General features: G+C 40.1%; 3 protein-coding genes and 1 pseudogene across 9 annotated transcripts; 3 read left to right on the forward strand and 1 right to left on the reverse strand.

Annotated features, from left to right (window-relative positions):
• The first annotated feature begins 2862 nt into the window (after positions 1 to 2862).
• On the forward strand, positions 2863 to 5622 carry LOC118994409 (eukaryotic translation initiation factor 2A-like; annotated as a pseudogene).
• A 2721-nt stretch (positions 5623 to 8343) lies between these two features.
• On the forward strand, positions 8344 to 10691 carry EFCAB10 (EF-hand calcium binding domain 10). Its single transcript, XM_037057060.1, has 4 exons — positions 8344 to 8495; positions 9062 to 9226; positions 9330 to 9417; positions 10524 to 10691. The coding sequence occupies exons 1-4, from the start codon at positions 8372 to 8374 to the stop codon at positions 10558 to 10560; spliced, it is 414 nt and encodes a 137-aa protein (XP_036912955.1). The 5' UTR covers positions 8344 to 8371; the 3' UTR covers positions 10561 to 10691.
• RINT1 (RAD50 interactor 1) lies at positions 10338 to 50769 on the reverse strand. 6 transcript variants are annotated; one of them, XM_037057055.1, is made up of 15 exons: positions 50600 to 50769; positions 50098 to 50143; positions 44615 to 44799; positions 37030 to 37271; positions 29743 to 29916; positions 29495 to 29644; positions 28822 to 28978; positions 26446 to 26556; positions 26128 to 26353; positions 25526 to 25663; positions 23526 to 23620; positions 13569 to 13783; positions 12616 to 12796; positions 12423 to 12541; positions 10338 to 10898 (listed from the first exon to the last, which is right to left on the reverse strand). In XM_037057055.1, the coding sequence occupies exons 1-15, from the start codon at positions 50639 to 50641 to the stop codon at positions 10706 to 10708; spliced, it is 2274 nt and encodes a 757-aa protein (XP_036912950.1). In that variant the 5' UTR covers positions 50642 to 50769; the 3' UTR covers positions 10338 to 10705. The 6 variants fall into 6 exon arrangements, with proteins under 6 accessions (XP_036912950.1, XP_036912949.1, XP_036912952.1 ...); XM_037057054.1 differs by having other exon boundaries at positions 23421 to 23620; XM_037057057.1 differs by having other exon boundaries at positions 23421 to 23620; positions 50033 to 50143; positions 50600 to 50648.
• Positions 50770 to 53204: 2435 nt separating this feature from the next.
• PUS7 (pseudouridine synthase 7) lies at positions 53205 to 115299 on the forward strand. Of its 2 annotated transcripts, XM_037057061.1 has the most exons (17): positions 53205 to 53425; positions 63435 to 63867; positions 67718 to 67802; positions 67937 to 68038; positions 68482 to 68626; positions 73704 to 73721; positions 75147 to 75258; positions 77082 to 77159; positions 93901 to 94029; positions 94700 to 94825; positions 98441 to 98502; positions 99572 to 99732; positions 100861 to 100987; positions 106882 to 106983; positions 113121 to 113250; positions 113611 to 113702; positions 114304 to 115299. In XM_037057061.1, exons 1-17 carry the CDS (start codon positions 53299 to 53301, stop codon positions 114438 to 114440), a joined length of 2166 nt encoding a protein of 721 aa, XP_036912956.1. In that variant the 5' UTR covers positions 53205 to 53298; the 3' UTR covers positions 114441 to 115299. The 2 variants fall into 2 exon arrangements, with proteins under 2 accessions (XP_036912956.1, XP_036912957.1); XM_037057062.1 differs by lacking the exon at positions 73704 to 73721.
• The last annotated feature ends 28880 nt before the right edge of the window (positions 115300 to 144179 follow it).

Consider the following 144179-nt stretch of genomic DNA (forward strand, 5'->3'; position numbering starts at 1 on the left):
CCAGCTCAGGCCCCGTGCTACAGGGAACGTATGGGCAGCTCTCAGTTCTCCCAAGCCGCCAACCACAGCCTGACTCCACGGGTTATCAGAGCTCTCTGGTTTGCTTCCTAACGCCCACTCCTCTCTCTGCCACTACAGGCAAACCGATCTCTCCTGGTGTTTTCCAATCTGTGCCCTGCTGGATAGTGAGGGTGCCGGTGACTAGTTCTTTCCCAGGGTTGTTGTTGCCCACCCTCGGCTCTCAGAGACCGGGGCGGCCTGGCCAGGGCCCTGGCGCAGCCCAGCGGAGGGCCTGCAGCCTCTGCACTGTTCCCTGTGCCTTGTTGATTTGCGGTCATCTCTCCTCAACCTCTGGTCATTCAGTGTCCACTACACTCTCTGGAGTCCTGCCTTCCTATATGCTGGGTCCCAGTTGGCTATCTGCTGCGCTCCTCCACAGACCAGCCCGGTTTTTCTCCTGCACAGAGGCGGGGAAGCGAAATCCTTTGTCCTACTCCGCCGCCATCTTTCCCCCTCTAGTGTTTTAAAATGCTTTTAGCATTTTTTGCCTTTTTAGGAAAAGCTGGACACTGCTTCTCAGTAGATCTGGCACTACCTTGGGCAATTAAATGTTGCCATTCCACAAAGACTGAGCTGTAAGTTTCGAGACTGAGTTCCACAGGACCCTGAGTACCTGTGAGACCGCAGCTGCGCAGCCTAAGTGGCTCCCGCACTAGCCCTGCCCAGCACAGAGGCTGATGAGTTGCCACTGCTAGGCTGTCTTCTGGGGTTTAAAAAAAACTCTACAATGCAGCGCACCAATAAAATAATTTGGTGAATCTAAAATTAACAGGTTCCAAACTTAATGTCTCTCTTATGATTTGCATAAGAACACTAAGTGTGCAGCAGAGCCTCAAATAATGTTTCGTTCAAGTCATTTCCGTGTAATGTTGATGAGACACCATAGGAATTTAGCACTTGTTTATCACAACTCGGCTATGGTAAAACTGGTTTCCTTACACGTTGTTTTGCTACAGCCACAGAACCCGTCAACGGCATTACACGGGGAGTCACTGAATGCTAAATACACCTCTAGTTCCTCCTGCATTGCCACATAGAACTAAGAGTCTATGGTTCTTTAAAGCTGTAATGTAAGATCTGAAATGTTACTCCCAAAAATCTCTCAATGAGAAACTAAATAGGAGAGCTTGTGGACATAGGTTAGAGACTATATTTAGTCATGACTTCCCCCTTCTCATTTTAATAAAGATATTAAGATAATGTAGCAAACACTTATATAGCACATAATATACACCCAGGACCACTTTTTTAAAAAAAAAAGCTTTACATATATTAACTCATTCAATCCTCAAGACATCCCCTGCGAGGCAGAGATATCATCTCCACTATGTCCATGAGGAAACTGAGGCAGAGGATTTGGGTATGTTGCCTAAGATCACATAGTTATTAATGGTCAGTGGTCACTTTAAAAGTGAGGCAGTCTGAACAGAGGCCACTACATCACACTGTCTCACCACGTATTTTCTCAGAAGACAAATGTGCTTCATACTTTTCCCCCTCATTTTTAACAGCAAGCAAAACTCTTGGCTGAGGCATCTCTGACTTGTCTCTGATTGAAATGGAAAATGGAGGGAGAGAATCAGCTCACAGTCCCTTCTGGCCACCCATGCCCCCACTTTCCCTTTACATACATGCCCTCCCAAACACACACACTGACCCTGAGCTATATCTTCAAGGTCAACAGGCAGATTGACAAATCCATCCAGCACCAAAGCCCAAACTTCTTATGCTAGTGGTCCAAGTGTGAGGTTGATCTGGATCTTTCCCAGTTTTATCATGGAAAGTTTCGCTCATTGAAACCTGCCTTCCCCATGATCCTGGGTAAAGCAGGACAGTCAGTCACTCTGTGCTCTAGAACCACTTGGGAGCCTATTAAAAAGTTGTGATGCCTGAAATAGCATACCTCCTTCCCGGAACACTGCCCGCAAAGAATTCCATGAGACTCCCAGGGAGGAAGAGGCAGACACCATATTTTTTAAAAGCTCCCAGGAGATTCCAGCATGTGTCCCGGGTTGAGGAGTGCTGTGGCACTGTAATACTGAGCACACACTGGGGACTCCTAGGCTCTCAAGACTCTCGATACACAGCTCCTCCAGACCCTCGGCTCAATCCTCACAGCTTGCTACGAGGCAGCGTCTCAGTCCTGGCTTTGCACTGGGATTGCCTGCGAAGCCCGCACTACCTACCAGCTTTAAAATGGTGCGACCAGTTTGGAAAACAGTTTGGCAGTTTCTTAAAAAGTTAAACATTCACCTACCATGTGATCTAGTCATCTCACTCCTAGTTATTTACTCAAGAGAAACAAAATTATGTGTCCACACAAAGATCTGTACACATATGTACACAAATGCTCATAGCAGGTTTATTCATAAAAGCTCCAAACTGAAAACAACACAAATGTCCACCAGTGGGGGAATGCATAAACCAGTTGGGGAGTATCCATACCATAGAATCTTACTCAGCCAAAATGAGGAATGAAATATTGATACATGCAACGACATGGGTAAATGTCAAAAAAATAATGTTGAGTAAAGGACACCAGACCCCCCAAAAATTGTACATACTATATGGTTCCATTTATATGAAATTCTAGAAATTGTAAACTAATCTATAGCTAAAGATATCAGGTCAGTGGTTGCCTGGTGATAGTTGGGGGGCAGGGTGAAGGAGGGGTGCAAGAGAGGAACTAGAAAAGAACACAGAGAAATTTTTATGTGATGCATATGTTCCTTATCTGGAATGTAGTGATGATTTCATGGATACATCCATACATCAAAAGTACACCTTACTTCCTAGGATGAGATGGTGCTGTCCACAGCATTCCTAACAGTATGAGGACCAGAAGGACTGTACATGGGGGATAGATCACATTTTGCAGAAAGTACAGTGTTTCCAAGGGAATCTGGGAAAAATTGCAAAGTCTATAACTTTAGTATGGATGGGACCTTGTTTGCCTGGGGTATTGGAGAAAAAATATTATCAATGTCACTAACCAGGGACTATCACAACTCTTTGACCTCCCGAAGGCAGTTTGCTTTGAGTTTTCACCAAAAAACATGGTCTTGGCAATGTGGCGAGGACCCGTGGTCCTCCTAGTTTCCACACTACTTCTAAAGATGGCACCACTGGGAGTCCCAACCTACAACTTCATGGTGTGAAAACTGGGACATGTTTGAAGTCTTTCATTCAAAAAAAGATGCAAAACTGGTGTCTAGTCTGGTCAGAAGAGGAAACAATTTGTGCCCAAAATGTTAATGGTGAAGTTCACTTCTTTGAAAATAACAATTTCAATACAATTGCAAATAAATTGCATTCACAAAAAATTGATTTTATGTTACTACCTGGACCCCAATGATGCAAGGTGACTGTTTATGTTCCAGGAAGTTAGGATTCACCTTTATTTGTTAGATTATATCAGTATCCCAACTTTGATGGAACTCATGCAGCTTTAGCCAATAAAAGTTTCTTTAAGGTGGATAAGGTTACAGTGCTATAGAACAAAAAGGCTACCGCTGTGCTGCTGGTAGCTAGTACAGATATCGAGGAGACAGGCACTTCCTGCGATGGAGAACAAGCACTACACTGTGTTGCAACAAATGGTGTGTGCGCTGTGGTTCAAATACCAGAAGGGGGCCCCATCTATGATGTAGTTTGGAATTCTAGTTCTACTGAGTTTGGTGCTATTTTTGGTTTTCAGCCTGCCACAGCAACAATTTTCAACTTGAAATGGATCCTGTGTTTGACTTGGGAACTGGTACTCATACTGCAGCCTACTATAGTCCTCACGGGCATGTGTTAGTACTAGATGGATGTGGAAATCCGAGGAGACAAATGGAAGTGCAGGTTGTTAACAACTACCAACATTTCTAAATCAGTGGCCTCTAAGTCTGCATATTTCGCTTGGTACCCAGACGGTGAGTGTATTTTAACAGCCAAGTGTGCTCTGAGGTTACATGTTAATAATGGGGTTTGGCATTATACATGGCTCTGTCTTACACTAGTCGGACATGCCATCAAATGCAGAATTATGGCAGGTTTCTTGGCAGTCGTTTGTAGATGGAATGTTCCCCCAAAAACAATACTGACCAGGCAGTTCCAAGTGACATACCCAGTGAAGAACCTAGAGCTGCAACAGCTTATAGACACCCAGCTTTAAGAAACAAATTAATCACCAATCCAAACTGCATGAGGAGGAACCACCTCAGAGTACGAAACCACAACTAGGAACTAAGCAATTATCAAACGCAACCCTAAACATCAAAGGAAACATGAAGCTAAGAGCTGCCAAGCAGGAAGCAAGAAGTGACCAGAGTCTACATTTGGCAACTTCTCTGCCCCACAGAACTCAGCACAAAATGCTGTCTCTCGGTCAACCTCTGGAGAACCTGAGATAGACAAAAAAAACAAGAACCTGAAGAAGAAACTGAAAGCAATTGAACAACTGAAAGAACAAACAGCTACTAGAAACCAGCTAGAAAGAAATTAGTTGGGGAAAATTCAAAAGGAACAAGCCCTTCTCTAGGAGCTAGAAGATTTGGAATTGGGAGATTTGGAATTGGGTCTGTTTTTTGTTTTTAAAAGATTTTATTTATTCATTTTTAGAGAAAGGGGAAGAGAAGGAAAAAGAGGGGAGAAACATCAATGTGTGGTTGTCCCTCGTGCGCCCCTCGCTGGGGACCTGGCCCGCAACCCAGGCGTGTGCCCTGACTGGAAAATGACTTCGTGATCCTTTGGTTCACAGCCCACACTCAATCCACTGAGCTAAGCTGGAATTGTTTTTTGTTTTTGTTAAAGATTTTATTCATTTATTTTTAGAGAGAGGGAAAGGGAGGGAGGAAGAAAGGGAGAGAATCATCAATGTATGGTTGCTTCTCACATGCCCTGGGGACCTGGCCCGCAACCCAGGCATGTACCCTGACTGGGAATCGAACCAGCAACACTGGTTCACAGAATAGCACTCAATCCACTGAGCCACACCAGCCAGGGCTGGAATTCACTGTTTAAAGATTCACAGAAAGCAGCATTGCAGATGGCAATGCCACCTCTGGTGTTTCCGTGCCCAGCCACAGTCAACCCCACTGTGTTCTTTGACATTGCTGCTGATGGTGAGCCTTTGGGCCACATCTCCTTCCAGCTGTTTGCAGACAAAGTTCCAAAGACAGCAGAAAACTTTCATGCTCTGAGCATGGGGAAGAAAGGATTTCGTTATAAAGGCTCCTGCTTTCACAGAATTATTCCAGGATTTATGTGCCAGGGTGGTGACTTCACATGCCACAACAGCACAGGCAGCAAATCCATCTATGGGGAGAAGTTTGATGGTAGGAATTTTGTCCTGAAGCACACAGGTGCCGGCATTTTCTCCATGGCAAATGCTGGACCCAACACCAACGGTTCCCAGTGTTTCATTGTCCTGCCAAGACTGAGTGGCTGGATGGCAAGCATGGGGTCTTCATTCAGGTGAAATGCGGCACAGATGTCGTGACAGCCACGGAAAGCTAGGGGTCCAGAAATGGCAAGATCAACAAGAAGATCACCATCACTGACTGTGGACAACTCTCATGAATTTGACTTACATTTTATCTTAACCACAAGACCATTCCTTCTGTAGCTCAGGAGAGAACCCCTTTGCCCCCATCTGCTTGGAATGTTCTATAATCTTTGTGCTCTCACCACAGTCATTGGGTTCTATGTTTTCCCTACCCCTTCCAAGTCTAGCTGGTTTGCAGAGTTAAGTTTATGATTATGAAATAGAAACTAAACAACAAAAAAAGACTCACAGAAAACAAGTCAAGTACCAGAAATCAGTGAAAATACATATTTTATTAAGTTTACTGGTATGTACAGAATATTCATGTGGCCACATTTAATGTTCATCTATAATTTTAACTATTTTTCCAAGATTCCACATATGTGTGAAATTATTTAATAATGTCTATGAAATTGATTTTTGCATCCTGCATCCTATATCATTTTAACACATAATACAAAAAGGAGACACATGAAATTTCTAGCTAAGCTTGACAGATCATTGTTTTTCAGTAGGGGACAATATTTGCCACATAAATGAATAAAGACATTTTATATATTTTTAAAATAATATACCTTAAATAGGTACAGTTTATTAAATGTTAGTTATAGCTCAATAAAGCTGTTCAAAACAACAACAACAACAATAAAAGTCCCAATATTCAGGCCCCATCGCAAGAGGTTCAATTTTGTGGCCCTGGAATGGGCCCCAAGCCTCAGTGCCTCTAAAAGGACTTCAGATGGTTCCCACACGCAGTCCTGATTTAGAACCACTGCACTGAAGCCTTCCACTGGAGTTACTCCCCCAAACCACCACAAGGATTAGTGATAATACAGAGATGAAGGGCAAGGAGTCAAAGAAGAAAGAAATGTTAGAATGATGGTTAATTAAGCCCAAACTGGCTTAAGAGATGGCTTTGGCAGAGACTCCACTAGGTGGCATCTAGACACTTCTCTTTAGCATGATATCCAGAGGAAATGGAGGTTTGGGGGCCCTAGTTGCCTGTGGTGCGTTGTGAAAGAGAGTACTGAGCAAACTAAGGTCTCCAGGAGTACTTTCCTTGCAACACTGCAAGAAACCCACATTCACTGGCAACATCAAGTTAGTGCCAACACCCCAACCACCAGCCATAAAATCTCTTGTTCTCCCAGATGCTCAGGGCACAGAATTCTCAAGGTAGACCCAACCTCTGAAGGTTCAGTCCCCACCATATGTGTCCCCAGCACCTCAGAGACCTTCTTCTGTTCTCGGCTTCATTCATTCTCCTGGCAATGACTTTCTGGCCTCTTTTTCCATCCTCTATTTTTCAATTGCTTAAAAATATTAAATGCTGAATAGATTTTAAGAATTATAAAATACACATAAGGTATAAAGACTCACAATCCATGAGCACATGTGTACTCGCCACTCAGGTAGAGAAAAGCCCCTTTATCATTATCCCTGAAGTCCCCCTCCATGAATCTATTCCCTTTCCTCTCACCTCCAAGGCAAACACTATGCTGAATTTTGTGAGTATAATTCCCTTATATTTCTTAAGATTTCCTACATATGTTTCAATCTGTAAACAATATGTTGCTTATTTTTGTATGTTTAATTTTAAACAAATATATTTATACAATATACATTCTTGAGACAATGTTGAAAGTAGCTACAATGCATTGCTGCAGTGCTTTATTGTATTCCATTATATGCCATACTACAGTTTCTTTAGTCCATTCTACTCAGATGACCCTCAGGCCATTGTCTATTACGAACAGAGCTACTGTGCACATTCTTGCACATATTCCTGTATATGTACACATGTATAATAGTTGCTCTAGGAGTGGAATTTCTGAGTCATAGTGTAGAAACATGTTTATATGACCAAGATAATTCCAAATTATTTTCTGAAGAGGTTATTTCAATTCACAAATTTATACTCTTATAATCACTGACTATTGTTATAACATTTGAAATGGTTCAATTTCCTAATTTATTACAGTTTGGCAAATAAAATGACTTTTTTGTTCTTTTAATTTGTTCATCGGATTGCTGATGATGTTGAGAATATTTTCATATGTTTAGTGGCCCTTTGCCCTTCCTCTTCTTGAAGTGCTTGTTCTAGGGAAGGGGAAGGGCACAGGCTCCAGAAACTGGCCCCCAAGGACAGAAGTCCCAGCCTACAGATTAATTTCACAAATATAACAATAACTGAGTAGAGGCCCTGCTGGCCAACTGCATCGCACCTTACTCAGTGACCCTCCCTCATAAGCCCATAGCTAAGAAGCAGATGTCGAAGCTCAGGATCCAGGCATGGATCACTGTGGGTCCATAACCCACAATCGGGTAGATAAAACAGGTTACCTTTCTGCCTCACTGTCAGCACTGAGCTGCAGCCTGCTCATACCAAGGATGCTGCTTAGGACTCTCCACTGGCCACCTCCTGAATTACACAAGCTCCTTCTGTTATTAGTTCATCCTTTACTATTAACACACGGTCTCATTCAGTGGATCAACAAGTTGTGAGCACAGGAAAAGACAATCAGCCCCAGCCTTCCAAGGGGGTTGAGGGGAAAAGCGTCAGACTACAATGGGCCACGCACGGGTCTCCCTCAGGTCTCCACGACTGCCCCACGGCCCCCTCCGCCTCACGCTCCGCTTCGCTCCACCCCTCCACACCACCATGTGAGGTAGAGCTTCACGAGGTCACAGCTTGAGGCAGGAGCACCACGTGACCGGTGGAAAAGGCGGAGCCAAATTGCCCTGACGCTCTTTAGACGCCTAGCAACGACCCAACGTTGAGTGATGGAGGCCAGCAGCGGCAGCAGTTGCCGCGGCAGGGAGCTCGAGGCCAGGAATTATTTGAAAAAACATCGGATTATGGAATTGGTGAGCTATCTCACCAGCTCCCTACTCTTTTTCCAGCCAGGTAAGGGTGTTGCCTACCACTCCGCTTTCTGTCTCACCAGTCTGCCCGCGAGCCGCCGTTCCCCAAAATTTCGGTACTGTTTTCACGGCGCACGCCCGCGTTCTTCCCAGATACCGCCCGTCCTCACGGGCACGCTCACTCCTACCTCTACAAACACTGCTTTTGTTAGAAATCAGCATTTATACTTCCAAATTAAGAGACTGTATTAATCGGAGTATTTTTATTTATATTTTACTCTTCGGCTGGGTATTCTTTCCTGCATCATGCTGTTTCAATTTTGGGGGTGTTTAACTCTTGTCTGCATGTTAGAATTACCGGAAGAGCTTTTTGATAAAAGCCTAGCTGTAGTCTCTTGACTTTTTTATATAGTCATCAGTGTTAGAACACAGACTACTCGTATGTAATTAAGTTTTAAATATCTTACGTTTCTCATAAACTAGGCATATATCCTCAGTGCCTAGTACCGTACCTTGGACCATGGGTATTTAATCATTGTTAAATGGCTATATCCATGTGTGACATGTTTTAACTTCATATCAGACAGAATCGGGAGTATTCTTTTACAGAAAAACCAAGAGAATATTTAGTATCTTTGTTGGAACGACTGAGAATTGCCAAAATAACAGGTGTGGCTTTTCCTGTCTTCATGGATCACTCTAACATTGTGGCTATGTTTGAGATGATGGACACCTCGCAAAAAGGCACCATATCATTTGTGCAGTACAGAGAAGGTCAGTGTCTCATACAAATTGAGGTAATAATTAGTAGTTATTCTATAAGTTTCTCTAGCTGCAAATACTTTGTAAATTTTCCTTCTCATTCTGACTTTTACAGCCCTAAATACCTTGGGTCTATGTACTGCAAATGAAGTTTTAAAAGATGATGGGCATGGAATAACTTTGGATAAATTCAGGAGTGAAGTGTAAGTTCATTTTCTCATGAGTTATTACTATTAAAGATTGTGCCATGATTTTGAAGTACAATTAATATCTTTTAAAACGGGTTCCTACCTTTTTATTAGAAACTTTCAGCTGATGAGAAATCGAGGACAGGGAGGGCTGACAGAAAAGTCCCTAAGCCTGAGGAGAGGGAAGGAAGAAAACGCTGGAGTTAGGACATGCCGTGCAGCTTCATTTTTTTTCTCAATGGGAAACCCCAGCAATTCTCAAAGAATGAGGTAGAAAGGTCCCAGTTTGCTAGGAGAATAACAGAAAACCTTTGAGTTCACTATACTAGTTGGAAAATCTCTGTATAAAATACAGAGTAATCGAATTTCTCCCAAAATATTTTCTCAAAATTATTTATCACAAAATAAATGTTTCTCAGTAGCATAGGTTGCATGCCAGACTGACAATTTTAGATTTGAAGTAATACAGCATAAAAAGTATTAACTAAATGCTAAATCAGGAAAAAAAATGGAACAAAATTCGATTTGTTGAAAGACTAGGTAACCTAACTCAGTTTGTTTAGAAGTTTTACTCACTGAGAATTTGTTAATCAAAAAATCATTAACATAGTCCGAGGTTAAGGAAAAGTCAGAAAGTTTAAGATACCCATCTCATCATCAGTTACATAAATATTAAACAAAAATTATTTAATTACAATCCCTACCCTGGAGAAGACAGAAGCATAGTGCTATGGCCTGAAATGTTTCATCCAAAAGTAAAGGTTGCCTATGGAATGGAGCTAGGAAGTATTTTAAATGGAAGGATATTTGTAGAAAATGAGAGCAATTCTGTTTTCATCACTCTCTCTTAATATGCTTTCTTCGGGGAAATAAAGTGAATTTCCAAACTAAATAGGAACTTCAATTAAAAACATGCATTCTAAAGTGGTTTTTAAAAAATTTATTTGGTGGGTTTGATTATCCACAATAGTCTTTCTTAGTTAACATAGGGAATTGAAAGTTGGTTATAATTTACTGTCTCTGCTCTTATATTTTATTCAAGACATATTCAGCATTATATTTGTAAATAGAATTACTCTGAGTTTTCATGGCTTCTGAGTTTTCTGTTTTTGTTTTTTTAGGAACAGAAGGTCTAAGGAAGTATGGTCAGCATTTTAATAACCTATAAGTCAAAGATAATAAATGATTCTGTGAAGTTTTCAGTTATCCAGTTGCATTAATTTGGAACTTCATTATATAACTTAATCCAATTGGCTTCCTCTTGTTCAGAAAAGGAAAACAAAATAAAAACAAAAGAGAAGCATTATTTTCCAGTGTTAGGCCAGTGTGTCCTCAAATTAAGTAGAATCTCAACATCTTTTTGGGCCAGTTTGTAAATTCCAATTTCATTTAATGCTGCTGTGGCAGGAGGTTCCCCGGGCGCTGACTGCAGGACGTCTTTCAGAAGCAGGGCAGAACCAATGTTCAAATTTAAAAGAATACAGGCTTCTTTTACACTGTTACAAAAAAAAAATTAAATTAAAAAACTGGAGGGAAATGAGATCTCCATTATCTTTTTTTTTAAAAGATTTTATTTATTTATTTATCTTTAGAGGGGAAGGAGAGAGGGAGAGAAACATCAATGTATGGTTGCCTTTTGTGCGTCCCCTGCTGGGAGTTGGCCTGCAGGGAACTGGACTACAACCCAGGCATGTGCCCTGACTGGGAATCGAACCGCGATCGTGTGGTTCGCAGGCCTGTGCTCAATCCACTGAGCTACACCAGCCAGGGCCAGATCTCCATTATCTTTATCACCCACATCATTCGTAATGATTTCATTTTGTGAAGCTAAACAGCTTTCCTATACTATTAGACCATGTGCCCTCAATAGAAACTATGTGTAGATTTATTATTTGGTTCCTTTAACATATTAGGACTATGTATGTCTGCAGCGTTTATAGTTCATCAGATTAATATAGAGTAATACGGTCACTGTTTTCAGTATGTATCTATTACTTCCCCAAATATAATACTTGACATTAACATTCTGTTAAATGTAGCTAGGACTTCAGGTACATTAGGATATGGGGAAAGAGCAAATTAAGATATGAAATGAAAGCAGTAAAAAAGTAGAATACGCCCTGGCTGGTGTAGCTCAGTGGATTGAGCATGGGCCTGTGAAGCAAAGGGTCACTGGTTCGATTCCCAGTCAGGGCACATGCCTGGGTTGCAGGCCAGGTCCCCAGTAGAGGACACATGAGAGGCAACCACACACTGATGCTTCTCCCCCACTTTTGCCTTCCCTTCCCCTCTCTCTAAAAATAAATAAATAAAATATATTTTTTAAAAAAGTAGAATACTAAAACAGAAATAGAAAGCCTACTGAAACAAGCAAAAATCTTTCATTTTACAAATTTAAAAAGAATATTTTATAATCTCAGAAACACCCTAAATAACCTAAATTTTACATCAATAATTTCTAAAAATGTTTCTAAGAATTACCTTATATATATTTATAGTTATACCTAGAACCAAAATTAATATAAAATGTCTAAGAACAAAAGTTTTCCTATATGCCTGGCCTGTTATTAGGTTTCAGACATATTTTTAATTGCCTACATTAACTGACTGAGGCAGAACTGCATGTGCTTTCATTTCCTACTTATTTTCCCAGTAATAACCAAATCTGAGCATTATACCAAATGCTAGAAAACAAAGCCCAACATATAATTTATATGCAGTTCTGGTGAACTTTTTGGGGTCATAGGTCAAATATCATACAGGGTGGGGAAAAAGGTTTACAGTTGTGAGTATGCAAAAGTTTATTCTGGTACATTGTTTATCATTGTATTATTTTCGATATGAACAACTGTAAACTTAGTTTTGCCCCACCCTGTATTATTTTGGCATACAATATTTAACATTTTTAATTGATGCTATAATACATTTAACATCACTGGACCCCTAAAATTGTTTAAAAAGGACTTAACCTCCTGTAATGATTTCATACATCAAAATCAATTGTTAAACACTGAGCTTACTGTTTAAAGTAATTTTCCGGTCTCTTGCAATAGTGGGAGAACAAAGGGAAAAGATTCCGTGTCATATCAAACTGCAACTGAGCTGCTCCTCCTTCATTGAAGTGATTAGCAAGAATGATCTGAAAGAAAGATTAATTCATATCACAGTTGCCTTTATCATCAGAGCCCCCACGTTAGTCTATTCTTTACTTACTTCTTGGTAGATGTATATATCCAGTTTCTCTACAAGCATTTGCCAGAAAATTTTAAATAAAGAGAAGCAAAGCTGCTGTTCCAGTTGAAGTAAACGGTCTCGTAGTACAAGCAGTAAGGGGCAAGCCGAGCTGGACAGGGACATTACTGCCTGCTCGGACTGAGATGGCAGGGACAGCCACCTGCGGGGAAAAATAGCATTGCCTGTAGCACATTAATTTTTACCATAAAATTTTTCATCATTTTGTATTTTTAAAGATTTAACCAATTTTAAATTTGGGGAAGTACACTGTCCTGGGCATTTTAGCTAAGATGTACAGTCCAACATTAAAAACTCTGAAAATAAATATATATTTACACTTTAGCTCTCAACTAACTACTCTTTTATTTAATGAGGATGACAGATTAAATTTTTAAATCCCCAAATATAACTTACTGAATAATTATAAAAGATAAAATGCAAAACACTTAAGACACCAACTTATTTTATGCTGTAATTTTCAGCAAAATGGACTAATAACATTCCCAAACTGATTCATACTGTGCTAAAGCAAAAAAAGATAGCCTGCTGGCTAGGAGCTCAGTCTGGCAGACCTCACAGGGATCCACAGGACTTACGGCAGGAGGATAAACTGGACAACACAAGCATGTGCAAAGGAGACAGGAGCACCTTACTTTTCAAAGCGGGTGACAGGCTAGGTCATTCAACCCATATCATACATCAGCTCTCTGTACTTACAGACACAGAAGGTTAAATTATGGTCTGTTTATTCTGATTAAGGTTGAATATATTTTAGAAAGCCTTCTATCAGAAACAGTTAAAAGTTTTGGTGTGCAAAATGCCTAACTCTGTGCTACCTAAATACCTTGGAAAATCTGACTCTTTATATCATCTTTTAACTTTTACCAAACTGGAGGTGAGAGTTGACTTATAAGAAGAAACAGAGGACTTACCTTTCTTTTCTATACAATTTTGCAGCATCTTTAACTTCCCTAAAAACATGGTCCACCTGACGGGTCAACATGTCATGCTTTAAACGCTCTAACAGGTTAATCATGTCATCAAAAACAGAGCTCTCCATAGATGCTAGTTGTCCCAACTGTAATTTGCTGAGAGTGTTATTCTCTGCAAAGACCTCCAGTGCCGCCTGTTGAAGTTGTAGAAAGAACTGAAAATAAAATGTTAACACATTTATTAAGATACTTTTTAAATAGCTTTTAACATAACTCGTATGTACTTTTTAAATAGCTTTTAACATAACTCATATGTAATTCAATCATTTAAAGCATACAGTTCAGTGGCTTTTACTGAATTCAGAGTTGCGCATCTCTCGCCATGGTCAGTTTTAGAACATTTTCATTGCTCCAAAAAGAAACCCCACACCCTAAGCCATCATTACCCATGCTTTCTTCACTCTCTGTCTGTGGATTTGCCTATTCTGGGCCTTTCGTATAAATGAAATCACACAATTTGTGGTTCTTTGTGACTAGCTCCTTTCACTTAATATAATGTTTTCATGGTTCATCTATGTTGTAATGTGTATTAGTACTTTATTTTTTATTGCTAAATAATATTCCATTATATGGATATACCACATTTTGATGGGCAAGTGGGTATTTCCACTTTTTTACTATTATGAATAAGGCTGTTGTGAACATTTTGTACAGGTTTCCGTGTGGACATGCTTTTACTTCTCTTAGGTATATACCTAAGAGTAGACTTCAGGATCATGTAAAAACTGCCAAACAGCCCTGGCTGGCGTGGTTCAGTGGATTGAGCGCAGGCCTGCGAACCAGATGACCGCAGTTCGATTCCCAGTCAGGGCACATCCCTGGGTTGCAGGCCAGTTCCCAGGAGGGGCCAGTTCCCAGCAGGCAATGCAGGAGAAGCAACCATACACTGATGTTTCTCTTCCTCTCTCCTTCCCTTCCCCTCTAAAGATAAATAAATAAAATATTTTTTAAAAAACTGCCAAACTGTTTTCCACAGCTACCACACCACCTTATTTTCCTTTCAGCCATGTGTGAGGATTCAGATTTCTCCACATCCATGCCCAAAACTGTTACTGTGTCTTTTTTATCATAACCCTCCTAGTTTATATGAAGTGGTATACCATTGTGGTTTCAATTTGCATTTCCCTGATGACTACCATACTTCCTTAAGTACTCCTCACTTTTTCTAGACAAATTTAAAGTAGTAAACCTAACAGACATAAGAGCTAAGAAAATTAAAATGTCATTTTTACAGTGGTATTTTAGGTAGAGTTAGTATATTTTTTCTGCCCTATAGTGTTGTGGATATTAGCAAAAGATTAAAAAGAACCTAATGTCCATTAACAGGAGGCTGAGGGTGGCCACTCTTAGTAATTGTTCAGTGGTGGTATGTGAGAGGCCACACTTACCAGAGCATGTCTGAGAATGAAGCCAAAGACAACTTCAGAGCAGCCATGCCTAGTCCTTTGAGTTACACCAATACCTCACTTTCTCACTCCCCACTTAGGTCTATGAATCAGGGTTCTCTCACCTACCCCTGAAAAACTAATTCTGAATGGCTGGACATGTCAGGCTCGGCATGATCTGGCAATGGACAGACAGCTATTAGTACAGAATCTAAATGAGTGGAAGGTGAATTCTTGTCCACTTTTCCTTTTTCTTTTCCTAAGTATGTAATAGAAGAGCCTTAATGTATTCAGAGACTGAAGAACTATGAAGATGATTAAAGGACTTTTGATATTAAACAGAATTTGTATCATAATAACATACTAGGATGCAGAATTCATCCATGATTTGAAGAATCAACTCTAAAATAGGGTTATCTCTCTGTTGACAGAAGAACAGTTAATTCAGTGTGAGAAAGAAATTTTCAGCATCAGATAATTTTCTATGAATAGGAATGATGACCAATCCATCTCTGATAAAGGCTGTGGCACTGAATAAATTAATGATGTTCCACAAATATTTCATTGAAGCTAAAAATCTCTTCTTGAATGAGTTTCTTATTAAATCATCTGACACAAGAATCAAGAATGACAATTTGCTTTATACCATTAAAAAAGCTTAGGTACAAAATGGAGCAGTGTGGGGGCTGAGTGAATAAAGTACTTAACTAAAATTAGGATGACACAAAAGAACAAAGTGAATTAATGCATTCTGACTTTGGGTGACTTCATAAAGATAAATGCACTAATCATGACACTATGCCCTGTATTCATTTTGAAGTAATTGTGAAATAATTGTCTTATTTTCCTTGCTCAGCAGAATGATATGCACACAGATTTCAGCTAACATTTTTGTACAAAAGGTTTTAGATAACTATTGTTACAGCCAAAGTACAAACTAAAGTAAACTATGATTGTGTCTGATTTTTATTCTGTTTATATTTGTTATTTGTATAGTTAGTTTTACTTTCTATTTATTTTGGCTTACAACCCATATTTAAGATAAAGACTTTTTAAAAAATTTCACAGTAAAGGAATACATCTTTGATTTTATAATTCTTTGTATTTTAGCAGTACTTAATTCTTCTGTATACAACAAATGATAAAATATATTAGCAGTATACTATATTTTCTCATACATTCATAATTAAAGATACATTCTTGTCATGTTTTCTAGATTTCCTATGGCATTTCTTTTATTTTTATTGCATGATGATTTGACAATGTACAGAATTTTTCAAATATATTTTATTGATTATACCATTAGTTGTTCTATTCCCTCCTTCATTCCCCTCCACCCTGCACACCCCCTTCCCCACCATTCCCCCCCCTTTAGTNATATTTAAGATAAAGACTTTTTAAAAAATTTCACAGTAAAGGAATACATCTTTGATTTTATAATTCTTTGTGTTTTAGCAGTACTTAATTCTTCTGTATACAACAAATGATAAAATATATTAGCAGTATACTATATTTTCTCATAAATTCATAATTAAAGATACATTCTTGTCATGTTTTCTAGATTTCCTATGGCATTTCTTTTATTTTTATTGCATGATTTGACAATGTACAGAATTTTTCAAATATATTTTATTGATTATACCATTAGTTGTTCTATTCCCTCCTTCATTCCCCTCCACCCTGCACACCCCCTTCCCCACCATTCCCCCCTTTAGTTTATGACCACCTGTCTCAAGTTCTTTAGATTCAATATTTCCCCTACTGTTCTTGCCCTCCCCTGTATCTATTTTCTACCTACCATCTATGCTACTTATTGTCTGTACCTTCTCCCCCCTTCTCCTCCTCCCTCTCCCCTGTTGCTAACCCTCCACGTGATGTTCATTTCTATGGTTCCACTCGTGATCTAGCTGTCCTCTTGGTTTGCTTTTGTTTTAGGTGTGGTTGTTAATAACTGTGAGTTTGCTGTCCTTTCACTGTTCATATTTTTTATCTTCTTTTTCTTAGATAAGTCCCTTTAACATTTCATATACTAAGGGCTTAGTGATGATGAACTCCTTGAACTTGACCTTATCTGAGAAGCACTTTATCTGCCCTTCCATTCTAAATGAAAGCTTTGCTAGATAGAGCAATCTTGGCTGTAAGTCTTTGGATTTCATGACTTGGAATACTNCTGTGAGCATCCTGATCCCCAATGTTTTGAACTGTGCATCTGAGAGGTTCGCTATTTCTTTTTTGCTTAGAGTTATCAGCTCTGGGGCTTTGAGTTCTTCTTGAGCCATATTTTGGACTGTTCGTGCCTGTTACGTATGAAGAGTGGAGCCCTAGGTGTTCACCAGGGCAGGACAACTCAGTTGCTGGGTTGTGACGCTGTATGTGGGGGCGGGGTCAAAGGGGAGCAATGGCAGTCCCCTCTGCTGCCTCCAGCAGCCCGGCCCGCACAGTCCGTCCCACTGTGCATGAATGTGTGACCACGGTCAGCCCGCTGTCTTGCGCCCTCACTGGGTCCGTCTCACTGCTCACTCCTCTGCTGGTTTATCTGTGTGGAAATGTGTGACCGCTGTCAGCCTGCCTCCCGGCACCCTCACTGGGTCTGCCCGACAATATCCTGGCTGCCTGGGCACCTGGGGTCGGGGGATCTTTCCTGCCCAACCCTGCTCCGCTGCTGGCTCCGCCCCTCTTACTGGTCCGTTTGAATGGTTCATTGTTGTCGGACTTCCGTATAGTTCAATTTTCTGTTCTTTGGCTGAGTCTTTGTTTACTAAACCTTTGTTGTATTCAAATTTGGTTGTGGGAGAAGGCACAGTGTTTCCACCTAAGCCTCCATCTTGGCGGAAGTCCTCCAGAAATTTTTAATTAATTTCCCTTGTCCATCTTTGTGACTCATGTGGGCACACTAAAAAATTACATTTTCCTTAATATAGTGTGAACTTATCACCAATCCTCAGTTAATCGATCTAATTCTTTAACTGTGATTTTTCAATCCTTACCTTACCTATTTCATTTTTTAAAAAGATTTTATTTATTTATGTATCTTTAGAGGGGAAAGAGAGAGGGAAACAAACCTCAATGTATGGTTGCCTTTTGTGCATCCCCTGCTGGGAGTTGGCCTGCAGGGAACCAGCCTGCAACCCAGGAATGTGCCCTGACTGGGAATTGAACCGTGATCCTCTGGTTCGCAGGCCTGTGCTCAATCCACTGAGCTACACCAGCCAGGGCTCCCTACCTTACCTATTACATTTTTAAAGTGGTACTTTTAAGTCTTTAATTATTGGTTTCTGTTCACGTTACTGAAGAACTGCACAGATATTATTTTCTATCTGTTTTTATTTTTAGGCTAAAACTTGAAACATGTTTCCCTATTGTTCCCTTCCCCCACCCCAAGAGTAAACAGCTTGATTTATTTACTTTCCCCTCTTTTTATTTATTCTTGTTCTGATTTCCTTTGATCCACTGGTTGTTTCGTAGCATGTTAGTCTCCATGTATTTGTGTTCTTTCCAGTTTTCTTCCTATAGTTATCTCTAGTTTCAATTACACTGTGGTTGAAAAAATGCTTGATATGAATTCAGAATTCTTGAATTTATTAAGTCTTGTTTTGTGGCCTAATACATCATCTATGCTGGAGAATGTTCCATGTGCACTTGAAAAAAAATGTATATTCTTCAGTTTTTGGATAAAATGTTCCATAGGTATCTATTAAGTCAATCTGATATACTCTAACATTTAAGGCCACTATTCCCTTATTAATTTTCTGTCTAGATTATCTATCCGTTGGTGTGAGTGAAATACTAAAATCCTCTATTATTATTTTATTACTTTGGATTTTTCCCTTTATGCCCATTAACAATTGCTTTATATAGTTAGGTGCTGCTATATTGGGTGTGCAGCTATTTACAATTGTTACATCCTCTGCTTGGATTGACCCCTTTATAATTATGTTATCTCCTTGTCTTTTTAACACATTTTTTGTTTTAAAGTTTATTTTGTCTGATATGATTATTCCTACCCTAGCTTCCTTTTAATTTCCGTTTACGTGGAATGCCTTTTTCCATCCCTTCACTTTCAGTCTGTATGTCTTTCAATTTGAAGTGAGTCTCTTGTAGATGGATCTTTTTAAAGATTTTATTTAGTTTTGGACAGAGGGGAAGGGAAGGAGCAAGAGAGAGAGAGAAACATCAATGTTTGGTTGCATGTTATGCACCCCCTGTTGGGGAACTGGCCCACAACCCAGGCATGTGGCTTAACTGGGAATTGAACCTGGGACCCTTTGGTTCACAGGCCTGCGCTCAATCCACTGAGCTACACTGGCCAGGGTGGGTCTTGTTTTTAATTAATCCTATAGATAGGTCATGTTTTTTAACCCATTCAGCAACCCTAAACCTTTTTATTTGAGCAATTAATCCATTTATATTTAAAGTAATTATTAGTAAGTATTACCATGTTGTTCATTGTTTTTTTCACTGTTTTTATAGTTCTCCTTTGTTCCTGTCTTCTCTTGATCTCTTGTTTGCTGTTTTTCTTTATTATTTTGTTTGGGTTCCCTTCTGTTTGTTCTTTGTTTGTTTATAGGTTTTTGGTTACCATGAGGTTCATATGTATATCTGTAGTAGTCTATTTTAAGCTAATAAGTGTCTAAGTTCCAGGATATTCTATTGGACAATTTTAACTGCCCCATCCATGCTTTATGTTACTGATGTCATGTTTTACATCTTTTTTTATCTCCTGACTACTCATTTTAGTTTGAGTACTCATACTTTTTTCTTTTGACCTTCATAGTAGCTTTTTATGTCTGATTTGGCTTTACCTGTGAAATATGTTTTCCTTTCTCATATTTTCTTATTTCTGGTAATGGTCTTCCCTTTTCTGCTTTATGAAGACCCTCTAATATTTCTTGTAAAGCTGATTTAATGGTGATGAACTAACTCCTTTAGTTTTTGTTTGTCCCGTAACTCTCATCTCTCTTTAAATTCTGAGTGATAACCGTGCTGGGTAAATTATTCTAGGTTGTAGGTTTCTTTCTTTAGCCCTTTAAGATACTCTGCTCCTCCGCTCTGGTCTATAAAGTTGCTGCTGAGAAATCTGCTCATAGCCTAATGGGGTTTCATTGTTTTTTCCTCTTGCTTCCTTCAAGACTGTCTGCTTAACTTTTGCCATTTTAATTCCAATATGTCTTCATGCGACTCTCTTTGAGTTCATCTTGTTTGGAAGTCTCTGTGCTTCCTGGACCAGGATGTCTGCCTCCTTCCCCAGGTTAAGGACATTTTCAGCCATTATTTCTTTAATAAAGTTCCTGTTCCTTTCTCTTTTCTACTTATGGGATGGGATCCCTATAAAGTAAATGTTTGAGTATAGCTGTTTTTATTTTACTTTCCTATCTATTTTTTTCCATTGTCCAATTATATATTGCAATTTACATTTATAATGTATCTTCATATTCATTCTCCTAAGTATATTTAGTGTTTTCACCATTTAATGTATATTTCACTGTTTTATGGTCATCTTTATTTTCTGTTAATGCTTCCTATTGTGAAACCTATTTCATGGGACAACCTGGTGAAAATCTAAGCTGATTTTTGTATCCACACAGATGATCTTAGAACAGCAATTCCTAAACTTAAGGTCCCCTGTCCAAGGAGGAGTTCCTGGAGCCCCTCCGAGATCATTTTAATATCTAAAACAGCTATAGGAATGAATCTATGTATGTTAAGTTAAAAAGGTTAATTAAGTTTCTTCACTTTCAGCTGGAAGTACATATTGGAAAATCTGGTTACCAAAGCCTTGATGGCCAATATATTCTTTGGATTAATGAGAAGAGTACAAATAAATATATCACTTAATAAATATATTTAGGCAGACCAACTCTGTCAGCATATGGAATCTGCATGGAGAAAAGAAGGATAATTAAAATTCTTGGAAGTAAAAGGCCCTAAATTACTTAACTGAACCCAAGACTTTGATTTTTAGATTTATTTAAAACATACCTCCCTTGTTTATTTAAAACTTACATATTGAAAAAAATTAATTTTGGGTACTTTAGCCAAGATGGAGGCATAGGTGTAAACACTGTGCCTCCTCGCACAACCAACTTTAAAGACAACAAAGTTTTAGTAACAAAAACGCAACCAAAACACAGAAAATTGAACTATACAGAAGTCCGACAACAACGAACCATTCAGCCAGACCAGTAAGAGGGGTGGAGCCAGCAGCTGGCAGAGCTGGGTTGTGCAGGAAAACTTGGCCAGAATGACCCAGGCACGGGGTTGCAATGGGCAGACCCAGTGAGGGCGCAAGGTGGCAGGCTGACCATGGTCACACATTCGCGTGCAGATAAACCAGGCAAAGGAGTGAGCAGTGAGGCAGACTGCGCAGGCCCCAGTGGTGGGAAGCAGCAGAGGGGACTGCCATTGCCCCTCTTTGACCCCCGCCCCCACATACAGCGTCACAACCCAGCAACTGCGTCGCCCCACCCTGGTGAACACCTAGGGCTCTGCCCCTCATACATGACAGGCGCAAACAGACCAAAATGTTATGGCTCAAAAAGAAGAGCTCAAAGCCTCAGAGCCAATACTTCTAAGCAACCAAGAGATAGCCAACCTCTCATATGCACAGTTCAAAATACTGGTGATCAGGATGCTCACAGAACTGATTGATTTTAGCCACAAATTAGAGGAACATATGAAGGCTAAACTAATTGAAATGAAGGGAAATGCACAGGAAACCAATAGTGATGGAAAGGAAACTGGGACTCAAATCAAGAGAGTGGATCAGATGGAAGAAAAAGATGACCAAACAGAAAAGAAGGAAGGAACAAGAATTAAAAAAAAATGAGAGGCTTAGGAACCTTCAGGACATCTTTAAACATTCCAACATCCAAATTATAGGGGTACCAGAAGGGGAAGAGGAACAGCCACAAGTGGAAAACTTATTTGATCAAATAATAAAGGAGAACGTCCCCACTCTGGCAAAGGAAATAGACTTCCAGGAAATCCAGGAAGGTCAGAGAGTCCCAAAGAAGTTGGACCCAAGAAGGAACACACCAAGGCACATCATAATTACATTAGCCAAGATTCAAATGAAGGAGAGAATCCTAGAAGCAGCAAGACATAAGGGGACAGTCACCTACAAAGGAGTTCCCATCAGACTCAGCTGATTTCTCAAAAGAGACCTTACAGGCAAGAAGGGGCTGGAAAGAAGTATTCCAACTCATGAAATCCAAAGACCTACAGCCAAGATTGCTCTATCCAGCAAAGCTTTCATTTAGAATGGAAGGGCAGATAAGGTGCTTCTCAGATAAGGTCAAGTGGAAGGAGTTCATCATCACCAAGCCCTTATCATATGAAATGCTAAAGGGACTTATCTAAGAAAAAGAAGATAAAAAATATGAACAGTGAAAGGACAGCAAACTCACAGTTATTAGCAACCACACCTAAAACAAAAGCAAACTAAGAGGACAGCTAGATCAGGAGCAGAACCATAGAAGTGAAGATCTCATGGAGGGTTAGCAACAGGGGAGTGGGAGGAGGAGAAGTGGGGGAGAAGGTACAGAGAATAAGTAGCATAGACGGTAGGTAGAAAATAGATAGGGGGAGGGCAAGAATAGTAGGGGAAATATTGAATCTAAAGATCTTGAGACACGCTGTCATAAACTAAAGGGGAGGAATGGTGGGGGAGGGGGTGTGTAGGGGAATGAAGGGGGGAAATAGGACAAGTGTAATGGCATAATTAATAAAACATTGAAAAATAATTTTAGGGTGTGATAATAGTATTGTGGTTATATATTTTTAAAAGGAATTATCTTTTAGAGATATATATTGAAATATTTACCAAGAAGTATGATATCTGAGATTTGTTTTAAAATAAACATGGGGGGTGGAGGAGAGGTTTAAATAAAACAAAGAAGAATCATATGCAGATTTATTTTATTATTCTATTTACTCTTGTATATATTTGAAAGTAACATTAAATTTTGTAATGTATGAAATAATTAAAAGTTTAAAAATAGTTTCTATTTTTGTGATTCTTCATAATTTTGAAAGTATTTGAGAGGTATCAAGTGTTATTATTTTCTTTTCTTTTAAGTGCTCAGTTTTATGGATTTTGACACCATTATTCAATCTAATCTTTTTCTGAGATAGCAATTACCACCATATATGAACATGTCCCAAGTATAAAATCTAAGGGAAAAAAAAGGTTCGTTCTATAAACAACTATTTCATGAAATGTTGGCTTTCTTTTTCAATTATAAAAATGTTGGTTGAGAAAAATGTGTACTTTAATCACACCTCCTAAGTTTGAGTAAGTTTATTCTGCCTAATGTGTATTTTTGCTTGCTATAGATCCAACATTTCAAAAGGTAAAAATTGTTCAAACTACTAATATGTTATTTAATATAAAGGCACATTAACTTACAACATTGTCAGCCCAGTCTGCTAGTACTGTTGAGATGTAGTTCACAGCATTAAGAATTGCACAATATCGAAAGCCAAGGGAAGCTCTAGTCTCTTCTTTCATCACCTGAGTCAATCGTATCCTGAAGTCATCTACCAGGTCCTTCTGTAATTCCAAGAACTGCAGCTTTCTGGAAGCTGTGGGAAGATTTTTATACCGGTCTGTGGAGAAAGTTAACCAGACATATGAAGGTTTTGGTACTGTATATGACAGAGTTACAGGTTTTCCCATTGACATGCTTTGGTGCCTTTGTCAAAAATCAATTGACCAAGTATGGAGATACTTCTAAACTTTCTAAAGTTGTGGGTTTCACAAGTATATGTATTTGTCAAAACTCACTTAACTGTATATATAAGATCTGTGCATTTCACTGTATATATTGTAAATCATGCCCCAATTGTTTTAAAGGCATATAATTATTTATAAAAATTCACTCAATTTCTTTAAAAAATGTCACGTTTTTAAAGGAAGGACGAACTAGGACAGGTTAAAAGAGATATTTACTTAAGAATTTAAAGGTGAAATGGTAAGGTGTCAAAAATGTTCTTTAAAATACTCCAGGAAAAAAAAGAGTTGGGAAGAAAAATATATAATAGAAAAGTGATCATTGGTTTTTTAAAAATTTATTGACTTGAGAGAGAGAGGAAGAAAGAAACTCCATTTGTTGATCCACCTATCCATGCATTCCATTCATTGGTTGATTCTTATATGTGCCTTGACAGGGGATCAAACCTGTAACCTTGGGGTATTGGGACAATGCTCTAACCAACTGGGCTACCTGTTAAGGAAAAGTGATAATTGTTTTAAATCTTAGTAAAGAAACTTGAGGGTTCATTATATTATGCTACTTTTGTATATGTTTGAAAATTTCCCTAATAAAAAGTTCTTTAGCCCTGGCTGGTGTAGCTCAGTCGATTGAGCACAGGCCTGTGAAGCAAAGGGTCGCTGGTTCGATTCCCAGTCAGGGCACAGGCCTGGGTTGCAGGCTGAGTCCCCAATAGGGGACACATAAGAGGCAACCACACATTGATGTTTCTCTCTCACTCTTTCTCCTTCCCTGCCCCTCTCTCTAAAAATAAATAAATAAAATATTCAAAAAAAAAGTTCTTTAAAAGACATGAATTTTCCTAATGTTTTTGTGTTTGTGTTTTTCATCTTTTTCTTAAGTCAAGGATATGGAATTATTTACTAACTAGGTTAGAATGGACTTCTTCAGTTATATGTACTGAATATCCAAGAAATAGACAAGACAGAAGAGGATGGTGGTAATGAGGGTTTGGTGGCACCCGAAGAACCAGAGGGCCTGTCTGCAATAGGGCAGTGTGGATAGTCACAGACTAACCAGGGCTGGAGGCTGCTATTGCCACCCTTTGGCTATAGAATACACTTGCACTATAAGAAAAGTTCCTTCCACCCTGGCTGGCATAGCTCAGTGGATTAAGCACGGGCCTGTGAAGCAAAGGGTCGCCGGTTTGATTCCCAGCCAGGGCAGGTGTCTGGGTTGCAGGCCAGGTCTGCAGTAGGGGACACATGAGAGGCAACCACACATTGATGTTTCTCTCCCACTCTTTCTCCTTCCCTTCCCTTCTCTAAAAATAAATATTTTTTCAAATCACCTTTTTTTTTAAAAAAAGAGTTCCTTCCAATTACTACTCCAATCCTTGAAGTTACTTTGTTTTACTCTTCTACAATCTTTGATATATCAAAGTGAAGGAAATATTTAAAATTTTGGTCAATCACCATTTACTGAAGACACAAACTAAATGGCAGGGGGATTCAGGTAATAAAATCAAATTATTTGTTTTTATGTAACAATTCAGGAATTTCCCCTTCATATACACCAATATGTGATTGGTATATATGAAGATCAAAGATTTAAGATCTTATTTAAATTATGAAAATCTGAAACCCAGGATATTATGGTACAGTTCTGGTAAAATAGAAACTGAATTTAAAGATATAATAACTACCAAGTAATACTGATTTTGTTGAACAACCTGAAAAAGTACCATGGAAAGAACCAGTACTTTTCAAACAAAGCTTTATCTTCTGAGACTCATACTTACCAGTTATAACTAAGAGGAGTGTCATAAAAGTCTCTGCACAATCTGGCACTTTCATCTCATCCACATCAGTGATATCCTTATACTGGGAAATCCAGGCAGCTTCTGATGAAAGCATTGAGTCCATTTTTTGAAGAGCAACTGATATGTAAAAAAGGAATTATGTCAAGTAGTTACAGTTATTTCTAATTTTTCAACTCAGTTTTTTAGGCATGATGACTTTTCTATTAAAAATAAATCCACAACCTCTTACTAGTTGCACTGTGTTTAACATGTTTCAAGTTAAACAAGATGTTTCTCACAAACTACACCCAAAATTTTCAAAGTAGTTATACTGACTAGACAAGGTGCATCCAAAATGATTTTACCAAGAAAAGAAATACTGTATGTAAAAATCTGCAAAAACAGTTAACTGTATACTGCCTTGAATATTACACTCTAGAAACAAGTAGAGTGCAATTACAGAAAAACTGACATTTGATGAGAAGAAAGGGAAATGACCTCTGAAGGCAGTTTGGTAAACCCTGACCAAGAAGTGCTTATATGGAGGAAAAAAATCCCCATGTACAAAAGAGACAATGGCCAATGGCCACATGAGTACTTACATTTTCTCTCCACAGTCAACCACCTCTGAAAACAGGTTTCCTCTGACAGAATATGCATACAATTAGCAAAGGTGCCAGGGTAGCCATGAACACTGTGCAGCTCCCTTTCAAACAGCAGCACCTCATCCACCAGGTGACAAAAGAGATTGTCGTCATAGAGCAGACAAGGAATATCAGCAGCTAACTTCTCCAGAACGAGCATCACAAGGCCCCGAGAAAATTCAAGCTAAAAGAAATGCATAAGCAAGCATAAGATAATATAAATGGCAAGTTACTCAGGGACACTCAAACTGTAATGCTTAGGACTGAATCTCTTACCCTTGCATTTACCGAAGAGTCTACTTTGTCTAATATTGGCTGAATTTTCTCATCTAGAAATTGCGTGTGGTTCCCAATCCACATAAGCACCTGAGCCAAGTACCATTCCGGCTAAGGAAAGAGGTAAAACAGTTTGACTTCATTAGTCGTGCCAATTAGAAAGTTTCAATTAAATGGCTCTACAGTATTTCATTGTATATGCACAGCACTTAAAAAATTAGTTGAAAATTCCTGTATGTAAGAACACAATTTCTACTTTGAATTTTAAACTTATGCAAAACTTAATAATCAAATGTTTCCTAATACACTCCCAACAAATTCCACTAATGTGGCTTATGTCAATAAATTCATATATATATATATATATATATATATGAATGCTATATATATATATATTTAAAACCTAGCATTTACAAATACATAAAATGATGAGTATCACAAAGATCTGATGACTTTTAAATTATTTCTTTTTTGGAAATAACATTCCAAAATAGTTTTTAAACATTATTTTCTCTTTTTTTTTCAAAATATAAATCAAGAAGAAATGGCTGTGTCTACATTACAAAAATTATATGTGCCTTAAAACAGGTATAATTATAGAAAAGAAAATGTAAGGTATGAAGCATTTTAAATTGTCCCTAGAGATGATTCTATAATATAAACCTTTCTAGTTTCGCTAGACAGTAATTCAAAAACATTTACTGAATGGTAAATCCCTATTGTGTACTAGATGTAAGGAACACAAAAATAAGTAAGAGGCGATCTCTAATCTCAGAAGCTGCAAAATTTAGGCTTGATATCAGAGTACTAGGACTACAAGAACCACAATTTAAAAAGCAGACAATGCACAATTTTCTTACCTCAAATTATCGCTACCTCTCCTACAGCTTTACATTTATTATTTTGTCTCACTAAACTATTGGTTCTACTCTTCTTTCCACCAACACACCATCCAAAAGAGGAGGAAAACCACAAAGTATTGGGTTGGCCAAAAAGTCTGTTTAGTTTTTCCATAAAGTAAAGGACACATTTTTCATTTTCACCAATAACTTTATGGATTTGGATATTTGGATATTTTTGGATATATATGTTGCCAATCTACCACGTGGTGTAAGATGATTGTTCTCAATGTCTCGATTTGATCTCTTACCAACTTCAACTAGTCTACCTGACTGTGGAGTGTCGTCCAACAAGAAATCTCTAGCATGAAATTTCACAAACCACTTTGGACATGTTCACTCAGTCACAGCACCTTCTCCACTGCACAAATCTTTTTATGCATTTCAACCTTTCTTGAAATAATAAAGCATAATATGCCCAAGATGTGTATTTTCTTCCATCTTCAATATTAAAATGGCTACACAAAAATTCACCAATTTTGATAAGTTTTGTTTAATGCAAGCTGATATGACAGCTGTCACATTAGCTTGCAAAATTATTTCGAATGAAGTTAATGATAACTAAGCAATTCTAATGCCATCTTACAGAAAAATGAATGAACTTTTTGGCCAATCCAATACAAAAGAACAAGCCGAACCTGAGAAGCAAAAATCCATTGCCACTCTACTCCTTCCTATATAAACATAACAGTCTACCCCTTGATTCCTTAACACTTCTATAAAGCCTTTAAGTGCATTTATATACACTTACAAAGTGTATATAAAGTTATACATTTATAACACATACAAAGCCTGGTGTAATATGACATTTAGTAACATTTAATTCAAAGCACTTACTGAACCCCTCTGGGCTTGAATTTCATTAGTTGTAGCAAAATGTAAGTATAAACAAGGTTGTATCAGCCACACTCCTCCCCAGGCAACAGGTTTATAACTCTCAACAATTCCAATCAAATTTCATTGAAAACAAATGCATGATTGTTTCTCATGTTCAATGAAAGAAAAACCTCACCAATATGCCCAAATACACATGGATGCAGTCCCTCCCCCAAATGTCGGTGGTTGCCATCCTTTCTTGTCATACTGTCGTGCACGGCTACAAATCAGTGTCAGCACCTCTTTTGGAAAGCTAATGCTCCACTATCTTTTGACTTTCTGATTTATTTATAAACCCGAAGGAGCAATTTACATGTGGATCCGGTTGTAAAAAGTGCCACAGCAAATGCTACGCACACCCAAGGGGAAAGCTGAGAAACTGGTCAGATGATTTGATCATGAGTGACCTGATTCCTACAATGTAGCAATACCAAGTCTGAAAATATATCAATACAGGGCAGTGACAAAACAGGAATTTGCCTCTTTAGAGAAAAAACAGAAACGTGAATAGAATCAGATTTTAACTTAAAGCAGGAAAAGTATAGAAACTCTTAACATATGCTATTAATAAAGACCAAGGACAAAAGTTGGCAAAGCATACCTTGCTTATAACATTAGTCTGTCGGTTCCCTCGGAAGTGATACCTGAACCTCTTCTGAAGGGGAGTGAGCATAATCTGGATGGGCAGGATGACAGACGAAGATGCAGGAAGACAGTATTTTTCTGGAAGTTGTTTTGGCTCAGTAAGTAATTCATCTCTGACATAGTCAAGTCAAGGGAAAAGAAAAGCATGCACATACATGTATGTATGTATATACATGATATATTTTTCCAATAGAGATACTAAACGAAAGATAATATGTAATCTACACATACAATATAGTGATTTAAGTAAAAAATGCATGAAAAATGTTATTAGAAATTAATCTTTCCTAAAGTAAAAAGACAGTAAGAAAACATTCAAGTAATCATTTTATTAAATTAACACTAAATTAATAGGTTTCCTCCCAATTGCCCATTTTTTCTATTGTCCCAAGAGACTATGTGAGTGAAACTTGGGTCAGTCACATATTTCAGGCTGACCCACACCCGCCCACCCACATGTAACTCACTGTGAATGAAACAAGCCACAACTCCGTGACCACATACTGATCAAGCCGAAGCCCAGGACTCCCACATTTGGCTTGTTGGCCACTTTCAGAACGTTTACTCTCTAGCCACAAACCTACTTTAGTGAAATAAATTTTAGTAAGTTTTAACTCCAACAAAGATACGAGGTTTGTAGTTTCAGAAGCTGACAAAATAGTGTCTCCAGGTTACTATATATCTCAGGAGCACTGGCTGGTCGACTTAAGCCAACAGTTTGAGACTGAGGAGATGTGATGAATGGCCAATGAAGCTGTGCTAAAACTTCCTCAAAATCACTGTAATAGAAAAGCAACACACATATTTCAGTAAAATACAATGGTTACTAAATAACCATGTGAAAGCAATTATCCTAAAATATGAGTAAATTCATTACCTTGTAAGCTTGTCTTTGAGAATTTTGTGCCAGAATTTAACAGTGGCTCTCATGAAACTAAGAAGATGAGTGCAAGATGATTCCTGAAGCTTGATGTCAAGTTCAGCCATAGACACCAGAGTAGAAGCAGCCTCAGGGACATTATTGGTCATCAGATACTGCTGAATGTTATCACTGCAAAACAAGGCAAAGCAAACTTTAAAGACAGTTCAGAGTAACGCCAAATGCAGAACTGCTGCTCCCTCCTCTGTTATACAATATTCCATCCAAGGAAGAAAGAAGCACCATGCCCAAGTGGCCTTTTTACCTGATACCCACATCTCTGGGGCCAGGAGTCCTCAAACTCAGCACCTTCCCAAGAACAGCGGCCCATGTTCAGGACCCCTCTCCGCACCTTTCCCTTCCCACTCTTCCTAACAGCACAGATTTGTCCTGGGTCACATTCCCTCAGGCACTGCTCATTTCCAATTAATCTGTCTTTTACAGAAGTCTTCAGTACCTTAATCTGAATAATATTCGTAGCATCTGGTAGGATGGTAGTCTTCAGGCTTTTTAAAATTTTTTATTGATTTGTTTTTAGAGAGAGGAGAAGGAAGGGAGAGAAACATCAATCATTTGTCTCTGGTACACTCCCTGATGGGACCGAAACCACGTGGGAGTCAAACCGACAACCTTTCAGTTTGCGGGACGACACCCAACAAATAGCCAAACTGACTGGAAGGTAGTCTTCGGTTCTTACCTACTTTGCCCAGCTGAACTTGATTATAAGAAACTTAAGGAGGTGGCACCTCAGACTCCAGGCCTTTCAAGTCACTAGTAGAAAAGTTCCAGATAAAATTTAAGATAAGCTCTACAGCAAGGGGTGCAAACTTAAATTTAAAAAAGCTAAGTGGGTGGGGAGTAGAGCATCCTAAGGCTCCAACCAATTGTTGCCACACTGGAGTGTGGGTCTCATGTGGCTGAATCTTAAAATTTTTCTACAGAAGAAAGAAATCAAGATTTTCATATAAAATCAAACCAATTACTCAAATTCTCCAAAACAAGCCAAATTCAACATATCTTTAAGACAAATTCAGCCCATGAGCTACCATTTGGGCTCTATAAAGCAAAACATTTTATTTTAAAATGAAATGTTTCTCCTGATAAAAAATAACATATCCCACCTCTTAAGCCATCTAAGAATAAGGAACATAATGTAACCTTTTCAGTAATGAATCTCAGTTCAGGGTTAGGCACAGTGCCCTCCTTACAATTAGAAATGTGCAGCCCACCCTGCCATCTCTACTATACACTAGTATTTTTCCCTCTCCTTTTTCCACTGTCACGGTTTCAGGCCACACAAGAATACCAAACTCATGTTTGTATTATTCTGTTAGCCCTTTTGGCCATCCCCTACAATGATTCTCTTACTTTTCTTTCTTCTCCCTTACTAATAATTTTTATTAAGATTTCCAGCAGATTTTGCCCTGGCTGGTGTGGCTCAGTGGATTGAGTACCAGTCTGAACTGACAGGTCAGTGGTTCAATTCCCAGTCAGGGCACATGTCTGGGCTGTGTCCTGGTCCCCAGTTGGGGGCATATGAGAAGCAACCAATCAATGTATCTCTCACACATTGATGTTTCTCTGCCTTCCTTTCTTCCTCCCTTCCCCTCTCTAAAAAGTAAATAAATAAAGTATTTGTTTTAAAAAAAAGTTTCCAACAAATTTTGCCTTTTATAGTTATTTTCATCATTGCAAAATTCTGTTTTTCCCCTCACTGGGTATCAGTAAATCCACCATTTCTGCACTATGGCACTAGTCGTTTCTCTTGGGGGCTTGTTCGGATGGTTAGCATGTACAAGTGACTGCTTCTGTACAAGGTTCTTCCCATCTCAAAGACATATAAATCCAAACTAAGTGTTGCATTATGTTAAAGGAAAACTGCCATGTTTAAGAAATGTACAAATGTTACAAAAGAATTTTAAATGTACACGTAACCACAGACTACAGGAGCATCTCCTTCTAGGATACAATGAAATAGATCCCCACACAACACTGAAGCATGACTGACAGAGTATAGGAAAAGCCAGTCATAGGGCTCATTCACAGTGATACGGGTGAACTATAGTATTCAAGAAACAGGGTTAATTTAAAGATGCTAGTTCTAGAAAGAATAAAACTAATTAAAAAAAGAAAAGAGAAAGTCCTAAAGAATAAAAAATGGGTCATTAAAGGGAAATCAGGAGATAAGGAGAGTCTTAGGAGCCCAAAAGAAAGCTATAAATAGATATGTGTCACAAAAGACCTACAAGAAAGAACATGTATTATAAAGAGAAATAACTGTGTTCCACTTGATTATGAATTTGATTACTATTTCTAATATAACTCTCTGGGCCTATATTCTTTTAAACAATTTCAATACCAGAAAAAGGCTACCCATAATCATGGTCCTCTTTGTATTAATCAAATTATTTGTCTACTACACAGCTCACGCTATTATTTAATACAGGTATTATTACAATAACTTAAAAAGGTTTTTATATTATCCCATTGGTATTTTGTTTCAGAGGGGCAAGGAAAAAAGAAGTAAACTAAAGCAAGGTTTAAAACTCCTTCACTGCAGACTTCTGGCCAAGATGAAGGCATAGGTAGTCACGCTTTGCCTCCTCACACAACCACAAGAAGGATAACAACCAATCTAAAAACAAAAAACAACTACAACTACCACAAAATTGAACTGTATGGAAGTCCAACAACCAAGGATTTAAAGAAGAAACATTCACCCAGACAGGTGGGAGGAGCGGAGATGGGGAGCTGGTGTGGCGTGGTGAGGCAGCTGCTGCAGCCAGAGGAACAGGCAGTCCCAATTCATGTGCAGCGGATAAAAACCAGGAAGGACACCTGGGCAGCAGTGATCCCAGCCGCAGGCCAGACCATGCAGCCCCAGGCGTCCAGTGCCAGGAAAAAACAAAGCCTTATAACCTCTTGCTATAAAAACCTGTGGGGGGTCAGAAAGCAGAAGAAACTGCCAGTCTCTCAGGAGAGTCCATTTAAAGGGCCCGCAGGGTCCTAGAAGGTACACAAACTCACCCAGTTGGGGAAGCAGCAGCAGGGCAGAAGCTAGAAGGGCACCACTCACTTACAAGAAGTAGGGGAAGTAAGTGGAAACGGGGCAAGATCCGAGGAAGTGGCATTAGTCCCCCTCTGACCCCTCCCCCACATACAGCTCCACAATTTGGTGAAGCCCATTGCCCCACCCTGGGAAACACCTAAGGTTCCACTCCTTACAACAGAACAGGTGCGCCAACATGGTGAGTCAAAGCAACTCTCCCTAATACACAGAAACACAGGGAGGCTGCCAAATTGAGGGTACAAAGAACTATGGCCCAAACAAAGAACAGATCTCCAGAAAAAGAACTAAGTGACATGGAGATAGCCAACCTCTCAGATGCAGAGTTCAAAACACTGGTGATCAGGATGCTCAGAGTAATGATTGAGTATGGCCCCAAAATGAAGGAAGAAGTGAAGGCTATGCAAAGTGAAATAAAGCAAAATGTACAAGGAACCAACAGTGAAGGGGAAGAAGCCATAATTCAAATCAACGATTTGGAACAATAGGAAGAAGAAAACATTCACCAGGAACAGAAACAAGAATTCAAAAAAATGAAGAGAAGCTTAGGAACCTCCGAGACAACTTTCAACATTCCAACATCCAAATCATAGGTGAGGGGGAGACTTTCCTCGCAAGTCCCCCCAGGTGCCACGAATGAGAGTAAATATGACTGAGACATGAAGTGATCTCCTTAGGGAGGAGAAGTGGCCATTTTCCCCATACAGGGAAAAGGCTGTGGGCACTGGACAGTTTCTCAGGGGAGACAAAGGCGAGCAGTGGCCAGTTTCCAGGAGGAGAAAAAGGCCTCGAGCCCCCTCTTCCAGGGCCTTTTATTGGGCCATAATACACAGGAATACTGGGCGGCAAGGATCAAACAATAGATAACATTTCAAAGAAATCTGAGGGCTTACTATGAGTTAGAGTCTGTCAGGAACAGAGTTTTAGGGTTTCTTGCTCGAACCCTTAACATACGAATGAAAGCACTCATAGCAGAGCAGATTTCACAGGTTTATCAGAAAGTCTTTGCGATGCCAGATTCTTCCCCAGGACACAGTCTAGCAAGGCAAGGAGCTGCACCTCTCCCCAATAGGTATTCAGGCTTAAGGGGATTAGAGCCAGGAAACACTTCTCCCAGAGAACATGGGGACTCGGGCTTTGTCAAAGCGGGGGGGGGGGGGGGGGGAGTCCATTGCTCTTTGTTGCAGCCCCGGGGCCTTCCATGAAGGCCTCCCAAGTGATCGTGTCTGACTTAGGTTGCCCCCCACTGTGAGGGGTCTTATCCGTCATTGACTTCCGACTAAGCTTTGGGGACAGGGAGAGGAAACTGAGGCAGCATTTGCTACCAGAGACAAGCTTTGTCTCCTTAGGCTGGCACTCCAAAGGTTGTCCCTTGCCCTTAGCCACAAGGGGTCGAGACACAATTCCTAAAACCAGAGAGCGGTCTACAACAATAGGGGTGCTAGAAGGAGAAAAAGAAGAACAAGAAATTGAAAACTTATTTGAAAAAATAATGAAAGAACACTTTCCTAATTGGGTGAAGGAAATAAACATACAAGTCCAGGAAGCACAGTGTGTCCCAAACAAGTTGGACCCAAAGAGGGCTGCACCAAGACACATCATAATTAAAACGACAAAGGTTAAAGAGAGAGAATCTTCAAAGCAACAAGAGAAAAGGAGGCAGTTACCTACAGAGGAGTTCCCATAAGACTGTCAGCTGATTTCTTCAAAGAAACCTTACAGGCAAGAAGGGGCTGGAAAGAATTCTAAGTCATGAAAGTCAAGGACCTACATCTTAGATGACTCCATCCAGCAAAGCTATCATTTAGAATGAGAGAGCAGATAAAGTGCTTTCCAGATAAGCTCGAGTTAAAGGAGTGCATCATCACCAAGCCCTTATTGTATGAAATGTTAAAGGGACTTATCTAAGAAAAAGAAGATAAAAAATATGAACAGTGAAAGGACAGCAAACTCACAGCTATCAACAACTGAATCTAAAAAACCAAAAACAAACTAAACAACTAGAACAGACTAGAATCATAGAGATGAAGATCACATGGAGAGTTGTCAGCGGGGAGGGGAAGAGGGGAGAATGGTGGAGAAGGTAGAGGGAATAAGAAGCATAATTGGTAGGTACAAAATAGACAGAGGGATGTTAAGAATAGCATAGGAAGTGTAGAAGCCAAAGAACTTATATGTAGAACTCATGGACATGAACTAATAGGGGGATCGCTGGAGAGAATGGGGATACCCCCCAAAGTGGGGCAAAAAGATAAAAATGGGACAACTGTAATAGCATAATTGTAACAGGGGGTAGCCAGGGCACCCCCACAAAGATGTATTTGTAATGGGGTCCAGAACTCAGGTTGTCCAGGAAATATTAAAAATACAGGATGTCCTCACCCCTACAAGTCTGAATGGGGGGATGGGACACATGGAGCAGGGCCATTGAGAGTTGTTTTGCAAAGCAACACTTTTGCAAATAACCTCTAGAATGGTCATTTAACATATCTGTGACTTTTAACTGGTTTCATGGATATGTTAAATAGCTTTAAGCCTTGCTTTAAGCCAGGAATATGGGAATGATTTCCACCCAGGATGTAACTGGTGGCAACTCCCCCTGGTTCCAGGACCTGTGTGAGAGCTTGGAGATGGTTGGACTCCACACCACGGGGCCACACCTGTCCAGACTTACTGTGGCAGCCCAGAAAAGCCGGAAAATATGAGAATGCTGATAGGTGTAGGTGAAAGGACTCTTGCTGTTGGGCCATGAGAAGGTGCCATGTGGGTTTGGATTAAAAATTGGAAATTGGCAACACAGCTGATGGTGCTGGGAACCACGGGAGGCCTGCCAGCTGAGTATGGATTACTGAGAAGGACTGGGGGCTACCAGAGTCACAGACTCCTATTTCTTTTCCTGAGATATGGCACTGTGAACTGAGCAAAGTGGAGAAGGACTCTATGTGTTTGTGGGTGTTTTAAGAGACTTTGGGAATTTAACAGAAACATTAAGTCATCACTCTAAGTTTGTGTAACTTTTAAATAAACAGTTTGTTTCCTTTTCACCAGTCTCTGGCATTGAGAACTATAATTCCCTGGTGGCGGGCAAGGTGAATCTAGTACAGGGGGACCCTGGAAGAAGGGGGAGATCCAGTCAGTAACAGTATATCATCCCCCACAACACGTCCGTTCTGTAACATAATAAAATATATTTAATAAAAAATAAAATTCTTTCACTGCAAATAATTTATCTCAACAAGGAGATGCTCCAAAAAGCATAATTCAATTTCTGGAATCACTAATGAAACTACAATCTTAGGCATATCACTTTTTCTGTAAAGGTAAAACATGTATGCAAAACAAAGATTTTCATACTATACTGACATGTAAAATTCTTTAAAATCTCAGAAAACATATGCAGGCCAAAGTGACACTGTATTACTCTTTGGAAGAAATAACAAACTATATTAACTACGAAACATTGAAAATGGGACACTAAGATTCTCGGGATGACTTTTCTCCCTCATGTCTTTCAGACATTAACTGTTGTTAACAGCTTTGAAGGAAGAGTAGTTACAACAAAGCAAGGATTAAATAGTGCACTTTAGAGGAGTTGGGAGCCTATATAAAATGAAACCAAATAATCTGCTAGTCTAGGCAGAAATGTTAATTTAGCTTGTTTGGAGAGCAATACTGACACAATCAACCCCCAGTGATATGTAATCAATTGAAACAGTACTTTTTCCCCTACCCACAGCAGAACTCCATTAGTCATCTAAGAGCACTTATAGCTCTTAATAGATGATTCCCACTGAAAAAAAAATTCAAAATACAGTGAAAGCAATCCATTTCATTAACTAACCATCTCCAAAAAGTAAAAAGAAATATTACCATACTAAGGGCATGTTTTATCAATCTGACATTATAAAAATCATTTTTATCACGTGTTCACAACACAACTATAGGACTTAAAATTTTTACTTAGATTACTTTCTTTCAAATGCAAATTAAGCTGCCTGAAAAGTTTACATTCATTCACAATAAAAGAATAATTATCATAATGTTATTTTCATAACAACTGGTAAAGTTACATTATTATCATCTTTAATTAACTCAATTATTTAATGGCATGAATGCACTCTTTAAGACAGAACCTCAAAGGAAAATAATAATTATGAGAACAAAGAGGACAATTTTACCTTAGTTCTTCAATCTGTGAAATCCACGTAAGGTAAGCAAGATGCCGTTCAATCTCACTAATTTGGTTAATCATGGCCCCAAGATCCTCCATCCAGGGCTGTGCTGTCTGCAAATGGCTATTAATGGAACTGAAGAGATGAGTCTCTTTCTCCAGAAACTGATTAAGAAATTGCTTTGATTCTTCTGCATTTTTCAAGGCATTCTGAATTCTTTTAGGGATTTCCGATGAAATTGTAAGTACCTGACCATGCCAAAACCAAAAACAGTGGCGATCAGGTAAAATTTTCATAACCTTTTTTATTAGTTCATTACCTTCAAAAGAATTGAAAATTGTTAATTAAAAGTATCAAAAGATAGATTTGATTTCTGCAGCCTGTACCTACAAAACCTATGTAGGGCGAGGTGTATCACACTGGCCCCCTGTAAGCATCTATGGATCTGTCTGCCTGAAGCTCAGTACTTTCAGTCAAGTCATACAGCAGAACGTATACAAATATTAGGCATCACTACAATACAAAAAAATATTGTAGAAGAATTTCAATTTAATCAACACTGATTAGACACTTCCAGTGTACCAAGCATTGCGCTAGGGATAGACACAAATAAGACATAGCATCTGCCCTTAAGCTCAGTTATTATGGAAGAAAGATATCAGCAAATATTACAACAGTAGTTTGATGAAATAAAAGAGATGCTGCCCTAGCTGGTGTGGCTCAGTAGACTGAGCACACGCCTGAAAACAAAGGGTTACCAGTTCAATTCCTAGTCAGGGCACATGCCTGGATTGTGGGCCAGGTTCCCAACTGGGGGCATGCTAGAGGCAACTAATTGATATATCTCTCTCACATCAATGTGTCTCTCTCTCTCTCCCTTTGTTCCCCTCTCTATAAATAATAAAAGCTTTTAAAAAAAGAAAAAAGATCAAAGCCATGAACATAAAAAGGCAACACATTTACAACCATCAACAACTGAGTCTAAAAGAAAAAAACAAAAACAAAACAAATCACCAGAACAGGAACAGAATCATAGGTATAGAGATCATTTAGAGAGCTATCAGCTGGGAGGGGGAAGGGGGAAGAGGGAAGAGGGAAGAGGGAAGAGAGAAGGGGTAAGGTGGAAAAAGGGGGAAATGGAACAGGCATCAAGAAGCATAATTGGTATGAATGAAATAGATGGGGAGGTTAAGAATAGTATAGGAAATGCAGAAGCCAAAGAACTTACATGCAAGACCCATGTACATGTACTAAGGGGGGGGACTGCTTGAGGGAAGGAGGATACTAGGCAGAGTGGGGCAAAGGGGAGAAAATTGGGACAATCGTAAAGGAAAACCAATAAAATACACATTAAAAAATAAAAAGATAGTTTTTTTATATTCAATACAGGTAGCTCCCTATATTGATGGGGAAACAAAGCCCATATTACATTAACCATAAAAAGTTAAGCCATGCAGGCATGACTCAGTGGATTGAGTGCCAGCCTACAAACCAAAGGGTCACTGGTTCTATTCCCAATTAGGGTACATGCCTGGATTGCAGATGGGTCCCCAGCAGGGGGCTCACAAAAGGCAACCACACATTGATGTTTCTCTCCCTCTCTTTTTCCCTCCCTGTCCTTCTGTCTAAAAAAAAAATAAAATCTTTTTAAAAAAAGTTAAGCTATACATATACATAAAAATAGTTTAATTAGCACTGGCTGGTGTAGCTCAGTGGATTGGGCACAGGCTTGTGAAGAAAAGGGTCACTGGTTCGATTTCCAATCAGGTCACATGCCTGGGTTCCGGGTCAGGTCCCCAGTGGGGGACACATGAGAGGCAGCCACACATTGATGTTTCTCTCCCACTTTTTCTCCTTCCTGTCCCCTCTCTAAAAATAAATAAATAAAATATTTTTTAAAAAAAAGACTTCCGCCAAGATGGAGGCATAGGTGGAAGCACTGTGCCTTCTCCCACAACCAAGTTTGGATACAACAAAAGTTTTGGAGAACTAACACACACCCAGAGGCCAGAAAACCGAATTATACGGAAGTCCGACAGCTACAAACCGTTCAACGGGGACGGTAAGAGAGGCAGAGCCAGCAGCGGAGTAGGGCCGGGAAGGACAGACCTAGGAGCGCAGGCAACCCGGACCTAGTCGGGGTGCGGGGCAGACTGACCAAGGTCGCACATTCGCGCGCAGTGAGACGGACCACGCAGGCCCCAGGGGGCGAATCCAGCGGTGGAGGGCTGACAGCGGTGGCACACTCGCGTGCAGTGGAGCAGGGCGCATGGCCCTGTTGACGGTGGTGGCTGCGGTGCTGGTGGGGGTCGCAGAGGCGGGCGCCGGAGGGAAGCCATTGTCCCTCTTTGACCCCGCCCCCACATACAACGTCACAACCCAGCGACTGAGTTNACATGTACTAAGGGGGGGACTGCTTGAGGGAAGGAGGATACTAGGCAGAGTGGGGCAAAGGGGAGAAAATTGGGACAATCGTAAAGGAAAACCAATAAAATACACATTAAAAAATAAAAAGATAGTTTTTTATATTCAATACAGGTAGCTCTCTATATTGATGGGCAAACAAGGCCCATATTATTAATCATAAAAAGTTAAGCCATGCAGGCATGACTCAGTGGATTGAGTGCCGGCCTGCAAACCAAAGGGTGGCTGGTTCTATTCCCAATTAGGGTACATGCCTGGATTGCAGATGGGTCCCCAGCAGGGGGCTCACGAAAAGCAACCACACATTGATGTTTCTCTCCCTCTCTTTCTCCCTCCCTGTCCTTCTGTCTAAAAAAAAAATAAAATCTTTTTTTAAAAAGTTAAGCTATACATATACATAAAAATAGTTTAATTAGCACTGGCTGGTGTAGCTCAGTGGATTGGGCACAGGCTTATGAAGAAAAGGGTCACTGGTTCGATTTCCAATCAGGGCACGTGCCTGGGTTCCGGGTCAGGTCCCCAGTGGGGGACACATGAGAGGCAGCCACACACTGATGTTTCTCTCCCACTTTTTCTCCTTCCTGTCCCCTCTCTAAAAATAAATAAATAAAATATTTTTTTAAAAAATAGTTTAATTATATAACTATATTTTATAATATTTGATTTATTTACATATAACATTACATTACATATAACATCACCTACAAAGGAGTACCCATCAGACTGTCAGCGGATTTCTCAAAAGAGACCTTACAGGCAAGAAGGGGCTGGAAAGAAATATTCCAAGTTATGAAATCCAAAGATCTACAGCCAAGATTGCTTTATCCAGCAAAGCTTTCATTTAGAATGGAAGGACAGATAAAGTGCTTCTCAGATAAGGTCAAGTTCAAGGAGTTCATCATCAACAAGCCCTTATTATATGAAATGCTAAAGGGACTTATATAAGAAAAAGAAGATGAAAAATATGAACAGTGAAAGGACAGCAAACTCACAGTTATTAACAACCACACCTAAAACAAAAGCAAACCAAGAGGACAGCTAGATCAGGAGTGGAACCATAGAAATGAAGAACACATGGAGGCATAAAAAAGGCATAAAAAAGAAACTTACTGTGGCACCATGAAGAATACATAAGATGGGCACACTACCATCAAATGTGAGAGAGAATGAAGCCCGAAAATGAGGTGGTAGAAGATGTTAAGGAAGCAAAACTCAGGTGTCTTGATTTTGGGGAAGAGTAAAGACCAGCAGAGCAATCTTGGAAGGCTCCTGGATTTCAGGCCTGAGTGACTGATGCTATTTTCCAAGATGGAGAAGAATTTTAAGAGATGGATCAGTACAGTCTTGGACATGATGAATTTAAGGTTTAATTAAAGACTTCAGCAAAAACTTCCATGGTCATTAGGGAAACAAGCCTGTTTCCAGTGGGTCACAGAGCAAATGGAAAATTAGGAAGTGGAGCCCTGGCTGGTGTGGCTCAGCGGGTTGAGTGCTTGCCTGAGAGCTGAAAGGTCACTGGTTCAATTTCTAGTCAGGGCACATGTCTGGGTTGCACACAGAGTCACTAGCTGGGGGCATCCAAGAGGCAACTGATAGAGACTTCCGCCAAGATGGAGGCATAGGTGGAAACACTGTGCCTTCTCCCACAACCAAGTCTGAATACAACAAAGGTTTGGAGAACAAAGACACAGCCAAAGAACAGAAAATTGAATTATACAGAAGTCCGACAACAACTAACCATTCGACCTGGACGGTAAGAGGGCCAGAGCCAGCAGCAGAGCAGGGTCGGGCAAGACAGATCCCCCGACCTAGGCACGCAAGTGGCCTGGACTCAGTCAGGGTGTGGGGCAGACTGGCCTCGGCCGCACATTCGCGCACAGTGAGACAGATCACGCAGGCCCCAGGGGGCGAAGGATGACAGCAGTGGCACACTCGCATGTAGTGGGATGAAACGCGCGGGCCCTGGTGACAGTGGCAGCTGCTGCACCTGTGGGGGCCGCGGCGGGAGGCGGCAGAGGGGACGCCATTGCTCCTCTTTGACCCCACCCCCACATACAGCGTCACAACCCAGCGACTGAGTTGTCCTGCTCTGGTGAACACCTAGGGCTCCGATCCTGCTACGTAACAGGCACGAACAGCCCAAAAGATAGCGCAAGAAGAACTCAAAGTCCCAGAGCCCATAACTCTAAGCGACCAGGAAATAGCAAAACTCTCAGATGCACAGTTCAAGACACTGTTTATCAGGATGCTCACAGAACTGGTTGATTATAGTCACAAATTAAAGGAACATATGAAGGCTAAACTAATTGAAATGAAGGGAGATGTCCAGGAAACCAATAGTGATGGAAAGGAAACTGGTACTCAAATCAATGGAATGGACAAGAAGGAAGAATGAAACATCCAACCAGAAAGGAATGAAGAAATGAGAATTCAAAAAAATGAGGAGAGGCTTAGGAACCTCCAGGACATCTTTAAACATTCCAACATCTGAATTATAGGAGTACCAGAAGGGGGAAAGAAACAACCACAAGTGGAAAACTTATTTGAACAAATAATAAAGGAGAACTTCCCCAGTCTGGCAAAGGAAATAGACGTCCAAGAAATCCAGGAAGCTCAGAGAGTCCCAAAGAAGTTGGACCCAAGAAGGAACACACCAAGGCACATCATAATTACATTAGCCAAGACTAAAATGAAGGAGAGAATCCTAGAAGCAGCAAGGGATAAGGGGACAGTCACCTACAAAGGAGTACCCATCAGACTGTCAGCGGATTTCTCAAAAGAGACCTTACAGGCAAGAAGGGGCTGGAAAGAAGTATTCCAAGTCATGAAATTACAAAGACCTACAGCCAAGATTGCTTTATCCAGCAAAACTTTCATTTAGAATGGAAGGACAGATAAAGTGCTTCTCAGATAAGGGCAAGTTCAAGGAGTTCATCATCACCAAGCCCTTAGTATATGAAATGCTAAAGGGACTTATAAAAGAAAAAGAAGATGAAAACTATGAACAGTGAAAGGACAGCAAACTCACAGTTATTAACAACCACACCTAAAACAAAAACAAACCAAGAGGACAGCTAGATCAGGAGTGGAACCATAGAAATGAAGAACACATGGAGGGTTAGCAACAGGGGGGTGGGAGGAGGAGAAGGGGGGAGAAGGTACAGAAAATAGCATAGACAGTAGGTAGAAAATAGATAGGGGGAGGGCAAGAATAGTGGGGGAAATATAGAATCTAAAGAACTTGAGTCACGTGGTTACAAACCAAAGCGGGGGAGAATGGTGGGGGAGGAAGTGTGCGTGGGAATGAAGGTGGGGAATAGAATAACTGTAATGGTATAATCCATAAAATATATTTTAAAAAAGAGGCAACTGATAGATGTATCTCTTGCACATTGATGTTTCTCTTCCTCTCTTTAAGCTCCCCCACTTCCTCTCTATCTAAAATAAATAAAAAATCTTTTTTAATAATTTATTTTATTTTATTTATTTATCTTTACAGGGGAAGGGAAGAAGAAAATATCAATGTATGGTTGCCTCTCATGAGTCCTCTGCTGGGAACTGGCCCGCAACCCAGGCATGTGTCCTGACTGGGAATCGAACCACGATCGTGTGGTTCTCAGGCCCGCGCTCAATTCACTGAGCTACACCAGCCAGGGCTAAAAAATCTTTAAAAATTTTAAAAATCAATAAATATATCCTCACTGAGGATTTTAAAAAAAGAAAATTAGGAAGTGGAGACAGATATAAAGAACTGTTTGGCTGTTTGAAGAAGCCAAAAGTAAAAAGGAAGGGTCTGACATCTACTAAAAATGAGGGGAGGGTGTTTTGTTGTCTAAGTTTTAAGGAAAAGATCTGGGTGTTTCCACTATGCTGAGGGGACAGGACTATTTGAAAAGCAAAGGATAAAATTATGAAAGAGTAAAGCAAGTTCACAGAGCTGGCAGGCAGGATCTGGGCACAACGACTTCCTTTCCTTGATCCTCTGCCGAATTAAGCAGTAGGGATGATGACAAGTCAGTTTGTGGAATTTGAGGTTGACTGTTCAACTGATTTATGCTAGAAGGCCAGTTTTTTGTTTGGGAAAAGGACAGAATAGCCACGTGGGGTAGGTATCTTGGGGAGAATTTGGAAGAACAGCTGACGGGAATAGCAGAGGAGTCAACCTTCCCATGAAAGGACAATCAGTGGAACAGAAGACCACACATAAGGGCTGCATGACTCCACTCAGCCCTATGATTTCCTCCAGGAGGGCCCACAACAACTTCCCTGCAGGAGTGCGAAGGAGGACAGGGCTGGGCTAAACAGAGAGCTTAATGATGCACGTGGTGAAAGCATAGGAAGATAGAAAGACCTGAGGTGCTAGAGCAAGGAAAACATAAAATGAATGACAACCTGGAGCTAACATACCAATATACCCTTGCAGAGTGTACTTAACCCATTTAGTAGTTACACCATACAAATCTCATCTTCGACAAACACACTGTTTCAAGTACACAGACCCATTTATTTTTTTAAGATTTCAATCATGAGGATTTAAAAAAATTTTAAGTAATATGTTCACTGTTAAAAAATCATAAAAATACAGAAAGATATAAAGAAAATAAATGTTAAAACTATATAGAAATAACCATTATTATAATGTTATATTTAATTTCAAGTTTTTCCTCTATTAGTGCATACATGCAATGCATTGACCGTGTTTTTGGACTGTAAAACACACTTTTTTTACCACACTTTTTGCTTCCAAATTTTTTCCCCTATTTTCCTCCTCTAAAACCTAGGTGCATCTTACGGTGCAGACACCAGACGCACCTAGGTTTAAGAGGAGAAAATAGGGGAAAAGATTTTGAAGCAAAAATGCGGTTAAAAATTGCGTCTTATAATCTGAAAAATATGGTATTTACCTGTAAAAGCATATTTGAAGTCATCATACAAAAAGCTACTTAAAATGTTAGCCATTATGGTTTCCAAGACATAATCATATCAGCAGGAACTATGTCTTCTACATATTTTGTTAATTACCCAGTATAAGTCTTAAAACCCATTAAACATTTTTAAATAATTAGACTATTTGTTGAAAATCTCTTTCTTCAAAATTCCCTATATGACAATGTTTATATTATATTATGAGTATACTACTGATATTTCAGTGAGTTTTAATACTTGCCTGTTCTTCTAACTGCATTTTACTTTCTGTCATCTGTTCTATGAGTTTATCAAGTTTCTTTAATGATTTAAGGTCATTTCCAACTTCCTTTTCTATAAATGCAGACACATAGGAAGGAAGATCACCATTATCTGTACCTTCACTGATTTGTTCATTTCCAACAAGAGCTGCAATATTTATGTCACCTAAAATGAAAGAAAAACAATTACTCAACACCAGTAACTATCTAGAGTTAATGGAAATCCCAAAGATACACAAGGCAATATATCCACCTTCAAAAGCTAATAATTTAAAGAAAAAACTATATATGACCAATGGAGTGTGTATGTGGTTTATCCAGAAAATGCCCAGCCACTGTTAATAAAACTAGTACTGTTTATACAACATCTATGTAACCTGGCAGCCAAGGAAAGTAGACAAGAATGCCCATGCATAAACAAAGACAACTTCACTGTACTAGTCGGTGGGGACAGTAGACGCTGTTGAATGAGCATGTTACTGTGTGGCCATAGATTTCAAAATGACTAAGCGAATGGAGCAACAAATCTGCATGGAATTTGCATTAAGCTTGAACATTCCTCTGCGGAAACTATTGAGATAATTCAGAAGGCCACAGCTATGGGCAACTGGTGATTGGCAGCTCCATCACGACAACACACCCACTCACGCATCATGTCTCGTGCAGAATGTTTTGGGAAAACATCAAATCACCAGGTGATTCAGCACCCCCTACAACCCAGATTTGGCACCCTACAGCTTTTGGATTTTCCCAAAACCAAAATCACCTTTGAAAGGGAAAAGATTTCAGACCATCAGTGAGATTCAGGAAAATATGACAGGGAAGCTGACAGTAATTGGAAGAACTGTGAGGTCCTAAGGTGCCTACTCTGAAGGGGACTGAGGCATCATTGTCCTATGTACAATGTTTCCTGTAGCTTGTATTTTCTTCAATAAGTGTCTCTATTTTTCATATTACATGGCTGGATACCTTCTGGCATATATATATATATATATGTATACACACACACTATAAAGACTATATATACTATATACTATGCTATACTATATATACATTGTATACTACATAGTATATATATAGTATAATACAGATACATACACTATATGTATAATTATGTATAGTACAGTATAGGATATATACTATATAGTATAGTATATATAGTACACATGTATAGCATATAGTGTACATATACACACAGATATGCCCATGTATATAGTATAAATATATATACCATACATAGTAAAAACACCCATATAGTATATATTGTATATAGGGTATATTATATATAGTATGCATATATGTACATATATCCACACACAAGTATGTACATGCACAAAAATACCCAAATGAATATATAGTGTGTATACATGTATATGCATGTGTGTGTATATACTATATATATATATATATTCCCTTGGGTGTATTTTGGTATATATCTACATATATTTTGTGTGTGTGTGTATAACACACACACACAAAAATACCCAAACGAACAGCTATAAAGCAATCTATGAATCAAGTATTACAAAATGCGTAAGAGCTCAGGAAATGCCTCAGAATGAAGGAGAAATTCCCAAAGTCCTAATAACCACAGGTTTCAATACATGTTGGCAAGATAGTGAAGTTACCAACAGATGTTAAACTTTTCCAGAAGACCTTATTTCTTAAGAATCTATTTTATTAATGGGGAAATAAGGTCAAATCTGATTTTATTGGTGCTGTTTTTATTAAATTAGTAATATATTTTCAAAATCTGTAAGGAACCAGATGGTATGGTCTAAATAAGGGGGGAATCAAAGGGGAATCCTGGTTTCAAAATGTTAAAAGAAGGAAAAAAAATAGTATTGAAGGGCTTAAAGTACATGAAAAAGTTTGAAATGGTGACCAAGGACTAAAAACTCCTTATATAAGAGTAAAAATGTTTTAAAACCTTTAAAAGGCATTGTACAAAGATGTCCGTGTTAGAAACAGAAAATAAATGTTTTAAAGTAAATCTGTGAGAAAACACAAATATGAGGAAAACCTCTAAATGGCTGATGCATCCACTAAATTGTACAGTCTAAAGTGAGATTATTTTCATGGCAAATAAACCAGTCTTGAATTAATTCACACTGGACTTATTAAATATGACAAAAACAGATGATTTGGAACCCTGAAGCTATTTCTTGGAGAAGTGTGGAGGCAGAGGCAGCATTTACTAGCTTTGGGTAGCTCTGCTCTCATCCCATTTAGTATGTCTTATTTCCCAGAGTCTACTCCTTATAATTTGCCGGTTTCATTTAAATAATATACTTAGAAAATAAATTTCTAGTAAACACACAATCCATTGCAAAGGAATTAAATTATTTCCCACTGTTCTAAATTTATGAACTAATGGCACTGCTCTGCTTTTCCAGAGTATCTCCAGCTATACCTTTGCTGACTGTCTATGCCGGGGTGGCTTCCTAAACCCAAAGAAAACTGAAGGTTCACAGTAGCTTCTTAGCAAAGAAGGCAGGAGTGACATGACCCACAGTTGGCTGCCATGTCTTTCTCCTTCCACTCCACTCCACCCCACCCCAGTGTGCCACGATAAACTATTTCTCTTTGAAGTACCTGCTTCCGTGTGTAAGCTATCCCCTTTTGGTTACTATGGTTTGCTTCTTCCTGGAGTTGTTTAGATTTGGGTCAAACTTGGTATAATGGTACCTCCATTTCACTGTGCAACCATTAAATTCTCTGATATTAAATATGCTCAATTCTACTCAGTCCACAACTTGAATTATCCCATACACAGGGCCTAATCTCCCTAGAGAGAGATTATAAAATAATATAAAAATTTAGAGTGATCTCCAAGTGAAAATAAATGCTATAAAATAAGGCTCCAAAGAAAGTAACTATGGACTTCATGGAAACCAAACATTAGAATAAACATGAATGTACAGTGCATTTCTCTACTTCAGGTCTGCCTGAAGGATTTGGTCCTCTCTAAACAAGCCATTAATGGTGAATTTATGAACAAATTAAAAGCTTGATTGAACTAGCATATATTTAGAAACAAGGACTATAATAATTTCTTTGGGGAAAAAAAACCCTGGTCACGTAGCTCAGTTGGTTAGTGCTGTCCTGATAAACCACGGTTGCGAGTTCAACCCTGGTCAGGGCACATAAAAGCAACCAATGAATGAATATGTAAGTGGGACAACAAAATTGATCGTTTCTTCCTCTCTTCCTCTCTCTCTCTAAAATCAATCAATAAAAATAAAAAAATAATAAAAAGGTATGTGTATGAAAGATAAAATTGGGGGAACAATACAGAGCCTCCTGGGGAGCAGTATTGGTTGGACTTCACCTCTGTCACCTCCTTCCTTGGAACTGCCCTTATAGAACTTGGCTCTTTACCAAAAATGAAGTTTTAAGAAAGTAACAATGAAAAGCTAGATTATAATCAGCCCCATTACAAAACATCTGTCACTTCAGTTAAAATGAAAATAATAAACATGTGCCTAAATTGAAAATTTAACTTTCATATACTGCTTAACTATTTATGAAAAGATTAACAAAATATATACTTGTGTGTTTAGTACTAGGTAAGTTTCTCTCCTCTACCCCCCAAAATAAATTTTCCTTGTTTTATTCAGCTTATAAGAATTGAAATCCTGTTCACATGGTATGAGAATCAGTAGCCCACTAGCAGGTAGAAACAAAACTATTTTAAGTCCATGCTTCAACTTAACAACTATAAATTATAACATTTTCCACCTACACTCACAGGTAGTACATGGGACAAAAATCCATGTTTTCTGACTCTCAACCGGATATTCTTATTTTCTTCTCTTTCGCAGATGAGCAGAGAAAACCATCTGCTGTCACATATAGGACTCACAATGTCTTCTTTTTTAATGTATCTTAAGTAAAACAAGCGGGTTGTGTGGTATACCTGCACACAGACACAGCTGTGTGCAGAGGGAATATTTGTGAATGCTAAGGCTGCTGTAGCTTAGGGAATAAATTCTATCTTCACTTTAAAAAAAGTTATACCCTTTTGATATAACCATTTAAATGAAGCACATTCTTAGTCGAATATCATTCTTTAAAATAGCACACTAGTGTCTTACAGGGTTTTATATCTCTCTTTTCCTATGGGGTGGTTGTTTTTTTTTTTGTAAAGAGTACTTCTAATTGCAAAGAAGTTGCCCACACCAAAGGAGGGACAAGGACAAAGTCTACAGTCTGTGTCTATCATTTTATTAACATGACACTTCAACAGGCATCAACCCCCAGGCATCTCAACGGGCAAAGGTAAAAAAGGGAAGGGTTCAAATGAAAGAAATGGAATACTCGCAAACACTTTAAGGAAAAGGAGCTGAGTTTGGCAGCTCTGATCTGTCAAATGCTATGAACTACTTAGAGCTTTCTTTCTGATGCAGATTATATCAGCAGGCAAAGTAAAGGGCAAGCCCAGCTCCTAAAGCTAACACAGTACAATAACATGGGCACCCTTCCTCTTACCTCTCATTCCCAGGCTATTTGCCATGATCAAAACAAAAATCCTTCTGATAGAATGGCTGTTTCATGCTTTTCCATTCCTCCCCCAATAAATTTCACTTCAAAAGCCCCTGAAGAATTCTTAGTTTCCGAAAGCCTGCCGAGTTTAGCAATGAATTAAGTAAAATGACAAATGTCCCCATCCTTGACATATGCTCCTGTCCTTAGCAGGAAATGGAGGTATTAATCTTTCCCTCTCCCTTGTCCAGTCCAAGGTCTAGGAACCAGGTTACCCACTGTGTTCTTCTCAGATCAACTTTTAAGTGCAAATTCACTGGTCAAGTACAACTGAACAGTGATCATTTGATTCCTTTGCACCCAATTAAGGTGTTGGTCACCTCTCCTAGATCATCAGCCTCTCCAAATTCCTGAAGCTTACTGAGTTGGTGTTTCATTAAAATAACAGACTCCCATTATTATGAATCCAGTATGATGGGCAGAACTCCAGTCAAACCGTACAAGCCCCTACACTAGGTTGGGGTCAGGAAGTACTCTTTTTCAAATCATCCCATATTTTACAATTTTAGAAAAACAAAAATATGTGCATAATGATAATCAGGACTTAATGTTCTGCAACCATATTGTACAGAAAACATACACACACACACTTCATCTAAACGACCCTTCTCAGGGCCTGGCTGGACAGCTCTGATGGTTGGAATATCATCCCACAATCAAAAGGTTGTGGATTCTATGCCCAGTCAGGGTGCTTTCAAAAGGCAACCAATCGATGTTTCTCTCTCTCCCTTACTCTCTCCCTTCCTCTCCCTAAAAGCAATGAAAAAACACCCCCAGGTGAGGATAATAAATGAATGAATGAAAGAGCCTAATTAAATAATTAAGTAAATAAATAACCCTTCTCGGATGCAGACCCTGGAGGGCTGAGTTTGGAGAGACGGCTTGGTAGACAGTGCTAAGGCGTATGGAGTCTGCTTACTTTTCTCCTTCACGTTCTTCCTTCCATCACCACTTTCAGAGCGGCACTAGAAGGGGAATAGGTGACAAACACATTAAGACTGAAGTGGTAAATGGAACTCTTACCAGGTTCCCAGAGGACACCACTGGAGGGCTGCGAGGTCCCAAACCGCTTCCCCTCGGGCTTTCACGAGCAGCCGGAGCCCTCTGTTCCAGGTTCTAAAAAGAGGCACCTCCCTGCGTCCACCACTGTCACCTCCCCAGGTCCGCGGGCGTTACCTTGCCCAGCCGCCAGGGCTACCTCCCCAGTAGGACGTGTCATCTCCCTGGGATCGCCACAGCTACGGGACCGCATTGAGACTACCTCCCCTGGTAGGTCTGTGCCACCTCACCGGATTGCAAAGGCCATCTCCCGAGGCCACCGGAACCACGACCTCAAGCCCACAGCCAGGGCTGCCTCACTGAAACAATCTCCCCAAGTCAAGATCTGTGCCATCTCCCCCAGGCTACCAAAGCTGCCTCACCGAGGTTGCCGGCCCCTCGCCGATCTGGCCTGCCGGGAGCATCCCGCCTTCTCGCGAGTCCTCGGCTCCAAGTGCAGCCAGCGTGGCCCGCAGTCAGGTTCCTGACAGCCACAACACCAGCTCCGCCTCGTAGCCTGCGGAGCTGAGCGTCACAGCCACTTCCTCCCGTCTCTTCCTTTTCTTATAGAGAGTCCCGGCCCGCGCAGCGGCCCGCCTTGCGCGGTGGCGCCCCCTGCAGGCTAGGCGCCGAGTGGGCCGCTCTGGAAGCTGGCTCTCGTCGGAGGCCCTTTCCAACCACCTCACCTTTTAATGATAGAGCTTGAAAGTATCCCCTCCTCCATACCATTAATTCAATATGAATCATTTTTATTTATATTTTAAGTGATATTTCAGCTGTTCTGGGATAGTGAAGGGGCTTGTCGAGTGCCTTTTATGTGATTTGGTTGGGCTATTTAGTTGGGGTATTTCCAGGTAATGTGATAATTTTTGTATCTTTTCTTTTAAGGCTGATTAGTCAACTAGAGAAAACCCTAAAATTTCCTGTACAGAGTGTCCGATCTGGTTGTAAATGTCCTGGGAGCCTAATTGAGGAAAAGGAGGCAGAATCTAATATGCACTCTACCTAGTTCAGGGGCCGCCCAAAAACCTGCCCTTTGCCAGGGAGAAGGAACAGGAGTTATCCGACAGCAAGAGGTAAGTAAAGGAGCCAGAGATTTGACAACCTCAGAAACTACGTGGAAGATAGTACCATAGAGACATAAATGGGAAGGGGGCAGTGGCCAGGGGGAGGGCAGCAACTCTCAGGAAACAGAAAACATTCAGTGAGGAGGAAACTTAAAAAAAATATATATATAGTCAATATTCTGAGATATGAGATACTATTGCAACCATAATAACAGATTACTATTTAAAAAGAAGCATTCCAAGACAAAAATGTGATAGCAAAAATGAAAAGTTCAGTAAAAGAGCTAGAAAATGGGAGATGGGGGGAAAGGCAAAAGGACAATGAAATGAAGATAAAGAAAAAAATAATGAATTACAGGGCCACTCCAAGGGGTTCAAAATCTGAAAAATAAGGGGAAAAACAACAATTGTTAGAGAAGCAGTCATCATCAACAAAATAATTCAAGAAATTTTTTCCAAAATAAAAGTCATGAATTCCAGATTGAAAGGGCGTCTAGCACAATGAATAAAAGTTGACTAAACCCAAGAGTCATCATTGTGAAACTGCAGAACACTGGTGGCAAAAAGACAATCCTAAGCTTTCAGAGAGAAAAACAAAGGATCAAGACTCAGGATAGCTTTCAATTTCTCAATAGCCACAAAGAAAGCTGGAAGACATGGGAGCAATTCTATCAAATTTCAAAAAGAATTTTATTTCAAGCTGGAATTCTTTGCTTGAGTAGTAAACTACCAATCAAATGTGGGTAAAGAATAAAGGTATGCTTAGACACTCAAGACCTCAAACATTTTTTGTTTCATTTACTTTTTCAGGGAGCTACTAGAGGCTGCACTCCTCTAAAATGAAAGACTAAATGAAAAAAAAAAGACATAAAAATAGGGAACACTAGATACAACAGGGAAGAAGACTGAAGTGATGCTCTGACAACTGTGCGTAGACATAGACTGGTGCAGGTCAGAGGCTCCAGGAGAGACATCTTCAGAAAGTGAAACTAGGAGGTGTGCTGTATTGTCACAGAAAACCTTTTAAAAAGTGGATCTGTAATAGTAAATTGTAGGTGCACTTTGCACAGTTGGAAAAAAGTGTTTGTGATTGATTGAAATAAAACAAAGAAAGGAGGGGGAAGGGGAGGAGGAGAGACTGATAGAACACTTCATCTGTCTTAATCTCTGGAGGTAGAAATTTAAACCATCATTACAAAGTCGGGCCTTGGCTGAGTGAAAAATAGTCACTACTGGAAGTAAAAAAGCTGAGCAGAACTCATCACAGTATACAGTATTATTTTGCCCAAGATGTAATTATAATGTACTTTATTATAATAGTTATAATGTAGTGAAAACAAATCTTTTTTTAAAAAAGTACAGTATAACTATACTAGGAAGATTAAGGGATGGCAAATGTGGTTGGGGTGGGGGAAGGAATGGGGAAAGGAAAAAGAGCTAAATCCTTATTTTTCATTAACTGAAGCCAACGAACAATACCTAAAGGTGAAAAGCCAAGAAATAGCAATACTAATAAAGAAAAAACGAAGATAAATATCAAAATAAACAGGTGAAAGATGAAATGACTGCCTTTGAGAAGGGGAAAACAAGAAAAGGGTGGAGCAGGGAAGACAGTACCAGCTGCGGAAGAAAGCTTTATTAGAATGCAACTAAAATTTCTAAGGCAATCACTGCTTTAGAAGTCACGTAAAGGACTCTTTGGCGCCTGTAAAATCTCTTTTTTGCCCTCGCCAAAGCCCCAGTGCCACCGCCAGGGAAGCTCCCCGAGTGAAAGCGGCACTGGAAGTTCCCCATCTCGCAGCCAGGAAGGCCAAGGGGTGAGACCCAATGCCTGCGGACTGGCTACTTTAGGCGCTCCGCCCCGGGAAGTGGGTGGGACTGGCCGCTGAGGGCGGGCTCCGCCCCGGGGGAGGGGCCGGCCCGCAACGGCGCGTCTCTGCGCTGCACGTGTGCGAGCCCGGTTGCAGGCGAGTCCACTGGATCGCTGGGGGCTCCAGGCGCGGACGTCGTTGCCTATGTTAGGCCGCCCTTGCAGCAGGCTCTTCCGAGTGACCCTGGCCGCTGCCACCCTCCTACGCCCGGAGCAGTGCACTCAACCCCTCGCCTCTCGGCCCGCGCCGTGCTCGCGCTCCTGGGCCCCCGGTAAGTGCGCGGCCTCCGCGCAGCCTCCCGGGCTCCGCCACCAGCCCTCGGCCCGGCCCGACCCAGTTCCCAGACACCCCAGTCCCGCCCGGAGGGGTAGTGTGTACTAGAAAGGTGTTCCAGCCGTGGGCGGAGGCCACGGCGCGCCCGCAGAACCTCCATTACGGATCGCACCCACGGGAGCGCGGCTGGAGCCTGGCGGGACCTGAGCTGCGGTGGTGCCAGCCCCGCCCCCCACTACCAGGGCAGGTCCTCAGGGAATGCTGCGCCCTCCTTCCCACCAGCGGCGCTGTCCGGCAGAGGATCCCTTTCCCACTCCTTGCTTTGCCCCAGACTCTCCCTAAACTCTTCTCCTTCCCTGAAGAGAAAACTAGCCTTTATCCCGAAACCTTTCACAGCTCCCGTACATCGCTGGGCCAGGCTGCCACAGGGCCCAGCCCACGAGCTTCCTCCTGGTACTCCTCACTCATCACTACTTATGCCAGAACTTCTGTGTGGTAGTTGACTTCTTGTTCTGTTGCTTTTACCCAGAGTAGGAGCAAACAGCTTGGGAACCAGGAGTGTTTTTCTAGACCTCTGCTGGAGCAGTGTTTAATGAGTGGATGGAGGACGTGCTTTTCTGTGCATGTTGAAATCCGTACTGAGTCCTTACCGCCAGCCTTGTACTGAGAGGTTAAAAGTACATCCTCATTGCCTGCCAAGAAGTAGGGTTTGGAGTTTAGTTTTTCAAATATTTGGTGCCGTTGTTAGACTACCTTTTTTCCCATTCCTAAAATATGTATAGAATTACTAAGGACTTTTATTTCGGGTCTCCAGTCTGTGAGACAGACATGCCCTATTGGCTTGCGCATGCCTTGACAGTGGAGGGATCTATGAAATAGCCAACAGTACACTCATACCGAAGAGGGGACGAATAGGCAGTGATTTTGTTCAGTCATTAGTCAAGTAGCCAGTACTCAGTATTTATTATTTAATAAACCCTTTTGAACATATTTTTGATAGAAGCTGAGCCCATACAAGTATTAATAAAACATAGCTTTTGACCCCAAGTAGGAGAGAAGTTACAATCCAGCTGGTCTTACTGTTGACTAAGTTTGCTCCAACCTCTAGTCCTTTACACTACACACACTGTTTCCAGTGCCTGGCACTCATCTCGCACACATCTTTTCATGTCTAGTACTTCTTTCAATCATCACTTCAAAAGCACCTCTTTGGAGAGGCTTCACTAAAGAGCATCCCTCTTTCTCTTAATTCCCCTTTCTCAGCTTTATTTGTAGCTATTATGCTTGCATTTTTTAAAAATTTGTTCTCCCATATATCCTTACATAAATTTAAGGTCAGTGAGGGTGGGGATTTTTTCTTTTATCTTCTGTGCCTAAAACAGTGCCAGACACACAAGAGGTACTCAACAAATATTTGTGCAATGAATAAATGAAGTGAACTTAATGGTTTTGCATATTCAAGCGTAGTGAGTGTGCTCTGCCCTGAAGAAAGTGCTTTTGATGGTGAGTGCTAGAGGGATTACCAACAGTTTGCAGACAATGCAGGATAGGAGTATTTAAAAATGGAAATGATGGAGGGTTTTGAAATATAGATAGATTAAGACTAATATGGCCCCTTTTTAGATGTTCATTTTGCAGGAAATAATATTAAGGGACTGTCAGTGTTGTATTAAAATTCTGAAAATGTTTAACTTTGTCATGGGTGTAGCAGAAGTTTATTGGTGAATCTGATATCTTAATGAGAAAGATTTGAAAATACTGTTAGCCCTGGCTGGTGTGGCTCAGTGGATTGAGTGCCAGCCTGGGAACCAAAGGGTCACCAGTTCAATTCCCAGTCAGGGCACATGCCTGGGTTTCAGGCCAGGTCCCCAGTGGGGAGCATATATACAAGGCAACCACATATTGATGTTTCTCTTCCTCTCTATCTCCCTCCCTTTCCTTCTCTAAATATAAAGAAATAAAATCTTTTTTAACAATACTGTTAAAATTTTAATATTCCTAATCTCATTTGGCTCATTTGGAGTGTAAAGGAAACAAAAACCATTATTTTAGTATTTCCCTACACAAAGAATTGTGTAGGACTTCAAGTTCATGGCTTAGTATCAATAAATTTCATTCTCAGGTGGGGAGCACTGGGTGGGGGGCAGGGCTGGGAATACAAGAAAGAAAACTGTACTTGAACAAGAGTTCAATAAAAATAAATAAATAAATAAATGGGGGGGTAACTCGGGGGGTCTGACTCAGCTTCCCCATGGAGGAAATAGGGATATGAATCTCTGTGTTGGAGGACTGTTGCATGGATTGAGTAAAATAATGCAAAGAGCCAAGTATAGTTCTTTCCATCTGGTAGGTACTGAAGCTGCATTATTAAAATCATCTGAAATGTAATAAATAAATAAATAAATAAATTTCATTCTCTTCCCAGTCATAGAATCAAGCTTCTGATCTATGGAGATTTTACTTGACATATGAGATAGTGTCATTACTATCATAGCAGTATATTTGCAGTGTGATATTTCTTTTTTTAATAAACTGCTTTTTTTCCTTTTTTTGCAGTGTGATATTTTTCAAAGCTTAAAAAATACCATTAAAAACCTCATAAGCAACCTCCCCCCCTTTTTTAAAGTCGGTTGCTTTTTCTAGCTTTGAGTAGAATGCTTGAACATGTATATTTGGATTTTCCATAGGGAAATCACATTGGGGCAATTAGAGTTTTATCTTTCTGATTTAATTTTTTTTTAAGATTTTATTTATTTTTAGAGAGAGACTTAGGGAGGGAGAAAGAAAGGGAAAGAGAAGCATTGATATGCGAGAGAAACATTGATCAGTTATTTCTCCCACGCTCCCAACTGAAGACCTGGCCCTAATCCCAGGCATGTGCCCTGACTGGGAATTGAACCGGCAACTGTTTGATTTGTAGGATGATGTCCAACCCACTGAGCCACAACTGTCCAGGGCCTGATTGAAATTTCTCAGCTTCTTTTATGTTTGCCAGTTCCCTCCCACCCTCTTATTTAAAAGTTATATTCCAGTTCAGTCTTTCCTTTAATATAGTTGCTGCTTATGAAAACAGTACTAATTTGAGTCCTGCCCCTTCTAGTGTAGAAGTTTGCAAAGCTGTTCTGATAAGTATATTCTCAGCTTCTAGGCCCACAGACGGAACGTAGCAAAACATAAATTATTTGTAATCATTGGCGTTGTCTGTACTCTAATAATAAATGTCTGTGACAGGGCCATCATCCCAAACAAATGAAAAGTATTTCACTTGAAAACAGAAGTGAGATTAGTTAATGATCTTGTCTTTACAATTACATAGTGAGAAAAAGATAACACAAGGGTCCACAAGAATCAAGAAAAAGACTGCCAAAAAGTACCAAAGGCATATTTATTTGGTGCCGTTGGCAGTACTTTGAGGGTCTCTTAAAATTAAGTGGTATTTTAAGGAGAAATCCATGTTTAATCATTAGCCCAGAGAACAAAAGAAGCTTAAGAAGCTTTGTTTTTACTGCAGACTCAGAAATGTAATACTGTGCGAGCCATCCATAATAAATACTAATGGCCACAGTTAAGAAGGAAGTTCTTACAGACCTTTAAACAGGTCATCATTTTTCAGCTTTACAGAGAAATAAACTGAAACTTACAGAGGTTAAGTGGCATAATAATGGCAGAACCTACTTGTACATCAGTCTCCGCATTATACCTCACAAATTTCTCTTTCTCAAGTAAGAGTTGAAACAAGTGGCTGATACTTCAGATCCATGGTCTATTACTATTCTCATTCCAGGAATGTTAGGTATAACAGTGCTGTCCAAAATCTTCTAGAATTTCATTCATGGAATCACTGATACAGGCGTAGGGGAGCATGAGAAGTTGGGATGGTGCCCATATTCTGACACAGGTGACTGGTAGTTTGTTGGTGGTAACATTCACTGAGGTAAGAGGTGCAATTTAACAGAAGTGTGTTTGTGATGGGAAATGGTGAGATCAATTTATGGCACGTTGAGTTTGAGCATTTGATTATTAGCTCTGTAAACGGAACCAAGATTATTATTCATCTCTGGGCCTCAGTATTTTAGTGCTAAAATGGGAATGATAATGAACACTGTCACAGGGTTAAAGTGAGGTTTGAACACATTCATGGCATACAGTTTATCATTGTTTAGCTGTTTTGTGATTGCCTTGGACCCCAAATAAACGGGAGTTGGAGATGACAGGGTCTTAGCTGCAACACTTGGGAGTGAGAAGGGAACAAGATTGGAGAAGGAACCTGGAGAAGCCCAAATTTAAGCAGCAGGCAGAGAAAGAGGGGGAAAGAGCTTCTCCAGAGGCAAGGAGGGGGAGATTTTCAAGCAGAGAACATTGCTGTGTTGGGAAAAGATGTCAGGTAGGACCAGGCTTGAATGGCTGTGATTTGGTCAAGAAAGTAAGTGCTGGTGGGGCACTTACTCCATTCACTGTTGTGTCTTGTCACAGTACCAGGAGTAATGCCTGGCACAGAGGTGCATGGTGAGGAATGAGTGTGTGTTAAAGTAAGTGTGGAATTCCGTTAAGAAGTTTGCCACAGTAAGGGGAATGGTCATAAGTGGTCTTGTCACCAGAAAGGGACCAGGATTGAGGCTGGTCTTCCCTGGTACCATCTGGAATGTTGGGGGGTGGGTTTGACTCATGCAGGAGAGATTTCAGAACATGAGTCCAGGTGTTTCTGAGAGTGCATTTATTAAAACTGGGGACACAGTGAAACACAGGAAGGGTGTAAGAGGGAAGAAGCAAGGTCATAACTTGGGAAGGAGAGAAGGAGTGAGCCTAGGGGAGGCCACCTTGACTTTTTAGAAGTCATTCCTCACAGAGGCAGAAGAAGTGAGCCAGCAAGGCTTTATGGGCTCAGGAAACAAGTTACAGAGGCAGAAGGAGGGCCCCTGGAGACATTTTCAGGGGCTCGGCCTGGGATGAGCTGCCACTGCTGCTGCTCTCCTCGTTGAGAGTTTTAGGGTGTAGGAGAAAAAGCTAAGATACACCTCTAAAGAAAAAAGGGTGGGGGAAGGCATGAGCATTCTCCAGAGATTGTGAGCACACTGGGTCCTTTGTCTTAAGGGTTTTTATCTGTTTTCTAAAGGCTGGAATTTTAGAGGGAAGTCTCAGGGGAAGAACTCAAAAGAATATTCAGCTTTTTAGATGTGTCCTTTGATATGCTGATTCATCAAAATGAGTATAGAGCGGTCGGAGTCATTCTCTGGCCTGTTTCACCTTCAAAGAATGTGAAGAGGGTCCAGTACCAAGGTGGATCTTCCCCCTGCATGGTCTGGAATGTGTGAACCATTTGTTCCTAAGTGCCCTTGGTTAAAAGGTAAGACTTTGCAACTTATAAGGTATAAGTTGCTCAGCTGTTTAATTGTCTTTCTTAGTTTCCCCATTCTGCTTGTCAATGAATTCTAGCTTCTTATTATCCTGCCTCATTATGAATATTCTAGAGGGAGGTGTGTCTGTCAGAACATCCCTATTTTCTTTGTAAATAGCAAGCAGGATTGGAAGTGGAGCTTGCTGACTAGAGAGGGCCGGGCAGCATGGAGGACTGTCATAAGCTAGGAACTCCCCTGACCTGGTGAGATTTCCTCCAGCAGCAGCTAGGAGTACAGACACAGACAGTCAGATGGGTACTTGGATGAAGTTTGGCAAGGGTCATGGAGCAGGGCTAGTGAGCAGGAGTGTTGAGTTACTGAGATTTGGGCATTTGAACAAGGAAGCAGAGGTGAAAGAGGAGGCGTCTTGGGACTGGACATCTCAATACGTTTGAAGAGCAGGTGATGGGGGAGAGGGAACAGTAGACCGAAAAAATTGGTTTGATCAGAGTAGAATAGTTTGTACATCTTTTTATACTTGGCACTTTTATTTTTTATTATAAAAAATATATAGGGATTGATGTAATGATCTCCCTATGTTCCCATCACTCAGTTTGAACAGTTACTCACTCATGGCCAATCTTGTTTCAAATCTGTAGCCGTTCTGCTTCCATTCACCACAGGTAAATTATTCTGAAGCAAATTACAAACTTCATATCTTTTCAACTATAAATAACTGTTTGTATCTCTAAACTAAGGATTCTGTTTTTAAATATAGCCACAGTAATGTTGTTTCACCTTAAAAAGTCGATAATATGCTACTGCCGTCAGGCATCCCCCTTGTTACAGGTTCCTGGTTGTCTCATAAATGCTTTTTTAAACAGTCGGTTTACTTAACTCAGGATCCAGAGAAGGACCCATCATTACATTTCTTTGTAGATGTATCTGTGGGTTCCCCTTCTTTTTTCCCCTTTGCTTTTTATTAGCTGAAGGAACTGTGGCTTTGTCCTTGTAATTTCCCACATTCAGGGTTTTGCTGATTGCTTCCTGTGGTAGCATTTAACATCTTCTGTCTCTGTGTGCCATCTAAACTAGTAGTTAAACATAGTTAAACATAGTTTCTTTTTTAAAAATTGAATTTATTGGGGTGACATCAGTCCACAAAACCATACAGGTTTTGAGTATACGATTCAGCATCAGCTGTACACTGCACTGCACACCCACTGCACTGTGTTAGTCAGTAAAGAGATTTCATAAACAATAGCAAGTGTTTTCAGGGGTACACAGAGTCTGGCTGTTTTTCTTTTGTGATGTTAGTGGACATGGATGGTTATTGCCCAGGGCTACTATTTCATTAAGGATTTGGTATTTAATGTGCCTTGATCTCTGTAAATGGGGAACCATTTCGACACCTATTTCAGGAATTCTGCAAAATATCTATTGATGCTTGTTACACTGTGCTGGATTCTCTGTCATGTACGAAAGAAATAATACTTCAAAGAAATGTGCAGACTTCTTGAGGGAGGAAAGGGGACTAGCATTTATTGAGTTCCTATTCTTCTAGCCACTCCATGTTTATCATCTTATTTAATCTTCATGACAGTTCTTCGAAGGACCTGTCATTCCCATTTTACACCCAAAGAACAGTGTCTTGGAGAAGTTACCAATTTACTTGGACCAGTTATACAGCTAGAAAATGGGTGAGGGAGAAACACAGTACTCAGGCACCTGCGTGGGTAATGTAGATGAAGAGAGGTAAAAGGGGAAGACATGGAGTTAATGCACAGGCAGATACAAGAGTCAGGGCTTGTGGTCTTCAGATGAATCTTAAAGGACAGGTGAGAGACCAGGATGATCTGAGATGGGTATAGAGAACCTTTCATTGGAGAGAGTGTGCAAGCAGTCAGACAGGAAATGGAAACCTTTTGGGGCTAGGCCTGATGGAGGCGTGTGGAGGGTAGTGGAATGTGGCATTGGTTGATGGACAGTACCGGAGCAGGAGGATGGAGCAGCTCTCTGCAGAGGAAGTAATTGGTGTTTCCACCAACGCTTATAGCTATTGATTGGGTTATTGAGAAGGAGCCTGATGAGTAATCCTCTGCACACCAGGAAGGAGGAAGACATCCAGCTGAGTATAAAGTCCGTGAGCCAAGTGCAGATGTGGCTGTTACTGCCTGTGCTTTCCTCTCCTCTGAGAGTTCAGTCTGCTGGAAGGGCATCAGGATCTCCTGTTAGATCTTGTCATGCCAACCGAAGACTTTGTATCATTATGGGGGCTACGGAGGCTTTTGGGTAAGAGTCCATGTGACACAATGTAGTGACTGACTACAGGACATTTCTTGGATGTGCCCTGCATACCTGTAACACCACAGGACTGTAAGTGGGCTTGTCGTCTTCCACTACCTGCTTCTCTTCCTGAGGTCCCCATGTCCTTTCATGTTCCCAAGGCAGAAAACCCAGGGCATCCTGGGGTATTTGTTCTTTCTGTCCATGTTTGTCACCTAGTCCTCTTCTTAGCACCTCCTGATTGTCCCTGAATCCACCCTCCTTTCTCTGCCTTAGATCAGGTTGTACTGATTTATTGCCTCAATTACAGCTCAACCCTATTACATAGTCTTCTAGCCTGACCCCAATTTTTCCTCAAAGGGTACCACAAAATCTTTCTAACTCACGAATCTAGTGGTTGTTTGATTTTCAGAATGTCCTTCCCTCCACTCAGCCTGGTGTGGCTTCCACCCTCTCTCTTGCTTTAACTCCAAACTCTCCTTATGTTTGGTACCTTCCACGATGTGTTTTGAGCTCCTTGGGGTTCTTCCAGAGCTCCATGCCCCCCATTCCTCCATACCTTGGCATAAACAGTGCCCTCTTCCCCTAACAGTCTCCTCCTTTTCTACAGCCTTACTCATTCCTAAGAATTTTGCTCAGGTGCTCATTTCTTGACTTCATTAGAAAGTCTGTCTTCTCTGATGCTATTGCCTCCAGCATCATCTGAGCGTGTGTGTGTGTGTGTGTGTGTGTGTGTGTGTGTGTGTTTTCCATGGTCCCAGACCAAGCAAACCCTGGACGTCTTCTGTCTCCCTTGCTGGTGTGCAAGCTCTGTGAGGGCCGCTTTGTGGATATAACGTGAGAATGAAACAGCACTAACATTTTATTAAACCAGCATTCTTTTTACTTGCTTAGAATAAATAAAGAATAAATGCTTTCTTATTTAAATTAGAGATAATTTTGTATATCTGGTTGTGGTCTACTTCTGTTCCAGTTTCTTGGTTTCCTCCATTTTCTTTCTTTAGTTTTTTGTCTTTCAAAAGTAATTCAATTTACTAACATTTTTCTGTATCTTTTCTTCTGTTTTTTTTTGTAGCCATTATGATCCTTTTTTTCTTTTACTTTTAGCATGTAGTATTTGTCTTTTTCTCTACTTTTCTTTCCATTCTTGATTTTTGACACAATTTTTAAAATACAAGGTTAAGTATGGGTTCTTAAAATTTAGTTCAACATCATTATTATTATGCTGTAGATACTTTTATAGGTGAATTTCTGTCTAACCAGGCCTTGGGGAACTAGATTATTGATTTCTGCTCATTTACATTATTTATTAATGTTTACTAAGTTTGTTAGTATGTTCATTTTAGCATCTCCCTATATAATTAATACAGGAAAAACCTGTATTCTTATTTTATCAACAGCATCAAAAAAGATCAAATTAGGCACTTGTGGTCTCAGATAAATGTATTGGCTTTCTTTGCCACAGCTAACCCCTCTCTAGTGCTGCTCTGTACTCAGAAGTATGAGTACCTTCTTAGATTTTTGTCTCAGTACATTGCGTAGAAGCCAGTTAAATGATAATCTGTTTTTTTAATTGTGGCAAAATACACATCACATAACATACAACCTTGGTGTTTTGTATGTTATAACATCAAACCTGATATAACATCATCTCAGCCATTTTTAAGTGCACAGTTCCATAGCGTCAGGTCCACTCACGTTCTTGTGAAGCCAGTCTGCAGAGCTCTTTTCTCACCTTGAACTGCAACTCGGGACCCATTAATCAACTCCGTATTCCCCTTGCCTTTAAAAAAAAAATATGGCATGGAATAATTTCATGTTAGTAGATGTATTTACACACTATTCTTAATCAGTTTTTCAAAAGGAAAATAGCAACATGCAACAAAATACAGGTGATACAGGCAATACAACTGTGGTGTTCTGCAGGTCTCCCTGCTGTCCCCAGCCACTTATGCCCTCGTCTGGAAGTACCACCTTTCCCAGTTCCTGCATGTTTTTTACATGGCGTCTGCATATTGTTTAGTCCATGTATCTAAGGCATTATTGTTCCTGGGTTTTTGCTAATATAAAAGCACTGAGATGAGTATCCTTACTGGTAAAACTTTAACCACTTTCTTAATTTTCTTAAGATACTTCCTGAGAGTAGTATTTCTGGGGCAAAGGGCATACATATTTTTAAGGCTTTTGATGCATGTTGCCAAATTTTTGCAGAAGCATTCTGCCATTTTTCTATGCCATCAAAGGTAAACACTCAGAAGAGTTATTTTAATAAATGATTTTTAGCACCCTAGGAACAATGTTAACTTGTGTTTTGGTTTGCTGAAACCCTTGTAAACACTTGTTTATAGAAGTGATTGTTACTTCCCTCTTCTGTCTTCCTAAAAGGCTTTCTTAAATGTGTTCTTGGAGTCTTAAAAATGGAGATGACAGAAATGACTGGTGTGTCACTGAAACGTGGATCTCATGCTATTGAAGATAATGGCAGTCTGGCCCCAGCTGAGGAGGCAAAAAGACAGAAGGTCTCAGAAAGCTGTCTGACCAAAAGTCAGGATGGGCTAGAAAATAACTCTACCCCCAGCTGTGAACATGCACCTGGGCGACCTGAAGCTGTAAGTGCTGGAAAGAGTATAAACAGTTCTGATGCCCAGTTGGAAGAAGAGGAAGAGGAGGAGGAAGATGGCTTTTTGGAAGAGGGTGATGTGGAGGAGGAGGCTGAGAGTTTTGCAGATATGATGAAGCATGGACTCACTGAACTTGATGTCGGCATCACCAAGTTTGTAAGCTCTCATCAAGGATTCTCAGGAATCTTAAAAGAAAGGTATGTTTAATTTATGTACAAAGTTACTTAAGTTATACTCGTCCTTTAGGAAAAAAATCAGCAATATGGTCTTCTGTTTAGCTATATGTTCCCAAGGATTAATTTCATGGATGGTCAAAAAGGATGAGGAAAACTACCTAAATGAGTAAATGACATAATTTAAAGATAAAATGAGCGAAACCACACAGTTCGATCTTTTTTGTCTGACTTATTTCATTTAGCATAATACCCTTAAGATGTATGCATGTTGTTGTAAGTAGCAGTATTTCCTCTTTTCTTGTGGCCAAGTAGTTCTCCATTATATATGTGTACCACATCTTCTTTATCCAGTCATTTGTCATTGTGGACACTTAGGTTATTTTCATGTCTTAACTACTGTAAATAATACTGCAATGAACATGGGGTACATATATCTTTCCAAGTTAGTGTTTTATTATTCTTCAGATAAATACCCAAAAAAGGAATTGCTGGATCACATGGTAGTTCTGTTCTTAATTTTTGAGGAACCTGCATACATTTTTCCATAATAGCTGCACACAGTTTTAAAATTTATTTATTTATTTATTTATTGTGGGAAACAGTGTGAGAGAGAAACATTTATTGGTTGCCTCTTGCTCACACCCCAACCAGAGACCTTGACCACAACCCAGGCATGTGCCCTGACTAGGAATCGAACTTTTGGTTCACAGGATGACACCCAACCAACTGAACCACACCAGCCAGGGCTAGCTGCACTAATTTACATTCCCACCAACAATGCATGAGGGTTTCCTTTTCTCCACATCCTTTCCAACGCTTGTTATTTCTTGTGTTTTTGATAATAGCCATTCTAACAGGTGTGAAGTGACATCTCATTGTGGTTTTCATTTTCATTTCCCTAATTAGTGAAGGTGAACATCTTTTCATGTACCTGTTGCCATCTGTATGTCTACTTCAGAAAGGTGTCTATTCAGACCCTCTGCCCATTTGTTAATCGGGTTTGTGTGTGTGTGTGTGTGTGTGTGTTGCATGATTATTTATTTTGGATATTAATCCCATATCAAAATATTTTTTGCAAACATCTACTCCCATTTGGTGAGTTACCTTTTTGTTTTGTTGATGGATTATTTTGCTGTACAAAGGAACGTAGTCCCATTTGTTTATTTTTGGTTTTGTTTCCCACGCCCTTGGAATCAAATTCACAAAAATAACCACTGAGCATTGTCCAGATGCTAATGCCTATATTTTCTTCTATATATTTTAAATGGCTTAGGTATTACATTTTAGTATTTAATTCATTTTGACTTCACTTTTTAGTATGGAATAAGATAGTGGTCTAGTTTTATTCCCCTACATATATCTAGTTTTCTCAGCACCATTTACGGAAGACTTTACTTTCTCCATTGTGTGTTCTCGGCTCCTTTGTCATAAATCAGTTGTCTCTAAAGTGTGGATTTGTTTCTGGGCTCTCCGTTCTGTCCCATCGGTCTGCGTGTCTGTTTTTGTGCTCCCTGCTTTGGATACTGTAGCTTTGCGGTAGAGTGTGAAATTGGGCAGTGTGACGTCTCTGGTTTTGTTCTTTTTTTCTCGGTGTTACTTTTACTATTTATGTTTTTTAGGGGTTCCTCACAAATTTTAGGATTTTTGTTCTGTTTCTGAGAAAAATGCCATTGGGATTTTGATGAGGATTACACTGAATATTTAGATTGCTTTATGTAATATGGATATTTTTACAATGTTAATTCTTCCAATCCATGAACATGAAATATCTTTCCATTTCTTTGTATTGTCAGTTTTTTTTCAACAGTGTCTGGTAGTTTTCAATATACAGGTCTTTCACCTGCTTTGTTAAGTTTGTTGTTAGGTATTTTGTTATTTTTGTTGCCATTGTAAATGGAATTGATTTTTTTTTTCATTTTTTTCCTGATAGTTTGTTTTTAGTATCTAGAAACAACAGATTTTTCTATGTTGAGTTTGTATTCTGTAACATTACTATATTTGTTTATTGTTTCTCATAGTTGTGGGTGTAGTCTTTAGGATTTTCAATATATAAAATGTCATTTGAAAGTAGTGACAGTTTTACTTCTTCATTTCCAATTTGCCTAATTGCCCTGGCCGTGTCTTCCAGTACTACATTGAACAAAAGTGGCAAGAGTGATCCTTGTCCTATTCCTGACCTTGGAGGCAAAGCTTTCAGTTTTTCACTGTTGAGTGTGATGATGGCTGTGGGCTTATCACATACAGCCTTTGTTATGTTGAGGTAATTTCTTCTACCCATTTATTGAGAATGTTTATCATAAATGGATACTTCATCTTGTCAAGTGCTTTTTCTACATTTTAGTTGATCATTTGATTTTTACCCTTCATTTTGTTAACTTGGTGTATCACGTTTATTGATTTGAGAATGTCAAACCATCCTTGTGTCTAGAGAATAAATTTCACTTGATCACAGCCTATGAAGCTTTTAATATATTCTTGTATTTGATTTGCTAGTATTTTGTTAAGGATTTTTGCGTCTGTATATTTATCAGAGATACTGGCCAATAGTTTTCTTTTTTGTGTGTTATCCTTGCTTGGCTCTGGTGTCAGGGTGATGTTGGCCTTGTAAAATGAGTCAGGAAGCATTTCTTTCTCTTCATTTTTTTGTAAGAGTTTGAGAAGGATAGATACTAAATTTTCTTTGAATGTTTGGTGGAACTCACCAGGGAAGCCTTCTGGTCCTGGACTTTTATTTTGGGGGGAGGTTTTTTATTGCTGTTTCAGTTTCCTTACTAGAATTGGTCTTTTGAGGTTTTCTATTTGTTCACGATTCGGTCTAGAAAAGTTGCATGATTCTAAGAATTTGTCCATTTCTTGTAGATTGGTGGCATGTGGCCTTTCATAGTATTCTTGTATGATCCTTTGTACTTCTGTGGTATCCATTGTAATTTCTCCACTTTCATTTCTGACTTTATTTTTCTCTCTTTTTTCATTTGTGAGTCTAAGTAAAGATTGGTCAATTTTGTTTATCTTTTCAAAGAGAAAGCTCTTCATTTCATTGGTATTTTCTATTGTCTTTTAGTTTTTTATTTCATTTATTTCCCCTCTGATTTTTATTGCCTTCTTTCTACTGACTTTGGGCTCATTTGTTCTCATTTTTCTACTTTCTTAAGGTATAATGTTGGATTGTTTGAGATTTTTCTTGTTTCTTGAGACAGACTCACATTGCTGTGAACTTCCTTCTCGGCGCTGCACCTCAAAGATTTTTGGAATGTCACATTTTCATTTTTATTTATGTCTGTGTATCTTTTGATTTCTTCTTTTACTTCTTCCTGGACCCAGTAGTTATTCAGTAGCATGTTGTTTAAATTCCACATATTTGTGATTTGCCTAGCTTTCTTCTTGTAGTTGATTTCTAGTTTCATACAGTTCGTACAAAAAAGATGCTTGAATATGATTTGTCTTCTTCAATTTATTGGGACTCGTTTTTTGTCCCAGTATGGTCTGTCCTTGAGAATATTCCTTGCGCACTTGAAAAGAATGGGTATTGTGCTGGTTCCAGGATGGAGAGTTCTGTAAATATTAAATCTGTCGGTTTTAATGTGTAATTTAAGGCTGATGTTTCCTTGTTGACTTTCCATCTAGATAATATTATCTATTGGTGTAAGTGGATATTAAAGTATCAGAGGGTCTTTATATTCTGATACAAAACTAAGGTTTGGCTCAAAATTCATTAAGAAGCCAGAAATAATAACTCTGTACACTGACAACTTTTTCTAAAGAATTTCTTGTTTTGCACAATAATAAGGCTTACTATTGCTAAACTTTTCCCTGAAATTAACAGGTAACAAAAATCTTCATGCTGTAAAAGTTTGTGTTTTCTTTTCATCAGATACTCCGACTTCGTTGTTCATGAAATAGGAAAAGATGGGCGCATCAGCCATTTGGATGACTTGTCCGTCCCCGTGGATGAGGAGGTAGGGCTGGCTCCCCAGCAAAGGTCATCTTCTGTGTTAAAGACAGCATCTTGCAGGGATCGTTGAAATATAGAGCTTTAACAGCCTTGAATTCTGTGTGTGACTCACTGTGAGTTTTTATGGTTGTTTTAAAGGATCCTTCAGAAGATATATTTACAGTTTTGACAGCGGAAGAAAAGCAGCGTTTAGAAGAGCTTCAGCTTTTTGTAAATAAGGAAACCAGTGTTGCCATCGAGGTAAATAGTACAGAAATATAGTACGGAAATATGCAAAGGTTTTATAGGGTTTTCATTGCCTCTTGTTGTGTGGATGTTAGTGTCTGTTGGGAACATTGTAGTAGTTAACAAAAGGATGATATTGTCCTATTCAATCTAAAAGGGCATTGCACTAAAAATATTTTTAATCAGTGACTGATAACTAGTATCCACATAAGCTAGGGCCCCCAAAAAGTGGTTTTTAGAAAATATTTCATATGCCCATAGATCAACAAAGAAATCAGTTGTTTTGAACCTCATAGTGTCTGTTATTCATACAATGTCTCCTGGAAAATGACATCCACAGTGGCGCCCACAGTCTGGCAAGTAGAGGTGCTGTCCTGTGGAATGATGTTTTTTATTTTAAATCTAAAAATTTGGAAGTAAAAAGAAACAAGTGACATAATGGTCTGTGTTTTTAATAGGTTGTTGAGGACACCAAAGAGAAAAGAACTGTCATCCATCAAGCAATTAAATCTCTGTTTCCAGGATTAGAGACGAAAACAGAAGATAGAGAGGGAAAGAAATATATTGTAGCCTACCATGCAGCTGGGAAAAAGGCTCTAGCAAGTAAGTGCGTGTGTGACCCGGCCTTTCTTCTGTCAGGCGACCTTGAGAGGCAGATCCCACTAATTCTTTTCCTCACCTGGTCGTGTTCAAGGCCTCCTTTGCTATCCAGAAAAGGATGTTGATCATGTCACTCCTTCAAAGAAGGTGAATAATATCATTTCAGATGCCAAAGCAATCCTACAGAATGTCTGTCTGAGAGGGGCATTATGTCTTTTATGTGAGCAACAATTTGCTGAAATTACAGTGGTGCCGAGAGAGCATCTTAGGAATTTGACGTGTCCCCTGAAGAGCACAGTGGGCCGAGTGGCAGTTCAAGAAGCAAATGCACAGATATTGCTCCTTCTCTGTTCCTAATGGAGAGCAGGAAGCTTTCAGATGGACAGAAACTGCTGTCACCTGTCCCAGTAGTACACCTCCGGCAAAGCCCCTATATCAAAAGACGTGCTGTTTTCCCACTGTGAGCATCTTCTTCACTCACATACAAAAAACATGGGATATGTAGGAAAAAGCCCCTTTGCCCAAGCCCGTTTTTTGTTGCATGTCATTCATTTGAAATGAGTGTGTTGTCTGTGAATCTCTAATATTTATGTTCTAATATGTTTTCTACAGCCATGAAAATTTCTAGTTGCATTTAACCTTAAAATATTAGATAATTTTTCTTCTTTTACTTGCCAAGTCAGCAAATAAAATTTTAATGAAAATTACAGTAGGAAAATGTTACTTCCTCACCCTCTTCCCCTACTGGTAATTGCTCCTATTAGTGAAGCATTGCTTCTCAATATATTTATTAGGACAAAACTCCAAGACTATATTTTTAAAAAGGCTATTCAAAGCATTAATGCTTTGTCACATTCCCTTAGGTTAAAGCAATGAATGGATGAGAGCTTTAGTGTTTTTAACTATGGTTCTAGTGAAATGAGAGGGCAGACATAAGATTTAGCTGTGCCTTAGAATATATATAGTGAAATCAGTAAGTATATGGGGACATAGAAATGAGAAGCCCCGAGCAGTTGAGGAGAAGAAGGTGGAGATTGGAGGCCACTTCTCAGTGGACACCAAAAAGAAGAGTGTGATGAAATGACCTGGGAATGTGGGAACGTGTTGTCAGTTACTTCCAAATCCACAAACGAATGGCTTGGTCACTGAATGTTTCTTTGATTCTAAGTCATAGTGTAAAATGTTACCTTCATAGTCTTTCTTCAGCCAGAGTTGTTCAAGGGAATTAAGCCCCCTGGAAAATGACCTGAGTGACTATTTATCATTCTCCCAAGATTGGCATATAGCTGATAACTATTCCAGATGTAGAATATCTACATCTATTGTAGCCATATAATAAAATGCCTTGGAACCCAGGTTGAGGTTTCCTTGGGAGATGTTCCCTGTGGAGAGGCAGTACGTGCTGGTGGGTCACCCTGTTGCAGAGGCGAGAAGAAAAGGCAGGACCTTGTTCTTCTGAGTGTGGTCATTAGGAAGTAGATTGGAAAGATAAAACCCGTGTTGTTTTTGACTACTTACCTCTTGCAATTGATCATTATTTTTTAGAGGATGTCAGGTTTTGTGATCTTCGGGGAAAGGAGTTAGGGCACCTGTAGGTTAAAGTGGCCATTACAGTTTTCTCACCCTTTCTCCTCAAACAAGTGGCACCAGATCTTTCATGTTCTGTCTGCATCTATATTTTCTGAGCTTATGCCACACCCACCATTTAGTTCCCTTAAGAATTTCCAGGTGAGACGCGGAGCTCTGTGTGACATACACCACCCCTCCCCATTCCCCCTTGCACATCTTCAGCAAAATAGGAATTTCTCACTTAAAAAAAGCAGGAAGGCAAGTCAGACTGGATCAGTTCTTGCACTGAGATCTAAACCTCTTGTGTAGTTTAGTACGAGGGGAGTGAGGAGAGGCCTGCGATCCGAGCCCTTCTCTCCCACCTCCTCATGGACTCAGAAGGCACTTGAGAGCCAGCGTCCATCCTTTACAGACTAGACCCCCACCCGTGAGACTGAAAGAATCACCATTGGAAGAGGAAGAGCTGGTGCACAGACTGTTTGCGCCCCTGCAAATATAACCTGATACCAATGTCAGCTGCTTTTCCTGGACCACCTTGCATAGAATTTGAATTAATTAGCTTTTACATCTTCATTGCAAATCTACATTTATAATGTTTTTAGAGTGCCTTTACTACCAAACCCTGATATAAATTATTATTGTTTTCTCAAGTAAAGCCATGCATCCTAAAACATAGACATATTAGATTCTGTATCATGATGCCCCAGCATTACAAATTATCAATTATTTTAACTAAGAATCTTCTATGTCAATCCAGTCTGATAGAAAGGGAACATTGATTTACCTACCAAAGCATATGTAGAGTATTTTTCAGAAATTATCATATAATTATTAATAAGCCACCTAATCAGGTAAATTGATTTACGTTTTGATATAGAACTTCTAAGAACTTCTTTTAAAAGACTTAAGTGAAAAAAAACAAAACTGTGCCATGTGATGTGTAGAGGTTCGCCATACTTTCTGAAATGAATGGTCTCCAGCAGGGATACCTGGGGCTGGGGATCCACAGAGATTCAAGAAGAGCCAGATGGATAAGAAAGAAACTCTCTGGAAGAGACTGGTGTGATGGAGTCACAGGAAGAGGGAATTCTCGGAACCAGAGTGGTTAGCCATGGAAAACATTACAGCTTGGTCCAGCAAAATAGAACTCAAACATGTCCGTCAGCCTTAGCAACGTGGAAACCATCAGTGTCTGCTGGAGAGGTTTCAGTGGAATGAGACTGGAAACCAGTTCTTACTGTCAGTTGAGGTGAAGGGCAGTAAATAACGCATTTTGCCATGTGTAATGCACACTCATTTGCCCAAATTTTTGAGGGAAAAATAAGGATGCACATTATACATGGGTATAATGATTAATACCGTGGGTATGATGATGGGTATAATAATCCCATGTATAGTGAGCACAAAATGTGGGTGTGCATTAAACACAGGAGCACATTATACACAGGATACGGTCATACTGCTTTTACAAATAAGCTGTAAAGTGGAGGAGAGAGGAAAGGAACATGGTTAAGAAGAGGGAGACAGATTTGACTTTTAGAGTGCCCTGAGCATATTGATACACTGTTGGGAAGGAGTGCAGAGGGCGCGGTGAAAATTCCCGGAGGAGAGAGAGAGGATGGGGCAGGATCCTTGTGAAAGCTGAAAGGTTGGTGGGCGGGGCGCAGCAGTGGAAATGGCCCGGAATAAGAAGGGAAGAATGTTCTGCATGCTACCCCAGTGCTGTCATCTTTCTTGAGCTGCAAACATTTTTCCTTCCTGTTCATGAAGGGTCTCTGTCTGTGGTACATGAATCTTCCTGAACATTTCTTTTCTCTGATTTCTGTTTCTGCTGGACTGGGGCTGCCATAGCAAACCGTGCAAAGGCTGCTTCCTGTTATCTCAGCCTGAGAATCCTTTGCATTAGCACTTTAAATCAGTGTCTCAAAAATGCCTGAAAGTTATTTTAAATTCACTCAAATTGTGAAGCTATACACATATGCTATCTTAGCATTCTAAGGATTGGAGTTGATAAAGTTAAACCACCCAAAAGAAGCTGAGACTCAGATTTTATTCTGTTAATCGGTGCATACTATTTTGTATAATGAGTGCATTTAGAAAAAGAACCTTTGTGTCTGTTATTTGCAGAGGAGGTAATTGTATGCATGCTCAGTGCTTGGATTTGCTAATAAAAGATGCATGCCTGTGCGCCAAAACTCATACTTGGTTGTCGTGGTTCATAGCATTTAGTTTTTTAGTCTTCTGGCTTCATTTACTTCTTGCCATTATAGTTTATTGTGAATGTATAGATGGGGTCATTAAGGGAAAATGTAGGTATGTTTCAACTTGGACCACAAGTATTTTTTAACTTTTCTGTTATGGACACTTTCAGATATACACATAAATAAAGGAAGTAGTATATTAACTCCACTGTACTCATCATTTGTCTTCAAGATTATTAATATTCTGTTGTTTTTTTCTTATTGGAATGTTTGGTTTTGGGGGGGTTTTGGAATGTTTTTAAGAAAATTCTACACAGCACTTCATTTCACTCATAAATACTTCAGTATGTATCTAGTAGATAAGGACTAAAACCATAAACCATTATCACATCCAACAAAATTAACAATAAGTTCTTAATATCTTATACCCACTGCATGTTCAGTTTTTCCCTGATTATCTCAAAAGTGTCTTTTATATACTTGTTCAAATAATGATACAAACAAGGTAAGAATATTGCATTCAGTGGATGAGTCTTTTAAATCACCTCTCTCTCTTTTTTTTTAAGATTTTATTTATTTATTTTTAGAGAGCAGGGGAAGGAGGGAGAAAGCCAGGGCCAGAAACATCAATGTGTGGTTGCCTCTCTTGTGCCCCCTGCTGGGGACCTGGCCGGCATCTCAGGCTGTGCCATGACTGGGAATTAAACCAGCGACCCTTTGGTCTGCAGGTTAGCACTCATTCCACTGAGCCACACCAGATGATTTAATCTCTTAAATATCTTTGAATCTATTGGTTCAAAAGCTGTTTTCCATACTAACTGCAAATTTTTTCAAATAAAGAATCTTTGTAACTCAGTACAGGCAACTCATAAAACACGAAGTTAAACAGTAATTATTTGCAGTCTCACCACCAAAAGTTAATCACCAAGAGCATTTGGTACATGTTCTCCCGTATTTAAGAGCACAGATCTGTGCAGGGAAGCATTTTGCATCCAGTCTTGAACCTTTTGCTCCATCTGGTGGGTAGAGGCAGTGCAGCTTTCAGGATGAGCTGACATGCCATTTCGAGGGAACTGAGACAGGAAGGCTGTACCTTAGGTGAGTTTTCTCCTTGTTCACTGTTTGCCTCTGCGACATTCCATTGTTAATGTCTACATGGCTGTTAACCCACCACATGCTACCAGGTGCTGTAGAAGTCCTTGGTAGAAACTTTCCATGCGGTCATTTGCATGTTCACCTCTAAAGCACTTTAATATTATTATAAATTAAACATTGCTCTCTTGTGCTCTTTATGCTGTGCATTTGGACAGAGGTCAGAACTACAGCAGGTAAGAGCAGTTGGCGTTTCATGTAGATAAAATGAAATGCCAATGATTTTTGTCACAAGCACCAAGTATAGACAACTTTGCTGAACTGTAGTAAGCTGGAAGGGAAACCAAAAATAATATTCCTATTCAAAATTCTCTGAGGATGAGTTGTGAGGAATTCACACCAAGAGCCAAAGAAATACCTGTAATACTTTTCTGTCCAAGACAGAAAAGACTCACATTCATATTTATCAGAAAGGAAAAGCAGTTCACTAAGCATTTGTGCCCTGGCAGTTTTCCCAGATGTTTTATTGATTCATTTGTTCTTTACGTTGGAGCTTCGGCACTAGAAGTAATTCAGTACTGGAAGTTTTTTATGTTTCTGAACATGGATGCATGAATTCATGCTAATGGATTGTTTTGGGGACAAAGACAAAGAAACATTTTTAAAAGAAGACTTCTAAGGATTCTGTGAAATACTCCTTAAAGTTTTTCTTTCATGGGGTGGTAGAAATCAAGTAAAGTAGATGTGTTCCAAGAACAGTTGCAGCTGCGTGTTGCCCAGGGTTTATGAAAGTTACTGAACAGCGTCTGGGAAGTGCGGTTGGGCCTTACATATTTTTCCCAAAGTGTTGATTTTTTGAAACACCCTTTGGGCCGCTTAAGTCTAAATCTTAATATTGTTTAAATATTTCTATATTATAGGATAATTAAAATATTCATTTGAAAAAAGTTTCAAAAATCAAGTTCTCCAAAGTCTTGAAATGTTTTTCAGTTTCCAGAAAGTTGAACAAGCTAAGTAACAAGAGGTTCAAAAGTTGACATTTAACCTGGCTTAATGTTTAACATTTCCTTTCCCCAAGAATGACAGTTAGGTCTTGAATGCCAGCTGCTCACTCTATAAACCAGCTAGATATTTTGGGATGAAAGTGGCCTTTGGAAAATCGAAATGTGTCGCTGAGGCAGCTCCTTACAAGTTTTACCCCCAACCCGTCTAAGGCATCTGTCCTGTGCGTGCGAGCAGCTGGGGATGCAAAGCACGACCACAGCACCCGACATGACCGCCGCTCCCTCTGGACTGCATGTGTGCTGGGGAGCAGGGCGCCCGTCCCTCAGACGTGTGCTTGTGATGGAACTCTGCTAGGCAGTGGTGGACTCCTCTGCGTTTCTTTGCAAAGACTGCTGGTTAGTCGTAGTCTTGTCACACCATCTGCATTCAGCTTTTGATTTTACATATGGACAGTGTTGTTAAGTGTCTAATCACAGAGAGTTTAATACCTACAGTGCACACAGCTGTAACCGCTTGACCTATATTTCTTGTCAGACTAGATCTGATTTCTCACTTAAAGGTTCTCCAGCAAAAAATGAGCTTGTAGAGTTTCATAAGGAAATACTGGGATAACTTTTATTGCAGTGTATATAACATTTACTTTTTTTGTTTTTAAGATCCAAGAAAACATTCTTGGCCAAAATCTAGGGGAAGTTACTGCCACTTTGTACTATACAAGGAAAACAAAGACACCATGGATGCTATTAATGTACTGTCCAAATATTTAAGGTTAGTATCTCGTTCTTGTGCCTGTACAAAATCGGAGCAGGAAAATAGGCAAACGGATAGCACATATGCTTCCCAATTACAGTTTTCTTATATAGCAGGTGAATTATGTTTTTAACCTCCTTGCATATTGCCAGTGATTCAAAGTGAAAATTCTGTATGTAAATAGTTCACATGTAGGAGAGAGTAACCAATCAGTTCTACGGAACATAACAATTAACTTTCTTCCTCGAAAGCCTGCACTGACGTGGCTGCACAGGTTTGCTTTACTGAAATGTAAGAAGATTGACTAGACTGAAAACCAGAGACCTGTCAGATTTTCTTTCACTCTTTTTTTGAATTACTTTATTGTTGTTCAATTACAGTTCTCTGAGATTTTCTCAGCAGAGATGCAAATATAGCAGAGATTGGGCCTCAGAGAATGAAGCAGGCACTAAAGAATTTTGGTTTTGTTTAGAAGTAGGTATAGGCACCCATTAGAAATGGCATGTATTTAACCCTGTTTAAACGTGGTGCACAATGTGTCCATTTGTTGTGGCTGCCATGACGAAATACTGCAGACTAGGTGACAAACTAATTTTCTCACAGTTCTAGAGGCTAGAAGTTTCAAGATCAAGGTGTTGTAGGGTTTTTTTTTCCTCCTTGGCAGGTGGCTACCTTCTTTCTGTGTGTAGCCACCACACACCACACACCACACACCACATGGCCTTTTCTCTTGTCATGTGTCCCTGGAGTCTCTCTATGTGTCCAAATTTCCTCCTCTTACTTGGACACCAGTGAGATTAGATGAGGACCCACCCTGATGGCCTCATTTTAACTTCATCACCTCCTCACAGGCTCTGTCTTGAAATGGAGTTGCATTCAGAAGTACTGGGAGTCAGGGCTTCAAAATACTAATTTGGGGGGAAACATAGGAGCCCACAGGAAATAGTGTCCTGTTAGGTAACATTTTATGTCACCCTAGTTGCTAGCCCTCAGGGAGAGAGTTGGTGGTGCCTTGTCTATACCTGAGCCTGGGAGAATAGACCATTCCTGATGGGAGTTGTAGGCAGTTGTAAAGGGAGTTCCTTGGAGAGCTGGGCCGAGGATGGCTCAGAGCTCAAGAAGTCCTTTCTGTTTTTTTCCTGTTAGTGTGAAGCAGTTTTTATAAAATATGTCCTAGTAAATGAGCTTACTTAAATCTTCATAGCTAAACTATTTAGATCCCTGTTTCAGCATTTGGCTTTTTTATACAAAGATATAGCATGTATTTACAGAAAGATCACATCATTATTAACTTTTTAAAAATTGAAAATAATAAGATTTTCATAGTAGTACATTGTATATCTAGAATGAGCTTTTCTTTACTTTCACAGTTATATGATATAATGCAATGCACACAGTCAATAGGAAGTACATTATTTCATTTTTGTCATTGGCTAGTCAAGTCTTTGAGCAGCACATTACGGACTTAGAGCCACAAATGCTCTAAGTTGAGCACCCCCAAGAAGGTAGTTGTTCAGGCATCATCAGCTGATCGGTTGCCTCTGGCACACCCCCTACCGGGGTCCTGGCCTGCAACCCAGGCATGTGCCCTCACTGGGAATCCACCCAGCAGCCCTCTTATTCCCAGGCCAGCACTCAGTCCACTGAGCCATACCAGCAAGGGTTGTTCAGACATCGTTTACCTTTTTATCTTGCATATTATGTTTTCCTGGACATGCTTTTAAATTCTCTTTATTATCTTAATCTAGTATGATTTTAAGTATATTTTGAGTCTTAAATTATGAAAAATATGATTTCCTAGTGGTATGCAACCTCAGATGGTCTTGTTTTCATCTTTCTAGAGTCAAGCCAAACATCTTCTCCTACATGGGAACCAAAGATAAAAGGGCCATTACTGTTCAAGAGATTGCTGTTCTCAAGTAAGTAGAGAGTATGTGTTGGGGTTCATACTGCAGAAATCCCAGCGCCACCTTTCAGAGCTCTCATATTTACTCTGTGGAGTGTACCTCTTAAGTCTTTAGATGGTGCCTCTACTTATTTAAAATTTGTTTTTCTGTTTGTTTTTCTTCCTATTCGTATTTCCTAATTTCTTTACAGTAAACAGCTTTTATTATTTTTGTAATTATTCAGGGTTTTTTGTGGTAGAGCCAAGAGAATAGTGTGTTTTTCTCTCTTTTGTTCATTTATTATTAAATATAAGTTATGCAAAATTTAATTACAAAACAGTGAATGAGCTCTTTTGTCGCACACTGGAAATTCACGATGAAAAAGATGGTCTGTGCTTCTGACGCTGTTATTTAATAGAGCAGATAAGTAAATCAGAACTTCCCACACAGTGTGATCCATACTGAAATAGAGTGATATTCATGGTGTTGGAGTAAGTCTGACAACAAAACACAGGACTCATTGTTGGGTGGGGGGCAGCAGTGAAGACTTTCACAGAAAATGGGATGCTAGAGTTTTAATGTGGGACTGGGCTTCTCACTCTCTTTACTGTTGACATTTGGGCCGTCTGATTCTGTTGTGGGGTCCATCCTGTACCTTGTAGGACACTGAGCAACAGCCCTGGCTGTGCCCCACCCACTAGATGTCAGTAGCCTTTCGCCTGCCACCTGGTTGTGACAAACGGAAACGTCTCCAGGGGTTGCCATTTTCCCCTGAAGGGCAAATTGCTCCTGGTTGAGAACCACTGGTCTAGAAAGATGAGTAGGAGTTCCCTGGGGCTGGCGCAGGCCTAGGATTGTTTGTTCCAGACTGAGAAAACGGCCTGTGAAAAGACACTGGAGTGGAATTGGGAAACGTAGCAGATCTGGTACCTGGCAAACACTTTAGCTGTGTGGGAAGACCAGCAAGAAATAAAACTTGAGGGGTAAGCAGGATCTGGATTCTGAAATGCCCTGTTGGTCATGTTGAAGATGTTGGACTTGACCTTGATCTAAACAGAGCAGCAGTGTTTAGAGGCAAGATTATGAGTTATGGTTAAAGCAGTGTCGGTGAAACTGGAGTTGTTGAGAATTTTGCCACATTCTGAGGAGGGTGCACTGGCGGCATCTGAACCAGTTTAGTGAAGGTAACTGGGAAAGGATGGATTCAGTTCTATGGTGTCAGACAGACTCGGGCTTTCACCGTAGTGCACCCCTGAGGAAAGGAATGCTGGGAGGAAGAAAGAAGGGGCAGGAGGAAACTTGGGGGTGATGCCTATGTTCATTATCTTAATGTGGTGATGTTTTCATGGGCCTATTTGCATATTAAAGCTTGTATATTTAATATGTACAGTTTTCCTTACGTTAATTATCCCACAGTGAAAAATAAAATCTGTGCTTGCTATCCCCACTTAGATTCATAATTCCTCTATCTTTTCATAATGAATTCAAGGTGGCATCTCCTCCTTACGCTGCAGTCACCTACAGTCTGACTTCTTTCCCATCACTTTTCTGACTCATTGGAAATAATGTCAGGGTTGAGCTCCTAATCGCATCATAATGGGTTCTTCAGTCCTTTTGTTCCTTGACCTTGGGGCAGTGGTATGATTAAGTAGTAAAGCAGAGGGAGTCTCTCCCGAACTTACTAGCAGTGTGTGCAAATGTGGATGTGTTTGAAAGAGCAGGAGGAAACACCTGAAGATGATGGTACTCCTATCTTCCTACCTAATCTCTTTTCCTCCTGGGAATCGGAGAATGTGGAGTTACCTGTTGTGAATGAAGGGGGCAGGAGTGGAGAAGGGAACTGGGAAAGAGTGTGAAGATTGGAAACAGCCTCTGTGGGGAAGGGGCCAGAAACTGAAGACTGGTGGGGAGTAACAGTGGCCTGAGGCTCAGGCTTCCTGTTCTCTATGGATGTGGGACGAGGAGGTTGTTGCTTTCTCTTTGGTATCAAACATAGTTTTATAGTTGCCTCTTGTCCTTTTGGGCTAATTCTGTGAATTTTTCACCCAAATTAAAACTTAGGTTGATTAGTTTTGTTTTCAACACAGAAGAAACCAGGTAAAAAAAAATGCTAGGTCTACCATAACTGTACCCCCTCAGAGATTGCCTTGCTCATACCTTGGTATATTTTTTGTGGGGACTTTTTTCTTACTTGTAAATCAAAATATTTAGTAAAAGTATGTTCCTTTTTTGTGAGCCGTAAATAATGCATCTCTTTCCCTGTTAATAAAAACATTATATTCATATCACAAAAGATATTTAAATATATGGATATATCCTAATTTGTGAACTATTACTCTGTTTTTTAATGTTTACATCGTTTCCCATTTCTCACTATTATAAGCAATTCCATGACAGACATACATTGGTAGCTGAATTTTTGCACACATCTGTGATAACTTCATTAAGATAATCTTACCAATGGAATTACTGATTTAAAGGGAGTGTGAAATTTTAGATTTTAGGTTTTTGATAGCAAAGTCTCATTGCCCTATAGAAAAGTAGTACCTATCGTCTTTATTCTTCTTCTTCAGAATTCTCACAGGCATGTATTAACGATTTTTTTTAAATGATTTGCTAATTTGAAGATCAGAAATAGGCACCTCATTATCCTGGCCAGTGAGGCTCAATGGTTGGAGCATCGTCCCCCAACCAAAACGTTGCAGGTTCGATTCCCGGTCAGGGCATATGCCTATGCCCTAGGTTGCAGTTTCTTCCCCAATCTGGGCTTGGGTGCTACAATCCCCAATTTGGGTGCATATGAGGCAACCAATCCACGCATCTCTCACATGTCAGATGTTTCTCTTTCTCCCTTAAAAAAGGAAATGAAAATGTTCTTGGGTAAAAAAAAGGTTGTGTTTTTTTTTTTTTGAGGCACCTCGTTAATTTATATTGCATTATATCATGTGAAATTTTTTAAATATTTGAAGTGTGAAGCTATTTATTTCTCTTCTTGGTGAGCCACCAGGTGTCATACTTGATCTTGAAGCTGATCTGTTATTCTGACCTTAGTTGCCTTTATCATCTTCCTGTTGACTTAGTAAGAAACTACATTAGATACCTAAATGTTGGCCTTTGAAAAGCACGTAGCACTTATCTCACGGATGCAGGCTACACCCTTAATTTGCTTAATGGATATGAGGGGCAGGGCAGATTGGCCTTTCCCGTGAGAACTGTGGAACAGGATAAACCCACTCTGCCATGCAAGGAGTTTCATTATTGCTGAGTGAATCAGTCCTGGGGATAAGCTGCATTTATTTTCAGCTTCATGCAGCTCTCCAAAGTCAGCTAGTAGTTTTAACAGGATCTCAAGCAGGAATGGTTTCAGTCAGAATGATTTGTTTCTTTTCATGCCTCTCCCTGCAGTCTCCTTTCTGAGCCTCAGCCAGTATTTCCCTGGCTTTGTTAATAAAGGCCTTTTGTGTAACATGCTGCTTACATTGGCTTCTGGTGTTTAAAAGTGAGATTTGGGTATTCCCAAGTTACTCACAGGATCTGCTATGAATTTGCAACCAAAAGGCTTGATCCGGGGTCATCAGAATTAAAACAGTGAGCAGGTTCGTGAAGATATTGTCATCTCTTCTCAGGGAGCATCCACAACCAAGAACTGAGTATGCTCTTGCTTCTGCTGTGTCAGTGGGCTTCAGAAATACACGTTTGTTGTATATTTAAGAATAGACAGTAGAATATGATTCAGCCCCCCAAAAAGAATGAACTACTCATACATACTATAACATATTATATGAATTATATTCATATGAAATGTCCAAATAGGGAACTATAGAGACAGAAAGTAGATTAGTGGTTGCCGGGGCTTCAGGGAGAAAGAACGGCGTTACTAAGTACATGGTTTCTTTGGGGATGATGGAATGTTCCATAATTAGATATTGGTGACACTTGAACCACTGTGAATATACTAAAAAGCACCAAATTGTATACTTTATAATGGTTAAAATGATAAATTTGATATTAATTTTATCTCAACTTAGAAAAAAGAATGGCACTGTCAGGCGCTTCCACGTGGTCAGGGGCAGTCCATAATCTTTCCAGAGCTGAGCTGCCACGTTGCTGCCTGAGTGACTTTTTTTGCCTCCTGACTCTTAAATATTGGGTTCATTTCCGCAGCAATAATTACTCACCAGAGAGGGCTTATGTCCTCCTAGGGGGACCCAGGAGGTTCTTCACTCTGTTCATCCTGGCCCTCTACTTTCTGGATTCTTTGGGATTCGATTCCTGGATTAGTTTATGCCTGTGGTTCTATCACTGTCCCGCACGTCAAAAGTCAAGGGCCAGGTGCCTCTGAGCAGCAGGCCTGAGACTGGACCAGACCTGCTTGCTTTCTCCTGTCTGGTCCTCGGATTGGACAGGGAATTGAGGGCAGAGAGGGAAATGAAGTATGAGTTTTGTCCGTTTCCCCACGTCTCTACCCAGCTTCCTTCATTTTGTATTAATGGGGCAATGACAGGTTTCTTTTGCTCAAGAAATTTGGTCAGGCTGCTTCTGCATACCTTGAACCAGGAAACAAGTAGGCTGGTTGAAAATGCATCAAGGAATTAAGTGTTTTCAGGAAGTACAGGGAAATTTTCAGCAAAGAAAGGAGAAAACTGTGAGATAAAATGGCAAGCTGGTTTTACATAGGTAAATTTTAAACCATTTATTTAACTCAATAACAGCATATTTTTAACTAGGGAATAGAATAAAATTTCCCATTCATCTTTAATGTAATGTTGGGACTTCAGAGGCCTGTGCCTCAGGAGCTCTTTCCATGGCTACTTTGGTTCTTTTAACCTACCATTTGGGGGCAGAACTCAGCCTCTCAAGGAGGCCCAGTGCCCGGGATCCACATCCAAGACCTTCCCACTTCTGTATTTCCAGGCAGTGCTGAACCCCAGCTCCTCATAGGCTGAGCCAGCAGGAGTGAGCTCAAGGACCAAAGCCGCGAAGCCCTGGCAAACAAAGTCTAGAGCCATAAAAAGAGAAGTGTATTCTTCAACAAAGTGAAGCACAAACACCCATTTATCTTCTAGTTCTCAGAGTAGATGTCTTTTCAGAGGAAATCTGAATTTAGAAAAAGTTAAAAAGTACTTTCTTATACACAGTAATGCACTATACAGCATCATTTATAATTTTTAAAAAATCTTAAGCAACTTAAATGGCCCAAATTGGAGAATCTTAAATAAAATGAAGGGTTAGATAATTAAGTAAATTCCAATTGATGAATCATTTCCGACCATTAAAATTGGTCGAAAATAAGGACCAATAATTTTTTAATTATTTCTAATTTTTTAAAAAGCCTCTTTACTAAAGTAGAATGAGCTCAATCTGTCCTAACCAAAAAAAAAAAAAATTTCAACATGACAAAATACAAAAATCTCAAATGTAAAACTAGTGTCTTCTTTAATGGTGAAATACAAGAAGCATTTCATTTAGAGCCAGGAACAAAATAAATGAAGATGACCACACTTATTACCACTCTTTATTATTTTTCTGGACATACTGTAATTACCACTGTAATACAGATTAGAAGAGATATGGCCAATTGTGGTTTGTCAGTGTTACAATCACTGGGGGGTTGGTGAATGGAGTTATACAACATAAGAGAGATTAATGTACAAAAGTCAATATGCAGGCAATAGCTGGTTAGGAATTACAACGGAAAAAAGTCTGTTACACAGAAAAGGGTAAAAAATATATATGTACCTACTAACAAAGATTTTTAAAAATATATTATGTTATCTCTTTGAACAAAACTTTGAAATGCAGCCCTGGCTGCTCTAGCTCAGTGGATTGAGCACAGGCCTGCGAACCAGAGGATCGCGGTTCGATTCCCAGTCAGGGCACATGCCTGAGTTGTAGTCCAGTTCCCTGCAGGCCAACTCCCAGCAGGGGACACACAAAAGGCAACCATACATTGATGTTTCTCTCCCTCTCTCCTTCCCCTCTAAAGATAAATAAATAAAAATGAAATCTAAAAAAAAAACTTTGAAATGCTACTGAGAAATGTAAAAGACTTAAATAAATGAATGGTATAAATTGTTCTTGGATACATATGTGTTTTTCTTATTGAATAAATGTGTAAATTGATGCTGATACTAATGCAAATACCAGTAGAATGTTGCTCTTTTTTTTTAACTAGTCAAGTTGATTGTAAAGTTAATGTGGGAAGGTTAAGATGTTAAACCAGCCATAAAAATTCTGGAAAAACTGACTAATAAGGAGAATTAGCCTGGTGTATGTTAAAGCATATTATTGAAATACAGCCATTACAGCAGTTTGATATTGGCAGAGAATAGGTAAATAATTAGACTCAGATACATCTACAGATTTAGTATGTATTCAAAGTAGCATTTATAATCAGCAGATTGAGTCAGTGAATATGGTTGAGATAACTGAGTAGCCATCTGAAAAGAAAATTAAATTTCTCCTTACCTCTGTTCCCTATTCTGAATACTTTTTTTAAAGATTGAATTTATTTCTTTTTAGAAAGAGTGGAAGGCAGGGAGAAAGAGAGGGAGAAAAACATGGATGTGTGAGAGAAACTTCAATCAGTTGCCTCTCTCACACGCCGCAACTGGGGACCAGGCCTGCAACCAGGCATGTGCCCTGACCGGGAATCGAACTGGCAACCCTTTGCTTTGTGGGATGATGCCCAACCAACGGAGCTACACTGGCCAGGGCAAGTTCCTTGTTCTAAATAAATAACAAGTAGATCAAAAGCTTAGACCTAAAAATATAGCTGTGTTGAGGCCTGTGCAGATCCCAGCCTGGCTGTGGTTTGGGGTTGCTACCTCATAAAGCAAAGTAGCAGGTTTGTCTTCTGGGAAGACAAAGTTGTCCTCTCCCCTGAGAAAACCCCCTATATTGTTGGCTTTGGCATCTACCAGGAATAGGAGGCCAGATACTGAGTCCTTGTGAGTCTCGGTTTCCAGCTGAGGTTGAGTTTATCATTAGAAAGTCCAGAGGGGTAGTTACTGTCAGAGCATGTCACTGTTTAACCCCACCTGGGCTCCATGACAGTCGTAGGTGTGAATTCCTTCAGAGTACAACAATAATAACAGTTTCTAAAAGATGCTACTTCTTCTTTCTTCTCCCTCCCGTTTTTAGTGTGGCTTCAAAGAATTCTCAACGACAATAGAAAAGACATGAACAGATCACAAAATATATAGGTGTAAATTCTTTTTTTTGTAATATTTAAAAATTTAATGTATCCTTAAAATCTTAAGGTACCTAAGATTAACCCTAAGAATTCCATCCTCATACTATGGCCACAGCTCCCATCCCAACCCAGAAAATCCATATGGGCACAGGATGGCTTGGAGTGGACTGCAGGGGCCCACACAGTGACCGCTGAGGGCACGGTGCAGGAGTCTTACAGGGTGGTGCAGGAAGGTACGTCCAGGAGCCTGTGGAGTTGGCAAAATGTTCAACATTTCTTTCCACATTCTGCTTTCACATGATTTCAGGACCCCAGAGAAAAAGATGGTTCTAAACTGTCAGATCCAACACTCTCCTTTTCTGTAGCAAATTCTGTAGCTCCCCGCTTTACTCTCCTGAAGTGAAGTTTATGGACATTGTAAGCCTCCTGAACACGTCTTAGCTGTAAAGAGGAAAGCATTTTATTTAAAAAGCTTTTTAAACTGTAACCGAATCAGTGTAGTGTTTTTGTATGTCTTCCTGAGTGTGAACGGGACAGCACCGCCAGGGATGAACAAAACCGATTAAAAGTAGCAGCAGCAGCAGCCACAGCACCGCTGTAAATACATCTAGATGTATAAATATAACATAAATATAACATAAATACATATTTTTGTAGCTGTGTCCTGGGGACAGTATTTTTGCTGCACAATCTACCTTTTAAAAAACAAAAAGCAAAAAGATACATGTGATGCTGTTGAATCGAAATGCAGAGCCAAAGTCCTGAACAGCAGTTGACACAGTTGCTGGTTTATGTGCGAAAAACACTCCCTCTTCCTTCCTTAACCCCCTTCTTGCTTAGAATAAGGAGACTCCGTAATTTAAAACAGGGCGAGAGTAGGAAATCTCCCCGAGTCAACATGACCCACTCCCGCTGCTGTCTACAATAAGGGAGCCGCTTTTGGCATCAGAACTGGACGGGGGAGAGAGGTAGAGAAAGTCCTGGTCAGAGCCCCTGGAACCGCAGTGCTCAGGGTTCCTTCGTGTGTCGCTGCAGCCAGTGGGATCCTGTGAGAGACCAGCAGTGAAGAGTAGTGTCTCGGTGAGTGCGTGCAGGCCAGCACTGCGCCGAAGGAGACGTGCTAAAAGTATGTTGTGTCTGCCCAAAAGAGAAAGTGCGTTGTGTAAGCCAGAAAGAAATAAGACTGAAAGTGCCCTCTTTTACTATAAACAACTTTAAAAGTACTCTACATATTCTTGGGGTAATTTTTTTTAATGATCTCTGACTAGGGATCAGGGTTTAGGATACCCTTTCTAAGTATGACTTAAATCCCAGGGCTATTTTAAAAGGATTCCTGAATTTAACTGAAATTTTACTGCATAGTGCTTATTTACAGAAGGAGGCCAACTAAAGAATGGTAGGTATAGAAAAACATTTGTTTACACACAGGTGGCATTTATTCTTGGGTAGCTGAACAGCTGGATGAAAAAGACTGGGAGAACAGGATAGTCACACATTTTAAAAATATCACCCCCCAGATTACTAATTAAAAATAAAGGGAAAGGTACACTCACAGTGGAAAAGCCTAGCAAATACTATCCTAACCCAGTGATTTATTGCCATCAGAGATGTACAGCCTGAATCGTTGGCTTTGGCTGAGGTACACAGAAAAGGCCACAGTTTCACCCAAAGTAATAATATTCCTACCAACATATTTACTTGAGTTCAGTATGAGGAAACAGCCAGACAAATCCAGATGGAAAGGCTTTGTGTAAAACAGCTGGCCTGGATTCTACAAGTCAGATAGCAACATGAAACAAAAGGCCAGGCAGATCCAGGCTGCATAGACATCACAGCTGCAGTACGTAGCTCTTGATTAGATCCTGAATTTCAGGAGCTTTAAAAAAACCTGAATGGTGATAATTGAGTGAGTGGATTGGACTGACTAGTAGTAGCATTGAATCACCTTCGATTTCAGTCCAGCCGGTAAGTGACTTTCAAACGGTTTAGTAAAATATGCAGATTTTACCTTTGTGTATATATGTAGGTATGTATTTGTCAAGTGTGGTTGTTCATGGAAGAGGTTAAAGTTAATCTGGGGAAATGTTACAATCGGTAAATCTAGGTGAAAGGTAGATTCATTTTTGAGGTTTTTAAACATGAAGTTGGGGGAAATTTTCTAACCTAAAAATATTATAAAGTAAATTTCCCAAAGGTGGGGGAAATAATATTTACAACTAGATTGTAAAGAGTAGCATTCCTTAATATATGAAAATACTGAGAAAAATATTAACAATCAAATACAAAAATAGGTAACAGGATGAACAGGCAATTAAACATATGAAGAAATGATTTACCTCACCATAAGGAGCATGCAAATAAAAGCCGAAATATATTTCACTTACCAGACTGGCAAAGCTTAAAAATATTAATATTCTGTGTGAGGAGACACAGGGTTGAGGCACTTACATACTAATGGTGTGACTGTACATTGGCATAACCTATTTAGAAGGTAATAGGAGTTGAATTTTTGAATCCACACTTTCTACTTCTAGGGATTTACCCAAATGTATGCTAATATAGTTGCACAAAGAACTATGTATTAGGATACTTGCTATAGATTGTCTGTAAAATAAAAGGTTGCTAGCAATTTAAATGTCCGTCAGAGGGACTGGTCGGATAGATGGTCAGATAGCCGTCCTGTGCAGCTGCACAAAGAAAGGGGCAGCTTCAGAAGTACCGTATGGACAGAGCAGACCTTGAGTACCATTTCACGTGAAAAAAGCAAGATGCTAAACAGTTTATACTGTAACAAAGTCTGTTTTTTAATGGGAGGATCTGATGTGAAGTACATGGTTATGTTCACTGTATGAAAATTCATCAAGCAGAATATTTATGATTATGATATATGTTAAAAGCTTACCAAAGCTTCTAAAAAGGGTGCAGTCAGTACACATATGCTTACATATATATATATATATCAAGTGTTTTCTGGAAGGATATACAAAAACTTAATATTGGCTGCTAGTGGGGAGAGGTGTTAGGGAATAGAGAGAGGCCAAAGGCTTTGTAGTTAGTACTGTATTCATTTCTACCAATGATGAGGTCTATCCAGAAGAGTCCAGCCATTGTTAATATAAAAAGAACAGTTTGTGCAACATCCATGTAATCTTGATAGCCAAGGAAAGTGGACTGGAATGCACGTGCATGAGCAATGATGACTTCACTGTACTAGTCAGTGTGGGTAGTGGATGCCATTGAGTGATCATGTGCACTGTGTGGCCACTGCATTCAAAATGATGAAGTGAATAGAGCAACAAATCTGCATCACATTTTGGGTTAAGCTTGAACATCCCTCCACAGAAACTATTCAGATGATTCAGAAGGCTTTCAGGGATGATGTAATGAGTGCAGTGCAATTAAAAGTGTGGCATAAATGCTTCAAACATGGTTTCGAAAATCTGTTGAACATGATCCAAATTATGTAAGGCCTGTAACAAGCAGAACACCTGAGAATGTTGAACATGTATGGGCTGTAATCAACAAAGATCGGTGACTCAGTGCAAGAAGCTAATCTACTGCGTTCAAGATTTTGATGCAGGATATTGGCATGGAATGTGTCGTGGTAAAATTTGTTCTGGGACTTCTACTACCAGAGCAAAAGGAACATCATGCTACAGTTGCTAATGACTTGATTCGAACTGCTACCAATGAATCAGATTTCATCAGGAAGGTCATAAGTTTGAAGGGGACCGAGGTATCATTGTCCTATGTACAGTGTTTCTTGTGTTGTCTGTCTTCCTTAATAAATGTATTTTTCATAGCACATGGCTGGATACTTTCTGGACAGGCCTCACCACTGCTAGAGAAATTAAAGAGTTTTTCATGAAAATTTTTTACCATTTATTTATATTTTTTAAATTTTAGACAGATTTTTATTTATTTTTAGAGAGAGGGGACAGGAGGGAGAAAGAGAGGGAAACATTGATTGGTTGCTTCTCACACGTGCCCCAACTGACTGGGGACCAAACCCACAACACAGGCATGTGCCAGACTGGGAATCAAACTGGTGACCATTTGCTTTGCAGGATGATCCCACCTAACTCAGCCACACTGGCCAGTTCTTTTTTATTTTTTTTGAGAATTTTTATAAGAGTTTATTTGAACCAAATATATGCAAGGGAACAATATCTCAAATACCCCATAGAATAAGTTTTACCTTTTTTTTTCCCTTAGTCAACTTCTTTTATCTGTTATTTTTAGTTTTTTTAAACCTTTATAATTTTTCAATTACATTTCACATACATTATTAATTTCATATGTACACCCAGTGATTAGACATTGTATAACTTACCGAGTGATCATCCTGATATATCACACCCATCTGACACCACACATAGTTATTACAATATTATTAACTATACTCCCTGTGCTGTACTTTGCATCCCCATGACTACTCTGTAACAACCAATTTGTACTTCTTAATCTCTTCATTTTTTTCACCCATCCTCCTAAGCCCCCTCCCATTGGCAACTGTCAAAATGTCCTCTGTATCTCTGAGTATATGTCTATTTTCTTAGGTTCAATTGTTGATAGATATGTATTTATTGCCATTCTATTGTTTATATTTTTTTTCCTTAAAAAAATTTTTTAAAGAAGACCATTTAGCATTTCATGTAATACTGGTTTGGTGGTGATCAACTCTTTTAGCTTTTTCTTGTCTGGAAAGCTCTTTACCTGTCCTTCCATTCTAAATGATAGCTCTGCTGGGTAGAGTAATCCTGGTTGTAGGCCCATCCTTTTCATCACTTTGAATATTGGAGATTTCTTGCCAATACCTCCCAGCCTGCAAAAATCCAGTCCCTACACTTTCTGTTGAGAAATCAGCTGACAGTCATGGGAGCTCCCTTGTAGGTAACTAACTGCTTTTCTCTGGCAACTTTTAAGATTCTCTTTTTGTCTTTAATCTTTGGCATTTTCTTTATGATGTGCCTTGGTGTGGGCCTCTTTGGGTCCATCTTGTTTGAGACTCTGTGCTTCATGAACTTGTATGTCTGTTTTCTTCACCAAGTTAGGAAAGTTTTCTGTCATTATTTTGTTAATATATTTTATTGATTATACCGTTAACAGTTGTTCTATCCCTCCCTTCATTCCCCTCCACCCTGCACCCCCCCTCCCCCACCATTCCCCCCTTTAGTTTATGACCACGTGCCACAAGTTCTTTATATTTCCCTTATTATTCTTCCCCCCCATCTGTTTCCTACCTACCGTCTATGCTACTTATTTTCTGTACCTTCTCCCCCCTTCTCCTCCTCCCACTCCCCTGTTGCTAACCCTCCATGTGTTCTTCATTTCTATAGCTCTGCTCCTGATCTAGCTGTCCTCTTGGTTTGCTTTTGTTTTAGGTGTGGTTGTTAATAATTGTGAGTTTGCTGTCCTTTCACTGTTCATATTTTTTATCTTCTTTCTCTTAGATAAGTCCCTTTAACGTTTCATATAATAAGGGCTTGGTGATGATGAACTCCTTGAATTTGATCTTATCTGAGAAGCACTTTATCTGCCCTTCCATTCTAAATGAAAGCTTTGCTGGGTAGAGCAGTCTTGGCTGTAGGTCTTTGGATTTCATGACTTGGAATACTTCTTTCCAGCCCCTTCTTGCCTGTAAGGTCTCTTTTGAGAAATCCAAAAGAGATGACAGTTTGATGGGAATTCCTTTGCAGGTGACTATCCCCATATCTCTTGCTGCTTCTAGGATTCTCTCCTTCATTTTAATCTTGGCTAATGTAATTATGATGTGCCTTGGTGTGTTCCTTCTTGGGTTCAACTTCTTTGGGACTCTGAGCTTCGTGGACTTCCTGGAAGTCTGTTTCCTTTGCCAGACTGGGGAAGTTCTCCTTTATTATTTGTTCAAATAAGTTTTCCACTCATGGCTGTTTCTTTTCCCCTTCTGGTACCCCTGTAATTCAGATGCTGGAACGTTTAAAGGTGTTCCTAAGCCTCTCCTCATTTTTTTGAATTCTTGTTTCTTCATTCTGTTCTGGTTGAATGTTTCTTTCTTCGTTCTGGTCCACTCCCTTGATTTGAGTCCCAGTTTCCTTTCCATCACTATTGGTTTCCTGTGCATTTCCCTTCATTTCAATTAGTTTAGCCTTCATATGTTCCTCTAATTTGTGGCTAAAACCAACCAGTTCTGTGAGCATCCTGATCACCAGTGTTTTGAACTGTGCATCTGAGAGGTTCGCTATTTCTTTTTCGCTTAGAGTTATCAGCTCTGGGGCTTTGAGTTCTTCTTCAGCCATGTTTTGGACTGTTCGTGCCTGCTGTGTATAAGTAGCAGAGCCCTAGGTGTTCACCAGGGCAGGACAACTCAGTTGCTGGGTTGTGACGCTGTATGTGGGGGCGGGGTCAAAGGGGAGCAATGGCGGTCCCCTCTGCTGCTTCCCGCCACCTCTGTGGGCCGCGCAGTCTGTCTGACTGCACGTGAATGTGTGACCGAGATCAGCCTGCAGCCTTACACCCTCACTGGATCCGCCCAAGGCGGGGCTGCCTGGGTGCCTGGGGTTAAGGGATCTTTCTTGCCTGTCCCTGCTCCGCTGCTGACTCTGCCCCTCTTACCGGTATGGTTGAACAGTTGGTTGTTGTCGGACTTCCATATAGTTCAATTTCCTGTTCTTTGGCTGTGTCTTTGTTCACCAAACCTTTGTTGTATTCAAACTTGGTTGTGGGAGAAGGCACAGTGTTTCCACCTACGCCTCCATCTTGGTGGAAGTCTCCTCTGTCATTATTTTTTCAAATAGGTTTTCAGTTTATTGCTCTCTCTTCTCTTTTTGGCACCTCCATGATGCAAATGTCGGTATGCTTGAAATTGTCCCAGAAGCTCCTTACACTGTCTTTTTTTTTCCTGTTCTGATGGGTGTTTTTTGCTTCCATATACTCCAAATTGACGATTTGTTTTTTGGCTTCATCTACTCTACTGTTGATTCCCTGTAAATTATTCTTTGTTTCAGTTAGCATATTCTTCAGTTCTGACTGGTCCTTTTTTATTCTGTTGAGATTGTCAGTAAGTTCACTGAGCATCCTTATAACCAGTGTTTTGTATTCTGCATCTAGTGGATTGCTTGTCTCCATTTTGTTTAGTTATTTTTCTAGAGTTGTGTTCTATTCTTTCATTTCTTTGTCTCCTCCTCTTGGCAGCCTCTCTCTGTTTGTTACTCTGCATTAGGTAAAGCTGCTGTGTCTCCAGGCTTGGCAGAGCAGGCTAATGTAGTAGGTGTGCTGCAGGGTTAGTGGCACAGTCTCCCCTATCAGCCAAGCTGGGTACTCAGGTTGTGTTCAGTGTGTGGGCTGTGGACACCTTCCTGTTGTAGTTCCACCTTGGTCATGTTGGCACATCGGTGGGAAGGCCCCTAGGCCAATCAGCTGCAATGACTTGCTGGGACTCCTGACCTTTGATCAGCTGTGAAGGATTAGCTCTGCAGGATGTCAACCCACAGAGCAGAATTTACTTCAGTGGGACTCTGGTGTATGCTGAATTCACCCTTTCAGTGTGTCAGTTGTGGAGGTGGTTGGGTGGTAATACTTTGACATGGTCTGAAGCTGTCCACTGGTTTGCTGGATCTGGTGCCTCACAGGAGATTCGGGACAAGATCAGTCACCACCTGTGTTCTGCCTGGGGCCACCAGACAAGACCTACAAAGTCATCACCAGTGGCTGCTGCTGGTGCTGGGCTGGAGGTGCACAGGCAAACATGGTTGCTGCTAGTGCCAGGCCTGGGGCCACTTAGTGAGAGGTATGGGGCCCTCTGAGGCCAGGTGCTGCTTGTTTGAGAGATTTTAGGGAAATCTGAAGCATGAGCCAAGACAGGCCATTTGTATGGAAAAACCCGTGTGGACAGCTTGGGTGGGTCTGAAAATTGGTTGGTACAGGGCCTTTTGATAATCACCAGGGCAGGGCAAACAGCGTGAGCCAGACGGATGGAGACAGATGTGGTGCCTACCTGCCGGCTCTGTGGGGATAGGGCTCATCAAAGGAAAAGTGGTCTCTGCCCCTCTGGCTCTTACCTTGGTGCCAGACAATTCAGTTTCTCCCTGTGTGTTTGTGGTGCCTTTGAAGCTGCTGTCCCAACACTGGAGCTCAGAGAGTGAGTCTGTGCACAGGCCCTTTAAGAGGAACTGCCTGGGACTCCAGGAGCCCAGTGTCTACTTTAACCTCAGTGCCCACTGGCTTTTACAATCAGTTCCAAATCTGTCAGTCAGAAGTTATGGAGAATTCTCTTTCTGGCACTGGAACCCTGGTCTGGGGGGGCTGGTATGGGACTTGGCCTCTGGCTCCTCAGGGAGGACGTCTACAGCTGAGATAACCCTCCTGATTTATCTACCACATGTTGGTGTGAGACCAGTCTTTTCTGCGTCTCTGCCCCTCCTGTCAGTCTCATGGGTGCTTCTTTAATTTACTAGGTATAGGACTACTATTCAGCCAGTTTTCAGGCTAAGTGATATTTTGTAGTTTAGTTGTAATTTTGATGTAGTTGTGGGAGAAGGTGAAAACTTTGTTTACCTATGATGCCATCTTGACCAGAACTTTATAATACTTTTTAACTGATAGCAGCAAGGTGCAGATTTGTAGTAGGATTCTGAATATACACACACACACATACACACATATGCGTATATACATGTTTTAAGAAACAAGAATGGGAGAAAATTCAAAGTTAGATGTTAGATTTTTCAGGTGATGAAACTATGAACTTTCCACTTTTCTGTAGTGAGATTATAATATTTTTCTTATTTTCAGACAAAGGGGTAGGTAAGGAGGAAGAGAAACATCAATGTGTGGTTGCCTCTCATGCACCTCCCTCTTGGCCCATGGCCCCAGCATGTGCCCTGGCTGGGAATCAAACTCATGACCCTGTGGTTCACAGGCCAGTGTTCAATCCACTGAGCCACACCAGTCAGGGCAGATTATAATATCTTTTTACAGACAAAAATATATGACTAACATGGTGGCTGGTGTGGCTCAGTGGATTGAGCATCAGCCTGCAAAGCAAAAGCTGGTTCAATTTCTGGTCAGGGCACATGCCTGGGCTGTGGGCCAGGTCCCCAACAGTTTGGGCATGTGCAAGAGATAGACAGTCTCACACATTCATGTTTCTCTCCCTTCCTCTCTCTCTAAAAATAAATTTAAAAAATTTTTTAAATAGACATTACTGACTCTTTTTCAAATGCTTAAATAACAGTCTTGATAGTTGTGTGGGATTACTCTCTGCTGTTATCCCCTTTCTCGTACCTTTCCCCACACAAAATAGAAAATTGCTCAGCTGTTGCCCCATTGCTCATGTGTATGACTAATATGCAGCTTTAAGAGTACAAACATGGCCCGAGTTACATCCGTAGAACCATGTATTATTGTGCTGAAGAAATAATCCAGAGAGAAACGAAAAGTTCTCCTATCCCGCGAGCTGCGGTGCCTTTCTTTCTTGCCATCGTAGTCTGGTGTGTAGCTTTGCTTCAAACTACCGTTTTCTATGTAAGTTGACCAAGACTGTTTCAGTCAGGTAATACTGAACTCTCCTCTCTCTGCTTTTCCTTATTGTTTTTTTAGAATAACTGCACAAAGACTTGCCCACTTGAACAAGTGCTTGATGAACTTTAGGCTGGGAAATTTCAGCTATCAGAAACACCCTCTGAAACTGGGAGAGCTTCAGGGGAACCACTTCACTGTTGTTCTCAGGTAAAGAGTTGTTGGTTGGATGCAGACCAGAGAGCGTCTTGGTGGGTCACCAGGAGTCGGTGTAGAACAGTTGCTAATCCATGTGACTGGTAGTAGCGGGCTTGGCAGCAAGGTGAGGCGGAGTGAGGCCTCACAGGGCTGGGAGAGCAGGTGCTGCTGGAGTGTTTTTACCAACGCCCCTGCCCCTCTAAGAATTCAGCACCTGATCTTCGGAAAGACACCGTCTCTTTAAACACTGTGTAAAAGACAAAGAGCCCATCATTCCATTTACACGCAGTACTTCTAATAGGCAAATCAGAGACACAGAAAGTAGAAGAAATGTTAGCTGGGATGGGATGGAGAGGAGGATGGAGAGTTAGCGTTTAATGGGTGTGGAGTTTCGGTTTGGGAAAATGAAAACGCTCTGGAAGTGGATGTTGTTGAAGGTTACACAAGACTAAATGTATTGAATGTCTCTATATCACATACTTAAAATGGCTAAAATGGTCAGTTGCGTGTTATCTATGTTTTACCACAGTTTAAGGAAAAAAATATCAAAGTCCTCAGAAGGCAGAGAGAAAGCTGCAAGGACATAGGGAAGGCATAGAAACCAAGCCATATCATTTATGATGTGCTTCCCTGAAGGTGTTTGACTATAAATTTTTTCTCTGGATAATTTGGGCCCTTACAGAAATATAACAGGAACTGATGACCAAGTACAACAAGCCATGAACTCTCTCAAGGAGATTGGATTTATTAACTACTATGGAATGCAAAGATTTGGAACTACAGCTGTCCCCACGTACCAAGTTGGAAGGTTTGTATTAAACTTCTTAACTCTAAAAGAGTTAAAAGAGCTCTCTCACAAAAAAGAATCAGATGCTGTTTTTAATTATTTCTGGACTTCCTCATGTCTGAGCCAAATGAACAGTGTGTCTCATCCTTTTGGATGACCAACTGATCCACAGACTCCTTTCAGTTTTTGTTCTGTTTTGAAATAATATATGCACAAGGTAAAATACTAAATCAGAGTTCTAAAGGGTATAACCTGAAATATAAGTTTTTCTCCCACCCCCAGTTGCCCATCTAGCAATTCTGTTCTTTCTTTTTCACAGGTAAATCTTGTCTCAGTAAGTGACCCAAAAGTAAACAATTGAGTAACTCAGAACCAGAGTAGCCTGACGGAGATGGCGCAGTTTCTCATCTCTGTGATAATAAGTGCTTCCCAGTTTGTTAAATTGGGATCTCACCTTTCATGACTTGAAATACTTCTTTCCAGTCCCTTCTTGTCTGTAAGGTTTCTTTGGAGAAATCAGCTGATAGTCTTATAGGCACTCCTTAATAGGTAACTGACTCCTTTTTCTCTTGCTGCTTCTAGGATTCTCTCCTTCATTTTAATCTTGGCTAATGTAATTATGATGTGCCTTAGTGTGTTCCTCCTTGGGTCCACCTTCTTTGGGACTCTCTGAGCTTCCTGGACTTCGTGAAAGTCTATTTCCTTTGCCAGACTGGGGAAGTTCTCCTTTATTATTTGTTCAAATAAGTTTTCCACTTGTTGCTTTTCCTCTTCTCCTTCTGGTACCCCTATAATTTGGACGTTGGAATGTTTAAAGATGTCCTGGAGGTTCCTCTAAGCCTCTCCTCATTATTTTGAATTCTTGTTTCTTCATTCTTTTCTGGTTGAATGTTTCTTTCTTCTTTCTGGTCCACTTCATTGATTTGAGTCCCAGTTTCCTTCCCATCACTGTTGGTTCCCTGTACATTTTCCTTTATTTCACTTAGCATAGCCTTCATTTTTTTATTTAATTTTTGTCCAAATTCAACCAATTCTGTGAGCATCCTGATTACCAGTGTTTTGAACTGTGCATCTGTTAGGTTGGCTGTCTCTTTGTCGCTTAGTTTGTTTGTTTGTTTTCTGGAGCTTTGATCTCTTCTTTCGTTTGGGCCATTTTTTTGTGTCTTCACACACCTGTTACATAGTGAGGGGGCGGAGCTTTAGGTGTTCACCCAAGTGGGGTAGCCCACATGGCTGCCATTCTGATGCTGTATGTAGGGAAGGGGTCTGAGAGAGAACAGTGGCACTTGCTCTGCTCTCTGCTGGCTTTCAGTCACTTCCCCCACTTCCCACAAGCAAATTGGGCCCTTCTGGTGCTGATTCCCAGGTGGGTGGTTTTGTGTACATTCCAAGACCCTGTGGGTCTCTTCAACAAACTCTCCTGTGAGGCCGGGAGTTTCTCCCAATGCCGCCTCAACCCCCCAGGTGTTTTCAATCAGAGATTTGCAGCTTTATTTCCCCACACTGAAACTGGGTTGCTTGGGTTGCGTGGTCTGTCTTGCTCTCCAGATGTTCCTCCCAGTTTATTTGCAGGTGAGTGTGGGACCACCTGCTCCACCAGTGGCTGCCATAACCTTGCCACCCAGCTGCCTTGTTCACCCCACTCCACAATCTGGTGCTGGGTCCGCCAGCCGCCACCCTGCCCCAAGTCCTCTCCAGGGGGCCGNTTCTTTATTTTTCACAGGTAAATCTTGTCTCAGTAAGTGACCCAAAAGTAAACAATTGAGTAACTCAGAACCGGAGTAGCCTGACAGAGAGACGCAGTTTCTAATCTCTGTGATAATAAGTGCTTCCCAGTTTGTTAAATTGGGATCTCACCTTTCATGACTTGGAATACTTCTTTCCAGCCCCTTCTTGTCTGTAAGGTTCTTTGGAGAAATCAGCCGATAGTCTTACAGGCACTCCTTAGTAGGTAACTGACTCCTTTTTCTCTTGCTGCTTCTAGGATTCTCTCCTTCATTTTAATCTTGGCTAATGTAATTATGATGTACCTTGGTATGTTCCTCCTTGGGTCCACCTTCTTTGGGACTCTCTGAGCTTCCTGGACTTCCTGAGTCTATTCCCTTTGCCAGATTGGGGAAGTTCACCATTATTACTTGTTCAAATAAGTTTTCCACTTGTTGCTCTTCCTCTTTTCCTTCTGATACCCATATAATTTGGACGTTGGAACGTTTAAAGATGTCCTGGAGGTTCCTCTAAGCCTCTCCTCATTATTTTGAATTCTTGTTTCTTCATTCTTTTCTGGTTGAATGTTTCTTTCTTCTTCCTGGTCCACTTCATTGATTTGAGTCCCAGTTTCCTTCCTATCACTGTTGGTTCCCTGTACATTTTCCTTTATTTCACTTAGCATAGCCTTCATTTTTTCATTTAATTTGTGTCTAAATTCAACCAATTCTGTGAGCATCCTGATTACCAGTGTTTTGAACTGTGCATCTGTTAGGTTGGCTGTCTCTTTGTCGCTTAGGTTGTTTGTTTGTTTTCTGGAGCTTTGATCTCTTCTTTCGTTTGGGCCATTTTTTTGTGTCTTCACACGCCTGTTACATAGTGAGGGTGTGGAGCTTTAGGTGTTCACCCAAGTGGGGTAACCCACATGGCTGCCATTCTGATGCTGTATGTAGGTAAGGGGTCTGAGAGAGAACAGTGGCACTTGCTGTGCTCTCTGCTGGCTTTCAGTCACTTCCCCCACTTCCCACAAGCAAATTGGGCCCTTCTGGTGCTGATTCCCAGGTGGGTGGTTTTGTGTACATTCCAAGACCCTGTGGGTCTCTTCAACAAACTCTTCTGTGAGGCCGGGAGTTTCTCCCAATGCCACCTCAACCCCCACAGGTGTTTTCAATCAGAGATTTGCAGCTTTATTTCCCCACACTGAAACTGGGTTGTGTGGTCTGTCTTGCTCTCCAGATGTTCCTCCCAGTTTATTTGCAGGTGAATGTGGGACCACCTGCTCCACCAGTGGCTGCCATACCCTTGCAACCCAGCTGCCTTGTTCACCCCGCTCCACAATCTGGTGCTGGGTCCGCCAGCCGCCACCCTGCCCCAAGTCCTCTCCAGGGGGCCATCTCTGCCCCTCCTACCAGTCTGGATGAGTGTGTCCTCTTTACTCCTTGGTTGTCAGACTTCCATACAGTTCAATTTTCTGTCAGTTCTGGTTGGCTTTTGTTTTTAAATTATTGTTGTCCTTTTGGTTGTGCTAGGAGGCACAGTGTGTCTACTTATGCCTCCATCTTGGCCAGAAGTCCAGCAATTAGTCTACTTTTTTAAAAAAGATTTTATTTATTTTTAGAGAGAGAGGAAGGGAGGGAGAAGGAGGAGAGAAACATCAATGTAAGTGAGGAACATTGATTGGTTGCCTCTCATATATACCCCAGCTGGGGACCGAACACACAACCCAGGCACGCGCCCTGACTGGGAATTGAACTGGTGACCTTTCATTTTGTGGGACAGTGGCCAACTAACTGAGCCGTACCAATCAGGGCTCAGGTTACTTTTAAGTTTAGCTGTATATGTAATGTTAATATGACATTCACTCCACAAATTTGGACATACAGAATTCATCTTGATGTAAAATTAACTAAATTAAATACTGTTTAATTTTAGAGCTATACTTCAAAATTCCTGGGCTGAAGTCATGGATTTGATATTGAAACCCCGTTCTGGAGGTGAGAATAAAATTCGTATTATGAAAAAAATAGCATATATGGCTAGGTATTCATGGAATTGCTATGAATAAAAAGTATGTGTGAAATTTAGGGTAGTTATTTCAGAATTTAAAAATTTATAAAATAAAGATATGGTTTATTTTTATTTTTCATAAGATTTATATGTTTGAAATTTATAATTTCTATCTTGTTTTCAGCTTTTTAGTTCATCTAATGTATTAGTTCATAAATGAATACATTCGTTTCTTTTTCTTCATATATTACTAAATCTCTGAAAACATAGGAATCCAAACATATTTCACTGGGTTATTTGTTTGTTTTGTTTTTTTTAAGATTTGATTTTTAGACAGAGGGGAAGGGACAGAGACAGAGCGGGAGAGAAACATCGATCAGTTGCCTTTCACATGCCCCCAACCAAGGGCCTGGCCTGCGACCCAGGCTTGTGCCCTGACTGGGAATCTAACTGGTGACCTTTCGGTTCGCAGGCCAGCACTCAACCCATTGAGCCACACCTGCCAGGGCTCACTTGTGGTTAAGTTTTAAAAGTATAGTGTTACAGAATATAAAAACTTGGCAAAAGCATGTTGAGAATCTTTAGTTTGAAGACTTCACTAAAACTTTCCAGAAACTATTTCTGAAATCATACTGTATAAAAAGATTAAAAAGGATTTAAGTACTACTCTACATATCATCAAAATGATTATGCCCATTTTTGGAAATGATTCAATTGCAAATTAAAAAGAGATAAAATGGTTTACTTTTAAGGGAAGTAACCCATTAAATTTGACAACACCATAGAAAAAGAGGAGGAAGAAAGGACTACCAAGGTTTTGTGGTGTGTTGAATCCGCTGGGATGATGTGAACAGTAACTGGCTTTAAATCCTGGGGTGATGACAGAGGCATCTAGTCCTGCAAACTCTCCCATCTTTTCACTTTCTGGTGGCTGTTCTCAGGCCAGCAGGAGCTTTTACAAACGTTTTCTAATTTGTGTTCTCTATGAAGCATTTTAAGTTACGTGCGTCTGTCCGTTGGGCAAGTTGTTTAATCGCAGCTTTTTCTCTCCTCCAGCCGAAAAGGGATACTTGGTTAAATGCAGGGAGGAATGGGCGAAGACCAAAGACCCAGCCGCTGCCCTCAGAAAACTGCCTGTCAGAAGGTGTGTGGAAGGGCAGCTGCTTCGAGGACTTTCCAAGTATGGGATGAAGAATATAGTCTCTGCATTTGGCATAGTGAGTGCGATCCGTAAAGTCAGGCAAATGACTCAGAATGGCTTAATGCGCTTAAATTTTATCTTTAGTACTTTACTAAATGTGGAAAGAGCAGAAGGCAAATGAGGATTCTGTGGTGATCTCTAAGAGGTGTAATACCTGAATGACTTCTGTTCAGACCCTGAATGTTCATGGCGGGGGAGTGGGGGGTGGAGGATGCCGGCCGCAGTGTTGGCATAATTCACCTGGAGGGCATGAGAAGAGCCATAGTGTGGGAAATATCATCTACCGGGAAATTTAATTTGTCTTAACTGTCTTTAATAAATACTAACTCAGAATCCACTATTGGGTTCATTTCTTGATCATCTCCAGCATCAGAACTGTAACCTGCCTCTGTAAGCAGCTTGCGCTATAAGTGGTCTAAGTGATTACATTTTGCTTTAGTTATTTCATGGTGGCACAAGTTGGTACCCACTCCTGTGTAGCCTATACTAGTATTTGGATAGCTATCATCTAGAGTAGACTAAAGTTTAACTCTTTAAAAATTTTTATTTTTATTTTTAGAGAGAGGGGAGGGGAAGGAGAGAAAGAGACATCAATGTGTGGTTGCCTCTCATGTGCCCCCAACTGGGGACCTGCCCTGCAACCCAGGCATGTGCCCCGATGGGGAATTGACCCAGTGACCCTTTGGTTCACAGGCCAGTGCTCAGTCCACTCAGCCACACCAGCCAAGGCTAAAGTTTAACTCTTAAGTCTTATTTTATTTACTTTTCCCCCAAAAGCAGTGTTCTTAATTAAATTAATTGTTAGTTCAATCATTTAGGTTTTCTCCTTACTTAAAAGTGTAGAAGAGCAAGCACTGTTGGCTGTGTAATTGTGTGTAAATTCCCTGGGTTTGAAGTCTATGTCTTTGACTCAGAGTATAAATTCTATAACGTTTGCTTTATCTGCGTGAATGTTTGCATTGTGGTTACACGAGCACTTTAGCGAAAGAGGTTCCATCTCTAACCTTGATTGCTACATATTGGAAATTTAAGATATGAGTTTTTTTATACTAGGGGCGCCACTAAGGTGAGATATCTTGGAAAGTATCATACTTAAATACTTAGAACATTTGTTTTTTTTCCTGTTATTTTCCCTTTCCCCCAGATTCCTAGAAATAATCGCTTAATGTATATTCATAGCTACCAAAGCTATGTGTGGAATAACATGGTAAGCAAGAGAATAGAAGAGTATGGACTGAAGCCTGTTCCAGGGGACCTGGTTCTCAAAGGAGGTAAAAAGACATATACTGTCATTATTCAAGGGTCCAGTTATTTGATACTAGTTCTTAAAAATTGAGCCTGACTGCTAGTTAAGATGGAGAGATAGCTGGTAAGTTTGAAGTGGAAAGACATTGTCAGCTCACCTGGACTGCGTGGGTCTGTGTCTTTAATGAAAAATATTCCTCTGATTTGAATAAGCACCTGACTTTCCTTTTTTTCAGCTGGAGTAAGAGTTGGACTAAATGTTACTTAAAATCCTATTCCAAGCTTTAATCTGAGTCTAGCAAATACTTCTCTGTACTTTTGGATGAACTTCAGCCTCTGGGCTGTTGTCAGCCAGTTTTAAGGAGTTTCTTAACTCTAGACTGGAGCTCACTGCACATTTGGGCCAGGATCTAAGAGGTGTCCAACTTTTTGGTGTCCTTGGGCCACACTGGAAGAAGAAGAGTTGTCTTGGGCCACACGTTAAATGCACAAACTAACAAAAACTGATGAGCAAAAAAAAAAAAAGGTTTTAACTAAATTTACAGTTTTGTGTTGGGCTGCATTCACAGCCATCTTGGGCTGCATGCAGCCTGCGGGCTATGGGTTGGACACCCCTACATGGGCATTTAGTGCACACTCTGTGCCTGCAATGTTCCTCAGACACCCAGGCAGTCCCATCTGCTGTTGAGCCATTACTGTGCGCTGCCCTTGTGCTAAGCCCTTTACCTATATCTCCATGGCTACAGCTCACAGTATTTATTACTGCCAGGCATTCTCTGTTCTTCAGATGAGGTTTAGTCACTTGCCCAGGATTCCACAGGTAGTTAAAAAAAAGAAAAGGATGGCATTCAGTATCAGTCTGTCTGTTTGCAGACTCTGTATTTTTCTAGAATACCTGGCTGCCCTGTACTATTCTGAAGACAGCCTGCTCATCCGCAGATGTGCCTGTTGAATCCCCTGAATTATTTTTTTCCTGATTTAACATTTTTCCTCCCAGTGTACTACTGGTCCTGCTGAGCTGGCCCCAACAGGTGGGCGGGCTGCCCCAGGCAAGCAGGAAGGGGAGCCCCGGGCCAGCCTGCTGATGGTGAAGGTGCCAAGTTTCTTTGCTGCCCCCAACTGCATGCAGAAGAGCATGCAGTCGGATCTGGCCTTCTTCTGGTTCCTGCAGGATCCAACCAGATTCCAGAAGTGGGTGGAAAATTGTGAGAGAGCAATCTTAGAATATAAAACACCTGATCAACTAAAGAAACATGATCAGTTATGCGCCAAACACTCTGAGATCTCTGTGATCTGTAGAACTTGTTCTTATAGACAATTCTTCAAGATAATGCAATACCAACAATATTTGATCTTACCAGTCATTTGAACAATCCACATAGCAGACATAGAAAATGCATAAAACAGTTGATGAAACTTCTGAACAGGAACAAAACCATAAAGAAATGAACAACAGCAATGCTCAGAATCTTAGTGCAGAAGACAGGAGTGAAGAACAGGATGAAGACATTTAGCCCTTGAAAAGAAGGAAAACAGAATACTTAAAACCTTATTTGAAACTGATTCTTATGGGAAAACAAAAAATACTTCTGGATGGACCTGAAACTGATGAACTGATAACTTTGAAGCACTGCTCTAGTGCCAAAAAAATTCTGGTGAAGAGGTTCAGAGAAAATGCTTTGGAACAACAGCAGTCAACATATTTTTCTATTCAAAAACACAACAGAGCCCTGGCTGGTGTGGCTCAATGGATTGAGTGCTGGCCTGTGAACCAAAGAGTTGCCACTTCAATTCCCAGTCAGGGCACATGCCTGGGTTTTGGGCCAGGTCCCCAGCAGGGGGTATATGAGAGGCAACCACACATTGATGTTTCCCTCTCTCCCCCTCTCTCTAAAAATAAATAAATAAAATCTTAAAAAAAAAAAACACACAACAGAAACAGAATCTAGAGATCTATAAGAGCTGCATTTGTGAAGAAATCCTCGAGGAAGTGAGGGACACTCACCACTTTTCAGTTATCACTGACGACGTAGTGGACATAACCAGGGAAGAGCACCTGCCCGTGACGGTGAAGTTTGTTAACAAATTTTATAACCTGAGAGAGGAATTTGTGGGCTTCCCACCTGGTGAAGCTGATGCTGAAATTTTGGCTATGAAATTTCACACTATGATAACTGAGATGAGGGGGTTAAACATGGAGTATTGTCATGGCCAGGCTAACATTGTATCCAGTGGATTTTCTTCCAAAATGACTGTTGTTGCTTCTAGACTTAGAGACCTATCCCCAAGCTGCCTACACATCTGCGTTCCCTGTGTTTTAAATGTGTGGTTGGCAGAATCATTATCTGTTGTGTGAGTGTCTGCTGCATTAGGAATAATTGAGGAAATTTGGGTTTTTTCCACCAATCCCCACAACTGTTTTTAGAGCTTGACAGTGTAATTTCTGTCCTCTATCGGAACTTGCCCAATTTTGATACACTCAGCTGCACTGCATTGCTGAGAATCAAGTGGAAACACAGAGGGAAAAGTAGAGAGCTTCTGTCCACCATTTATGTATGAATGAAGTCCTCTGCCTGCAGACAGCAAGTTTTTTCCTAATGTTTATGCATCATTGAAAGTCCTACGTATTCTTCCTCTGATGAAGACTGAGAATGAATGCTCTGAAGGTGGGTGAAAGTGTCTCCAAGCATACCTGAGGAATGCCTTGACAGACCAAGTGTCCAATAACTTATAACATAAATTTTGATATAAAACATTTGGATTTCATGGTAGACATGTTACTGTTGGTACTTAGGTAGATATTGTGAAAGGAAAGAGAGCAAAGTCATTGACCTCCCCACCTCTGGTACTGGGTTTCGGGGGTGAGGGGGCAGGGATAGGAGAAAATGCTGGACTATGAAGTCCTCTGGAGGGTGGACCCATCCAAAGCCCATGGAAACTTGGCAACTTGATTGGTCTTTTTAAGAAAGTACCTGGTCCATCCCAAACCAAAGCTCCTGGATATAACCCCAGGGGAACAAAGCTCTTCTTGCTGTGACATGCACTGACATGGTGCACTCACCTGTTCTCTTCATGGCCATGACACTCCACAGGCAGTCTTCAGGAGGGAGCCTGAAATGCACTGCAGCAGAAAAGACAGGCTGAGCTAGCCAGATGCTGGACTGGACTGCCCTTTAATACGGAGCTCATTCACTTGCCCACACGGTGATGCACTGGCCACTTGTTTGTGCGCCCCCTTGCCCGAGAACATGTGACCATGTGGTCTAGCAGCTACCAGGCCTGCAGCAGATGGCATGGGCGCCAAAAGGACTAAGCTCTCTCTCTTGCCCACCCAGTGATGTGCTTGCACTCTCTCTATAGCCATGTGACCATTGCAGCCACATGGCCAGCAGCAACATGGACTCTTGCCACTGGACCAGCTAAGTTATTGGATGGGGACTGAGACCACTTAGCAGCCACCTGCAGGCTCCAAAGGACTAAGCTTTAATATGAAGCAAAAACTCTTTACACTGGCTTTTGTCTTGGCCTTGCTGACGACCTGGTTGAACTTTTTCCATGGTGAAACAGAGGGAGATGGGGCATGGGGAAAACCCAGGGGGCAGGTTCTATCCCCACACAAGTAAACCAGGCCCCCGCCCCCAGTCTCCCATGTGCGGGTTCTTTGGAATGCTTTCCTTGTGATGGTGACAGCCGTGGGAGAACCTAATTTCCACCAACAGCAGACACACCTATCAGATTCCATACGACCAGGAGCTTCCTGCAGATACTTCGGAAACCATTGACAATACCTGAGAGACTTTTAAAATAGGCTCTTATATCCCTGGCTGGGGTAGCTCAGTGGATTGAGCGAGGGCCTGCGAACCACACATCGCAGTTCGATTCCCAGTCAGGGCACATGCCTGGGTTGCAGGCCAGTTCCCAGCAGGGGACTCACGAGAGGCAACCATACATCGATGTTTCTCTCTTCTTCTTTCCTTCCTCTCTAAAGATAAATAAATTTTTTTTTTCCCTTTTTTTTTTTTTTTTAAGGTTTTATTTATTTATTTATTTTTAGAGGGGAAGGAGAGAGGGAGAGAAACATCAATGTATGGTTGCCTTTTGTGCATCCCCTGCTGGTAGTTGGCCTGCAAGGAACCGGTTTGCAACCCAGGCATGTGCCCTGACTGGGAATCGAACCGCGATCCTCTGGTTCGCAGGCCCACGCTCAATCCACTGAGCTACGCCAGCCAGGGCTAAGATAAATAAATTTTAAAAAAAGATAAATAAATTTTAAAAATTTTTAAAAAAACTTTGAAAAAATAAAATAGGCTCTTATATTTTATATTGAAAAAAATTTGTAAGAAATTTGAAAACATAGAAGAGCTATAAGGTGTATGTAGGCCACTTAATCATACCATAAACTATCAGGTAACTCACTGGCTGGCTTGAATACATTCACCATTGATAATCTGCCTGTTTAAATAGCCCCTGTTTGAACTCTCATGCTTTGGAGAACTAGCTGTTCTTCCAGAAGACAGCATTGAAAGTGCCAGGTTACAGTTCTGTGTGATCTCTGCTGATGGCACTTCGGAACTGTTTTAGTTAAGTCATTAGATACAACATTTATTATCACTGTCAACCCAGCTGTTGGGCATTGAGTTATCAGTTCTTTGAAGAAGTAGATTTTGAGGAAGTGTGGGAGGAAGGAATACAATTGTATAAAATTTTACAATGAAGCTCATGACTAACCTTTGAATAGCAGGAGTTTTAAGTATGCTGTTAAAAATTGGTAATGAGCCCTGGCTGGTGTAGCTCAGTGGATTGAGCATGGGCCTGCAAACCACAGGATCACAGTTCGATTCCCAGTCAGGGCACATGCCTCGATTGCAGGCCAGTTCCCAGGAGGGGACTCACGAGAGGCAACCATGCATTGACATTTCTCTCCTTCTCTCCTTCCCTTCCCCTCTAAAGATAAATAAATAAAATTTTTTAAAAAATTGGTAATGAAAGTTAAGGGAATTACCAGACAGTGAAAGGAACACGTGAGCCTGCCAAACAAAGGTTTCAGTGTTCATTTTTATCTCGTTATTCAGTGATCTTAAAGGAACAAGTTATGTTAAAGGTTGAATGGAGGAGCCTGCCGTTCAGCAACAACCACATCTGGTTGTTGCTGTTTCCATGCCTTTGCGGAGCCTCTGTCCTCACGGGCTGTTTAGCAGGTGTGTGTCGGACACTGCTCTTTCACGGTCAGGACAGGACCAGAGGCTGCGGGTCTGACAACTAAAATCTCTTTAGTTGTTCTCTCTGTCTTTTTCCATGACTGTATCTACTGCCTCTTCTTGATTTGTAAGCAAAACCGGAAACCCTACAAAGATGTGCTTTATGGTTTTCTGGGGAAAATACGAAAATATTGCTGTTCTTTGGTGAAGAAAGCCAATTTATATAATATATTTCAACATAAATAAAATGTGAGTTTTGTTTAAAATTTTTTAAGGTGTTTTTCCTCACCCAATATTGATCACACCCAGTGTATTTTCCTGTCCTGTGAGCCACTGTATTTTATGCTCCAACCACAGACTGGTTTTTTAAATTGTTTATTCTTTTAAGAAAATGTATTAATTTGTGATAGCTTTCCAAATGGTATATCGTATTGTCGTTTAATAAGAAAATGGAACTGATTGTCAAAAGCAAGCATTCCCAGAAAATGAGGAGCAGCTGGATATTAAGTTTTAAGTTTGTACTTCTTGTAAGTCTGTGATTTTTGTTCCTTGGGTAAAATAGAAAGAAAAATGGTATATATTGCAACTTAATTTCTTTAAGCTTGTAGGCCACGGAACTGTACCATCTTGCACTCTGATTGCTTAGATGTGTATAATTTTAGAAGATTGAGTTTATGAAAATATTGCCTATTTTCTTAATTTATTCATTTGTGAATTTTTAGCCACAGCCACCTATATTGAGGAAGAAGATGTTAATAATTACTCCATCCATGATGTAGTAATGCCCTTGCCTGGTTTTGATGTTATCTACCCAAAGCATAAAAGTAAGTTCCCTGTATGGGGAAACAGTTGAACAAAGTCTACATAATTAAGGTTGTGTGTGGAGAAATAAGTCCAAAAAAGTCTAACGTAAGTCACTGACAGCCTAGAGAAAGAGAAAAAACAGTATTTTTAAATACATTTTTAGAACTCTGCTGCCCTTCAGATTTGAAAAATGTTTATGTCAAACATACATAAATTATGTTGACTTGTAGGAGTCTCCCAGAGGGGTGTGCACTTGGATGGATGATGTCAATTAAGAAACATGGTGTTGGTGTTATTGTTGGGTTGATATTTAAATTTCTGAAATGTACTAGTTTTTACTAAGGATTGAGAGGGTTTGGAAAGAGTCCTTGAGAAAGTGAATGGGTGACTTGATTTTTTTTTAACCTTTTTTGCCGTCTAAGTGCTATCTTCTCATTGTGTTTTAAAAGTCACCAAGCATAGAAGTTTACCCACCTTAGAAGTGAGAATATTACTTCCCATTCCCCAGAGCCTGCTAAGAATTACTTCTGTTACCTTCATGATGCCACTGGTGAGGGTAGGGGGGAAACTGGGGCTTTTACTGTTCAAGGATCCAGAAGTTTAAAAAAAAAAAAGCAGCTCTGAGCGAGAGACCAACTTGGTGACACTGACCTTGGAGGTTACCTTGGCCAAGGCCAGGCTGTGGGAGCAGTCTTCCTGTTAAGACGTCTTTTTTCTCAGAATTATTTTACTTATCAGTATTATATTCCTTGAAATTTTACAAATAATGAAATAATTATCATTAACACTCTTTGATAATGTAAATACTTATAGAAGAGTTAAGTGGTAATCTGCCATTTCTATGGTGATTAACTTAATTCAGTTGCTGTGCCCTTGGTACTTGTGTGAGGTCGACTTTGCTGAGAAGTCAGACAGGAGAAGAGAAGAGGAGGGGAGAATGCATGAGTGAGGTAGATAAGGGGCCGGTTTGGTCTGCCTGCGCAGAGTTGGTGGCACAGTGAGGAACTGAGGGGACCAGTACCGGGAACCAGCACAAATGAAGCTAGTTAGATGCTCCTAGCCGTATTTGCCCTCCCTCTTTCTAAGAGAGAAAAAGGAAACATTCTTTTCTTTTATCTTGTACCTCTTAGGATCAGAAATGTGGACTGGTACCAATTAAAACAAATTCAGCACAGCCTCTGATAGAGCCATTCATGAAAAAAACCTTGTGGCCAAGACATGGGCTCACAGACTGCATGGGTAGTGATCCAGGCCTGTAGATTCATAACGTGCACACTTGTTTAGCATCAAAACCGCACCAGATGTTACTGGCGATTGGACCTTGGTTCAGCAACCTCAGTACCCAAGTTCTGGCTATAAAAGAATTCAGAGCCAAGACTCAAATACAAGCAAAAGTTTATTTAAAAAGTCACAGAGGTAGAAGAATTGAGCCCTGGCAAAGTGAGCCAGCTGGGCTGTATGGGCTTAGGGAACAAGTTAACAGAGGCAAAAGAAGGGCCCTTGGAGCTTAGGAAAAAGAAAGGTAGAGAAAACACTCCTGAGGAAAGGAGACAGGAAAGGTGCAGAGAGAGAGAGAGAGAGAGAGCGCGCGTGCGCTCACACCACCCTGGGGAAAGAAGTGGGCTGGGTCCTACATCCTGAAGGTTTTAACCTGCTCTCTGAAGCTGGGTATCTTAGGGAAGTTCCCAGAGGAGGATCTCAACAGAACGTTCATCAGCTTTCCAGGTGTCTCCACAGGGTCATGATCTCTGCTGATTGATTGGCACCAGGGCAAGGGGTCAAGAATCGTCACAGCTGGTCTGATGTCAGCCATGGTGTTGCTCCAGTTGGCCTTGCTGATTTTCTGAGTGTGGATCTAAAACACTGAGGCCTTGATGTTATCTCTGGCTTGACCAAAACTCTGTCCCTGTGGTCAGCAAACCTGAGGCTTTGTTCCTTATATTTCCTTTTGAGGTTTTTTTTTTTTAATTAAGTATATTTTATTGACTCTGCTATTACCCTTGTCCCATTTTTTCTCCTTTGCCCCTCCCACCCAGTACCCCCATTCCTTCTAGCAATCCATGCACCCCTAGTTCACATCCATTGGTTTTGAACGTAAGTTCCGTGGCTTTTCCATTTGCTATACTATTCTAAATCTCCCCCTGTCTGCTTCATAGCTACCATTTATGCTTCTATTCCCTGTACCTTTCCCCCCATTCCCACCCGTCTCCCCCTTCCTACTGATAACCCTCCACGTGATCTCCATTTCTGTGGTTCTGTTCCTGTTGTAATTGTTTGCTTACTTTGGTTTTGTATTGTTTTGTTTTCGTTTTTTGGGGTTTAGTTGTTGATAGTTGTAAGTTTATTGTCATTTTACTGTTCACAGATTTGATCTTAGATTTCTTTAACATTTCATGTAATAAGGGCTTGGTGATGATGAACTTCTTTAACTTAACCTTATCTGAGAAGCACTTTATCTGCCCTTCCATTCTAAATGATAACTTTGCGGTTACAGTAATCTTGGATGTAGGTCCTTGCCTTTCATGACTTGGAATACTTCTTTCCAGCCAGCCCCTTGCCTGCAAGGTGTCTTTGGAGAAATCAGCCAATAACCTTATTATGGGCACACCTTTGTAGGTAACTGTCTTCTTTTCTCTTGTTGCTTTTAAGGTTCCCTCCCTATCTTTAACCTTGGGTAACTTAATGATTATGTGCCTTGGTGTATTCCTCCCTGGATCCAACTTCTTTGGCGCTCTCTGAGCTTCCTGGACTTCCTGGAAGTCTATATTCTTTGCCAGATTGGGGAAGTTGTCTTTCATTATTTGTTCAAATAACTTTTCAGTTTTTTGCTCTTGTTCTTCTCCTTCTGGTACCCCTATGATTTGGATGTTGGAATGTTTAAAGTTGTCCTGGAGGTTCTTAAGCCTCTCCTCGTTGTTTTGAATTCTTGTTTCTTTTTGTCCCAGGTAAATGTTTATTTCTTCCTTTTGTTCCAAATCATTGATATGAACCCCGGCTTCCTCCCCTTCACTGTTGGTTCTCTGTACATTTGCTTTATTTCATTTTTTATAGCCTTCACCTCTTTCTCTATTTTGTGACCATATTCAATCATTTCTCTGAGCATGCTGATCACCAGTGTTTTGAACTGTGCATGTGATAGGTTGGTTATCTCTTCATCATTTAGTTTATTTTTTGGAGTTTAGATCTGTTCTTTCATTTGAGCCATATTTCTTTGTATCCTCAATTTGGTGGCCTCCCTGTGTTTCTGTGTATTTGGTAGAGCTGCTTTGATTCCCAGAGTCAGCACATCTGTTAACATTGTAAGGGGCAGAGCCTTAGGTATTCACCAGGGTAAGGCAACCTGCTTCACCACTTTGTGGCACTATATGTGAGGGAGGGGTCAGAGAGGGAACAATGCTCTGCTCTCTCCCCATTTCAGTCACTTCCCCCACTTCCCATAAGCTACTGGCGCCCTTCTAGCCTCTGCCCTGGTGCTGATTCCCCAAGTGGGTGGGTTTGTGTACATTCTAGGACCCTGCAGGCCCTTTAAACAGATTATCCTATGAAACGGGCACTTTGTTACACCTCCGAGACCTCCACTGGTTTTTACAGCCAGAGGTTATGAGGCTTTATATCCTGGTGCTGGAACCCTGGACACTGTGGTCTGGCCTGGGGTTGGGATTGCTCACTCCCCAGTTGTCCCTTCTGGTTTTTATCTACTGCACGTGAATATGGGACTGCCTGTTCCTCTGGCTGCTGCCTTGCTGCACATCCTCTCTACCCGGGCCACCTGTCTGTGCCCCGCCTTCCCTCTGGATGAATGTTTCTTTTTTTTTTAAATACTTGCTTGTCGAACTTCCATATAGTTCGATTTTCTGGCAGTTCTGGATGTTTTTTGTTTTTGGATTGGTTGTTATCCTTATTGTTGTGTTCACAGGGGAAGCATGTCTACTTACACCTCCATCTTGGCCGGAAGTCCTGGACTTGTTCCTAAGGTTATTTGATGCTTACTAGAACTTCGTTGTCCTAAGGGCTAAATGCTTGAGAGCAGTCCTGTCAGGAATCTTTATTTGTTCTTCCTCTAAGGGGTCTAATAATGTGACTAGCAACATGCAGAGGTCAGAAGAGAACCCGGATTGTGTGACCAGCGATATGAAAAGTCACGGGGTCTAAACTGCATCACCAGTGATATGCTAGGGGGAGTGATATGCTAGCAGGGTCCCACCATACAGTTGTTCATTTAGAGGCACCTGGGGCTTTCCAAGTCCTGGTGACCTTTTGCACCTGGCCCACCGTTCTTGCTCTGCTGGTGCCTAACTGCCTACCACACTGGTGTCATGCAGGCTTGGTTTAGGGGTTGTCCTGGCAAGTGTGTCGTGAGGGAGGCTTTCCTTGATCCTGGTGCACCTAACATTTTCTGTGAATAACTTGACTAAAGAAATCTGCTTATCGTATTTGCAAATAGTGTAACCCAAAAGAGTTAATATTAATTATATGAAAAAGAAGTATTTAAAAAGAACTACAGAGGTCATTGAAATATGGCTCAATGTAAATTGTCACATTTATGGTCAAAAATCAAATATATAGATAGAAAAGGCTCAGTTTGATCGTAGTCTGCCTAAAAAGGATCCAAAGTTGGGGGACTGCATGAAAGAAGGTAAAGGGATTGAGCAGGAAAAAAACCCATATATTGGGTTGGCCCCAAAGTTTGTTTAGTTTTTTCTGTAAATAAAAAGACATTTTTTATTTTCACCAATAGTCTTTATTGATTTGGATATTTTGAGTATGTTGGCTTTTTCTCACTATTGGTTTCTAGTGGGTAGAGGACAGGGGTACTGCTAAATATCTTCCAATGCATAAGACAGCCCCACAGCAAAGAATGGCCAAAATGTACTACTTGGCCAAAATGTCAGTAGTACCAAGAAACTTTGCAGACCATTTTTGACATGTTCAATAAGTCACAGCGTCTTCTCCATACACTGCACAATTCTTTTTTTATGTTTCAGTTGCATTTTTACCTTTCTTAAAATAATAAAGCATAGTATGCCAAAAATGTTGCTTATCTTCTATCTTCAATATTAAAATGGCTGCATAAAAATTTACCAACTTTGATAATTTTTTAATGCATACTGATATGACAGCTGTTACAATACAGTCTAACAAAAGTATTTCTAAGTTAAAGACAACTAAGCAGTACTAGAGCCATTGTACAGAAAAAAAAAATGAACTTTTTGGTTTAGCCAGTACATATAACACATAGACACAGACAACAGTGTGGTGATACCCAGAGGGAAAAGAGGGTAGGGAATAGGGGGAGGTGGGCAAAAGGCACACGATGCAGCGTGCAGGTGACGTTTTGAGTTGTACACTTAAACCTATGTGGCTTTAATATTCAATTTAAAAAAAATATCAAGAGTTACTATTGCACATAGGCCTGTTGCCTCAAGGCAATAAGGGAGCTTAGTGGGGAATGCAGAAATGTTAAAGGAGGGACAGTTAGAGAAGTCATTGTTTGGCCTAGAGAAGAGACAGCTTTACAGGTCTCGTAGGTCACACATGTCACAGTGGACAGTTATTCTGCTGTGTTTCAGAGCAGTCAACAGAAGCTACAGGAAGCACATTTCAGCTTGAAACAGGAAAACTTTCTAATTGCGTACCTCATAACGAAGTAGTTCCCTGTAAATACCAACGTGGAAACACAGGCTGGAGGACTGTGTCTCTCAGGTGTTAGGAAGGAGGTTCCATATCACCTGCTGCCAGGGTGGATCAGATGGTTTTCCCAGGTCTCTTTTTTTTTTTTATACATTTATTTTTAACTACCTTGTGCCAGAGTTTGAGGTGTCAGTGCATGGTCTCTTTCATCTCTGAGCACCTATAAATGTGGTTTAGTAACTTCTGATGAAATGGCCTTTTGTAACTAGCTTGGGAACCTTATACCCCAGATACTATGGCTGGTTGCAAAGATAACTTACAAGTCAGCCAAACCTAAGCTGGAGACACCTAGTCCGTTAGTAAGTCACGAAGTTTTGATTCCAGAGACTGGGCTGGATTGTAAATTAGCATGACTAATTTTGTTAGGGCAATCCAACAGAATTCACGTGTTACTCTATTTGTAGTCTAGTTCAAGGTAGCTTGCTGACATGTTACATTCCAGCTAACTTTCTCTATTTTTTATTAGTTAGTGAAGCCTACAGGGAAATGCTCACAGCAGACAACCTTGATATTGACAACATGAGACACAAAATTCGAGATTATTCCTTATCAGGGGCCTACCGAAAGATCATTATTCGTCCTCAGAATGTCAGCTGGTAAGTAACAGTCCAAAATGAAATAGACATGAATGATTATGTGAGATTTAACCTTTTTCACCACATACATATCAGTGCCTACAACCTGGTGTATAAGTGTTATTACTAATATTATTACTGCTACTTTGGGTATTTTTCAAATCAAGAAATAAATTTTACATAGGCTGACAGCATGCGTCACTGTGATATGTAATCATATGAAGTCAATATTTCTATATGAAATCCATCCCTGGTCTGTCACTGAGTAGTTCTACCACAATCTGCAATAGGCCTGTGTGTTTTCCTTGCTAAACACATGGTGCTGAGTGACCTTTTACGGAAGTTCACATTTATACTTTTCTTCATTTACATGTTTTAAAGGGAAGTTGTTGCATATGATGACCCTAAAATTCCACTCTTCAACACAGACGTAGACAACCTAGAAGGGAAACCGCCACCAGTTTTTGCTTCTGGTAAGTTTGCTCAGCCCTCAGGTCTGTGTCAGCTTTGAAATATTTCTCGTACAAAAATATTTTTTGAAAATCTCTTCTAACTACCACCACTTCCCACCTACTCTATAATTTCTGTTTTGTGTTTTGTCATCTCAGTTTTATGATTATAGCTGGAGGTCAGTGATTAAAACAGTAAATCCACTGGAAATGAGTGACAGAGAAGACTTTGATTTTTAGGTGATTAAGTGTTTCCTCCCCATCCCCATAGACAGTTAGCAAAGGTGAGTGAAAATCTAGGAAGAGAGTCTAAACCATTAAATTTACATTGTCATTGTCAAATTCTTGTGCCATTCCTTTGTCTGGCTTTACCCTGTGCTCCAATTTTTTTTAAATTTTACCTGCATTTCTCTCCTGTGGTATTCTCCCCTTGCTGACCATTCTCCTGTGGTCATCTCCCCTTTTTATGGTGGTTCCACAGACCTCTTCCTTCCCTAGCTCATTCTCCAAGGCCCCCTGGGAGGAAGCAGCCTGGGGAAAAGAGCACCGTTCTTTTGTGATTATGCCCCAGTCGGTCTGGAGCTGCCCTACTTTTCTGACCATTCTTTTCTCTCTTGCCTGACAGAAGGCAAATACAGAGCTCTGAAGATGGATTTTTCTCTTCCTCCTTCTACTTATGCTACCATGGCCATTCGAGAAGTGCTGAAAATGGATACCAGCATCAAGAACCAGACCCAGCTCAATACCACCTGGCTCCGCTGAGTCCTTTGCCCCCAGATTGCAGAGTGCAGGCAAGGGTTTGCTGGCCTCCTGTTCACCTTGCTCTTAGTACAGACCCGTAGTGGATTTTGGATCTTTGTAGTAAAAGATTATTTGTATTTTTTCAAGTTTTTATTAGCTTAATTTGCAGTGTTTATACACATTTACAAATCCTGAGGATCCTAATTCTAGCTCAGAGAATATAAATTGGTCACAATGTATTTCAGGTGCTTAAATCATAATAAAATGTCACCATTACTGGCTTTATAATAATTTAAAAAGAGTTTGATTTAAAGTAGCAGTTTTAGGTTTTGCTACATTCTTGAAAGACAACAGGAATGTTGAACACCCACAAAAGGAGTACACAGTGATGCATTTTAAGAGAAAACACAACAAAACAAATCTTGATGATGGGTAAATAATGGGAGCACCCCTGACTTATTAATATATTAATATAGTACTCATGCCTATTTACATGATGATAAAACATCTACAAATTTATGAACACAAAGTGATCATCATTATCTAGCTTATATATCAGGCTTAGGGAACTGTTTTTAGAATTTTTAGCTGCATTGGCTTTTGCATTATAGTATCATTGTTTTGCAGAAGAGTTGCATCGATAGGGTCTCTTTTCTTGGTGTAAACATGTGTACCTATTTTTATTAGTTAAGGTCTAATTTTTACTCTAGGTGCCTTTTATGTTCAGAACTCTTTCCACTGGACTGGTGTTTGCCCCAAAATAAGTGACAGCAGAGAAGAAAACTTAAAAAATTCACAAGGGCTCTTCTTAGCAGCATTAACCTTTGCCACCAACTGTTCAGGTGTTTCCATTTCTGGCATTGCATAAAACTCTTCTCTGGTGTGAAAAGATAAATATGCCTTTCCAAGGGTCTGTGACATAATTGTACCAATTTTTATTTTCTATTATTTCTAAAACCAAATATAATAAATATTTTTAAAACTCCTTCCTACTGGTTATATTAATACATCAAATAAATATCTAAAACTGAGTGCCAAATGACAATCGTAGCCCTGACTGAAGACAAGGAACGAATGAAGGATCCTCAGAAATGGTACTGACACAGAGGTGAGTCATGATCGGGCGTGAGTATGAGAATAATATTATTGGGTATTAAGGTGTGTAACTAACAGACTATTAGACTGCATTCAAGTACTAGCACCATTCACTTGCCTTCCAGTGTGCTTTCTAGAGCGGGAAAGCATGGGGTAGAGAAAAGCTCCCCTACCAGGAATATCACAGGGTGGGAGTGTTAATGACATTTGTGAGGCTGAGCTTTGGTTTTTCCCCATCTGGGAAATACAGCTTTGTGTGGTGAGTGCACTTTCCTGGCTGCATTGGTCAACCCCCAGGTCGTGTCTCTTCTTAAACACCAGTGGGACAACAACGATTCTAGTGGAATCTTAAAATTATTTTGAGACTTGGAGACCTGTCATCTAACTCTAGGGACTTGGGCAACTTGAAAGAAATCATTGCCTTAGCATACATGCTGAGACATTTTCTTGTTGTTAACAAATGGCAAAGTTTTTCTAAGCCAAATTTACAAAGCCGGAAAGCAACCACAATCTTATCCTCAATATGGTAGTATCATTATTTCCTACATTTTTGCTAAAAGAAATAAAGGATTATTATTTTTCTTGTAATGTAAAACCAGCACTATTGACTGATGGAAAAGTAAGCTCAATAATTAAGTTCATGTGATTAACTTTTTATTCATGGTTTCATGTGGTAGACAGACTGCCACTATACCAATTAAAAAGATTGCTGGTTGATTCCTGAGTCGACTGCTGCGATAGTACATTAGTACTTAAACTTTCAACAGTGTTCCAGGCAGCACAAACTCGTGTTTACACGGAAATGCATTTTGTGGCCAACTTTACACAAAGAAATAAGGAGGTGTGTTTGTATCCTACAAAGTAGAATATATATAAATGTTATATTAATGTGTAGCCTGTATTGGTATGTCTATATGTGCTATTTTGAAACAAAAACAGGCTAGGAGAGTATACCATATGGTTATCACACACATAAGCGAAAGCGCAGTGGGAGAAATACAGAGCTAAGGGTGGCCGGATACTGACCTTCATGGAATAAAGAGTGTGCTTGCATAGCAAAGGATAACTTTAAGCTTTTTCTTTGTTCAGTGAAATCTGCTTTCCTACTTTATAGAGCTTTGTTTCTGTAGGATAAAAATTCTTCAGTTTTGGGTCATAAATTCCTTGGAAAATCTGAGGGGAAAAATATGGACACTGTCTCCAAGGCAAAGGAAAGGAAAAAGTGTAATTTCTATATATATGAAGGGAGAACCCCCAAAATGGAATTTGTTTATAAAAATTATGTATTTAGTCTTACATGTTTAAACTTCAGTCACCTTCAAGGTACTCTCCATTTGTTGCAATACACCTCTCGAGGTGTTTTTTTTCCACTGCTCAGAACAGTTTTGAACTCATTGATGTCTTTTAGTACTTCTGCACTAAACTTTTTTGTTTAACCTCTCCCACATTGGCAAAATGTTTCCCTTTGAGGACATTTTTTTCCCCTTTGAGGACGTTTTTCATCCAGGGAAACAAAAAAAAAGTCAGGGCAAGGTTGAGTGAATAGGGAGGGTGGGGCACAGGGGTCATGCAAACACTCAGAGTGTGAGCAGGAGTACTTGTAAATCACCCACCATGAAATGGGCAAAATTGTTCAAAGAGTCTTCCAAAAATACTCACTGAAACCCAATGCAGCCTCCCACAACACCACCAGCTGGTGCACTGATACAGATGGATTCCTAGAACACTCACCTAGTGGAAGAAGCCTGTACTACAAGGGGCCCACCTCCAGAAGATAATTTGGAGACTTGGGGGTACTCCCTCGTGTGTATGTGTATACATACATGCATGTGTATATTTGCATATATAGTAAATTTTATACACTTGAAATTTTTATACAATTTTATGGGCTTCAGAGTATTCAAATAAGACCCCCTACTCTAGGTAAGTGCTTCCAAGTTTTAATGTGCATAGGAATTACCTGGCCATCTTGTTATACTGCTAATATTTCAGGAACTCCACATGGAGTCAAAAATATTGGGTTCTCACAATTCCTGTAAACAAATAGCATATTTCACACACCTAGAACAAAGAATCCAAAAATGTGTATAGAGCCACAAAGACTCTGAATAACATAAGCAATCTTAATATAAGAACAAAGTTGGAAGTATGCTACCTGATACCAAATTATACTACAAGGCCATACTAATCAAAACAGCATGGCACTGGCATTAAATAAAACAGGATACAGAGCCCAGAAATAAACCCATGCCTTTATGGTCAATTAATATTTGGCAAAGAAGGCAAGAACATAGAGTAGGGTAAAGACAGTCAAGTCAATTAAATGTGCTGGGGAAATCATGCAAAAAAAAAAAACTTGGCCACCTTACAATATACAAGAATAAGCTCAAGATGGATTAAAGACTTAAATGTAAGATCAAAACCATAAAAACAACCTAAAATCTGACATTTAGCAGTAATTTTTCTGTTCTATCTCCTCAATCAAGGGAGATCAAAAAAATAAACAGATGGGACTACATTAACCTAAAAAGTTTTTGCAGCCCTGGCTGGTGTAGCTCAGTGGATTGAGCGTGGGCCTGTGAACCAGACGATCATGGTTTGATTCCCAGTCAGGGCACATTCCTGGGTTGCAGGCCAGTTCCCAGCAGGGGATGCACAAGAAGCAACCATACATTGATATTTCTCTTCCTCTCTCCTTCCCTTCCCCTCTAAAGATAAATGAATAAAATATTTTTTTTAAGTTTTTGCATAGCAAAGGAAACCACCAACAATGGAAAGACAACCTACCAAACAGGGAGAGATTCACTAATGATATACTTGATAAGGACTTAATATCCAAAATTTACAATAAATTCATGCAAAACACCAAAAAAATACAATAAAAAATGAGCAGAAGAGTTGAACATTTTCTTAAAGAGGACATAGAGGTGACCAATAGACATAAAAAGATGCTCAACATTGCTAACTGTCAGAGGAATGCAAATTAAAACTGCAATGGGATATTATCTCACATCAGAATAGCAATCATCAGTAAATACACAAATGACAAATGCAGGTAAGAATTTGGAGAAAAGGGAACCCTTTGGTTGATGGGAATGCGGATTCATGCAGCCACTATGGAAAACAGTATGGAGGTACCTCAAAATAGTAAAAATGGAACTGCCTTATGACCCAGTATTACCACTTTGGGGAATATATCCAAAGGAACACAAAACACAAATTTGAAAGAATATATCACTCTTATTTACAATAGACAAGCTATGAAAGCAACCCAAGTGCCCAGTGGAAGAGTGGATTAAAAAAATGTGCTACATATGTACAATGGAATATTACTTGGCCATAAAAAAGAATGAAATCTTACTAACTGCAACAGCATGGATGGACCTAAAAAGTGTTATACTCAGTAAAATAAGTCAGTCAGAAACATGATTACCATATTGATTTCACTTATATGTGGAATCTAGAATAAACAAAACAAAATTGAAACAGAGTGCACTGGTGCTTGCCAGAGGGGAGCAGGAATGGGGAACTGGGTAAAAGAGATAAAAGGACTAAGAAGTACAAATTGGTAGTTACAATACAAGATAGTCATGGGAGTGTAACATACAGCATAGGTAATACAGTCAATAATATTGAGATAACTTTGTATGGTGCCAGGTGGGTACTGGGAATATCAAGGGGAACACTTTTCAAAGTACATGATTGTCAACATTCTGCTGTACACTTGAAACTAATACAAAATAATACAGAATTAAATGAATTGATGAAATAAAATTAAGTGAAAAGAAATACTGCATTTGTAACAAACTCCCAGACAGCGCATGTGCTGGTGGTCTGGCACCACATGCAGGGAAGCAGGCCCTAGACTTGTGCTGGCCAATACAGCAGCCACTAGCCACATGCAGTTAGTTTGAATTCAAGTTATCTAATATTTAAAGTTCAGCCCCCCAAATTAATTGTGGTCTCAGGAGCCACAGTTGAACAATTTCATAACTGGACAGCACAGCTCTAGGTAACAAATCAGCCACCTGAGATACACCGGAGTCTGCATTCATCAGGTGTGACACGCAGATGCAATGCTAATGATTAAAGGCAAATGCCCAATTAATGCATGTTCAATGTGTGCAAACAGGATTATGTTGCAGTTAGATCTAGGGTTCACACTGATGATCTAAAGAGTCCCCACTTTGCATTGACCAACGTGGCTCAGTTAGTTGGGAGTTGTCCTGCAAAGTTAAAGGTCACCAATCTGATTCCTGGTCAGGGCATATGCCCAGGTTGCAAGTTCATTCTCCAGTCTGGGCTTGTGTGAGAGGCTGCTGATCAATATTTCTCTCATACATTGGTGCTTATCTCCCTCACTTTCTCCCTACATTCCCCTCTCTCTAAAAAATAAATAAATAAATAATTTAGAAAAAAAGCCATGTTTAGAACATGCACACTAGAGCAATGATGCAGAAGGATGATGCAACCTTTCAAGCACGTGCAACCCCTCAAACCCAGGCAGCACAATATGGTAGACAACACATGCTTATCTGAACTGTAACACCACACTCTCAGAGTATGTGCAATAGAGAGACACAAACAATCTATTTATCTGAAGGGTAACACTACCCTCTCAGAGCATGCGCAGTACAGGGACATAATTAACACGTGTTTATCGAGTTGACAAAAAAATAGCATGTGTTAATCAAAGGCTGATGCAACACTGCATCATGCAAGAGTATGAATGCAAGAGCCTGTGAACAGATAGCTGAGACAGCCATATAAGTATAAAACCACACTCCCCTGCTCTGATAGACCCTGCTCTAGCTCACTCTGAAGCCACTATAGACTCTGCCTTGCAAGATGCTGACTAGCTGTCTCCTGGTCCTGGACCTAATCTGAACTCGGGACTCGTGTTTGTTATCTCCTAATTCTCTTACGTGACGATACTGTTAATTGTTTCTGAGTGATTATTATTGTTATTGAGTTATTACAGAGTTGGATTGAATCTGCTTTAATAAATGCTGTGTGAATAACATAATCACCTGTGTTCACTCCCTTTTATTCCTTGGTGTTTGTGTTGCCTATAGGGCTAGTGGCTGTATAAGCGCCTCCAGTCTGTGACAAAGGCTGGAGACTGGTTTATAGGATAGACTATAGTGTTGATACTCGTGAGCTTAGAGTATCACTGGTGACAGCAAGAAAACCCCAAAGTGGGTTTTCATGACGGGGATAACTCAAGGTTAAGGGCAAGAATTCCTCAACCTTAACTTTCCAGAATGAAAGGCACTTAGGAGCACTTGAGAACACTTTTGTTTCAACTCAGAGCAACTCCATCCTTGTCCTCTGAGAACTGTTTATACAAACAACGAACACACACTGTTGCTCACAGACCCCACCCATGGCTGCTCTTTATTGGTCACAGTCATCCTGTTTCTACATTCCTCTCTTGCTGTTTACAGAAATAATTCTTACCATATCAGATCTTATTACCTGTTTCGACCAAGATAAAAATGTTTCACTACCAAGAACCTTTGCCTATACAATACAGAGCTGCTTCATTTAGCAAAGAAACTACTTTCATTCTATTTGCTTACCTGTTTGGAAAGATGATAGTGTCTTAGTTGATCCTAATTTTATCTGTCTAAATAAAGTGGAGCTAAAAGTCAATGTGATTCTTTCTTGGGCCATCTGGCTTTTTACAGCCAACACCCTGTACATTAATTAGGAGGAAGTCAAAGGTTAACTCCAAAAATTGAAAGTCAAAAATTAAGTTTAGCTTTTTTTGCAGGAAAAAATATTATTCACTTTATAAATGTTCATTGCATTCCACGTATATGGAAAGCACTGTGTTGATGTCTTCAAGTAGGTCTTGCCCTCAGGGAGCTCCTGAAATCAGTTTGTCCAGTGCTTTCTTCCTGTCCACATACAAACTGATGGCAGGAGAAAAACAACCTGAAAGAATGTTTGGAAAGGGAAGCTCAGCAGCATAATAAAACTCGAAAATAAATCAGAATACAGAAAATTTGTTAAGTGGATAGTCAAGAGTGGAGATAATTTTCACGAACCTTTGAACAAAAAGTTTGTAACACTTAAGATATTAAGGAGATACTTCTCCTTAGACATGTAATTTTCTAATTTTAGGCTTAGGAAGACCTAATTATAAAGACATAACTACACTGACCAGCTATAGTTATAAACCAGAAAATATCCACTTATGGTCCAATAAAATCTTAATGGCAAAACTAAATGTTAATGCAAAAAACCCTAAAATTATTTTTTACTTATAACTCATCTTATATTGCTTTCTAAAAGATTTCCTAATTTAAAAAAAAAATCCTCATCTGAGATTATGCTTATTGACTTTATAGAGAGAGGAAGGGAGAGAGAGAGAAACATCAATACACACCCAGACCAGAGATCAAACTTGCAACCTATGTATGTGCCCTGACTAGGATTTGAACCCGCAGCATCTCTTGATGCCTTTTTTGTGTGTAGGACAACTCTTCAACCAAATGAGCCACCTGGCCAGGGATATGGATTTCTTCTGAAAATCCTAACTTGAGATTATATTTTTTTATTTGAGAGAGAGAGAAAAGGAGACAGAGAGAGGAGGGAAAAGTCCGTCAGTTGCCTCCAGTACATGCCCTGAAATTGAATCCACAACCTAGGTATATGCTCTCACTAGGAATCAAACCTGCAACCCTTTGGTGTACAGGATGGTGCTCCAATCAACTGAGCCACCCATCCAGGGCTTTTAATATACATACTTTTTAGCCCTGGCTGGTGTAGCTCAGTGGATTAAGCCTGGGCCTGCGAACCACACAACCGCGGTTCGATTCCCAGTCTGGGCACATGCCTGGGTTGCAGGCCAGTTCTCAGCAGGGGACTCACGAGAGGCAACCATACATTGATATTTCTCTCCTTCTCTCCTTCCCTTCCCCTCTAAAGATAAATAAATAAATAATATTTTTTAAAAAATGTACATACTTTTTTTTGCAAAATCACCAAAGCTAATGTTTAAACATTCACCGCGTTTTTTAATCAGCTTTTTTCCATTATTTTTATTACATTTTATTGATTATGCTATTACAGTTGTCCCAATGTTCCCTTTTGCCCCCCTCCTGCCAGCACCCCTCACCCCCTCAGGCAATCTCCACACAATTGTTCATGTCCATGGGTCATTCGTATGTAAGTTCTTTGACATTTCCTATACCGTATTTTACATCCCCATGGCTATTCTGTTACTTTCTATTTGTACTTCTTAATCCCCTCACCTCTTCATCCATTCCCCCACATACCTCAGCCTTCTGCCAACCATCAAAACAATTTCTGTATTTGTCTCAGTTCTTCTTGTTTGCTTGGTTTGTTTTTAGATTCAACTGTTAATAGATATGTATTCTTTGCCATTTTATTGTTTATAGTTTATTTTATTTTATTTATTTATTTTTAGAGAGAGGGGAAGGGAGGGAGAAAGAGAGTCAGAGAAGTATCAAAGTGTGGTTGCCTCTCATGTGGCCCCTACTGGGGACGTGGCCTGCAACCCAGGTATGTGCCCTGACTGGAAATCGAACTGGCAACCCTTTGGTTCTCAGCCCATATCCACCCCACTGAGCTACGCCAGCCAGGGCTATTGTTTATTGTTTTAATCTTCTTTTTCTTAAGTAAATCTCTGTAACATTTCATGTAATAATGGTTTGATCCTGGCTAGTGTGTTTCAGTGAATTGAGTGCCCACCTGCAAACCAAAGGATCGCTGGTTCAAATCCCTATCACGGCGCAGCCTAAGTTGTGGGCCAAGAGATAACCCATCAATGTTTCTCTCACACACTGGTGTTTCTTTGTCCCATCTTCTCTCTTTCTTTCTCCCATCTACTCTCTCTAAAAATAAATAAATTAAATTAAAAAATAATCATCATCTGGTGATGATGAATTCCTTTATTTTTTTCTTCTCTGGGAAGCTCTTCATCTGCCCTTCAATTCTAAATGATATCTTTGCTGGGTAAAGCAATCTTGGCTGTATATTCCTGATTTTCATGACTTTGATTATTTCTTGCTAGTTTCCATAACCTGCAAAGTTTCTTTTGAGAAATCAGCTGACAGTCTTATGGGAACTCCTGTGTAGGTAATTATCTGCTTTTCTCTTGATGCTTTTAAGATTCTCTCTTTATCTTTAACCTGTGGCATTTTAATTGTGATGTGTTTTGGAGTGAGTCTCTTTGCATTTGTTTTGTTTGGGATTCTCTGTGTCTCCTGAACTTGTACATTTATTTTCTTCACCAAATTAGTAAAGTTTTCTTTCATTGTTTTTTCAAATAGAATTCCAATTTCTTGCTCTTTCTCTTCTCCTTCTGTCACCCCTATGATGCAAATGTTAGAGTGCCTGAATTTGTCCCAGAGGCTGCTTATACCATCCTTGCTCTTTTTTATTCTTTTTTTCTTGTTGTTTTTCTGATGGATGGTTTTTTTTTTTTGCTTCCTTATGTTCCAAATCATTTATTTGATTCTCAGCTTTATTCACTCTACTGTTGTTTCCCTGTAAATTGTTCTTCATTTCAATTAGTGTATCCTTTATTTCTGAATGTATCTTTTTTTATGCTGCTTCTCAGCATAAAAAATTCACTAAATCCCTTGAGAATCATTATGAACAGTGTCTTGAACTCTGCATCTATTAGATTGCTCGTGTCAACTTCATTTAGCTCTTTTTCTGGAGTTTTGATCTGTTCTTTTATTGGGGTCATGTTTCTTTGTCTCCTTGTTTTGGCAGCATCTGTGTGTTTGTTTCTATGTATTAGGTAGAGCTTCTATGACTCCCTGTCTTGGTAGTGTGGCATAATGTAGTAGGTGTTCTGTAGTGCACAGTGGCACAGCCCAAGCTATCACCCAAGCTGGGTACTTGAGGTGTGCCCTTCATGTGGCCTGAGTACACTCTCGTAGTTGCCTTGGTTGCTGTTGGCAGGTCTATGTGAGGGATTTACCCAAGCCAATCAGTTGCAAGACTGGCTGTGACCACCAACCTCAATCCTCTGTGGAGAATCAGCTGTGTAGGGGCAAGGTGACAGTGCTCTGGCATGGTCTGTAGCTGTCAACCGAATGCACTGGCTCTGGGGTATCCTGGGTGGAGATACCCCAGGCAAAGGAGATTGCCTTGGAGATTCCCAGGCAAAGTCATGCTGTGAATCTAGTCTGGCTGCTGCTAATGCTGTGCCTGGGTCCACTGAGCAAGAGGTATGGAGGTTGGAAGCTCACTGAGGCCAGCTATTCCTTGTTTGAAAGGATTTAGGAAGTTGTGAAGCATAAGCCAAGACCAGCCATTCATATGGAAAAGGTACTGTTAACAACTGTAAGTTGGGCAGGATGGAGCCTCAGGGCACCTCCAGGTTGATGGAGTCTCAGATATGGCACCCACTGCTAACTCTGTGGCTCTGCCCACCTTAGTCTTGGAGAAAGCTGTCGCCTACCTCTCACCTTGATGCCAGCCTCTCCAGTTCCTCCCTGTGTGCCACAAGTGCCTTTCAAGCTGCTATCCTAGTGCTGGAGCTCAGAGGGAGTGAGTCTAATAAGTTCATGCATTCGTTCTTTAAAAGGATTTGTTTGGGATTCCAGAAGTTTCTTCCACTGACTCAATCACTGCTGGTTTTTACAGCCAGAAGCTATGGGGACTTATCTTCCTGGCACTGACACCCTGGGCTGGGGGACCTGGTGTAGGGCTGGGACTTACTTATCATTCCCAAGATACCCTTCCTGAATTTTCATCTACCACACATGGACATGGGACCAGCCTATTTGGTATCTCCACCTGTCCCACCAGTCTAAATGGATGTGGTTTCTTTAATTCTGTAGTTGGAGTTCCATTCAGCTCGATGTCTGCTGGCTCGAAGTCATGGTTTTTCTATAATTTAGAAAAATTTTCTCAAATTTTTCTTGTAATTTTGATGTGGCTGTGCAAGGAGGTGAGCCATGTTTATCTTATGCCACCATCTTGATGAGAAGTCCCCTACTATTTTCCTCAAACAATCAGATTTTACATTTGTTGCTTTTTTCCTGTTTTCTATTTCATTGAATTCTTCTCTAATTTTTTTTACTATTTCTTTTCTTTGCTTGCTTTAGACATAAATTGCTTTTCTTTCTCCAGTTTCTTGATATGGAAGCTTAGATGATTGATTTTAGTACTTCCTCTTTCCTAAAATAAATGTACAATGTTGTAATTTTTTGCTAAGCACTGTTTTACAGCAGCCCACAAATTTCAATAAGTTGTCTTTCACTTTCATTTAGTTCAAAGTATTTTTACACTTTCCTTGTAATTTCTTTTTTAACCAATATGTTATTTAGCTTTGTTTAATCTCCAAATATTTGGGGAATTTTAGCTTTCTTTCTGTTGCTGATTTCTATTGATTTTATTGTGGTCTGATTTCTTTTTTTCTTTTTTTTAATTCTCGCAAGTTGGTTTTTTGGCCCAGAATGTGAGTTATCTTGGTGAGTGTTCCGTATGAGTTTGAGAAGAATATGTGTTCTGCTGTTTTGGGATGAAATATTCTGTAAATGTCAGACCAAATTGACTGATGATGCTGTTCAAGTCAACTATATTCTTATTGATTTTCTGCCTTCTGTATCTATTCACTACTAGAGAGGAAGGTTGAAGTCTTTAAAAATAATAGTGGATCTATTTCTTCTCACATTTCCATCAGTTTCATCTCACATGTTTTCACACACTGTTGTTAGGTGCATAGTTGTTGAAGACTATTATGTCTTCTTGAAGAAATGACCACTTATAACTACACGATGTCCCTCCTTATCTGTGATAATTTTTCTTTCTATGAACTCTGCTTTGTCTAAAATTAATGTAGCTACTCCAGTTTTTAAAATATTTTAGTTATTTATTTTTAGAGAGAGGGGAAGGGAAGGAGAAAGATCGGAAGAGAAACATCAAGGTGTGGTTGCCTCTCATGTGTTCCCTACTGGGGATCTAACCTGCAACCCAGGCATGTGCTCTGACTGGGAATCGAACCAGCGACCCTTTGCTTCACAGGCCTGTGCTCAATCCACTGAGCTACACCAGCCAAGGCCAGCTACTCCAGTTGTTAAAAATGTAATGTTAGCATGGTATATCTTTTTTCATCCCTTTATTTTAACCTATGTCTTTATATTTAACATGGTTTTCTTCTGGAAAACATTGAGTTAGGTCTTGTTTTTTAGACCTGCTATGACAATACCAGTTTTTTAATTGGTATATTAGATAATTCACACTTAAATTCAATATTGAGATAGTAGAATTAATAACCCATTTTTTTCAATCTGTTGTACTTGTTCTTCATTTCTTTTTCTTCCCTTTTCAGCCTTTTCTTGTTTTAATTAAGCATTGTATATTGTTTTATTTTTTTTAATTTACTAATTATCCTAAAATTTACGATACACATGTGTAACTAACCAAAGTTCACTTTGGGATAACAGTATACTCTTCCATGGATAGTGAAGGTACTTCATGGATAGTACAGATACTGTAAAATACTGTTTTCCCAATATATTTATATTGTCCCTTATAACATTGCCTTTATTCATTTCACTTTCTTTTTTATAAAGCCTTAAAATTTTTTATTGATTGATTTTAGAGAGAGAGAAGAAAGAGAAGATAGATAGAGATAGAAACATTGATTTGTTGTTCCACTTGTGTATGCACTCAGTTGTTTCTTGTAGGTGCCCTGACAAGGAACTGAACTCACAACCTTGGGATATGAGGATGATGCTCTAACCAACTGAGTTACCTGGCCAGAACCATTTCACTTTTCCATATGGTATTATCACCCAATCTACTGTTACTATTATTACTTTAAATGGAGTTATTTATTAGATTAAGAATAAGAAATATAAAAGGTCATACTTCATGTTTATCTATTTCTTCTCCAATGCTCTTCCTTTCTTTATGTACATTCAGGTTTCTGACCTGTGTAGTTTTTCTACTTTCTAAATAACTGCTTTTAACATTTCTTGTAAGACAAGTCTGTAGTGGTAAATTCTGTTTGTTTGTTTTGCCTAAGAAAATCATTATTTCACCTTCACTTTTGCTGGATGATTTCTCTGCATATAAAATTCTAAGGTGGTAGATATTTTTTCAACATATGAAGTATTTCATTCTACTTTCTTCTTACTTTCATTAATTCTGACGAGAAGGCCGATGTAATTATTGTCCTTGTTCCTCTATAGGTAAGGTTTCCTTCTTCTGTGGCTTCTTTCATGATTTTCTCTTTGTCCTTGGTTTTCTGCAGTTTGAAAATGGTATGATTAAGTGTAGCTTTTATGTTATTTATTGTTTGGTGCTCTCTGCCTGGTTTCCTGAGTGTAGTTTTGTATCAGTCATTAATTTTGGGACAGTCTTGGCCATTTTAACTTCAAATATCTCCTCTGCTCCATTCACTCTTTCTTCTCCTGGTATTCTAATTATATATATGTTAAGTCTTTTTTAATTGTCCCACAATTCTTAGATATTCTATTCTGGGTTTTATTGTTGTCTTGTTTTGTTTTTCTATTATTTTTTCTTTGCATTTCAGTTTGAGAAGTTTCTATTAACATATCCCCAAGCTCACTGATTCTCTTTTTTTATTGCCTCCAGGTGATTGATGACTCCATCAAAGGCAGTCTTCATTTTTATTACAATGTTTTTTTTTATTTCTAGCATTTCTTTTTTATTCTTTCTTAATATTGTTATTTCTCTGCTTGCATTAATTGTTTGTTCTTGCATGTTATGTAGTTTTTCCATTAGAACTTTTAACAGCAAGTATAGTTATTTTTTTAATCCTCACCTGAAAATATGTTTTTATTGGTTTTAGAGAGACAGGGAAGGGAGAAGAAAGAAAGAGAGAGAGAGGGGGAGACATCAATGTGAGAGAGAAACATTGATTGGCTGCCACCCATATGCATTCTGACCACAAATGGAGCCCACAACCTAGATGTGTGCCTATCCTGTCTGGGAATCAAACCTGCAACCGCTTGGTGCCCAGGACAACAATCCAACCAACTGAGTCAGTCAGCCAGAGCAATCACAGTTATTTTAAATTCCCAAATCAGTGCCATATCCGAGTCTGGTTTTGATGCTTTCTTTTGCCTCTTCAGACTGGTTTGTCTTTTTATCTTAAAATTTAGTATGGCTTATAAATTTTTGTTGAAAGCCAGACATCATGTATTAGGTAAAGCAACTAAGATAAGTAGGTGTTCATTGGGAGATTTTATGTTAATCTGTCTAGGAATTGGTCTGTGTTTCACATTTGCAGTGGCTGTAGGCTTCAGAGGATTTCATCCCCTCTAACATTCTTCTTTTTGTCTCTACTATCTTCATGATTCCCTAAAAACCCCTTAAATAAAATCTGCATCTTGCAGATCTTTCAGCTGAAATTCACTGTTTAATACTCTAGCTCTCTTGCCCTGGCTGGTGTAGCTCAGTGGATTGAGCGTGGGCCTGCGAACCACACAATCGTGGTTCCATTCCCAGTCAGGGCACATGCCTCGGTTGCAGGCCAGTTCCCAGCAGGTGACTCATGAGAGGCAACCATACACTGATATTTCTCTCCTTCTCTCCTTCCCTTCCCCTCTAAAGATAAATAAATAAAATCTTGAAAAAAAGTCTTAAAAAATACTCAAGCTCTCTTGATATGGTAAGGGGTTGGGGAAATGTTCTATAATTGTATGGTTAAATCTTAGTCTTTCAGTGTGCCTGTATCCATGAGCTGTGATTTTCACATGTGTTTTTCAGCACTTTTTTCCCCTTGGGTGAGCAAAGAAGAATAGAGGGGGCTTGATTTAGGTAATCCCCCCACCCCATCAAATAAGGCTCTGGTAAAGTATTTTTCCCTTGCTGAACAGGCCTTTGTTATGGAGAACACTCCGGGTATACTTCAGAAGACTTTTCCTCTCCCCCTGCCAGCAACCCAAGTGTTTTTTCTTGTCTCTTCATAAGGAAATCCTAGTGGGCTTCCTGGAGGTTTTATAGTGTCTAGGAGGTCTCATTCTGACGCTAGTCCACATCCAGACTCTGGTAATTCATCAAAGTTACCATTTCAGTTTCCCTACTAGTTCATGGCTCCAGCAGCTTGTGCTGCATTTGAGGAGACCCAACCTGTGATTCTCTGGGTTCTGTCTCTCCAGATTCTGAGGTGACACTTTTTCTTGCAACCTAATTTCTCTCATGCTTCCAAGAATCAAAGTCATTGATTTTCAGTTCAGCTTTTTTGGTGTAAAGACATGAGTGATAACTTCCAAAAGGTTTACATATCAGAAGTGAACTGAAAATCCCTCAGTATGTACTTGTCAAAGTTAAACATATGTTATATATAATCAGTCCCTCCTACTCAGAATAAATTTTATGATGCTAGCACTTCTCAATCACCATTGTATTATTCCTAAACCCCTATAATAACTGCTGTTATCAGTGTGCTATCATTTTTTCTATTTATATGTGTACATATATCTGTATTTATATGTGTATGTATATACCTCTATACATATATATGTAAATATTTTTAGTGTGGGTATAATATGTGAATAATACTATGTTGCAACTTCTTTTTCCACTTAATTTCTCTATACTTCTTTTCCTCTTTAAAAGCTAAACTTACTTCAAATGGATTTTATATTTAACCAACAAAACTGTATTTTGGGGGGAGTCCTGAAATTTCATCTATTATTCTTGATCATTCCTTTTCTTCAATAAAAATATATTAAGTGGGACTTCCGGCCAAGATGGAGGCACAGGTAGACACACTGTGCCTCCTCGCGTAAACAAAAGAAGGACAAAAACAAATTTAAAAACAAAAAAAAACAACCAGAACTGACAGAAAATCGAACTGTATGGAAGTCTGACAACCAAGAAGTTGAAGAAGAATCATTCCTCCAGACCAGTAGGAGGGGTGGAGACAGGCAGTGGGGCAGAGAGGACTCATGGAAAGGCAGCGGCTGGAGGACCAGTGTGGTCAAGGTGGTGGCTAGTGGACTCAGCTAGGTGGCAGCTTGAGGACCAGGTGGTCCCACATTAGCATGCAGATAGACCAGAGGAACAACTGGGGAGACCTACTGCACAACCCAGAGTTTCAGCGTGGGGAAATAAAGCCTCAAACCTCTAACTGAAAACTCCTGTGGGGGTTGAGGCAGCAGCAGGAGAAACTCCCAGCCTCACAGGAAAGTTCATTGGGGAGACCCACAGGGTCCTAGAGCATACACAAGCCCACCCACCCACCCAGGAATCAGCATCGGAAGGGCCCAGGTTGATTGTGGGTAGCAGGGGAAGTGACTGAAAACCCGCAGAGAGTGGACCAAGTGACACTGTTCTCTCTTGGGCCCCTCCCCACCCACACAGCATCACAATGCAGCAGTGTAGGTTGCCCCACCCTGGTGAACACCTAAGTCTCCACCCCTTACTACATAACAGAACTGAGACAAGAAAGAAAGAAAGAAAGAAAGAAAGAAGAAAGAAAGAAAGAAAGAAAGAAAGAAAGAAAGAAAGAAAGAAAGAAAGAAAGAAAGAAAGAAAGAAAGAAAGAAAGAAAGAAGGAAATGGTCCAAATGAAAGAACAAATTACAGCTCCAGAGGAAAAAAAAAACCTAAGCAATGAAAAACTAGCCAATCTATCAGATGCACAGTTCAAAACACTGGTAATCAGGATGCTCACAGAATTGGTTGAAGAAAAATGTACAGGGAACCAGCAGTAAAGAGAAGGAAACCAGGAGTCAAATCAAAGATATGGAACAGAAGGAAGACATAAAGATTCAACCAGAACAGGATGAAGAAATAAGAATTCAAAAAAAAATAAGGAGAAGCTTAGGAACCTCCAGGACGACAACTTTAAACATTCCAACATCCATGACGATCATGGTTCAATTCCCAGTCAGGGCACATGCCTGGGTTGAAGGCCAGTTCCTGGCAGGGGCCAGTTCCCAGCAGGGGATGCACGAGAAGCAACCATACATTGATGTTTCTCTTCCTCTCTCCTTCCCTTACCCTCTAAAGATAAATAAATAAAATATTTAAAATAAATAAATAAAGGTAAACAAAATTTAAAAAACCATTCCAACATCCAAATCATAGGGGTACCAGAAGGAGAAGAGAAAGAGCAAGAAATGGAAAACTTATTTGAAAAAATAATGAAGGAGAACTTCCCCAAGCTGGCAAAGGAAATAGACTTCCAGGAAGTCCAGGAAGGTCAGAGTCCCGAAGAAGTTGGACCCAAGGAAGCACACACCAAGGCACATCATAATTACACTACCCAAGATTAAAGATAAGGAGAGAATCTTAAAAGCAGCAAGAGACAAGGAGATAGTTACCTACAGAGGAGTTCCCATAAGACTGTCAGCTAATCTCCCAAAAGAAAACTTGCAGGCAAGAAGGGGCTGCAAAGCAATGTTTGAAGTCATGAAAGGCAAGAACTTACAACCAAGATTACTCTAACCAGCTAAGTTGTCATTTAGAATGGAAGGGCAGATAAAGTGCTTTTCAGATAAAGTCAAGTTAAAGGAGTTCATCATCACCCAGCACTTATTATATGAAATGTTAAAGGGACTTATCTAAGAAAAAGATATGAACAGTAAAACGACAACAAACTCACAGTTATTAACAACCAAACCTAAAACAAAAACAAACAAACAAAAACCAAACAACTAGAACAGAAACAGAATTACAGAAATGGAGATCACATGGAGGGTTATCAGCAGGGGAATGGGTGGGGAGAGGTAAAATGTACAGAGAATAAGTAGCATAAATGGCAGGCAGAAGATAGTGGGAGGTTAGGTATAGTATAGAAAATGTAAAGCCAAAGAATTTATATGTATGATTCATGGACATGAACTAAAGTGGGAGAATGTGGGTGGGAGGGGGTGCTCAGGGTAGAGGGGAATAAAGGGGGGAAATGGGATAACTATAATAGCATAATCAGTAAAATATGTTTTGAAAATTATTAAGTGGGTACTATAGTAAATTTTTGTGATTCTATTAAAAGCAAAGGCAAAAGATCTTTAACTCATTTTCCACTAATTTTTAGCAAGTTTTCAATGACCTTATATCATTATTTTCCTAATTTCCAAATAAAATATTGCTATATAATAAGTAGAAAAATCTGTACTAGATTTTATACATTCTACCTTATGAAGACTTAGCAAATGTTGGGGACTTCCGCCAAGATGTAGGCATAGGTGGAAACACTGTGCCTTCTCCCACAACCAAGTTTGAATACAACAAAGGTTTGGAGAAACAAAGACACAACCAAAGGACAGAAAATTGAATTATACTGAAGTCCGACTACATCTAACCGTTCAACGGGACGGTAAGAGGGGCGGAGCCAGCAGCAAGCAGGGTCGGGCAGGACAGGGCCCCCGACCCAGACGCACAGGCAGACGGGAACCAGTTGGGGTGCGGGGCAGACCGCGGGCGCATATTCGCACACAGAGAGACGGACCACGCAGGCCCCAGGGGGCGAGGGCTGACAGCGGTGGCACACTCGCGTGCAGTGGGACGAAACACGTGGGCCCGGTGACGGCAGCAACTGCGGCACCGGTGAGGGCCGTGGCGGCAGGCGGTGGACAGGACGCCATAGTCCCTCTTTGACCCCGCCCCCGCATACAGCGTCACAACCCAGCGACTTAGTTGCCCTGCAATACCAGTGAGAGCCATTGTCCCTCTTTGACCCTGCCCCCACATACAACGTCACAACCCAGCGACTGAGTTACCCTGTTGTAGTGAACACTTTAGGGCTCTGATCCTGCTATGGAACAGGCACGAACAACCCGAAAGATGGCGCAAGAAGAACTCAAAGTCCCAGAGCCAATAACTCTAAGTGACAGAGAAATTGCCAGCCTCTCAGAAGCACAATTCAGGACACTATTTATCAGGATGCTCACAGAACTGGTAGATTATAGTCACAAATTAGAGGAACAAAGTTACAAATTAGAGGCACATATGAAGGCTAAACTGATTGAAATGAAGGGAAATGCACGGGAAACCAATAGTGATGGAAAGGAAACTGGGACTCAAATCAATGGAATGGACCAGAAGGAAGAACAAAACATCCCACCAGAAAGGAATGAAGAAATGAGAATTCAAAAAAATGAGGAGAGGCTTAGGAACCTCCAGGACATCTTTAAACGTTCCAACATCCGGATTATAGGGGTACCAGAAGGGGGAAAGAAACAGCCACGAGTGGAAAACGTATTTGAACAAATAATAAAGGAGAACTTCCCCAGTCTGGCAAAGGAAATAGACTTCCAGGAAATCCAGGAAGCTCAGAGAGTGCCAAAGAAGTTGGACCCAAGAAGGAACACACCAAGGCACATCATAATTACATTAGCCAAGACCAAAATGAAGGAGAGAATCCTAGAAGCAGCAAGGGATAAGGGGACAGTCACCTACAAAGGAGTACCCATCAGACTGTCAGCGGATTTCTCAAAAGAGACCTTACAGGCAAGAAGGGGCTGGAAAGAAGTATTCCAAGTCATGAAATCCAAAGACCTACAGCCAAGATTGCTTTATCCAGCAAAACTTTCATTTAGAATGGAAGGACAGATAAAGTGCTTCTCAGATAAGGTCAAGTTCAAGGAGTTCATCATCACCAAGCCCTTATTATATGAAATGCTAAAGGGACTTATCTAAGAAAAAGAAGATGAAAAATATGAACAGTGAAAGGACAGCAAACACACAGTTATTAACAACCACACCTAAAACAAAAGCAAACCAAGAGGACAGCTAGATCAGGAGTGGAACCATAGAAATGAAGAACACATGGAGGTTAGAAACAGGGGGGCGGGAGGGGGAGAAGGGGGGAGAAGGCACAGAAAATAGCATAGATGGTAGGCAGAAAATAGATAGGGGGGAGGGCGAGAATAGTGGGGGAAATATAGAATCCAAAGAACTCGAGACACGTGGTTATAAACTAAGGGGGGGAGAATGGTGGGGGAGGGAGGGTGCAGGCAGAGGGGATTGAAGGGGGGGAATAGAACAACTGTAATGGTATAATCAATAAAATGTATTTTAAAAAAAAGAAAAAAAAGACTTAGCAAATGTTTTTAAACTCCAATTTTTTAGTAGCTGTATTTTCAGATATACTTCTGGTTTAATGTGGCAGAGTGAGCACACACATCTATCTTCTTTCTCTCCCACGATCTCACTGAATGGTAGAATTACACGGGAGAGTGAGCAGGTGGGATAACATTGAAAGCGAACAAGAAGAGCAAATTGCATTTAGCCCAACACACCATATGTAATAAAGGAAATCTCAGCAATCGCCAAGCTGAAGTCAACAAATATGAAGATGAGGAGGTGAACACACAGTACAATATACAGATGATGTGTTACAGAATTGTACACTTGAAAACTATATGATTTCATTAACCAATGTCACCTCAACAAATTCTATATAAAAATACAAAAAGCAGGGCTGGCCTGGAAGCCATCTTCAGGGTCATTCATTAAATAAGCATGTTTGAAATGGTAGGGTCAGTTGGTCCCATCCCCCATTGAGCTCCATCATTTGTTTGTTCGACAAATATGTGTTAAACTCTTTGTAAAGCATTAGGCCCTGTTCCGAGTACTTTTGCTTTTTGTATAAAACCAGTGAACATCTCTCCAAAGAATGTAGGTAGGTGGCCTAAGGGGGCACCTGTGAAGTGTTCTTCATGCTGGGGTGAAGGAGAGCGGAGCGTGAGCTGACTTCAGAGCTCCACGGAAGATGTGGGTAGGGAGGAGGGGAAACCTGCTCTGCTTAGGAGAGTAACACGCTAAACCTGCTCCATTCAAAGTATAGTCCCTTTTAATCTGGTGATTGTGGGATTTCCCAGCCTGCCTGCTGGCTCCTCACCCACGCATCTTTTAATGAGGCATGCAGGAAGGCAAGCTGGAAGGCAGAGATCACTTCCTTTACCCACTGCAACCTAGACTAGTTAATGGAGGCCTTTGTTACTGCATCTCAGTGAATGTCAGAGATCAGGAGACAGGAGGAAAGGCAGCAGCAGCAGCATGGAGAAGGGACCAACCTGAACAAACTGAGTAACGGACCCCATAGGAGACAGATTACTCTAGAAACAGAAAAGAATTTGACACTGGTCTAATTAGCATGAAGCAGTCCCTCCTTGTCCTCTTTCCTTCCCTTCAGTTACCCATGGTCAGTCATCATGGTTTAATGATCCAGGACCACCCAAAGCAGATAATCCTCCTGATACACAGTCAGAAGGTCAGTAGAAGCCTAATGTTACACCATGATGCCCATGGCATTCATGTCACTACATCTCATCACATAGGCATTTTATCATTTCTCATCATCACAAAAAGAAGTGTGTATGCAATACAATATTTTGAGAGATATCACATTCACATAACTTTTATTACAGTAATTATTATAATTGCCCTATTTTGTCATTAGATATTGTTATTAATCTCTTACTCTGCCTATTGTATAAACTAAACTTTACCATAGGTATGTATGTTTCAGGCATCTACTGAGGGTCTTGGAATATATCCCCCAAGGAGAAGACAGGACAACTGTTGTCAGAGGACAGTGCATCTATCAAATAAAAAGTCTGCAGTGGAAGATCAACTGGACAACTGAAAGGGCAATTGCCAACAAAATGTCAGAGAGTAGAGAATGATAAAGTGAATTAGCTGAAGGTTGACTAATTTGGAGGACAATGCTAAGGAAACCTCTGAACAGAAATCAAAAAGACGGTAGAGTATCTTCAACATAAAGAAGGAGAGAACAACGAGGAAGGAGTGGGGAAATACAGAATTGAAAATTTCCTCTAATGAGAAAAATACTACTTATTAAGTATCAAGAAGGACTAATTAGAAAGGTTCATACATTCTGATGCAATTTCAGAAATCGGAAAGTCCTCCAGAGAGGTCAGTGGAAATCCAGGGCACTTGCAGAGTATTCATATCAGGATGAGTTCCAGTTTCACATCACCAAACGCTGGCACACACTGGAGCAGTGTCTTCAAAGAGTGAAAAGAGAAATGTTAGAACCTAAAATACTACACTTACTAAGGCATAAATCAAATATGAGGGCAAAATAAAGATCTTTTCAGAAATATGGATGTCCAAAAAGTCTGTCTCTCTACCTGAGAAATTTTTTGATAAGATTTTCCTGCAAAGTCAAAATAAATCCAAAAGGAAGATGGCATGAAAGTAGCCGTTGGAAATTAAAGTACAATAAAATATACTTAATGGTAGTAGAAATAAAAGATATATTAGAAATTGATATTTGGAAGATTCTCCTTTGATTATCAAAATGTTAATTACATAGTGCTATATTTATCTTTTTTATTCACTCCCATACACTGTTTGTCTCTATAATGATGACACTTGCATGTTTACAGGTTTAACGACACCACTTCTGTGCTTTTCCTCTTTTAGGACTCACTTACTCAATTAACAAATGTTTACTGAGCACCTACCTTTTAGCCAGGAATTGCCCTCAGCTCTGGGAATGTTGAGTGAACACAATAAGACTCCCCATATGGACTCACTTTCTGGTGAGGAGACACACAGTAAACACTTAAATATAGAATGTTAAATCATGATAAATGCTATGAATTAAATGGAGTAAGAGCATATAGTGAAAAGGAATAGAAAGGAATGGTTGCTTTTTTAAAAGATCTTGTTTATTTATTTTTAGAGAGAGGGGAAGGGAGAGAGAAAGAAAGAGAGAGAAACATCCATCAATGTGTAAGAACCCACAACCCAGACAAGTGCCCCTGATTGGGAATCGAACTGGCAACCTTTCGCTTTGCAGGACAACACCAACCAACTGAGCCACACTGGGAGCCAAGGTTGCTCTTTTAGATTAGTTGGTCAGGTAAGGCACCTTTGGGGAGGTGGCATCTGAGCTGAGATCAAATCAAGTGAGAGAGTGAGTCATTTTAAGAGCAAATGAAAAGGCACTGAGGCAAAACATACATGGCTTGAGCTAGAAAAGAGAAAATTTAACTTTAGATTTAAGTAGATAAACATTGTATTAATATTATGTCTCAACAAAGGAAGATAATGCTATAGCAAAAAATGGGAATAGATAAGAAATAAATGCATTAATTTACTGATTTTTCATAGATAGAAGTCAATAAATGTAACCTGACATTTATAATTTAAGAAATAGATGACTTTACACAATATTTAAAAACTTGGGGAAATAGAAATATCCTTGTAAAAGCCAACTAGAACCACTGGGAGGTAAATGGGAAGAGGCAGGAGAATGTATTATAATATAAGTCATTTATTTAAAAAAAAAACAGGCTAGCCCTGACCAGTGTGGATCAGTTGGTTGGACGTCATCCTGCAAAGCAAAGAGTCACTGGTTTGATTCCCAGTCAGATCACGTGCCTGGGTTGTGGGTTTGGTTCCAGTTGGGGCGGGCCCATATAAGAAAGAAGCAGCTGATTGATAGTTCTCTCTCACATCAGTGTTTCTCTCCCTCTCCTTCTCTAATAAAATATTTTTTAAAAATAGCCTAAAGTTGGTAAGTCAGGATAAAAAATGAAAGGGTTTTATTTCATGCTATAGTGATAATGAACTAAAGAATTAAAACCAGAAAGTATGAGCAGAGGTTGTCTCTGTACGTGGACCTGGGAGTGAAGGACAGACTTTCATTTTTCATTTTCTACCCTTCAGCAGTACTTCAGTTCTTTCTCCCTTTTTTTCTTTTTAACTTGCACGCATAACTATAATTTCAAAATAGTTTTAAAATAACATAGAAACTGTTCCAAAAGCATTTAAAGTAACTTATAAAATATTTAAAAATCATGAGAATAGTAATAATTAGATGAACTTGTGAAGGAGGGAAGATTATCACAGAAAGTTTGAAGTCCAAATTTAATTTAGACATGAAAAATTAAATGTTGCAATATCCATATGACATGTGATAAGTTGGTCACACATATAGATGACATGGGAAAGTGAAGATGGTAACCAACATTTGAAACACAGGCTGTCTACTTTTATTTATTGGTCAACATTTTGCTTGGGGTTTATAAATTCTAAAAGGTGACAACTTCTACAGTGTAAAGATCAAAATCTTTTGTTGACGTTTAAGTTATTATATCTGCCAGCAGAGGGAGACATGGCTATAGCTCTTAGCCGCTATACTTTCTCAACCAGCAAGATTACACCATTTTCCACGTAAGGAAATGAAACCCGGACCAGCAAGTACTTGAGCCAGAGTGAGTACCGCTCTGGCCTCCCACTCCTAGTTCAGTGTTCTTTCCTCTATACTTGGGTTCTCAAAGAGGCAGTGCTGCCCTCTCAGAGTTTTGAAAATGTGTAAGGATGTTGTCAGTTGTCACAGTGATTAGGCTGCATGTTAATGCGTGGAGACCAGGGACATTCATGCCAAATGAAGTCTTGTTGTTCACCCCACACAACGTTCAAATGTCCTCTCAGATGTGGGTACGAAGCCTGTTCATATATGTAAGCCCAAGAAAAAAGTTTATTATACAAATAAACACAACTATTTTCACATGTTTTTAATATACCATGAATTTTCCAAGAATACAAATATCATGTATATAAAGGGAAGATTTGATTGCTACATTCTGAACTTCAGCAAGAATTTTTCACCATTGCAGAAAACCACATCACCAATGTCAACACCATGCTGGATGTTCAACTCACCACACAACATCCTCGTATTACTCTTGTGTTTGTAGCTGTCCCATCTACTGTGATTCTACACTGAGGTGCAAGGATCTGATGATTTCATTAAGCTTCCTTGTATAGCAACATCTGGATATCCTTTATTTCTGCTTTATCACACTTGGAGCATTATCTTGATCCTATATGAAATTACATTTGAGGAGAAATTATACAATCAATGAATTTCATTTATGGGTAGAATAATAAAGCAGACATTATGCAATATTTGTAATACTAACTTTTGACAATAATCACCAAATAGATTTACAGATTCAATATAACCCCTATCAAAATTCCAATTCCCTTTTTTGTAGAATGATAAGTTGTTCATAAAATGTATATAGAAATGCAAAGGACCGCAAATAGCCAAATCAACCTTGAAAAATTAAAATCAAAGTTGGAGGACTCATACTTCCTGATTTTAAAACCTACTGCGAAGCTAGAGTAAAATACCACACAAACAAGTGTGGTATTGGCGTAAGGACACACATTTATTTTTTTTAATTTTTGAAAGATTTTATTTATTCATTTTTAGAGAGCGGCGAAGAGAAGGAGAATGAGGGGGAGAGGATTGTCGATGTGCGGTTGCCTCTCGTGCACCCTGTACCAGGGACTTGTACCAGGGATCTGGCCGGCAACCCAGGCATGTGCCCTGACCGGGAATGGAACTGGCAACCCCTTGGTTCGCAGCCCATGCTTAATCCACTGAGCTACACCAGCCAGGGCAAGAACATATATTTAGATCAATGGAATGAAATTGAGAGTCCAGAAATAAGTCCATACATCTATGGTCAACTGATACGGGGCAGTGTTCCAAGCTCACTTTATGGGGAGAGGAGGATCTTTGGAACACATGGCGCTGAGACCACGGGTATTGGCGGATTCTCTCTCTCTTTCTTAAAGATTTTATTTATTTATTTTTAGAGAGGAAGGGAAGGAGAGAAGGAGAGAAACATCAATGTATGGTTGCCTCCCGTGAATCCCCTGCTGGGAACTGGCCTGCAACCCAGGCATGTGCCCTGACCGGGAATTGAACCGCGATTGTGTGGTTCGCAGGCCCGCGCTCAATCCACTGAGCTACACCAGCCAGGGCCGGATTCTCTTTTTGACCTAACTCAGGCTGCTCTGAGCCTCTGAGCCTCAAACCCTCAACTTTCAGTGTCCATTTTTGTTGGGCCTGCATTGCCAGTTTTAATAGCAATCTTTTAATTCAGTCTAGAAAGAACACCCCCCACACTCCATATCTCATCAAATTCCATATTCTCTATCATTCCGTAGGCTATGTCTTATCATCGTGGACTGGCTTTAGCAAAAATCCCCTCCTTTCCCCCCTCAGTTTCCTTTTTGGTAATTTCCTTCTCATTTTTAAAAATATTTTTTTATTTTTCAATTACAATTGACATACATTATATTAGTTTCAGGTGTACAATACAGTTAGACTTTTATATAATTTACAAAGTGATCAGGCCAATAAGTCTAGTGCCCACCTGGCACCATACATAATTATTATAATATTATTGACCATACTCCCTATGCTACAATTTCCATCCCCATGATTACTCTGTAACTACCAATCTGTACTTCTTAATTCCTTCATCTTTTCCACCTAGCCTCCCCAACTCCCTACTATCTGGCAACTACCACTCTGTTGTCTGTATCTACATTCATTTGATGTTTTAGATTCCCCATGTTAGAAATCATATATTTGTCCTTCTCTGCCTGATGTATTTCACTCAGCATAATACCCTCTAGGTCCATCCATGTTGTTACAAATGGCAACATTTCATTCTTTTTTACAGCTGTGTAAAATTCCATTGTGTGTGTGTATATATATATCTTCTTTATTTATTTATCTATTGATGAGCACTTAGGTTGCTTCTATATCTTGGCTATTGGAAGTAAAGCTGCAATGAACATATGGGTGCATATGCCTTTATAATTAGTATTTGGGTTTCTTTGGGTTTTTTATACTTTTAAAATTTTTTTAAATTTTTAAAATATATTTTATTGATTATGCTATTACAGTTGTCCCATTTTTTTCTCCCCTATATTCCACTCTGCCCTACACCCTCCCACCTGCATTCTCTCACCTTAGTTCATGTCCATGAGTCATGTATGTAAGTTCTTTGGCTCCTCCATTTCTCATACTATTCTTAACCTCCCCCTGTCTATTTTTAAAAAGATTTTATTTATCTATTTTTAGACAGAGGAGAAGGGAGGAGAAAGAGAGGGAGAGAAACATCAATGCGCTGCTGCCTCTCACACGCCCCATGCTAGGGAACCTGGCCTGCAACCCAGGCCTGTGCCCTGACTGAGAATTGAGCCAGCCACCCTTTGGTTTGCAGTCCAGTGCTCAATCCACTGAGCCACACCAGCCAGGGAGCCCTGTCTATTTTGTACCAACCATTTATGCTTCTTATTCCCTGTACATTTTTCCCCATTCTCCCTCCTCCCCCCTCCTAGCCCATAACTTCCATGTGATCTTCATTTCTGTGATTCTATTCCTGTTCCAGTTGTTTGTTTACCTTGTTTTAGCTTTTTAGATTCGGTTTTTCATAGTTGTGAGTTTGTTGTCATTTTGCTGTTCGTATTTTTTATCACTTTTTTTTAAGATAAATACTTTGAACATTTCATATAATAAGGACTGGGTGATGATGAACTCCTTTAACTTGACTTTATCTGAGAAGCACTTTATCTGCCTTTCCATTCTAAATGATAACTTAGCTGGATAGAGCAATCTTGGATGTAGGTCCTTGACTTTCATGACTTCAAACACTTCTTACCGGACCCTTCTTGTCTGCAAGGTTTCTTTCAAGAAATCAGCTGACAATCCTTATGGGAACTCCTCTGTAGGTTATTTCTTGCTGCTTTTAGGATTTTCTCCTTATCTTTAATCTTGGGTAGTGTAATTATGATGTGGCTTGGTGTGTGCTCCCTTGGGTCCAACTTCTTTGGGACTCTCTGAACTTTCTGGACTTCCTGGAAGTCTATTTCCTTTGCCAGATTGGGGAAGTTCTCCTTCATTATTTTTTTCAAATAAGTTTTCCATTTCTTGCTCTTCCTATTCTCCCTCTGACAACCCTATGATTTGGATGTTGGAATATTTAAAGATGTCCTGGAGGTTCCTAAGCTTCTCCTCATTTTTTTTGAATTCTTGTTTCTTTATTCTGTTCTGGTTGAATCTTTATCTCTTCCTTCTGGTCCAAATCATTGATTTGAGTCCCAGTACCCTTCTCTTCACTGCTGGTCCACTGTAAATTTTTTTAAAATTTTACTTTGCATAGGCTTCACTTCTTCCTCTATTTTGTCAACCATTTCTGTGAGCATCCTGATTACCAGTGTTTTGAGCTGTGCATCTGATAGGTTTGCTATTTCTTCATTTCTTAGTTCTATTTTTGGAGCTTTGATTTGTTCTTTCATTTGGGCCATATTGTTTCGTTCGGCATGCCTGTTGTAACAAGGGGTGGAGCCTTGGGTATTCACCAGGATGGGGCAACCCACATTGTTGTGTTGTGGTGCTGTCTGTGGGGGAGGGGTCTGAAGGGGAAAAATGCTGCTAGTTTGCTCTCTGCTGTCTTTCAGTTACTTCATCCACTACCCACAAGCAAATGGGGCCCTTCTGGTGCTGATTCCTGAATTGGTGGGTTTGTGTACATTCTAGGGTCCTGGGGATCTCTCCAATGAACTTTCATGTGAGACTCAGAATTTCTCCTGCTGCCTCCACAAGTTTTTTCAGTCAGATGTTTTGAGGCTTTGTTTTCCTGCCCTGGAAACTTGGGTTACACGGTCTGTCTCACTCCCCAGTTGTTCCTCCTGGTTTATCTGCATGCAGTCACCTCCTCATCCAGTCTGCCAACCACCACCTTGCCACACATCCTCTCTGCCATGGCTGCCCATCTCCATTCCTCCTACAAGTCTGGATGAATGCTTCTTTTTTAACTCCTTGGTTGTTGGACTTCAATACAGTTTGATTTTCTGGCAGTTCTGGTTATTTTTTGTTTTTAAACATGTTGTTGTCCTTCCTTTGGTTGTGTGAAGAGGCAGAGTATATCTACCCATGCCTCCATCTTGGCTGGAAGTTCTTTAGGTTTCTTTGGATAAATACCCAGAAGTGATGTTACTGGGTCCTTATTTGTCTGTTGTTATAGCCTTCATTCTAATGTCTATTTTGCCTGGTACAAGTATTGCTGCAACAGCTTTTTTGTTTTTGTTTTTGGTTACCATTTTCATAAAATATCTTTTCTATCCTTTTACTTTCAATCTGTGTGTGCCTTTAGATACGAAGTGAGTCTCTAGTAAGCAACATATGTAAGAGTCTTCTTGTTTTCTTATCCACTCAGCCACCCTTTGTCTTTTGACTGAAGCATTTAACTCATTTACATTTAAAGTTATTGTTAATAGATATGTATTTATGACCATTTTATTATTCATATTTTTATCTTTCTCTTAAAAATCCCTTGAAACTTTCTTCTTATAGTCATTCTATGTGATGAACTTTTTTAGCTTTTTCTTGTATGAGAACTCTAAATATATTCTTCAATTCTAAATGATAGAATTGTCATTCTATCATTTGTGCTTGGTAGAGTAATCTTTGCTGTACATCCTTGCTTTTCATTGTTTCAAACATTTTGTGTCAGTCCTTTCTGGCCTGCAAAGTATCTGTTAAGAAAATAGCTTAGAGTTGTGTGGGAGTTCTCTTTCAGGTGACTAACTGCTTTCCTATGGCTGCTTTTAAGATTTTCCCTTTGTCTTTAACCTTTCGCAATTTAATTGTGATGTCTCTTTTTGTGGGCCTCTTTGGGTTCATCTTGTTTGGGACTCTCTGTAATTTCCAGGCCTGTATGTCTATTTTCTTCACCAGTTTTAGAAAGTTTCAGCTCATTATTTCTTCATATAGGTTTTCAATTCCTTGCTCTCTCTCCTCCTTCTAGTTCCCCTATGATGTAACTGCTGGTATGTTTAATGTTCTCCCAAAAGCCACTTAAAGTAGGGGCATAAAGCCCCCAACATTTTTCTTGGAATCACTTTTGT

Source organism: Sturnira hondurensis, unplaced genomic scaffold, assembly GCF_014824575.4.
Source record: "Sturnira hondurensis isolate 20B ecotype Veracruz unplaced genomic scaffold, ASM1482457v3 Scaffold0009314, whole genome shotgun sequence".
Lineage (NCBI taxonomy): Eukaryota > Metazoa > Chordata > Mammalia > Chiroptera > Phyllostomidae > Sturnira > Sturnira hondurensis.

Coding starts and splice junctions, on each gene's coding strand:
- PUS7 (XM_037057061.1), top strand. CDS start 53,299: ATGTTAGGCCGCCCTTGCAGCAGGCTCTTCCGAGTGACCCTGGCCGCT. Junction 63,868..67,717: donor TCAGGAATCTTAAAAGAAAG/GTATGTTTAATT, acceptor TCTTTTCATCAG/ATACTCCGACTTCGTTGTTC. Junction 98,503..99,571: donor ATTGAAACCCCGTTCTGGAG/GTGAGAATAAAA, acceptor TCTCTCCTCCAG/CCGAAAAGGGATACTTGGTT.
- RINT1 (XM_037057054.1), bottom strand. CDS start 50,641: ATGCTCCCGGCAGGCCAGATCGGCGAGGGGCCGGCAACCTCG. Junction 25,664..26,127: donor GTTGACTGTGGAGAGAAAAT/GTAAGTACTCAT, acceptor TTTACATATCAG/TTGCTCTTCAAAAAATGGAC. Junction 13,784..23,420: donor CAGACTGGGCTGACAATGTT/GTAAGTTAATGT, acceptor TTTTATTTTCAG/TTCTTTCTACAACTTCAACA.
- EFCAB10 (XM_037057060.1), top strand. CDS start 8,372: ATGGAGGCCAGCAGCGGCAGCAGTTGCCGCGGCAGGGAGCTCGAGGCC. Junction 8,496..9,061: donor CCTACTCTTTTTCCAGCCAG/GTAAGGGTGTTG, acceptor ATTCTTTTACAG/AAAAACCAAGAGAATATTTA. Junction 9,227..9,329: donor ATTTGTGCAGTACAGAGAAG/GTCAGTGTCTCA, acceptor TGACTTTTACAG/CCCTAAATACCTTGGGTCTA.